A 135,655-nucleotide genomic window follows, 5' to 3' on the forward strand; every position below is an offset into this window, starting at 1 on the left:
AGGGGGATGCAGGTAGGGCAGTCCAATATACTACTATAAATGTACTTTCAGAACAGTTCACAGCACACGCAAATTGTTGGTGCAAATACCTCACGAATACATTGCTTTACTTCTTATCAAAGATCGAGTGGTCCACCCGATGTGCTGCTTTTAGAACTGTACTTTAATTGTAACTTGTAAGTGCGATTGCCTTGTTGAAATAATTATAGCAGTCCCAGTCTTTTGGTCAGATTTTCCATTCAATTTAGCAAAGCTTTCTATATAAATACATATGATATCTTCGTAAAAGTTCGTTTTTTTAATTTTTATTTTTTATCATATATCGTTTTAATCACACAATGATTATATCTACAAGGGACTTAATATCTACAAGGCTTATATCTACAAGGGACGCAATTGATATTCTAGTTATTCCCCTTAGGCAAGGGGCTGTACCGCTGAACACGCTATGACTTCGCCAAGAAACAATAGTCTTTACTCTGTTACTGCTATTTACTCATGTCTTTTCTTTGTTATTAAATACAAAATATTTCTAATAAAGTCATATTCTTTTCAATAGGAGACTTAAATGTACAAATAACTATTTTTTTTTAAATACAGTTTTTTTTTCTTAATCATTGTGTGAGAATCATCACGAACTTTGGCTACAAGCTTATCTGCTGCGAGCACGTCTTGGTGCTGGCTGTCGATTGTATGAACTGTATGTAGAATATTGATATATTCAACGCAATGAACGACGATTCAGAAGATGAAATACCGGACCTCATCCCTGCAGATACCAAGAAAGTACCCATCACTATCATAACAGGATTTCTAGGTGAGGTTTAGTTAGTGATTAGTACAAAATAATAGTCTACATTAATACTGAACATATATAACCGCTTCAAATAATTTGTAGGTTATATGGGCTTGAAAATTATTTCATTGATTTTATAACAGATCCTGTGATTAGAAAATAATTTTTAATTTAAATCTTTAATTTCTTTTACTAATTTTACCTCACTCCATTCACGCACTAAAATGATTTCTCAAGATGCAAAAGTAGCTTATTGTCGAATCTGAATTTGTGATTCTATGAAAAAAGAAATATTTTCAAATTATTGGTGTTGTAATAAACACATGGAATTTAAGAAATTTGAGTTTTTGTTCTGACAGGTGCCGGAAAAACAACCCTTCTCAATTACATTCTGAGAGAGCAGCATGGTAAAAAGATTGCTGTGATTTTGAATGAGTTTGGAGAAGGTATCTGTTGTTCATTTCCGTTTGTTTTAATTTTACTATATGCATGTGTATGTCTTTGTTCATGTAGAAAAGTGTGTGTGTGTGAGACCTGTTAAAGAGCAATTTGGACCACATCTTTGATTGATTACATCTGTAGAAGCCCCTCCAGAATAGTCTAGCTTTATTTTTTATATCTTATTTACATTCTAACAGTGCAGTTTTTAATAGTCTCCTGACATATGACTATCTTAGCTATAACGGAGTTTTTATTAGCTTGTCTTTTAATTCACTGAAATGTTGTAAGTGGATGTAAATGTACAAAGGAGTGGGTCCAAATGACAACCTGTTTGCATTAAATTATGTTCAAAAGTACTTAATTTTGTTTCTACTAGATTTGTACTAGATATTAATGAATTTTCTGCAGGTGACTCCATTGAGAAGTCCATGTCTGTTGGTCAGGAAGGATCTCTCTTTGAGGAATGGTTAGAACTTCGTAATGGTTGTCTCTGCTGCTCAGTCAAGTAAGAAGAAACAGGAAAACAGTCAGCCTATTACACCTAGAACAGCACAAGCTAGGAAATTGTAGTTTGATACAGGGAATATTTTGACATTTAGTGCATATTTATATAATTTGCTGCTGCTTCTCCGCTGATGGTGAAACATTAATATATGTCCTGCAACTACTACACTGCGAAACAAGTTTTTTGCAGTATAGAAGATGATTGATCTTAATCTTGTCATCCTCTGATAATCTTATTGATATATATTTAAGTAACTCTTAAAGATATACACATAACTCTGAGTAAATGTTGAATTTATGATACAGAGACAGTGGTGTGAAGGCTTTAGAGAATCTGATGAGTAAACGTGGAAAATTTGACTACATATTGCTGGAGACGACAGGACTAGCCGATCCAGGTAAATATAAAGCAATAGTTGAAATTATGATAAAAACAGTTTTGAAGCATCTTTAATTATTACACAGATTACTTTTGGGGCATCTTTAGTTATTACTGTCCACTTGCAGAAAAATATCAAATGACACAATGAAAAACTTTCTTTGGGATTTGTTTATTTTTGTCTAATAAAATGTAATATCTTATTTAATTGCTTATGTGGAATTGTTTGAATTTACCTCTAAACTACACATTTTTGTAACCGTTTGTAATTCAGTTTTGACTATGCTTCCTTAATCAGTGATTGTGAATTGCAGGACCAATAGCCTCTATGTTCTGGCTGGATGAAGAATTATGTAGCGACATTTTCCTGGATGGTAATTAGAGAATGAGTAATTTTAGTGGCAGAAAAAAGAGCAATAATTTTAGGTTGATAACACAATCCTTAGAGGAGCACATTCTCTTCCTTGAAGCTTTTTTTTCTGTTTTTGTTACTCGTATCTAACAATTATATCATATCATTTGGTCAATTAAATTAAAAAGGAATAGGTTATTTCTATTTTTTGACTCTTTGTGTAATTTTGCTAATATACAATTTAAATAGAAGACATGAAATTCTGCAAAATGTTAAAATACTACAGCCATAGTATTGCCTTGTATATAATTATATACACTGTATAATGTTGGTGTGATGTTTATTGCATTTAGAATCAGATATCCTCATTACTTAGAATTATCCCTTCCTTTATTCATTCATCATGAATAAATGCTTAATCACATGAACTAAATATCTAAAACCTGTTCCTTTGTTGGTTTTTATCCCCTCTTTATGGAACTTATAGTACTTTGATAGCAAACCGTGCCAAAAGTAAACACAAAATTTTAGATAGCAAATTGTAGCTGAAATGAGATTGCCAGTCTGCTGGAAGTTCTTATTTGATTGTGTGCCTCTTATGCATATTAGCAACTTTTCTTGTCATCATTAAAAGCTCATTGTGATTTTTTATTATGAGATGTATCACAGGAAAAAACAGGTTTTGTCAATTAATGGTCAGCAAAAGTGGACCTTAGTTATTACTTCAAATTTTGGAATATTCATGAAGAGTGCAGGACATCACAATGCTTTTTCAGACCCCATAGATGTGTCTTTTTTATTTTTCAGGTATAGTTGCCATGGTTGATGCAAAGTACTGTGAAAAGGTAAAACTATTCTCTGACAGTTTCATTTTCTCTTAATAATTATTGATGAATATAAATCTGTAAATATTTATGAATAACCCTGTATCTTAAACAGAGTTTTTTGCTATAATATTTGGTTCTGATACACAATGCTTTTATTGTGCTAAAATATTTTCTTTGCCACTTATCTCCACATTTACTGTTTGTTCCATAATTGCTCTTTGTGTCTTCCATGTTTGTCTGTTATTACTTGTTTGTTCAATTGTTTCTCTTTGTCTTTCAAATGCTATCCATGTCTTCTACTGGTCTCAGGTGCTGAGTGCGTGCTCCTTCATGAACATGATTATGTGGAATATAAATCACATATTTTTTTATTATTATTACTTTTCATTAACCAGTTACATTAATCAGTAACCAATTAAGGCCACTCATGTTGTCATTTAAAACAGTAAATTTAAAAAAAAAATTTGTTCCCTAGAAATGGTTCCAAGAGAGTTCCCTCTTCTAGGAAGGCTGAAATAAATACAAGAATGAAAGAATTTTAAGACTTTTTATATACTATTTAGTTATGATTCATTGTATGCTATAGCTTATAGTGAAATATTGTCTTCTCTTCTTGACTAAGCAACTAAAAGAAATGAAGTCTGATGGATCAGTCAATGAAACACAAAGGTAGGTGTTGATATCTATCATTCCATAACATCACCTTTTCCAACCAAAATCAAGAGCTAATTTCATTTATTTTGAGACATTTCCACTCGCACTTGGATGACATCGAAAACACATATAAACCAGATTTAGTGGTATGGAGTGTCCAATGTTATTATGATTATTATTAACAATAATAATGCAACTATAAATATTTTATCATATTTTAATGGTCATAGTTATTTCTGAGCAGGAATTTTATTTAAGGCAGGTGGCTTTGGCTGATGTCATAATTGTCAACAAGACAGATCTTGTGACAGCACAAGAGATGGACAGGCTGTGCCAAGAAATAAGGTTGGTGACAAAGAGACAAACAAGAGCAAATGAAGTGTTTCTGAAGCTAGTGCAGAGCAAAATGTTTAATCCTTAACTTGCAGATTCATGGAAAATCAATTTACTGTTCATCATTATCGTATGGGCCTCAAGAAATTTTTTAGTTCAGTTAATTAAAGCTGTAATTGCTGTAGTGCTATATGCTATAATCATAATTTTAAGCATAACCCATTATTAAAAAATAATATATATGGTTGCTTTATCTGTTGCTCACTTTTTTATGATGAGAGTCTGTTGAGTTACATTAAAAAAGAAAAGGATAATTGCCAAATTTTTGTTTCGCTCTGTAGAAATGGCTTCCAGACTGACATCAAATACGTGAAAGAGAGGTTAAGAGAAAAAGCTGAATTCAGTTTTAGTATGTCTAATTTTTTTTCAGATCTATTAACAGTTTTGCCAGACTTCATAGAACAAGTTATGCTATGTAAGTGGTGATATTTTTAAAAAGAAAACGTATCACTGTACTTTAAAACTTTTAATTTGTTTTATTTGCTTTCTCACCTCCTCCCATGTTCAAAATGGAAGAAACTAAAAATGTTTTCATGCAGAAAGACAAGCATATATAACAGCCTCTTTCATATCTCTCGCTCTCTTACACACAAAGCAAGAGAGGAAAAGAAAATTGTAAACAAATACAAGAAAACACCATAGTTCAAGCAGAATAACCCATGATTAGGGTATCTATTTTGCATCATTTTAATAAAAATTATCATGACATTTAATTTTAGGGTTGATCTGAACATAATTCTGGACATCAATGCCTACAGCGGAAAGGAAGAATCTAGGTATGTTTATGTTTAGAAGTCCTTTTTTTTATTATAATTTACAAATGTTTAATCTTGATACTTGCTGGAGGTGCTGTTCAGCTTGCATTAAAAAAGACATTGCCTCACTTAGTACACAAAGTAGTATTAACTTTAGCACCTCTCTGTGCAGCAAGCAAAAGAAAAAACATTTTTCTATGTGAAAGATAAAAAGGGGTTTACTCTTTTTTTAAAATACTTTTCTGCTGACCCTTTATCAAACTGTTTTTGGGTCTTTTGAATTAGAACAGAACTTCAGATCTAGCCCTCTTGATAGAATATAATTGCCATTTAAAATTAATAAAATTGGCCATGTTGTGTCTATGGTCTTTTACTTGGTTATCATCAGTATTATATTTTCTTATCTCTGCATTCTCATTTTGTTCCTTTGCTATCGTTTACAAATGTTGTAATTTCTCACAGCATGGAAGACATTTTCACTCAGAGAGGTTTTTCTGAAACAGATGTGCATGTTATTGAAAAGGTGAGATAGAAATGGAACCTATGGCTATATATATATATTCAATGTGTCATGGCGAAATGATTCGGGAAAATAACTTATAAATCATTAAGTTTGTTTTTACAAAGTCACTGTACAGTCAGTAGATCAGCATCATTCTAGACTTAAAGTAATTAAGTTTTATAACGACTGTCAGAATAGTCGATGACAGTATTCGTAATAGTTTGCCAAGAAAATGGTGAGAAGTTTGTAGCAAAGATATTTCGATCTGTTTTAAAAACTGCTAAAAAATTACTACGTGGACATTTTCTGTCTTAGAGTGTCACGACAGTCACGGTGGAAGTGACTGGGAATCTAAGCAGAGACAAGCTGGATAATTTTCTACAAAGACTGCTTTGGGAAAAGTCTGTTTGCAATCCTGATGGAGTGCCAGTGGACATTCTGCGTCTCAAGGTAATCTTGTAGCTGAGTTTTGCTTTGTTTTTAAGATCATAAATCAGTTGTTGATGTATGATTTGTAATGACTGCAACATTTAGTGGCAGACATAGATTTATTCATTTATTCACTTTGTTTATTCATGATTTCTTTGGTGTTTTTTGTGGTAGAAGTGGAAAACGATTAGAGATTAAAAAGAATAGAAATTAAGGCTGCATTTGTATCGATTTATATATTTTACCTTTTTACCTTACCCATGAACTCCAGAAAGTACAGAAATCTGCTGCACTTCTGGTGCTTAGAGCTAGGAAACGGGACCATGTCACTCCTTTCCATCATTTCTGCACCGGCTACCCATCCGCTCACACATTCAGTACAAACTATCCGTGCTGTGTTTTAATTTCTTTGCAGGCTCCTGCCCTAACTATTTTTTTGAACTTCTCTTCCCCTGCATCCCAACCAGACAATTCCGCTCTTCTTCTGGTGGCCGTATCCTAACTATTCCTGTCACCAGAACATACGGTCACCGGAGTTTTAGTTACTGTGTAGCAAAAGATTGGAACCCTCTCCCCTTCCATATCCGCCACTTACCAACCATTGAATTCTTTAAATATGCAGTACTAGTCCATCTGCAAACTTCCCTGCTCGTCTTTCTCTGAAGAACCACGATATCCTCTGCTCATGTTACCTGATTCCTCATTGCTTTTTCTATATTTTTCTTTTATTAGTCTTCTTTTGTCAGTCATCAGTACTGTTGTTTCTCCTCCCGTATGTATGTTGGTATGTTTTCAATGTCTCATTCTTGTCTCAAGTGCTAAGAGCACGCTCTGCACTGTACCGCTTTCATATTGGATGTAACTTTGAGTTGATGGTGTAAAGGGGTATAGAAAAGTAAGGAAAAGAAGGGTACTGACCCCAAGTGTCCATCACTGTCCCAGGGAGTAATTTCGGTGCCTGGTGAGACGCAGCGCCTGATCGTGCAGGCTGTGTATGAGCTGTATGACCTGCATCCTACTACGGCCTGGCAAGATGAGCCCAGGGTCAACAGATTTGTCTTCATAGGTGAGTTGTCAGTATGGTGAAGTTTGAGTTATAGGAAAGAGAGCATATACAAGTGTGCAGTCTGCGTCACTTTATTAGATCAAGATCTCTATCACTTCAGCTACTTCCTTAATGTTACTCCCATGCACATGCCTGAACATTGGCTTTCTTGAGACAGTATACAAAACATTGTTCTTACCTAAGCAGCAGCATTTTTAATGAACTTTTTAATAGGACTAATATGTATAAGTGTGAGAGAGAGATGCTTCTTAACAGCTGAAGAAGAGTCATAATTATGACTTTAATATTTCAGGAAGGAACTTGAACCACATTGTCCTTCAGCAGTCTCTAGAGTCATGTATGACTACGTGACATATTGACAAGAAGACCACACTATTCATACAGGACTTATTGGAAATGAATTATGATAAAAAAAATTAATACATTTTGGAGGGAAGGTTGCATAAACAAGCCTGCTTGCTCATGGTTTGACTTTCTGTGGTGTAGTCTGTAAGAGTATTAATGTTGTTAGAATAAGCAGTGTTCTACTTGACAGATGCACTCACACATGAGGGGTGGGATATTGATTATGAAATTGAAACATTTTAAACAAAGAGTGTGCGTGTTCCTTGTGGTTGCATACCAGTATGAGACTTTCCATGAATTTATATTTTTTTTCTGAAAGGTTATCAACAATTAAAGAAACTTATGCCCAGATGCAATCTGTAGTTTGCAATGTTTTCGCTGTGAGATTGAGGCTTGCCAATAAATATTTTAAATAAAACTCTCTTTCGCCTTTCTGTCTCTCATGCATAAGACCTTGAGCACGAAGTAGGAATATATATCTGACCATATACTTGTATGTGCACTGATGTGTAGTACACTAAACACTTTCAGAGACATATATTTGTGCTGCACCAAAAGATGTATGTTTATAAGAGTTTAATTGAATCAGGGGATCAGCTAGATTACAATATGGATGCATTATATGCATTTGGAACTGGAATGCCAGCCGTGCTAGTTAACACATCTATGTAAATGTTTTTTGTGCTTTTATGCTCACCTACTTCAGTCGTGGGCCATGGCATACGCTGAATAAAGTCAAAGTCTCTTTTATGCTGCCTGTATAGAAATTTCATCCAATTTGAGACCTCATGTGACGTTTAATGGAACTAAGCAGGTTGGCAGGGAACAGGAAATAAACGGTCACGTGACACATTCCAAAAATAAAACCAATATGGCGGTTATAAGCAAAATGGGAGCACTTCTTTGCATAATACTTCTGCTGGGACTACATTATCCAGGACTGTCGAACTGCACGTTGGCCCAAAAGGTTAGTAGGGCAACTCTTTGCAGCTCCTCAACAGCGACGTGCAACAAGACGATGCACGTCGACACCAAAAGCCGTCGCGCCCGCAACGTTTTCTCGAACCTGTGGAAAAAGCTGACCAGGAAAGGGGAGGAGTCGGACGAGTGGAACGTGTCCCCAGAGGAAGGCGCCGAGATTTTTAGGCAGTACTACGAATGTCTGAAAAAACGCGTGGCGGAAGGGAAGGCCTTGCAGAGCGGCAAACTGATGCCAGTCCACGCCTTCCTTGTACTCGGTGGCGAGACTGTTACAATGACTTGTCTTGTATGGTGAGATCACCTTCTTTATCGTTTCTTTACAAACTCCCCCCACACACACACACAGAGGGAAATATAGTACTGGCTAAACGAAAGTTCAGGTAAACAGAACGACCAGTCCAGAAATAAAGCGGTCAAGCTCGATCACGTCATTTTGTCCCCTTTCTCAAATGACGTAAGAATATCACGTGCTTCCTGTGCAGCATGAGGCCAGACCAGCACAAGCGATCCCAGCTTGCTGTCTGGCAGCACGTGCGCCGCTCTGACTCCTCGTTTGGTCCCGTGATACCTGACGGCGAGAGGGTCACCATAACCAGTATGAGCTCCCTGATCATCAAGGAAACCAGGGTGGAGGATGCCGGCCAGTACACGTGTCTGGATCGGAGCGAGTTTGCGGCTGTCTACCAGGTTGACATTCTTATGAAGGAACGGCGAAAGATGGTAACGTTTAAAAAACTTATCGGCTAGTCCTCATAGTCACAACCACTGGTTATTGTGGGTGATGTGGATTTAGATAACTATAATAATAATGATGATGATGCAAATATAACGCATTTCCCCGCTTTGTAGTGAACTCAATGTGCTTGAACAGAATAAGTTACACGACCAAAAAAAAAAAAAAAACAACAACAAACAAAAAACAAACAAAAAAAAAACCAAAAAACAACAACAACAAAATGAACCACAGCATAGCAAAACTGAACTAAGGTAAGTTTCGATTTAACAAGAGTTTTCGGGTTACTGTCACACTTGACTGATAAAGCCTTTGCACAGACAGGAATCGGAACAGCTTTTGCAACAAGGTGCACTTTGAAATGTATACTTTTATTTACTTTGAAATGTATACAATACCTACGCTGTCCTGCGAAAGGTTCGCCTTGGAAGTCGTCGGCAGGGCGACATCTACCTGCCCTCTCATAACCTCGTTGTGCTGACCACGTGGGCGGCCTGGGGAGAGTGTGACACGTGCGACGATGTGGGGTACAGACGGCGGCGTGGAACATGCGTGGTCAAGGTAGTCTTAGCTGGAAAACAACTAAAGAGGCAGTCTTTCTTTAATTCCGTTTTTGTGTTGGTATCATTGACTCATATTGAAAAAAGATGCACCTTTAGTTTCTTTGAAAAAAAAAAATGATAGAGGCATGAGTTGTAAACTGCAAATTGCCTGCAAGAAAGAATGGCCAGGAAAAGGGACGGAAGAGGGAGAGAAGAAAAAGATTATAATCATAATGAAATTTTTTCGGTATTTTAGTATTATCGGTTACGCGCATGCTGACAACATTACTGGCCAGATTAAAGTTAAGTTTTTCTCCTCCTCCCCTCCGCTGCATTCACAAACAGAAGCTGTATGCACATCAACCAGTGAAGCCGAATGACTTTCCCCTGATGACTCTGTTCCCGGAGGGAGTACCTTGCCGCTCCACCGCTGTCCCTGTCCAGTTGCGCTTCATGCGAGTCATACGCCATCGCTTAGAGGAAACCTTGGTGGACAAGTGTAACGTGACCTGTCCCACCCAGCCACCCCCGGTGATCATCAAGGACAGCGAGGGAAATCCCATCGAGCTCCTAGAGGGAGAGTACCAGTCATTCGGCGAGAAGGTTTCGATTCCCAAAACCACCAAGCGGAAGGTGCTCTATGAACCAGAGGGGACGCATCTTGTGCTGACGTGTACCAGGTAGGAGTCGCTTTGACCGGCACACAACAGGTTAGCTGGTGCACATGAAACATACATCGGACTAACACTGCTCAGACCTGTGAACTAGTTAACTAGCTCAACAGTAAACCACCTCGTTTTTTGACTCTTGTGACGACAGTGACATTGAGAGCGACCGCGAATTCGCCAAAGAGAAGGGCGTGCGGTGGATGCGGGGCAAGACGCGAGTGGATCCCCTCACCACCCGACGTAGGACGAGAGGACGAGTGTGGGTGGACAGCGCTAACAGACTGCACATCAAGCAACTCATGCTGTCCGACACCGCCGTCTACAAGTGAGCTCCCTGACCCCCATACCGTTGTCTGCTAGGTCAAGTCATCACGGGACCTTTTGTAGGTGACATTCTATGATAAGTACAGGCTCAAATCGTCGAATCGGTAGTAGGAGGGTCGTACTTCAGTGGTAATAAATAGAGTGGGTTATATTTATATCCTTAATAAATAAACCGTTTGGTACTTTAGTGACAAGAAATAAGACGGTCGCATGTTCCATTTTGTTGTCTTGCTTCTCGACAACGTCAGTTTCTGGCTTCCAGCTGCTGGGAACGAATGCAGCACCTGGTGGCCATCAAGGTGCTGGTAGTAGACAGCATGAACCGGTACCTGAGGGACTACATCACGTACGGGGGTCTGGGATTCACCGTCGTCGGCTGCCTTGTGTCGTGCTGCTGCGTGCTGCAGTCCAAGTCCAAAAAAACTGCCAAGTGATGTAGGCACAGCATGCAGGTCATGAGTCGCATTGTTCCTCCCAGTAAAGATATTGCGTCAGGGGCAAAGGTCGCTTTGTTGTTGCCCCGATGAAGGTCGCCTGTGAGAAAAGGAGCGAACATGCGTGCAAGAGAGCAAGTGAGAGATACACGTAGTTGTCGACTTACGAGTGAGTTGCGTTGTGACTGACTGCTCGTAAATCGATTTGGATGTAAGTCGGTCTTCGTCATACTTTTTCAGTACATTAATGCGTTAAAATGTTGTGAGTTTTGATCTTAACTCAGTACATAATTATACATTAATTATTATATAATACATTAATATACATTGATGACTATAATTTAGCGACAACGCAAATAATCAGTAATCAGTATTGCATAACAAACATTACTTAGCATTAGTGTAACAAGCATTTCACGAAATCAGTCCACAACTTCTATCATCTATCGATCAACTTTGACAATCTTTTTATAAATAATAGTAATAAATACTACATTTGTACAGCTCCTTTTTCATGCATTCATTTCTTCCCATGGTGCAACATTTTTGATGCCCTAGAGAATATTGCAGTTTCTTCTTTCCAAAAGTAACAGTGATGACCCCTTACCAGTGTCAGAGGCTTCAGCAAGTGTAGATAAATAATAAGTAACAACAAGTTAATGACAAACCAGAGAGAAATGGCTCATCCACTAAGTACAACGCCACTTGTAAGAAGGTGACCTGCGAGCAGCGGGTACAGAAAGCTGTATCAGAGGCTGATAACTCCTGAAACACGCGTGCTACGATGGCGTTGAAATGATGATAGTGGAGTTCAAAGAGCACACTCGTGACCATCTACCGTATCTACTATCCTAACAGTGCATGATTTCCTCCTTCCTCTCACGGGCACGGTTAATGAACTTGTATTTCAACACGATGTAAGCTGGGAGATGTCCGGGACGGCTACAACATCATTGTAAGTACTACGGCACAAGTGCGCGGCAGGTTATAGCCAAACAGGTTGTGCAGCAACTAGTCGCTTCCTTTCGACTGTGTAAGGGAGATGTTTAAGGTTCAGGGTTTGGCATGATTCGTGTCATCTTTATGGCGTCCCTGGACATGCGCCATTTTCTTCTCTGAGCAGTTCGCAAAAGTATGTACGTACGAATCTGTGGTGGAAACCTGAACGTTTAGCCTGTCGTAAGTGACCCGCTGCATATTTTATTTGTTTCTATTTCTTATCTGCCTCATAAAAACATTTTCAGTGGGAGACAGAGATGCAGATAAATCGAAATGCGAAAATTTAGTGTGAAAATACAATACTAGAGATAATGGAAAGAGTATCACTTCGTGGAGCAATGACAAGAGGAGGATTAGTTTCGGTAAGTTGAAGTGTTCTTTAAAATTTGTTTAATAATATGATATTAAAAGTGACGGAAGTATTGTTTCACTGATGTATCCCTCATGGTGTGCCCTCGCTTCTCTACCTGTCACTGAATGCCTAAAATATAAAAAAAAATAGCCACTGCAAAAATGCCTTTCCAGGAATGTGCCACTAGAGATGAATTTAAAAACTGCAGTGAACGTACAAAGATGCAAGTCTGAACAAACAAACGGTGTCATTTTGGCCGAGAGACTGTTTTTGGGCTTGACCTTTGCCTTTCCTGTCCAGTCTTATCTTACCTCGTGTCCTATAGGAAGAGCCACGGACATCCACAGCGTTGATTGAAGCGCTTATCGCTCAGAAGTAATAAAGTTGTAGTGGATTGTCTAGAATTGATATAACATAGTTTTAATTGATGAAACGTAAATGTGAAACGCCTAGACAGGCCCTAGAGAAATCATCTAACCAATTATGTTCTACAGAGTGAAATTCGAACTGAGATTCTTCTTAAGTAAACATCTAGAGTACGTTTTTGGGATTTGAAACAAAATTCCGACAGTTTGTGCCATGTATATCAGGTTTGGCGGGGTCGTCGATGTAGCATTGCGTATCTTACTGACGTTTCTTTCATGGGGCATTAAAACTCCGAAAAGCAGTAGACATCGATCTTGAGCTTCTATTCTTTTTTTTTTTTTTTTTTAAAATAGGAATAAGCTGACCAAACGCCGTCACCATGGAGAACGTGAGCGCATATCATTCCAACGCGACACTCAAGGCAGTGGATGCTGTCTTCATCATTCTGACTAACATCACCTCCTTCACATCCATAGTCTGCTGCTTAGCGGTTATCGCCTTTTACTGGAAGTGGCCACATCTGCGCACCACACCTCGGAAGCTGCTGCTTCATCTTTGCCTCGCGAACTTCGTGCAATGTTTTGGAAGCATGCTTCAGGTAAGACATGAGAGACAACGGATTAGGTGGCAAAAGACACTGAGGAGGCAAGAATGTGAATATCGTTCACAGTCAACATGAAGTTTGCCCCTCCACCAAAGCCGAGCATTTTCCTCCGCCAGTGTAAGCGGTGAACTTCCAGTTTATCACACGCGCGAGCACACGTATTTTATACTCGGTATGACAATAGCATGCAAGAAATAGCACGCATGTTCACCTCATTACATGGGCCCCTGCGCCCAATAGATAAACGTAAGAACACCTGGTTATCTAGTGCAACACATCACCTAGAAGATGTAGCGATAGTTTACAATAAAACTTTGTGAACCATGATGACACTCTAGACGGCAATATGGTACACATGATAAGCTACTCCATAAATTAGGAAACATTTAGGTAACTCCAGCAGCATATATTTTATGTGTACTTAATTTTAAGAAAGTGTTGGTACGTCTATGCGGCGAGAGAGAGAGACGGAGGGAAGGAAAGTCCTCTCGCTGCATGCGTGCGCACCATTTGTTTTTTGAAACGACAAAGCTCGTCATTGTCATGTTTTGTGATTCTTGTCGCAGGCGTTAACATACTTCCAAAGTCTTAAGTTCCCTGATGAACGAGATTTGATCTGTGAGAGTGCTGCCTCCATTTCTGTGATGGGTCAAGTGGCTAGCGCAATGTGGACCTGCGCAATCACTGTTCACCTTTTTATTGCGATCACTCTGAGGGCAGTCGATCTCGCCGACAAGCTTGTCATCATCTTCTACATTTTTGGCTGGGGTGTGCCATGTGAGTTGTCTTCTCAGATTTTGTATTCCATTAGTGCTCCCCCCTTTTGACAGAAGGGTTAGGTAAATATGCATTTAACATGCCTGCTGGCCCGACTGTCAGTGAAAAGTCGAGACATTCAGCCACTACAGTTTATGTGCCGACCAGCAACTTTCACGGTTTTAAACCAACGCACTTTGAAAATAAGTTTTTAAAATTAGAAGAGTTGTAAACAAAACCACGATACTAAGCTTGTAATCCTGTCAATCCCTTGGTAACGTCAAATTAAAAAAAAAAAAAAAAGCCAAGAAAAAATTAAACTTGAATAGCAGATGAATGGGTTGTCGTAGCTTTAGTTCATTATATTTATTGGTGGTTAGGAACTTCTATTGATCTTGAACGACCGTGGGTTAGGACCTGAGCGAATTGTTATTGCAGATGATTAGCTCAACCTTCACGAACACCATTCCTACAAATAAGTCTGCACACACAAAAGCACAACTAGTGTGTTAATAGATTAATATGACCTTTATGTTTTATAGTGATGGTGGCCATAAGCGCAGGCATTGCAGACGTGTATGGTTACGATATCACGGACATTTTGTACTTCGACCACCCGACGGTGTGCTGGATCAGCGACAAGGTGACCAACAAGCTCGACTGGTACCTCATCACCATAGAGGGCTGGGTCATCGCTACATACTTCATCACCACTCTCCTTTTCAATGTCATCAACTTCTCTGTAATTTGCAAGGTAAGCTGCATTAGATACCGGCTGTTGCTAACTGGAGGCACGAGTTAGAAATTCGTTCCCTAACCTTTCCAGGTCGTGTGGGAGCGAGATGTATGTTATAGACCTAACTTTTCTTGGGGCCAGCTTTATGTAAGGGCAGTGCCCCCTCCCTCTCTGCCTTACTTTCCCCAACCCTCTATGGAGTCAGGTACTGAGGGAAATTCGCTGCGTCACATGGGTATCGAACAAGCGTGCCTCTGGTCCAACTACTGGGCTACAGTTGCTTGCGGGTAAAAATGCCCCTCGGCACTCCTGGAGTTCTGGCAAGCTATTTTCATTGGTAGATAGAACTGCTTAATAATTGTTTGTCTGTTTCTTGGATTCTCGTTTCAATTTTAACCGTTTTTACCCGCAGACTACTCGTGTGAATCCAAGTCCTGAGGCCAGAGGGAACTACAATGGAAGACATGGCCGCGCAGTCGGCCACCCGTAAAATGCGATACATTCCACTCATATACTGTTTTCTGCGGATGTGGGGGACAGGACATCTACTTTTCACGGAGTATCCAGCCGTCAGACATATGCGTGCCTTTGACTGGCTCCTTGTGATCAGAGTAGGTGAACAGCCCTATGATAATAGCAGAACAGCAGTGTTGTTGTTAGGGTAGATGTTTAGCACGGTTTTACATTTCGTCACATGGCTTTAAATTATGTTGCATCACTCCTTTCAAAGTAAAAACGGAAAAAATGGTTCACTGCCTTTATTATTTTGTTGTTCTTTTAGGCATTTGGTGATAACGCTCAAGGACTGGCCAACTTCCTGCTCTTCTGTTTCACGACAATCCAGATTCGTCTCCGGATGTACCGAGCGGCCAGGATGTGCTTCTCTTGCTTCGGACTGTGGTGCAGGAAACAGAGGAGGAGACTGGCAGACGACAAATGGCTGCCACGTCCCATTGTGCGCATGCGCGTCATGAAGACGGCGAAACGCCGATCTGTCGATGGCAGCGACTTGGATATTTCGGGAATTTCTCTGGACTTGCCCACGCAGGAAGAGCTGGATGAGATTATTAAGCACACCGAAGACGAGGTACTTTTTCAACGATAAAGTGAATGACAACTTCACCGTCCAAAGTCCGGGAATACCTCTCTCCCTTGTGACAGTTTTACTCATAACTCGTACTGGGCAGGACTTCGTTGGTCCCAGTTTTTGCGGGCCTTCACGCGAACACTGACGTGAATGACTGCCGGAGTTGTTTTTGGAAGAAAGAACGAATAACCACTGGACGATTTTCGCTTCCTTTCTGCTAATAAGAACTAAGTGAGGAAAGTAATTTGTCTTGTCAGGCAAATACGACAGAAATACAAAAACATTTAAACAATTTAAAATTTTTAATGGATAGTTTTAATATTTAAAAAAATTAGAAATGTTTATAAAATACTTTCAATGACAGTTTTATTGCACAATAATCCTGAGGCACCAAGTGAAGCAATTTACTTGTGAGGTAAAATAAAAGCAATACTGTTATGATATCAAGGAACATTTTGAAAAGTCTCCTCAAACGCTCCTTGATAATAAGTTGCATTTGCAGTAGAACATGACTTGAAAATGTGCATTCTGTTCAAGTAGTATTAGAATATAAAAATATGAATCACAACACATTTCAGGAACCAAAAATATCACAAATATCCTCTATAACCTGAGGCATGCTGGAATCACCAGAATTTCACTGTGTTTTCATGTTTTGCTTTTACTTCCCGAGGCTCCACCGAATTCTGTATCAGTTGTAACTTGGTGTAAAAGCGTAAAACATCTGTGTTAGCACGCACACAGTCGCCTGTAAAACCAACAACTCGGAGTCCCTCTAGACTTTTGGCTCTTGACAATGCCACATAGGCCTGACCACACTCAAAAACTTTGGACAGGGAGATTTCCACGCAGTCAAGAGTCATGCCCTGTCAAAACCATAGTAGGAAAACAATGACAAGCTAGCAGTAGACTTAAAACTCTGGTTTCAAATAATTAAGAAAAGTTCTCAAATAAATAAATGCTGCAACATTAAAACCAAAACAAGATTTTAAAAATCTTGGGGAAAAAACCTGTGACAAAGACCACTCAAACCAGAATACATTTAACTATTTACACAGCTAAAATCACTGACCTGGCTTTTGTGTATGGAGATAGCCCAAGCTAATTTAAGTGGTATTTGTTTCCGAGTCACCATTAATCCTCCACCCATTCTGAATGTCCATCTTGCAAGTTTGATTGTTTCATGCAAACCGCAGGCAAATTTGACAATGGGTAAACCTTCAAAAATAAATGACAAAATCAAAACTGAAAAAAAAAAAAAAGGACCCAACAAAAAAACCCCTTTTGATCAAGATAACTTATTTGTCACAAAGAAACTAAATATATCGATAGAAAGAACGAACCTCATAAGTAACATGCTGAATATTGTTTTACTAATAGCAGTCACAATAGGGAGTGACTAAAGGTCACTTGTTAAACATAAACATGCGATAATAAAGATGCAAGTACAAATACATATGAATTATTATTTGAACTACATTAGGAAACAGTTTTACCTTCCACACCAGGCTCAAAACCAGTGACTATGCCACGTGCTCCATTTACAAGACCTCGCTGAACATCAAGGTTTTTACAAAGTAAAACCTTTAATAAAAAAAGAAAAAATAATTCAGCATCATAACAGTCCACATTTTATTTAAGTAGAGCATATAAAGACCCTGATGCAACAACAGACTGGTCTGAGTGAAAATACAGCGACATTGAAAATCTACATGCCAAACAAGAAATACCTTTCTCACACATGATGTCCCTAGGCTGATGTGTCCTTACCTGAGCTCCACATTTAAGCTCTATGGTGCTGCTCGCGGGACACAGTTTATCTAGGGACTGCTTATATACCATTTCAGAGTCAGTTGCAGCAAATGTTCGCGAGGCACCTGCATGAAAACCATTTCTATTCAGTTTGGAAACTTCAAAACTGAGGCACTCTGTTCATAAATAATTAACAAGTCAATAAATAGGACTTGTATACTTTGACTGTTTAAAAGAATTGAGAACAGCTTTCAAGGTACTCAATTTGCTTCATGATGTTTATTCAAATTTTGGTAGATTATACTTGATCACATTTGTGTAAAATATCAAGTGCAGTTAATTACAGTCATCTTATTATCTCGCAATCGTAATGATACCCTTGCCAAACCTGTCATTCCCTTTAATGTTCCACCCAATCTGTTGGTAGTACTTAAGTTTAAACTGTTATGGGTATGATATGTTTGATACCCAGAGTTTAGGCCTGAAGAGACCAAACTGGTCTTGACACTAATTTTTGGTTTTGCTTGAGTGTTGAAAAAAAAAAAAAAAAAAAAAAAAACCCCAAAAAACAAACAAGAGATCCGCATTGAACACAATGACTAAAGACAAATAATACACATTTGGTTACCATTCTTGTGAATAAACAAAAAAGGTTAGAATGAGCAAACGACTTGAGAAAAGCTCTAATAATTATAATGAAACGCTTATACAGTACTTTTCCAAAATAATTTGCTTGGAGTGCTTCACAACAAGAAAGCTACAAACAGAGCAGTTTTAAATAACTTGCACACTAACATCCACACACACATGTACTCATTTAACAGATACACCCACAGAGTAAAAACACATTATACCAGTCTGGACATGGAAGGGTGAAGTCATTGATTTTGAAAAGAGCATGTCTTAAGTCTGGACTTGAAGGTGTCAAAGAATCAGTGTGCCGAAGGAGATGGCGGAGAATTAGTGTTTTACGCCAAGCCAGCAACTAAGGCTATATCTCGGCAAGACAGCCAGCCATGTAAACAGATGCCACATGCACAGAAAGGACAGTGTGCCCAATATGAGAGCTGAATCCAGGAGCATGCAGAAGGGTAATTTGTTCCAAGTTAATGGGGCTTGATAAGAATAAGATCTCTATTTGGGTGGACAAAGGTCTAGTAAACAATAAGTGGAAGCATACTTTCCTTGTGAATACTAGATTACAAGATGCTTTTGTTACTTATGATGGGTTGTATGCTAAGGCCAAATTCTGGAGCAGAAGTAAGGACTACAAACTATTCTAATGGCTGGCTATGCTAGTTTACAAGATGATCATGCATTGCAAGTCAGCAGCGAAATAGCTTTTATTGCAAACTCAGTAAATTCATCACACACATAATGCTGCATGATGGGACTCATCTATATATAAATACCCTCTTCATGTCACCACACTCCCATTTCACTGAAATTGTTGGATAGGTGGCAACAAAATAACAAGTGTATACTAAATTTATGTGAAGGGGGTAGGGCTGGGAATGAGCGTTTTACACTGAGCCAGCAACTAAGGCTATATATTATGGCAAAGCAGCCAACACTGTAAACAGATGCCATATAAATTTTTGTGAAAATAAAGCCCTTAGCTACTCTACTAAAAATGGTGAACTCATAAAATTATTTTAATAATGTATATTATTATCTACATATACCAGGATTGATACAAGTATAAAAGATTAATTACAAATAATTGTGTAGGACAGAAAAAGAAACTCAAATGTATTTTAGTATTAAAATGCCCAAAACAGGCCAAAGGTTAAGCTATACAGTCAGATGACATACCTTCCAGGCCTTTAAGCTTATGTTGATTAATACTTTCAACATCTTCTTTGTGTGTACAAAGCTGTGTTGCCAGAAGGCCATTGCACTCCACTTTATTTCTTGAGGTCTTCATGAGTGTTTCAGTGACATATGATGGACATCTAAGACAAAAATTATTATTCTTTGTGATTAAACTTGCACACTTTTTAGAAATCCTTGCATATATCTTTCAGTAATAAAAGGCATCACATGGTTAAAAAATTCAGATGACAAGTTCACAAATACCACTAAGTCAAACATAATTTACAACACCATACTTTTTGGACAATAGGGAAAAATCGCTTTTGTTTAGGAGTGAAAAAAAAAAATCTCAAAATTATGAATGCTTTTTAAAAATGTAAACAAAATATTTGTCAGCCATGCAACTTACAAGCCAAGACGGACACTTTGAAGAACTTTTATAAAATGAGAATCTGACTGCCGATGAACTTCTTTCAACTCAAGTGTTGTCTGAATACATTTATGCCACGCAGAAGTCTGCAACAACCACAGTCATGACCAAAGTACTCAACTGATTAATCTTTTATATATCAATCCTGGCATCTGTTATGTTGTTGCAAAGATGATCTCTAAAATGCTCAAGGCTGGTGAAAGGTTATTTGCAGTCAGATGATACACCTTCCACATCTCTTTCATGGGGTCTCTAAAAGAATTAGTGTTCAGAACAATCTTTGCAAACAGCTTGGGATTGGTCTTTCTATAGTCTCACCTATGATAAAAGAATGAACAAGAAAATTTCTGTTACAATTTTATTAGTAGGGTTTCTAAGCAAAATTATTTATAATCATTTATAAGCAAAATAATATAAAAAACCCTTTTCAAATAGGAGTGGGTGGGTGGGGTTTAACACGATTGAAAAAAAACAAAACAAACTACTTAATAACATTATCTCTAAAAATGTTGGCTGAATATTCCTCACCTGAAAACAGAAGCGGGCTTTGTTGCTACCTTTGGCAACAGGAGGAAGCTGAAGAAAGTCGCCGGATACAATCAGCTGAATGCCCCCAAATGGCTGATCTGACTTGCGAACATTTCTGAATAAAGATGTAAACAGTGACAAATCAGACTGAAACCAATAAAGTTTATCAAGTGGATGATACATGCATGCCACAAGTTTGCTTGCATATACCCACACAATCTTACCTGGCAACAGCTTCCAGTTTTTCAAAGTAGTCACCATCTACCATAGATATTTCATCAATAATGAGATGATGACAGCGCCTCCAATGCTGTGCCACTTGCTGCCGTGATGCTAACTCTACACACTGGGTCAAGTCCCCTTTGCCTGAGCCGATCCCTATATAGTTAGAGAAGAAAAATGATTATCCGGTAAATAATGCTTCATTGGTATTTCATCAAAAGAGCCACTCCCATTATCTTTTTATTCTTTTCATATTTCATAAATGTATTGCTGTATCACGCCTGAGGTAAGGAAAAGATGTGTTTACAATATGGCATTTTAAAATGCCGCTGAAGACCCAAAGGTGCTGCTTTGACATTCTTTTTGAACCATTGCTGGGTTTAAAGGTATTTGAATAAGCTGAGTTTGATGCACAATATTATTTCACACAGTCCGAGTGCGCACTCTTGTTCTGGAGATACAAGCCTGCAAACATTAAAATTTACAAAAAAATCCTGCTCCCAAATGTGGGTAAATGATAACTCACCTTGGTTCTCAAGATACACATCCACAAATAATATTCACCATGCACAGAAGGCCAAGCTTGTGACATCATGACTATTCTGGGATGAGCCTAATTAACAAATGATTCCAGCTTTACCTCTTGTGATGGTATCCTTGACAGTGTAAACATATCTGACGACCTGTGCATGGTGATCTTTGAGGATTGTAGCTTAAGAAATGAGGGTGGTATTCAGTTTGAAAAATAATATTTTGTATTAAGAAAATTGTTTTGATGTCAAGGGAAACAAGGTCCTGACTTCTTTCCAAAACTCGTGTGAGAACAAAGGTTTGCATTTCATGAATGGAACAATTTTCATTTTGATTGTGGGAACTAGCATCTTATAACCAACAGAGCCCACAAATCTGAAAATTATGTTTCACTCAGGTTAGCATTAACATTAAAATATCCAACACATAGTATTTACCTGCAAAGGCATGAAGTGTGGTGCCACCAATGTGACAGGCTGCAACACCTGTGCTAGCTGTAATATAGGTGTGGTGTGGAGGCAAGGCTCCTGAAAAATTGTTTAAATGTGATTAAAAAGTTGTTAATTTATTCCTTCTTTACCTATGTGAAATAAACACATTCTAACATCTTTTACATGGAGACTGGTGTTTTATGCTGAGCCAGCAATTAAGGCTTTATCATGGTAAAGCAAGGTTTGCAAACAGGTGCCAACATTCAATTTACTATTGACAGGTGTTTGCAGTTGCACTACCAGACCATATCTCCAGCTGTGAAGTATATGTTTAAAATAACAGAAGTGAAGGCATGTACCCAGACACATGTACAACAAAAATACATTAGCACACACCAATGTTTCAATTGCAGTTCATTCTGGTGATGACGCAAACTATTTGCTACACCAGTCCTACAGTCCAAACGCTAAATGACTAGTAGCATCAAAAACAGATGCTGACCTGACCCACCACATAAGCACCTTTTATTGTAAGAGATGGCTTCGTTTCAGAGTAATGTCACCTTTGACCTGCCATTGCACGATAAACAGACTTTTTGCTTACATACCAATGATGCGTTTAAGCAGGAATGACTTCCCAGTCCCAGCACTTCCAGTGAAGAATATGTTACGGCCTCGTAACACTGCTTCTAGCACCGACATCTGCTCCTTATTCAATTTCACTGGCTGGACTATAATTTTGGAAGGACTGATGTTATTACAGACTTTCTGTTTCTTGCTGATAGTAGTTTTGTTTGCTGCAGATTCTGCTGGCAAGTTCTCTTGGCCTTCAGAAGGCACAAACTTTCTCTTTACTCCACCTGAGCTCAAAGTAGTGGAAAGTGTATTTGCCTCATTTCTACCTCTGTTGGCAGTTTGTGCAAGTTGCAGATCCTTGATTGTGAGTGGTGATATTTCAGTGAATGCCCGGGGTTCCTCTGATAACATACGTTGTCTCTGGGATACAAATCCTTTCTCACGAAGCACTTCTAGCTTTGTCTGGAAATTAAAATTTTGTAATGATTAAAAAGTGAGCAGACTGGTGAATATTGGTATACAAATAAAAAACATGCATAATTTATAACATTGTATTTTTAAGAATGAATAGTGGTTTAAACATAAGGAAACTGCAGTTAATTTTGCAATTACTATCATAAACCAAGTTTAATATACTGTCTCTTAATAATGGCATCTCTAAATATTTTGTATTGTCACAAAGGAAGAATAAGCAATTTCATGGATGGCCAAAGTGATGCAAGTAAGAAATTTGCTGTATTCAGACACTCCTTTGCTTTTGTCAATCTCTAGTATTATGACTATTACTTGAAACTCTAAACTCTTTAAATGTAGAGTCGACAATACTTAAAGACCTCCAAGTCACTTTCCAAAAGAATAGTTGATCAATTACCATATGCTAGATGCAGCAAACATATACTAACACTAACATGTTCCATTTAAATGTATCTGAAGGAAATGCAGGCAGTAAGAGATTTAAAAAAAGGTACTTGCAACCTTCTTCTGAAATTAAAGCAACTGATAAATAAGGCTAAAGCAAGTCAGAAAATCCTTATATACAAAAGGAAAAATAAAATGATCTCTGATGCATTAGCATGCACTTAAGGTAGAATTGGATAAAGTTCTTGACACCTGCAGGGTCTTCAGGAAGACTGCTAGCTTATCTGGGGGGCAATTAGAGATCAAAAGCTGTAGTCGTTGATCTGGCAGTCTGATTGTGGCTTTTCCATCTTTCATAAATTTTTTGTGCACAACCACTTCACGAATACACATGTGCATCACCTGTCATGAAAAGTAGTAACATTTTACACAATATTCTCCTGTTTTAGAAAGGGAAAATCTACAAATATAGCATTTTTATAAAATTTTAAAAAGTCATTGCACAATTGACATACATCTGCCCAAATTTATCAGGGAGTTGAGCAGCAGCAACATTTAATGAACTAATTTCCAAAATGATATGCACACATTTTATAGACATTATAGAATTGTTAAAAAACACAGTTTTCAGACATACTAATACTTTTCATCTGTTAATGTTATAAAAAGAAAACAAAATTAGTTCACCACTTCTTAACTAGTAATCCCAAGAAGCTGAAAAAGAAAATGATTACTGACCTTTTTAGGTAGATCTAAAAAGAGCTGCAGCTCTTTAAACTCATCACGCCCTAGTGTGAGAGTCACATTCTTGTGCTGTGTTTTCTTTATGATACTACCTGTTCCAGAGACCTCTTCCAATGACACAGAGCACACAATGCTGCCATTCTGCATGATGCTTGAAACCTTAAGAGAAACAGTGAGAGTGCAATAAGCAAACATGGATGAAGATATATTTGTATACATGTGTCAGGGCTTCTGCTTATGAAAAAATTGCATACAGTACGCATTAAAAGTTCTGAGGACTCCTTTAATTTTCGTCAATGGGGTCCCGTTCAAATTTGGGCAAAGAACAGGGACCCTTAAAAATCTGAAGAAGGGGTATCCCAGTGCAGTATCCCAGCCAAAGCCAGGCTCTCTGCGTATTACAAAAACACAACACAGATAAAATTCCTATGGCTCTCTTTGAAGTTAATGGGAATACAAAATCAGATCGGTATGAAGATACGCAAATTAACTCATTCTCTCGCTCTTGTTGTTAGTCTCAACACAATAATTTTCACATGCTATTGAAGTCTTAAATTTGAATGTCTGACACCAACACAGTCTTTTTAATGTTGTTGACTTTCAAAGAATCAATTATTTTAGTTCTTGAAAAGCAGAATGTCTCTAGCTTGATATAAAAAATATCGGCTTGTACTAGTGAAAATATATAAATACTTAATCACTTTCTGAATCGAAAGCTACAGCATCGATCTTTTTTCTTCTTCTTGCTCCTAATCACCCCCAGTGGAGAATAGGGCCGCAAAGCTACAGCATCAATAAAATTGTATTGTTTTAACTAACGTAGTACCATGAGCTTATTTTCACTTAAGTCTAAAACTGTTTCGGTTCCTCTGTCCATTAACACTGAGTATGGAAGGTCGGGAACAAGGGTAAGTACCATGCAAGTAACTTCTAAAAATGACGTTACTTTAGTTTATGCCTCTTAGTTTTCAGAATACGGCTACATGAACTTTAACATTAAATGTAACATTGTACAACTCACCTCTTTACCTGGTCTTGTTAACCGCCTAGAACAATTTTGTTATCTCACAGCGATGTCGTGGCAGTATCTGTTTTTAATCACCTATGATATTCATAGGACGGTATCTTGCAGTACACTCTTTTCACTGTTCCTTGTCTGTACACTCTTTTCACTGTTCCTTGTCTTATCGTTATCTTCAGAGGCAGAGTAAACAAAGATTTAAGATTTCACAAGCTATTCTGTTTTTCTCAATGTCTCTCTGAAACAATAAATATTTCTATTGCCTCTCGTCTACGAAGTGTCTAAAAGGAGAAGAGCAGAAACACTCGACAACCGTATCCGAAATCAATAGTAAATACGAAAAACATGAAATGTTTTAAAATGAAATCTAGACAAATACAATTATAGCAGTAAACTGACGTTCCGCAAAGTACATAATTCAGATGGACATCAAAGTCTCACAGCGTCCTAGACAATATCCATTTGAACTCATGTGTTCCCGTACAAGATAACCAATACAATTCTTTCTTTCTACAAGCCGAACGAATCAACCAATGGACAGTCAGGTTAATGGACACAGGAAGTAGAAGCATCAGCTGGTAAGGGAAGAGTACCCACGGGCTGTGAGTGTACCATTGAGATCTGACTAAATTTTTTTTAATTCCCCTACTTCTGACTTTATAAGTGCTGTCAGTGTAACAAACAGTGCCCAGAAATCCGGTTCCCTTAAAGATGCTTTTGAGCATTCAGCTTTAAATACCGTTAAATTTTGCGTTGGCAAAATTGTACTGTTAATAATAACAATAAAAACATATATGATGCTTTCAGTGTTAAACGACAAAGCTACACTCAACAAGGAAAAAAAAAAACCAAACTCACAGAACAATGACTCACCCGGTGATAACAATCACAAAAATTATGTAATATTCAGAATAGGATAAACCTCATAATCATATATTAATCACATTCGAGGTTTGCAAGTCAGTCTGCTAACAAACACACCCCCATTCAATTAATGCTTTTGTTTTAGTCGTGTTTCTTTTTTCTTTAGATCAAGGCTATATTATAAAAAGCATAACTTTTGTTTATTGTGTTATCCTCGTAAATAAAAATTTGTCTTTTGTCTCTGTCTCTAACGTCCCTGTCATTGTAATTTTGTGAAGAATCGCATCTTAAGCATTGGTGTGTGTGTTGGGGTATATTCATGCCCCCTCAGTATTTTTTAAGGGGGCGAGTGCCCACTCTCCCCCCTTCCTACGCTACTGCAATCCAGCAAAAAGTACACACAGAAAAATTTCGTGAATTTCATATGCTGGACTTAAATGATTGAACTTGCTGCCATTCTCATTTTGAACCATTCACCTGTTCCAAATTTCAAGAGTGTTAATGACCTTTCTTGTTCTAGAAATAACTCTTGCAGTAACTTCTTTTTCATTTAAGATGTGTTTACTGTGTGTGTGGTGTGTATTTTTCATGCACCTGTGTTTTTTTATTGAGAGAGAAAGAGAGTACCCTTCCCCTATCAGTTGTATTACTTATGCATGACCTGATAATGTGAAGCATGGAAAGCCTGGCCACTTTGCAGGGATTACATGCTAAACATTCTTCTTCTTATTATTTGTCTCTTGCTAGACAAGTGCGTGTGAGATCTGATTTTTGTAACTAATGATTATAATGTAATGAACATATTTAAAATTAATTTCTGTTTGTCACATAAGCTTTATTTAAATATTTATGCCTTCGGTGGAGGACAAAAAGGAAGTTATTGAATTATCCTTAGATAAACATTTGTTTAGAAATAATATTTTGTAAATAGTATTAAGACATTCTGATGACTTCTTTTGTTATAAAATATTGTCTATGCTGTTGTAAAATTCAGCAGGAGATATTTTGTATAACATTTGTGCAGCCATGACATCATTTGGCTGGAAGCGGAAGGCTGGGTCATCCATTGTAAAGGCTGCTTCAGTCACTTTTGAAAAAGAATCAAAAGATGAAGGGCTGGACAATGAAGTAACTCGAGGAGAAGTAGACTGGTTAACTTTAATGCCTAAACGTCGTTTAATATGTCTTGAAGATGCTAAAGCCAAAAGCCAACGACTTATGGAAGAAGGGGCTATACTTGCTCAAGCAGAAAGGTTTCATATTCCACTGTGTTTTTATTAGTCTTTATTTGTGTATTTGAAGATGAGGTGATTTTTCACATGCTTCTTAATTTCTTCTAAGTAAATAGCTGTTACACATACTTTATAATTATCCACCAAATGAAGTAAAAAAAAAAACCAGCTTATATTGCTTGATGCTGAACTGTTTTCAAACACATAGCTGAGAAGAAGAGCAGAAATAAAAGGAAAGAATTATTTGAAGATAGTGTGTTTAAATATAAGGAATAAGAAATAAAAAGCAGGAAGCACCAACTTTAAAGAGGTTGCTTGATTAAATGCCGCTCTTGTGGTCAGTAAATACCTTTTAAACAGTTTTAAGTTAGAGAAGGCTCAAAAGAAATATTTTGTATGATGTTAGAAATTGTATTAACTGTTATAAGTTGTAACATACTGCATCAAGGAGTTTGCCCAATTTTGCAGATACTGGGAGGCTATCAAGAAATGGGATGAAGGACTATTGCTGTCACCAGAAAACAGCAGAATGTTAGACATGAAAGCCCAGGTACTGAAAATGTGCTGCTTTGGGTTGTTTCCATTCTTTTTACACAGTGATAAGAAAATGCTAATTCAACACACAGAACATGATTGGCACTTATTTGCATTATGTGGGTTTCAGATATGGCTCATTATTAGAACCCCTTGTCTTGCATGGTTATTCCTTTTCAAAACTATGTGTTATTATTTTCATAACTCTGTATTCTTATTATTTTAACTGTATATTGTTCTTATTTTCAGGCTCTGATGGCTGTAGGGGAAGTATTTCCAGCAGTACAAGCCGCTGAATATGCTGTTAAATTAGATCCAACTTGGTGGGAGGCAAGACAAACATTAGGAAGAGCTCTGCTTAATATGGGAGAAGTAAACCTTGTGAGTACTTCGGAATGAGTAAAACTATAGGTTAAATAACATCTTAATAAGTACAGGCCAGTATTAAATCTTTCTTGTCAAAGCTTGTTGCAAAATTGTCACGGAAGAGCTGCAGAATCATCAGAAAAAAATTTAAATGATCTAAATATCAAAATGGGATAATGAGAAAAGTTATTGTGTATGATTGATTGTCATAAGCTTATTGTGTCCTAATCACACTTTTTCACTTTGCTGTTGTTGCTGACAGGCAGTGCGCACTTTTTGCAAGGCCGTCATGCTGAATCCATCTGATAGCGAACTTTGGCAGGCTGACTTGCTTTGGGCATGCTCCATCAGAGATCGCATGCAATTTTGTCAACATTCTTCAGCTACCAAGGCTACAGAAAAGGGTGTGCCAGGGAAAGAAGAATTTTCTTGCACAGTTAAACTTGTGCCATTAGATGAAGACTCTTCTGATGGTTCTGAAGTGCTGCCTGTGGTGCCTATGAGTGTTAGGACCGGTAGGAATATGAACAATGAGGAGATCACAGAGAATGGGCAGCTTACCTTGTTGAATGTACCCCCTAACTATGTGCACCTAAGAGGATAGTCTGCATTCATGAAAAGCTGGTGGATTGTGGTTCGTAAGTCATTTATTTGTTTGAAGTGTTTCTGTACTGAATTCTTATTAAATGGAATGAAGGTTGCATGCTGATTGTGGATTGTTGTGAAATAGGTACTTTATATGACTGTTTTCTTGCAGGCTGTGACGAGGATGAAAACAGGTTGGACATGATAGCTTTATTCTTTTGCGAAGATGTTGAAAGTAATTTGAGTGAGGTTACACTTCTTGTAAAATGCATTTTGAAAACTTTGTACAGGTATGGTAATAAATGATGACTAGATGAAACTTGATCATAGTTATATATAGGAGGAAGAATTATGAGTGGATTTTGACAAGAGATGTTGTCTGGAACTGCAGTATATTTGAAGAAGCGGATGGAAACGAGATTTCTGAGATTTGTAGGTTATGAAGATGGATTGTGCCTTCTCTATCAGAACCACATGGAATAAAGATGTGTGGTAGAAACTTATCCAGGTACTTTAGCTGTGGACCAGAGGTACCAGGCTGATCCCAAGTTAAAGGGTAAAGGTAAAAATGAGCCTGTAACCGTTTGCTTGATGGGGAGTTAGGCGTTAGGGATTGGATTTATCTCAGGCAAGGTTTTTGTAATACTATTTATTTATATTTCAATATAATTTATAATTTAAAAAGTCCGTCTTGTGTTTCAACGGACCGTCTGGCTGACGATCTTAACTACGGCTTATATTTAAGTCAGGGTTTATATCAAGAACATTCTGAAAAATCATTCCAAAGCATTTTTCGGGCTAGGTCTTTTTATCGAGGAAACACGGTATTATCTTTGCACAAAAAAAGAAGAAAGAAAAACAGCCCAAACCTCTACAAAATGTCACCTGAAGCCCGCACTCAGTGTTGACAGGTATTCATTGATGGCGGCAGACAAAGTCGCCTTGTGTCAACATCCTGAAGACAAAGCAGGTGTGACCAGAAACACGGTCGCCAGTTAGGGATTGGGGAAGGGAGATTGGTGGGAGGGTCTAATCGCAGCCACAGAAGAGAGCATTTGGATGGTTTTATGTCGTTACTTGCATCCTGGGTACAACAAAGTCCTAAAAAGAGATATTCTGCAGACAAGTGGCCTTGAGGCACTTTGAGAGATCGCATTTTGTCTGTTTGCAGCGACTAAAGTGTTGTGTACATAAACGTAACATGTAGACAGATCGACGTTAAGGGATGATGAACTTAAGGTATTCCATAATGTTATAAAGTCTCTGGATGTTGTGTATTTGATGAAACAAAAGGGGTTGGTATGGGAACTGGAGGAGCAAGCGAGGGGAACGCAGAAAACAGAAACATGATGTCGATTGATTTCCATTATTTAGTGGCTTCTTAGTCCTGGGTCAATGACCGCTCAGCGATGAATAACTGTCGGCACTATTCCCAGCGAGCCATGACGTGGGTAGGCTGTCCCCACTTCACTACACACTGCCTTCCCAGTATGATGTCAAATTATGAGGAAATGAATGTTAAAAAAAAATCTATGCCCTCGTCAATACATTTTATAATTCTCAGTTACAGCAGAAATAATACTGCATTACAAACAACAATAACGTAGAATATTGGGAATCATTTCCCTTTCTTTCAGAACTTTTCCCCTAATTTTTGTGCTGGGTCAGAGATGCCCCAGGCTCCATTTCTCTTGCGGCCTTTCTCTTCCTGAGCACTTCGCTACTCATGTTCACTGCTCATGCGCAGCAGACACCGGAAGTGAGGATCAATACGTCTTTAAGAACTAAGAGTTAACGGAATAAACCATCTCACACAGAAGCCCTGATATAAGTCACATACACAGTCTTTAAAAGTTTCTCAGTCCCCGCTAGATGAACGAGCCGGAGAAGTTTATTAATGCATTGTTTACTGGAAAATAATTATAGGGCTCTTCAGTCATGTTCATAAACTGTGCCAGAACTTGGACAGTACAACAAGCGCGCGCGCGCACACACGGAAGTTTCGCATTTCGAAATGAACCTTGAAAGCTCTTAAGATTTTATCCATTCTGAGATTGAACACGTTTAAAAACCAGACAAGAACGTTCAGCAGGAGCACCTTTATGTTTTTTATTGATTGCTGTAGTGCAGTGTTACCCAAGAAACAATTCCTTGCCAGTAGAAGGACACGTCATCGATAGCTGGACGTCACGAAGACCGATGTCGGGAAGGATGTGGGTAGGTGGGTAGATGGTTAACTCACTAAATAAATTTCGTGTTACCAAGAGTGAAATATTCACGGTGATTTGTGAAACAATATCCGAGGATTTTGCATAAAAAAAGCAAACACACAGTTATCTCCCATTAATGATGAGCGCGTGTTTTTCCTCTGCACGTGAAGCCCACGTTCTGAAGCTATCGATGGGCTCCCTGATACACAAAGACTAAGTTCAAATACCTGCAGAATAATATTACAGATGAACACATATGGACAAATGCATGGGCACACAAAGACGTCGAGTGCTCGCGCATTCGCCGGGCGGGGAGGGGGAAATCAAAGATTAGGAAAAAAAACCCAAACAAAAAAACAACGGTGGTGTTAGCGGACGTGAAATACTCCAGGAAATGAAATAATTATTTTCGATGAAAGGATTTTGTTGTTGTTGTTGTAAAAAGTAGTTTCTACTTAGACTGTAAATCGAAGCTCCATACAGACCACCCACGTAGAGCACACTGGTGTGAATTGCTTTATCAGCTCCAGCAGATTACCTAAGTGATTCTTTTCTTCGCTATCTACTCATCCTCCCTCTTCAAACGCTTAAAAGTTAACTCGAGCGTTCAGCGAAAATTGCTGGAGATGGAGCATAAAGTATCACAAAACATATTCCGGTGGTATTTTATAACCAAAAAGCATGAGAAATGTTATATTACTGGTGGGGTTTTTTTTTTTCTTACTCACACCTGGATTTGTCAAGAAAACAGAAAGTGACGACTGCTACAAATAGTACTTACACACAGCGAAACTCTCCAGTGTAGGAGAGTCATTTTCTCCTGCTTTCCTAAGGCCAGGTGAGAATGGCGATGTTTGAAGATTTAAATCTTTAAAATTGACCGTAACTACGTACGATGACGACGACGACGACGATGACGACGATGATGATGATGATGATGACAGCGATCAACAAAATGAGAACTTTAGGGGGGAGTGCAAAATGCACCAAAAAAGCGCGTTCGCAAAGTGACAAAACGAGTTCGAATTTTAAATGACTAACAACCTCTTTATTCCAGATGTTGTAGATGCTTTGTAAAAGGTGTAAAAGTGGGCTAACCCTCCTTCTCTCTCTCACACACACCATAGCTGTTTCTGACGCAGGCAGGAGCGTTCCATGCTATTCATCTGGATTTTGTCCTTGATTGACTAAGCGCCCTACTGTGCTGAAGAATCCATATTCGCCATGGAATTAAAATGGACAAAGTGTGGTGCTCTCACAATTTTCAAACTATAATTTGCTTCATTCAACCAACCTGCGGACTGAAACCGGGTGGAGGCTCAAATTTAGTCACATGACTTCACAAGGCCTGGTCCTAATTTTAACTGTTGCATCCGAGAAGATACTTATCAGCAGGTATGGCTCACTAACAAAACACGACTCCACGTTCCACTTCTGTCTGTTCGATGGGATCGTACACAATACCTCAGCTCAAGTACCTAGTTTCGATAATTTGTCTCCAATGCCATCTCAATGCCATACAAATCACGCGTGCGACTGCTAATGAGCAGTCAGGAACTAAACAAATACACAGGATAGAAAAACCCCTGAGAACCCGAAAGAAACCATCGACGGTCAGCCTTGTAGACACGTGTCACATTCTGAGATATGTTTGTCAGGGTCGAGATCCGAACCCGATCCCACACAAATCTCCATGTCAACAGTCGGTTAAAGCTCGTACAAGGTACTCTACTTTGGACCCGTTTTAAAGTACCATTATAGGATGCATCGCTGGTGATAATATAAGAAATTTATTTGGAGCCTGACTTCCGCTTTGAGTATGAGCAAATAATAACTTTAAAAATTAGTAAAAGTACAATATCGAGTGCGGTACTTTACCCGTGCTAATGAGCTTCTACCAGTGTGGGTTAAGAAGATGCTGCCTGATCCGACATTCTCGTATTGTAACCTCGATGACTGGCCTAACCGGAAGGCACGCTTTCGATTGAGAGGTAAGTGGTGTTCTGTGTACCCTGGACGTCAGCGCCAGGGTGAGTGTACTCGAGTTCGTGCACTTTATTTTGGTTCAACGCATGTAACCTGGCTTCGGATTACAACAGCTTGTGCTGTGCATGCCCCTTTGCTATGAAAAGACTTCGGGTGCTTAATCGCTTCTTCATTCGAAGTTCCTTGGTGCAAGCTGAGTCCAAAGAGGTTTCAATGTGCCCCTGCATGTCTTCAAGAAAACCATCTGGAAGGGTATCAGACGATCAAGTGGAATTTTTCGGAGAGATGAAATATGCTTGGCATAGTAAATAGTGCGAGGACCTTTTTGGTTTTAGCTCCTGCATTAAAATAATTCGTCTCAACTGTTGTAGGCTAAAAACTAACCCGTAATGTACTTGTTGTCACGTGACTAGTGTGTGGTCAGATATGACAAACGGAAATCTTGGTAGTTTTGGGTTTGGTGATTCTCTATACTTCTCTACTACCAAGAGGCATAAAATTCCATGTTCTGCCTGACTGCACAGAGAGGGAGGGAAGGAGGGGAAGGAAAGCATTTTTAACGGCATTCTGTGAAGAGGTTGTGGCGGTCACAGACTCCACTATAACAGAGCAAATGAGAGCACCTCAGTCTACGGTCGAAGAGCTGGAATTGTTCACAGTTGATCGTGGCTACACCTATGGAAACCAGCCTCCCCTGTCAGCCTTATTTCGCTCTGCTCCACTCACTCTTCTCCATACACCTTTGCTGAGCAACGGGGATCAAGGCTGACTGAACGAATGTGAGAAAAAGTCAATTTTCCCAATGAGGTCAGCCATCAGACAATGGCGGGGTCTTTGTCCAGGTATGTGCGCAATCAGGTGTATCCAATAAGGGAGAGCCACTCGTGTAGCTTACAGCAAAACACCATCAGCACAGATTCGACATCGGGCATTTTATTTCCACACTAAATCCTCAAGGCATGATTGCATAATCTGAAACGATAGAATAATACAGATAAAACCTTTTTAGAGTAAATCAGTTTCTCATTTAGTATATTAATAAACCCTCGCAGAAAACACAGACAATCAAGAACAGACATATCATCAATGGAAGGCTCCTCGACCTGTGATTTGTATGCTCGACTTCGCACAGTTCCAGGTTCAATGTTCGCTCGAGCCACTCATCTGTGATATGTGTAACTCACGATTTTTCATAAAAAGAAAGGTCGATCATTCTGTTAATTTTTTCTTATAAGTAGAAAGATAAGTTTAGAGAACATAGAATAATGTATGAATAATTAATAAGCGATTTTTAAAATGGGAAGAAATAAAACAAATGGTTCTTCCTTTGCAAAATATTATGAAGGAAAGGAAAGATGTAAACGATAAAAAGTACGACTAGGACACACGTGGAGAAATAAAAAGGAAATATCTGGCAGGTAAGAAGAGGTAGAATGAAAAAGAATACAGTTAGCTCCATCTGCTCCACTCACTAGGAGGTCGCTGGCGTCCGAACCTGGAGGCGAGCGCTGATTCGATCCTCGGGAGTGGCACAGCAAGTTTCCCTCAGTCGACTCAAGAGTGGATATCTGGCACCATAAAGCTCTGGGGAGAGAAGAGTGTGGTTTTAACACGAAACTGGGTTCGGCAGCAGCACACCTTGTCAGTTATATCTGAAAGTCTATGATGCGTCCAGTTAAATGTATTTCAGATGCAGACCTTTCTTCAGCAAATATGTATATTTTTCACTTTATTTGTCTCTTTTCCGGTCGGCTACTCTTTGTTTCTTCTATTCATTTATTTCTTTAGTCGTAATGTCATAATTTTGTTAGTACTCGAATCTTCATTAGTGAGGAAAAAGGTGTTTTTTAAACAATTTATCCGGATCAGGTTCTAACAGGTAAGAGAGGCGAACAAGCAAATGGCAGAGAAAGTAAGAAAGAGATAGAGGGAGAGAGCAAGAAAGAAAGAGTTGCGTGGCTGTTGGCACCACAGCAATATTTATCTCTTCACTCCAAGAAACAGCGATGAAAATTAAACACATTCAAAATCAGTCGTTACAATGAGTGCTCAAATAGCGGAAAAGGATTCTCAGGTCACCACGCATTCACACCTGAAAGGTGTATGACGACAAGCGAGGGCAGGCTATAAATTGTTTCATCTCAGTTGCATAACATGCAGACAGCAGCAAGTTCGTGACTGCGCGCGACAACTAACATAAGTGTTACGTGCAGAAACGCACCCCTTCTCCCACCCGTTATCCAGCAGGGTAGGTCTCGTGCGTTTGTAACAGCTGTTTTGGTTGGCGGATCTGGTTGCCCGAGACGCTGGTGACCGACAGAGAGAGCGCGAACTGGTCGTGCAAACCTCCCGCTCCCTCCTCCTTTGCCGCATCATTTCGGGTTGCCAAGAAAACAACAGCCCCTCACAAAAAACAAACCCAAACAAGCAAAACAGCAGAGAATGAACGGCCGTGAAATGCCGGACGTGGTGTGGACAGTTCCTAATGGAGCCTCGGCCACCTTCTGCTCACCGTTTCCAGCGCCAGCTCCAGGCACTCCGCGAGCACAGCTCGTGCAGTGAGGCAAACAGTTGCCTTTTGAACATCTCTTGAAAATTATGCCTGTCAGCACAGCTTCGCGAAGCATGCTAACCCCACGAGTACAATTGTGATTAAATGTGTATTATCCACTGTCTGAATATGCACTGCAGCAACCCGTGGTATTAAACACATTGCACGATCGCCATTTACACCGACATCTAGTTTCGCTTTCCGTGTTGAGAGGAGGCCGAGGTTTTGAAAGAATTTGAAGCATCTGCCTCCCATGTTTGAATGCTGTGGAGTTTCGTAACTGAAAAAGGGAAATCCGATAGTCTTCTGAAGAGCAGTGGCACACAGGATCTCTGCAACCGTAGATACAGGAAACTAACCATTCCGAAACTCAGGTGCGATGTTCTTCAAAGGTCTTATTACAAGCATGGCTGTTCTTCTCACCATAGGAAGATCATACACAGGTGAGTGGGAAGGAAGAGTTTTATTTCTGATATCGCTTTCCTTACGTCTGATCTTTAGTAGCTTAATCCTTTATAAAATAACGATCATCATCATCCTCATCGTCATCATCATCTCTTTCTTAATACTCTGCTGTCATTTTGTCATTCTCTTCTCCCTCCTTTGTCTCACCTCTTTCGCTGTTTGCTTGCTCTTCTATTATTATTATTATTTTTGTATACGTTTCAGCCTTTTCACTTAATTTTTTTGTCTCCGTCTCTCGTTAGACACTCCTCGTCTCCAAAACTGAATGTCAGAGAAGTTCAATGGGAACACCATTGCTCTCCTTCCTTCTTGTGGCCATGCTATTGGATACGTAAATATTTATCACTTGGCAATATTAATGTGCTTTCACAGAATACCGTGGTCCCAGATATGGCCACGATAAACATTGTAAAAAGGCTCGAAATTCTCGAGAAAGAAATATTGGCAACGCTTTGAGAACTCTTTGTAAGGCCAAGCACACATCATACACTCCATTTGATATGTTGTCAGCGGACTTTGAGCTCCCAATAAAACCACTAAATCTTACTCGCAGGTTCCCCTTTGTTAATAAGGTTTTTACCTCATTCATTACCTCTTGAGGCAATAAATCACATGTGGTATTTTAAACCTTTCAGACCATTTTTTGTGCTGCTTTTTTTTTCAAAAACTAATAAGGTAGTTTTGCTGTGTAGACAATGATCTTGCAGCTCTAAAATCACCTGACAGTTTCATCATTTATAGATTATTGACAACAATCAATCAGTTTTAGTTGAGTAAGATGATGCAAATAGAACTGCAAAAAAGAACTTTTATCTCTCTTACACAAAAGTTAAATAAACTGACCTACAAACACATTATTATGATTTTCTATGAAAACATTAAGTCGCTATTGCTGTCAGTAACCACATTGGTGGTTTGCAAAACGATTACTAACATGCAAACATGCCTCGAGCTTCATAATAAGAGATTTATCGACGTGAAGTAATCGTGACAAATGATAGTTCTACAACTTTTGAAAGATGTAAAAAAAAAAAAACCCAACAAAAAGAAAAACAAATCGCTAATCGTTCTATGATGTGCTTACCATGTGTCTTGTAACAACTGGTTTGCTCCAAATTAATGTGATTTATTTTCTGTTTGCTCTGTGTTTTTATTATTCTATTAAAATTTTATTAATTACTCTGTTAAAATGCAATTATAATATTATTTACAGTAAAGGTTCAATAATTTACTTCACGGGTAAAGCCGAGACAGATATTTCAACAATCTTGTTTTCCTTGTATTATGTTTGTGCACGCCTGATTCCCATTCACCGAATAACTTTTAGACATAATAGGCAAATATTTGCCTGAGTTATCTAGCCCGGAGATAAAAATCTTATTGAACAGCAATTCTCTCCGTGTGAGAGCTGGTGGGGAAAACAACAGCCTTGATGTCCTTGTTTGCGACAGTCGTCCGGAAGTAGCGACAGCCGACAACAGGTCGCGCCCCTGGTGAATGGCCGCGCTCTCGTCTGCTATGATTCTTTTTTTCACCCGGCATGAAAACGGACGTGGCCCAATCTCACATCCTGTAGTCTCAGGAGTGGGTTGGTATCCATACATCTCTCCCACAGTCACACATCGGCTGGATATGTTAGTGCCACTTTCATTTTATCACAAAGGAAGAAAAGAAGAAGCGGTTGAAATTTCAAACAATTAAAAAAAAAAAAACTGTAAGTTTAAAAAGAAATTCCAATTCTCGTCTTGAAAATGTTTTGGGGGCATTTCAATGAAATGAATGTCTGATCTCTGCGCAAATGTCCTTTGAATTATTTATTCCCGGATTAGGTGTAATAGCTAGGGAATTAGAAAATGTGATTATGATGTTTTTTCCATTCATTTCCTCACAAAATAAAAAAAAATAATTTAAGCGACATTGAATGGCGTGAAATCGATGCGAATGGTTTCCCTTTCTTACATTGACTGATGCCATTGGACAACTAACCACAATCGGTGCTGAATGCTGTTGCTGTGGATGTCACACTAGACAACAGGAGCCTCCCCTGCCCCCAACTCGCGCCTACCTCCTCTCCCCTCACCTTCGTCCTTCATCTTTGTCTGATTCAAACAACCATCCACCTTCTGACTTAACAGTGCACAGGGATCCAATATCCTAATGGATGCTCGAAAGCATTGCCGTATTAAACAGTCTTTATTCAGCATTTCCTCTCTCTTTCTCCTTTCTTTTTTTTTTTTTTTTTTTTTTGCTTTGTTAGAGTTACTTCCGCAAAATCTGTTTTGACAGACCATGTAATTTACATACCTTTAGCGACTTGATAAGACGGCGGTTTGCATCGTGCTGTGGCAAAACAAAAAAAACAAAACAAAACAAAACCCTGCTTTTGCGTGAGTTGTTGTCATAGCTGTTGATAAGGTTGGCATTGCTTTGGTAGCAGGCGGATTTCGACTGACAGTTTTCTGATAGGTCAAGGCAAGCAATTACTGAATTGCAGCTGGCCGATTCCTACGCCTACAGGTATTCATGGCTGAGCTTGAGATACTGCGAATGAATTAGCAGCCATGCAACAAGGAGAAAGAATGTAAAAATGACTGGCTGTACATGGAAGGTGGTGGCAGTGGGAAGAATGGTGGTGTAGGGCATCCTGATGGAAACATGAATGCTTTGTTTAGAAGTCAGTATTGCTCAAGAATGACTCTCATAAGGGGTTTGTACTTTTTTGTGCTGTAGAAACTATATGGATTCTGTTATTTTTTACAGATATATTTAAAAAAATTTAATTATTTTTTTTAAAATTAGTTATTTTTTTTATTTAATTCAAACTTTATTTTCACGAACTAGCATCCGACTCGTGTCCCGCGTCAAGCGACGTGTCCTATGGGAGCAGCTGTTATTATTACCACTCGGAGTCCAAGACCTGGGACATGGCCCAGAAGGCCTGTGAAGCTGAAGGAGGCGTGCTTACTTCCCTTAACTCCGAAACGGAAGTTGAAAAAGTGCTGGACGGCATCCGTGATATGGGCAAGAGGTAGTGTGAACTGGTGACCTTTAATGCAATAACTGTTAACCAATATATTTCATTTTGAATGCTTACGTCAGGGTTACCATCAATGAATTCCTTAGACCCATCCTTCATTTATTGTTAGGGTAGCTTTCGTTGTGTGTGTGTGTGAGGGAGAGAGAGAGAGATTTATACTACAGCCTAGCGGGCATTCAACACAGAAAAATACACACATGCGCACACGCGCACACGCACACAATGATTATAACAGCAGGGATAAGGCATTTTTCAAATACTTCATTCATAATTTATTTTCTTTCCTTGTATCCCTCCATCATCATTTTATATTTTACTTTGGTTCTTAGAGAATCAGTTGCAGACTACTGGATTGGGTTGACTAATCAAGGATGGTGGAGAGTACAGGTGGTGTGATGACACCCTGCTAAACAATGAGAAAATAGAAGGAAGATAAATCGTCGTCACTGGCGGACGGGGATGTGTGTCTGCGGACTCCAGCGACTCCAACTGGAACAGCGGCAACGTTTTGTACCTGAGGAACTGCAGTCTGAGCTATGCCTATGTGTGCGAGGTGAACTCAAGTAAGTTTACAGAACGCATGCGTGTGCGAGATGTCAAAGGTCATCACAAGCGTGTGTGTTTGTGTATGGTGGTGGTGGGAGGAATAATGTTGCAACTAAAGATGACAGGTAAGTGTCACAGGAGATCACACCTGCGAGGTGACAAATAGGTATGTGATGTGAATGAGTAAACGAGTCATTTTAACGATTTTATGCTGCTGTACTTTGTTATGCTTCCAGTGTATTTATTTGTTATTTATCTCCCTGATGATGTACACAATTTTTTCTTTAGGAAGGGGGAGGGTAAACGCGTATCATAAACCTATATTGTTAGTGGAATCCCTGTATTATATACATTAAGTTGGGTATTGCAAAACAAAACAAAGCAAAACATAAAAGAGGCGGAGGAAGCTATATTAGATTTCACAAATAAGCATGTATCTAAGCGAGTTGAAAATAGTGAACAAATGAATGAATGAGGCAATAATTCAATGAATCACTATTTATCGCAGAGGCAATATTGTTTATGTCGATAAAAGTAGAAACAAAGATTAATGAAATAATCCTGCGACACGAAGAAGGAAAAGAAAAATCAGAAGAAGGAAGAAAGAAAGAAAAAGAAGAAGAAAGACAGAACACGAAAAAATGAAGAAGGAAAAACGGCCTTTGACATCGCTGCTTCCCAAATACTCCAACAATCATTGTCTTTATCGTGCCCACCTACAAGCACAGTACTGCCACTTCTAGAACACCAGCACGTGATCAAACGTGAAAGCTTCAGACCACGGCCTTGTGTCACGTGCTTCATACCACGTGTTGCTCTTTGCCTTGTGATCTTCTATCTAACACGTGTGCTAGAAGCTGTTGCAACTTGTCTGTGCCTGCAGCTGCTGCAGTCTGGAGTCCCTGGGGCTCGTGGAGCAAGTGCAGCGCCACCTGTGGTTTCGGCATCAGAACGAGGTCTCGCAATTGCACCGCAGGGTCGCGGTGGTCTACAGCCAAGTGTTCTGGGACATCGAGCGAACAGGAGCAATGCCAAGCGCCAGACTGCCCAGCGTCCGGTAGGGTTCATCATGGTCTGTTCTTGTCATCACCTCATTTCATGTCACCAGCCTCCTTCATCTGTTAAAATATCTGACGCATCATGGGAACGAAACTCGCGCCATGGAGAACATGCAGCCCAAGATTTCTTACATTATTCACATACAAACGACCCTAACCCTAATAGCCTCTAACCCAATGTTCAACTTCCATGGACTATGCAGTGTAGTTGAGGCTGACTGCTGCTCACATTCACCTCGGAACAGCCTCCAGACGCAATCCGATAGGCAAACGGTTTTCATTGAAGGAAATATCTTGGAAGACAACGAAAGATGAAGAGAAAGATAAGAAGAAACTTCAGTAGAGCTCGTTTGTGACGGATTCTGTGATTGCATCCACGAATTCAGATCCCGTCGATCACCGATGCACACCTGATAAGATTTCTAGCGGTGTCACGTGGACGTTGTTAAGAGCCAGCCATTATCACCCAACGGCCTACTTACTGGCAAAGTGGTTTGTGTAACAAGGGTTTCATGACATGTAAATGATATCAACAACTGGGTAAAAGACAACACCCGTTTTCTATTTTCTGTTTGAATGAACTAGCACGTGCGGCAGCCATCAGGACCAGTCGATCAGCAATCTCACCGATACTCCATTAAGGCGCAGAGTCTCGTTACTGCTTGAGTTCACACGAGCCAAGGAGGGAATGGAATAGAGGGGCAGGAAATCTTTCCGTCTGGTAGAGAATTCTTCGATGGGTATAACCAGCTGTTTTAGAAGTCCAGAGAAAAGTAGTTATGTGGTTGATAGGAAGGTGTCAAAAAATAAAAGGAATTCGGCGAAGTCCCGCTATCGTGAGTGCCAGGTGAAGACAGAAATGTTGATGTATCCATTCGTTCACCTCCATTCATTCATTTTGGTGCATTTTCCTCCTTCTTTTACTTTCCGCTGTCAACAATAGGAGTACAACAATTGAAACGTATAATGGATAACACTTCTTTCTTTCATTCCCATCACCATCAGTGACCTTCTGGGATATAAATCTCTATAACAAAGAATATATGACCAGCAGATACTACGAACAGCCATGTGAGATGCTCTTTTCTTGCCTCTTTAAGGCTACACTGGTCTGTATTACATGCCCGTTCAAAACTACACCCATCTTCTCTACTGATTCTTTATGACTTATTTTTGTTACATCTTTAAGGCTACATTCTTCACCATTGTCGCCCTGTTGAACACAAGCACTCGTGGTTACACACGCATCTGATAGTCTGTCTGCATGTCAGCGTGTTTAATTTTTCTCGCACGTGGATAATCACATGATGAGTAGTTGAGTAGACATTAAAAAAAAAACAACCGAAGAAAGCGATAGCATACAAACATAATTTCAGACAACTGAAATTAATCGCAAGATTAATACGACCCGCTTAGTGTCAACATGAGTTCACTGTAATCACCTTCAGGGGTCATTACCGGATCGCTCGCGGCAAGATTTTATGGGTGTGGGCATCCGTGGGCAGGGCTAGAAAAAACACACTTAAAGGGGTGTGCCGACAAAGGCCTTATACAGTCAGCTACCCACTCTCCGATATAAATGCTTTTACCTGTTAATATTTTTATGTCGCTGTTGAACGAGTCTCCCACTGACCAACTAATTGTTTTTATCGGTCGTTATTTGCTAGGGGCTTGGAACTACAAGAGGCTGCACTCTCTCTCTTTCTCTCCCCTATGCACATAAACTAAAAATATTATGTTTACAGAAAGCAATGTTTTTGGATCATCCCACATCCGTAAAACAATGGACAAATCATTATTTTGTAATTTGAACATGATTGTCTGTCACTGAGTGCAGAGTAATTGTGGGTCCACTACACCTCAATGTTAATAACAGATTTGACTTTGTATGTCTCGTGGTCTTGAAAGAACAGAGTACTAAAACGTGTTTTAACATTACGACTTCATTATCTGGATCCTTAGAACAGAACATTCCTTTTGAAAAAGAAATATTTTGTCAAATAAAATTGCTTTCTTTGACGTGGGGCCTAAGAGGGGTTAAAAGTTACTCGTTCATGCCTGCATAAAAAGTTGATGTTTATTGACTATTTTTTCCGTGTTCTTTAAGTGCACAAATGAAAAGCGTTTAACTCTGATGAGATTCTCTCGTCAAGTTGTGTTCTCAATGCCGAGGAATCAATGGACGCAGTTGGCTGTGAGAAAACATCGGCTACGGTTACAATACAATGTTAGTGCAGTCTGGGCTACACAGTCTCACGGCTATCGACACCTCCCATAGAGCCTGCAAATGTCTTCCCTGCAGTTCCTCCTCCTCTCTCTTCCCATTCCTTTCATCCTCTGGGTGAAGGCATCCTCCTCCTCCTCCATCGTCCATCGCCGTTGCCTTTAACAGCAACACAACCACCACCTTATTTTCCCTCCTTCATTTTATCTTCTTCGACCCACTACATTAACCTGTTCGCTGACCTCACGTGTTCAGAAACCGTGAAGAAGGATGGTTCTATTCAATTGTTCCTCTACTGACCGAGAGCAGAAAACGAGTGTTACAGAAGGCAAATTTCAGCAGATGTGATGGAATAAAGGATAAATGCATACAATATCCAGAGAAACAATGGTTTTAAGCAGATGTGGAGACGGCTTCAGATTTCACTCTACTTTCTTAGTCTTTTGTCTCCCTTTTCTTAGCTTTTTCGCTTTTCTCTTCTCTTTTTGCTATTCTCCCCTGGAGTTACCGACGATTTTGTTAAAAATTCGGAAATTTACAAATTTAGATGCAATGTAATGTAAACTTTGACTTGTATTGTTTATTTCTGGTTTCAGATTCAACATGGAGCACATGGACGGCATGGAGCGCGTGCTCCGTTACGTGTGGGCAAGGTCAAAAGTCGAGATCTCGCTCCTGCGGAAATTCTACCCTGGAAAACCAATCATGCCCCGGAAATAATAATGAGACAACAAACTGTCAGATTCAGAGCTGTCCAGGTGAGACGGATTCCTTGTTGTTTAAGGATCTCTGGTATCTTGAAGAAGACGAAGAATTATTTATGATTGAAGGGTAAAGATTGGTGATTGAAGATTGGCGATCCATAATAAAGAAGGCAATTGGACAAGTGTGCCACTATTTTTCTTTTCATAAACAGACGATGCCTGGGAATGAAATATGAGCTGCGTGGGGAGTATTTTTCTTGTTTGGGTACGATTCAGCGTAAGATACTTATTTTATTTATGGGCAAATACCTTCCTTGTGTTCTCTAGATACACCACACAAACATCACCATGCAGAGTAGAGGTCAACAAAGTCAACACCACTGATGTCAGGATTAGACGTGTTTATGTTTTACTGTGAAGGCCACAGATGTCAGGATTTATATTTACATGCATATATTTATACTGTGAAGACCTCAACTATTAGGAGAGCATGGACTATACGCTTATTAGACGTATCTGTGTACAGACTTCTACCAATGCATCGTTATGTTTGTAGCATGTACTAAAGAGCAGTATTCACCAAGATTTGGAGAACAGTATCTTACCTTGAGCTTAACCAAGTTATTAGCAAAAACTGTGCACTCTACAGACCTTTAAAACTTGCGTAAATATTCACAATTTCTCAGGCATTTGGTGAACATGAAATACATTGAAAACGCTTAAAGACTTTTTCCAAAATCAATCTGTACAGAGTGGTCGGACTGGGGCTCGTGGGGAAGCTGCAGCGAAACCTGCGGGGAAGGGGAGAGAACCCGGCCTCGATCGTGTACCACGGGCGATAACAAAGACTGCAGCGGCACCCAAGAAGACAAGGAAGCCTGTAATTTAGGCCAGTGTTCCGGTAAGCCGAGTTATCCCACCTGCATTTGCTTTTTACGTGCGCTTCTGTGTGTGTGGACACGCGTATGGGCAGGCGATACGAATGCTGAGACAAACAACTGATCTCTACTTGCCTGTTTCAGTAAGTATTAACTATTTATTCCGGGTGTTTTCAGGTCACGTGACAGCGGGGAGGTGGGCAGAGTGGAGTCCATGGACATCGTGTAGCAGCACGTGCGGCAAGGGTAACCGCACGCGAACGAGGTCTTGTGTCCAGGAAGACGGCACGCCATCTAGCGGCTGCAATGGTCCGCAGTCCTCGGTGGTAACCTGTGTCCCACAATGCCCAGGTCAGACAATACACATTCTTGCTATTCCAGTACAACCACGCTGCCAACACATAGATAACTATCACAGTTATATCGTATTTTGCTTGTGTAAGTAATGTGTACAATACTTTCTTCCTTTAGACTTGTATACATGAGTCTGTGTGTCTGCAGAGGACGGAAGAGGTTTCCGTTAGTACAAATTTAAGTAGGTTTTGTAAAGCAGTGTATGTTTTGGTTGAGGACTGTGATATACAAGCCATCATCAGCAGCAGCATCATCAGCAGCAGCACGGTTGTATTAATCGCACATAGCTTTTCTCATGATCCTGCTTTTTCTTTACTGTTTCCTTACTTTGTGCATAATCGTGACCTTTGACTCCCTTCTTCGTGTGTTCAGGTCTCAGTAAAGCTGAGTTTGTGCAAGCCATACAGTCTGATCTAGACGATGAGACGACCCGCAAAGCCATGGCCTGGGCCAAAGAGACTTCCAAGAGGAGAGAAAACGTCTTCAACACCAAGGGCGTCAGGGATTACAGAATTACTGGTCACGTGATTCAGACCTTCTCGGTGTCGTCGAAGGTTCGCTGTGCTATGAAATGCCTGAGCTTCGACTCTTGCGGCTCGTTCAACTACGAATACAACTCCGATGGGAATGGACTGCACACATGTCAGATAAACTCAGCGTCGAGTGAAGTGGCCAAAGCCAACTTGCAAAAGCAACCAGGATACATCTTCTACGACTACTCCATGTTCACTCCATTTCAAGTGAACGGCAACTGAATGTGTGATACCCGGGTACAGCAGGTTTCGTTTGTGTGTGTGCATCAAGTGAACTTACTCTCTACAGTTGGCTCGAACACATATCCCACGTATTCTGTTGGATCATCTAGAAACTCTCATCTGTATATCCATTGCGAGATCGAGTTGCCCTTAAACTATCGGCCTCCCTAAGTTTGCTAGAAGTTTCTCGATGTCAAGAATAAGGTACCGGAGACAAGACATGTTAAAGTCTTGCCAGTTGCAAGGAGAAGCGTGGATATCGATTGATTGATTAATTAATGGATGGATGGAAGATAGGCCAAGAACGTGCGGCTGAAAGTTTCCTTTTTCAAGGACGTTGTGAAAAGAAAGGCGGGATAGGGGTGATGTACCCCTTTTCCCGCCTTCTTTACTTTGCTCCAACGTCCAACCCAGGAGGAGGACTGTCCACATCCGGACAAGTAATTCCGGAGCGGTGTAACAGGAAGTCAGAGACTGTGGTTAAGAGCCGGATGTTGAGGGAGTGGCGGCGCTTAAAGGCGCTAATCGAACGTCGCTCGATCTCACGTCAGTGTGAATAACGGCCCCTGAAAGACGCAGACTCTCGTGAAACAACAGACACCACGAGACTTTCCTCACGTGCCTCATGCTCACCACTCCGCCTGTCCACCCGCATTCTAGACGTCTACCTTTCTGTACATAACAAGAAAGCTACCCAGTTTCCACAAACACTTATGCAGCTAGCATCAAAAGAAACAATTTCCGTGCAAGCAACACACTTTCAACATCCGCCATTATCTTCGGTGAATTAACGATAACAGTCTCCTGTCCTTGAAGCAGCAAATCCCTCAGGCTGTGGTCTGTGCAGTTTCATCTAAGCACGGGTGTGAAGCCTGTAACTAACGCTAGATCGTCAGTCGTGTGTTTTACCATAGAAGAACACGTGACTAGTGTGATGACGTCATGATTGTGCGCGGCTCACGGCAGGGCTGTGGTTGGCTGTCTTACTCGCGATGAACTCATAATAAACGAGTAAGCACTAGTCACGCTCAGTGGTTTCCGTTCTGACGACTTCGTGTCTATTTTGTTGTGTTTATCGCTTTTGAGAAAGTCCCGGGGTCAGCGGATTCAACTTCGCACTTAATAAATCACACCGTCGACTGAACACTTCTGTGACAAACCTCCATTGACTAAAGTGAATGCCGTAGGACTTGTTTGGCGATGGATACTATCTAAGGAAAACACTCTCGTCCCCAATTCAAGAATGTTTGTTCCAAATGACAGACAAAATTACGATGACCCCGGTGAGAGGGCAAAAGAGTGAAGGGAGAAAGCTGTTGAGGGCAAATAGGGGCACTGTGCCCTAGTTCGACTCGTATCAACGAGACAATCGACACTGTGATTTGTGACAAACACACTAGTCTGGACATGTGACAGTTGTTGGAGAACTGAATGCCTTAATAGTAACATTATTCGGAAAGGCTCCATAAATTGTTTAGATGCTCAAGACATTTTCTAGGAAGAAAAAATGCCCAACCAAACAACGGAATTTAGAAGACAACAACACTTAGAAGTATGTGTTCTTAGTCGATATACGAGCAGAGCAGAAAAAACTAGCTTACAATCTGCGGTGATATGGTTTCCATCACACGAGGCAAATAGGACATTCCTCGTGCGGTCGCAGACTAGCTGCCCAGCTGGTGTTGCAGATTAGGTGACCTAGAAAATAGGCAGCCATGTGTAAAGGCTAACACCAGTGTAAAAATATTTTCTGATCAAACAGCTGAATTCATTAGGAGACAATGATTCCAGAAATCGGAACAAAACAAACAAACAAACCAAAAAATAAATTAAAAAAAAAAATAATCGTTTACGAGACCTCAACCGTAAGCATCGCCATTCTCAGCGAGGTTTTGGAAAGAGGTCAAGAGGTCATTTTCTACGACATTAGCTGCAGCCTTCATTGTCTCCAGCAGCCAGAATTTAGGTCAATAGCCACTTGCTTTTCGAAAAGAAACATTCGCTATACATTTTTATCAAATGAAAAGCATTTCACATATAGGCCTTACATTTATGTGATCTAAGCTCTCTACCGTTGGTTGCACCCTTGACTGTGTAAACAGATTTAACTTCATCTTTGATTGCACGTGCTTGACCTCTTTCTGTGGCTTCCTTCCGAGGGGCGTATCGAAGGCTGTTATTTATTACAAGTTTGGGAAATATTATTTTGTTTTGATTTTGATCTTGATATTTTAAATAAGTGCACCACACTAGGCCCATAATTTCTGAAGTTCATCTTTAATTTCGACGACACCGGTTATCAACCGCTACATGTTATGTGTGTCGGGAACCCGTTGTAGTCACAGTGTCACCCAGTTAGAACACATTGCACGTGTGCCCCGCACTGCACGCTCTTTTTACCTCGTAGCCAGAGTGGAAAGAGAGGCTCCAGTCGAGTCTTTTTGGAAATAACAGTACAAAAAGGAAGAGAGACTTGTGGAAGAAAGAAAGAAAAGACAGGGAAAGAAGGCAGGGCAAAAAGAGTTTTCATAATCATGACTGGGGGCATTCAACACCAAATGTACAGCAAACAAATACGCAAATTAAAAAAATTACATAATTAAAATGGTATATACTACACATATACACATAAAGCAAGAGTAAAAATAACATCAAACAGATATCGTTTATGTAGTATGAACTAAAAATAGGCGTGTATAATTTCTAAAAATGTCTGCTCTTCTGTTAATAAAAAAATATTATGTCTACGACTTGTTTGTTACGTCATCTAATGAATGAATGAAAAAATGACAGAAAGGAATAAATTTATTTTAAAAAATGAAAAAAGAGAGTGAACAGGAAAACTAAATGACACACGAAAGAAAGTTATTGCTCGTTTAAAGTGTCAGAGATGGTTAAAGGAGATATAGGAGAGAGGGTCACGCTTCAGGCTGGTCTTTGTAATGGTGAACCACTTACCATTACTAATACTAAGGACTAGGAATTTTATCATGTTATCTTAAGAAAGAATACTTTTCTGAGGTGAGTGCTTGCATCAACACAGAAGTTTAACAGCATCACAGAAGCAAAGAGCACCACACCATACAGGACGATCTTCCCTCCTGCGAAGAGCGAGGTCGAGGCGGAACTGTAACACCGACATTCCTCAACAACAAGTGTGACAGACATAAACCATCATTAGCTTTCATCTTGAGCTTATCTTGAGCCTGAAATAACTTTAGTAGGGGTGACAGATGTTAGAATGAAGCGATCCTTTTTTGAGGTAGAGGGGAAATGGAAGGTGGGAGGTCTTTTTTAATCGCCTAGTTTATCTTTTGCCTGTTGATTTCAAAACGTCTCAATTATTTCTAATCTCCAATGTATACACTACTTAACTCTATTTATATATCTGTGTAACTACTGATAGAGTTATATCTCACCTGCTATAAATTTAAACCTGGAAATGACGAAATACCTTTATATAAAGTCTGTCTCTGTCTGCAAGAGCGTGGAAAAAAACCCACACATGAAGAGAGGAGGGGTTAAAAAAGAGTGATGAACGGAGGTAGGGGAGAACGAAGAAGGAATAGATGAGTTACAATGTATATCGGTGCGAACACTTTGAGTTGGGTTACATGTGTAGTAAAGGTGGCCTCTCTCTGCTTGTTTGTCCACGTCGATGGCTCAGACAAGAACCGAACAGCTCAGAGGAGGAAGGAAAGAAGGATTTAAATATGACAGATGACTGATCCTTCTTTTTCTTTATATCTTCGACAGAAAATCTATTCCGACCTAAAAGCTGTGTACCACATGTTATGAATGTGAGTTTCGTTCCCAGTGAAGGTAAATCGTTTTCTCAGTCTAATCTAATCTGCGCCGACAACGAGGCTGTAACAGACGCAGGCTGTAAACACTGCTAGAGTAAACAACACTAATCTCGCCACATGCAGACGCCGCTCGTCTGCTAGAGGAGAATTTCAAGAGCTCACGTGACCCTCCTACACGGCGAGAAAGTGCGGCGCATTCCCCCGACCGTACACGCATGCGCAGACACTCAACGTGCACTTGCTGCACGCTCACCATACTCATACAGCGCATGGCGTTTCAGATAACATTTATTTAATCATTGCTGGCAGATTGTGCTCTGAAGTCAGCAACAATCTCAGATATTGTTTCGGAAAATTGCTGTCTGGAGACAACAATGTCAGTCACAGTCTCTTAGACATTGTCACGCCATGAGCAGGGTGTTACAGGTCAAAGTACATGCAAGCATTGGAATAGGAAGTGACAGACTTTAATTTGTGGGCTTAACATAAAAAGCTATGCCTGACAGTAATTGTTTTAAATTTTCATCCTCATGTTTACGTACTCAGTTTCTGCGATCCATGGGCACAACACTGATTTACAAGCTTGAGACTGAGTTGGCGATTGGATATCTGTTAGTTCGAGCTTTGTATCCAAAGTGGTTATTTTCTCTTTAGAATAATCTGATTCCTATTTTCTGTCCTAGGTTCATGCAAATGCTTCTTACTGTCTGTCTGTTGAATGCTGTATTAGAACATGTGTTGTACAGGAACCTGCTGGCTTCCTGGGTTTTAATACAACCACATGTTTCTCCGGAAAAGATAACAATGCAAGCCACACACAGGTTTGTAAACATACAGTAGGTAAGATTCCACACGACGCGTGGACATGCTGGAGCCCGGATGGATCTCAGAAGCAGAATGTTGGTTGGTTGATTAGACAGGAAAGTTCGTCCACCTATATAGCAGGAAATTTGTGATCGTGCATTATTGAAGGAATGATGAAAGATGACCACCCTGTGAACAGGACCCCATCAAGGGAGACAAAAATGTGACGAGATCTTGACCTACGACTTCACGGTTGGGGTCATGACCTTTTGTCTGTCTGTCCCGATAACATTGCACCGCATGACACAACAGGATAAGAATCAAGCACAGAGGTGATGAAGACAGCACACCCACCACTCAATTCTTACAACTGACGAACCACGAAGCAGCCTGTGCTGCTGGTAAGACAATGAGACCACGACACCGAATCCTAGTCTCATGATGACGACAACGACGACATTCAGCAATGATAGGCACACCACATCCTTGTCTACGACATGCCGTAAACATCTTTTTTTTTTTCGTGCAACTGGAGCCCGTATGGCCTGTACCAAACCAGAGAAGATGGAGACAGCAGGAGTTATCAGCCCCAGTGATAGCATCTTGGGGGCGTCTATGGTTAATTAGTCTATGGTCGTCCACGGCTACAGCTGAGACAGCGAAGCAACAGCAGCAGCAGCAGCGGCCCCTATGTCCGTGCGTGTGTGTACAGCCAGGCGGCAAGGCACTGGAACACACCACACGCAGGGCGCGATGCACAACTCACCAAAGAGGTCCGTGAACCCAGTTAACCCTTTTTACCAGTAAAAGCTGTCTCGGATTTCACCCTTGCCGAGTTTTGGAGATGATTACGGTCATGTGTTAGCCTGTGTTGTAGTCCTGACGAGACTTTCCACATTTACTGAGATTACTTTAAAAGATTATATAAGCCACAGGACAAAATTATTCCACGAATGCCACCCTAACATAGCTGCAGACGATCCGGCTATCATTGGAGTATTATGAGTGATAAATGTCTGATTTAACTCAATCAACTCAAACTAATCAGCTTTAAAGCACAAAACCTTTCATATAATTTTAACATAAAAAGAATGAAGAAATTGTGTTACTTCCCGAGTCAAGACAAACGTGCACTTGCGAGGGAAAGAAAAACAAGGTTTGGTAGAATGTTCCAGACAAGTGGTGTCAGGTGGATCATCTCCGGCTAATGTGTTGACTTGAGAATTCACTCATCTGCGGCGATAACCCCGAGTGAAAGGTGAGACGACTACGCGCCCAGAGCCAAGAACTTGTAGCAGACGACACTAGAAGGTGGAGGTAGACCGTGGCAACATCCTTGTGGCTGTGGAGTTATACAACTCTGTGTATATAATTTAAAAAAGTTTCAACAACGGACCTCCACTTGTCAGAATCTGAATTCTTGGAGCAGACGTTGCTGTCGTGTTTGTGATTTCCATGGATAGCAAAAAATATTGGCATTAAATTCAGTTCAGCTTTTGGAATCACGCAGGATACCATCCAGTATTTTGTATCCTGTACCAGCGAAATACAGATGGGAGTCGGATGAGTTTATTGTAATTTATGCCGTGTGATCGACTTTCAACGCTAACAAAGCTTTACAATGTTTAACTCTTCAGTGTCGTTATACTAATTCAGAAAACAAGTCCTGGATATTATTTGGAGTGTTCAGAGTCCCGGATGTAAGTGGAAAAAGGTGTTTGTGTATATCTGACTGGCTTTTCTAGACTAAAACTTTTTCTTCCTTTGGACGTGTCTGCTGAATTCCAGAAAACTATTTTACCACCCCACCAGTCTAACTATAGAAGTTTGTTAAGTGAAACTTGAGAGAAGACAAGAGAGACAACAGCGTCAACACCCAAACGACGATTTATTTGGAGACACCAGCTACACCTAGAGCATTCGCAGACATTTTTACGAGTAGCAAAAAGCACTTCTTCAGTTTGTGTGTTTGGAGCTGGGGATGTACCTGTTATCAGACTGACCGAGTTACCCTCCCGTGACCTGCAAACTGTGACGTGTGACCTGCGAAGATGTGGCCGTCGTCAAGTGTGTCGGTCAAGGGTCACGTGATATCAGTATCCAGCCTCTCGTTCGCGATCTTCGTACTGCTAACGGTTCCCTCCAGTGGATTTGTACTGACAGACGACTTGTTCAACTCGCTGTTCCAGCCTGTGGTGGAGCCCACCTTCAAGGCCAAGGTTGAGACGTTAGGCGCAGTGCTCAAGCGGCACGTGCAACAATTACGATCGACGGAAAACAGACAAGTATGCCTAGTTTTTATTCTTGCAGCCGTAAATAAAATTCCATAATAAATTGATTCAATGGTCAGTCAGGTACCAATTTCTGGTGAACATCTGTTGGTTGGGCAGGGGAGAGGGCAAAGTCCATTACAAGTCCGAACAGGTGTCGAACCTACAATCTTCCACTCCTCAGCTGAGCACACACCCAAACCCACTGAGCATAATTAACCTTGTTTTGCGGCAGGTAGACCTGGTGTTCCTGGTAGACAGCTCTGCTAGCGTGGGTGGCGCCTACTTCAAGGATGAGATCAAGTTTGTCAAGAAGCTTCTGGCCGACTTCACGGTGGACCTCAACACAACGCGCGTGTCCATCATTACGTTCTCGTCACGTGAGAAGGTTGTGCGCCACGTCGACCACCTGACCAACCCTAACGACCAGAACCACAAGTGCTCGCTGTTGATGGAGGAGATCCCCAGGATCAAGTATATCGGTGGGGGCACCTACACCCTCGGGGCGTTTTTGGAAGCAAAGGTGAAGAGGTGTTTACGGACTGTCCGCAGTTTATAATATTCTAGAAACCTCTCCCACAACCTCTACTCAAGACCGATCTATGGAATGATGAGTGCGGTATGTGTGGTGCTTGAAAGAAAGTGTTAATATGGGGAGGGATTGACCGAAGAATATTATTAGAGCAAATTTACTGTTTTCCCATTCACACGCGCTGGTATGTAAAGTTCTGTCCTCTGAGAGGGGTGACTGAGTTCAGTTGACCTGTACTGATCGTTAGGTTTGCAACAGTCGACAGAATAATTCGAATTATTCTTTGCTGTGTGGTAGCAAGCTGGTATGGCGTGGGGAACTAAGTCTACTCATCCTCTGATGGGTAGGGAGGGATACAAGTAAGGGATGCAAGTCTATATTTATGTATGAAGACTGTTTGCCTAAATTTATGCAGGAATACATACATGTGTACTTTGTAAGTGTATTTCCTAAGTATGCCTGCTCTTGCTGTGACCAGAGAGTGCTACTGTCCGCGAGGTCGGACTCAGTCAAGGCCATCTTTTTGATCACCGACGGCTTTTCCAACGGTGGCGACCCACGGCCCGAGGCCCGGCGGCTCAAATCCGAGGGGGTCAAAGTCTTTACCTTCGGCATTCGCAACGGCAACGTGCGGGAACTCTGGGAAATGGCTTCTGAGCCTCGCAATGAAACCTGCTATATCCTCAACTCTTTTGAGGAGTTTGAGGCCTTGGCGCGACGTGCACTTCATTCAGGTAAGTTTGCATCTCACCTGGTGACCGCACGTGCACATCCCATCCCAACCCAGCATGTAGTTATGCTCTGTGAGAAATAAAAGGTCAGTTTGGCTGGGATAGTTTCTTTTTTAAACGACAGTAACCTCAAACTTATCCGTAGATTACTTGGAGGGTGACTTCATTATTCATTGGTTTCGATTTGCCATCCTTGCTGCTAAATTATGAAAATTTTTGTTTGTCACCCTGTCACATATAAGTCATCATTCTCTGTTCTAGAATAGTCTCTAGTAACAATTCATGAATGGATTCCTCCTTACTACTGCCAAATAAGCATCAGAAGAAAACTTCTGTAGCTACAACATGCGAGTGTCCGGAAGCTCTCTCCACCTAAAAGTCGTTTTGTATTTTAGTTTATTTTTATTTTCTTCTACAGATCTTCACTCAGGTACATTCATTCCGCAACCTGCCAAGAAGTGCAGCTACTTGTGCACCAGTGATGGGTACTGTTGCCATGCCAACGCATCGTGCTCCTGCGGTACACATACAGGAAAATACGAATGTCTGTGCAAGCCAGGTTACTATGGTAACGGAGTCGGCAAAGATGGATGCAAACGTACGTGTGTGCTTTCCAATCTGTACAAAGTCTTCTGTTTACGTATAGCTACTCCACATTTTTGAGATCCTTCTCTATTTTTTTCTTCGAAAAGATCTTAGACTTTATCTAGAGGCGTCGATGTCACTTTGTGAAGTACTTTTGATGAATTTTCTTTTCCGAATAATGAGCAGTATTTTCCAAAGCTTTCTCTAAGATCCTTATGTATTTTGCAAATTCTTTTTATCTCAGCTTGCCCACCAGGGACTTATAAGGACTTCCGAGGGTCGGGCGATGTTTCCATCTGTAAACCATGTCCTGATGAGAACCAGGTGACAATAGCTGGAGCAACTCTCGTGCAAGAGTGCAAGTGCAAACGAGGTTTCCGAGATTTCAACTCGTCAGAGTGCACAGGTACATCAGGGCAAGTTCTGTGTTCACGTTCATAACCGTTCTTTACCAACCTGCGGTACAGCAGTGCTGGTGCTGGTGGAGATAGACTGGATGGAGAGAAGTGATTTATTAGTAATAACATTCTTTCCTGTGGTCAGTGTTTAGGTGCCCAGAACTACAGGAGCCCAAGAGCGGCTACTTCGTCAATAAACAGTGCGACAACGTGTTCAACGCTGCCTGCGGCCTTCGCTGCCAGCCGGGATACGAACTGCGTGGTTCCAGCCTCAGGATCTGCCAAGAGGACGGCACGTGGTCGGGTCAAGAGACGGAGTGTGTGTGTAAGTAGTCATGATTGGTGATGGAGGTTGAGCTTGTGGTAGTGAAGGCGGTAAAAGGTCTAGAGATATAAAAAAGTAGTTTCACTGATGAGTGCTAGCGAAAACCCCGACAGATGTTAACAAACTGTATGCTACCCGGCAGTGAAGACCTGTCCTGCGCTGCCGTCGCCCAAGAACGGCCACATGGTCTGCACCACGGACGACTTTAGCTACCCGACCGTGTGCCGTTCACCTGCCAAGCTGGGTATCAGCTCCTGGGCTCACGCAAGCGGTCATGCTTGGCCATCGCTCTGTGGACCGGCATCGCCACACGCTGTAGGGGTAAGCGACGGTCTGATGCTGTTTTGTTAATTTTTGCGGATGACAATGATGATGACGACGACGGTGAAGGCAACAGTGACGACGTCAACAATTGCCACAACTAGAAGAGTTAGCGTCTGAAATTATTTACCAATTTCTTGATTTTTTTAAAGTTAAATTAGCGACAAGTGGGATTTGCGTGTGCTTTACAGAAATCACCTGCGCACCCATTCCCGAAATAAGGGACGGAACCATCCACCCGGCTGCCTGCACCAAAGGGGAGGTAACGTTCGGCACCACATGTCAGTTGTCGTGTTTACGCGGCTACCAACTGCGGGGCCCCAGCACCAAGCAGTGCACCACGGACGGCACGTGGTCCGCCCCCTCCAACGAGCCCAACCAGTGTCTGGGTACGCAGCACGTCTCCCACCCGACCTACCCGGCTCTAGCGTCACCCTCGTGGCATCTTCTTTGGTGTCACAGAAGAACGCGATGTGTGTGTCTGTGTGTCTGTGTGTCTGTGTGTCAATGTGCATGTAGAGGCAGAAGATAATTAGCGGAGGGTAAGGGAAGTGACGATTGTCAGTGGTGATGGTGACTGTGTCAGTAGTAGTAGTAGTAGTAGCTCCAGTAGAAGTAGAACTAGTACTATTGTCCACTAACAGCAATGCTATTGCTACTGTCATCATCTAGACAAGTCACCACCTTTCATTCAGTGTCCGGAAAACATCGAAATGGCAGCAGACGATGACAACGATACAGCGGAAGTGACATGGACCGTTCCGGTGCCGGTGGACAACTCAGGATTTATTCCTGTTCTGACGTCTGATCCTGCAGTGGTCCCCCCAGCGCCGTTTCCCATTGGCATCACCATCGTCACCTACAGCGCCGAGGACCTGTCACAAAACGTCGCCAAGTGCAAGTTCTACGTCCTCGTCCTCGGTAAGCACGTACTGCTTCGATGATGATGATGATGATGATGGTGATGATTATTATTATTATCAGTGCACTATAGTCTCCTGGTATTAGTTTTTATTAAAAGAAAAATGTTAATGAATTTGTTTTGATGTCTGCAGACAACACGCCTCCAAGGGTAGATAAATGCTTCTCCCCCAAGCCAGTTATATCCCATGACAGTCACGGCAACGTCACGTGGGAGGAGCCTATTTTTAGCGACAATTCAGGGAAGGTGACGGAGGTTGAAGCGTCTCACTCGCCGGGCCTCTTCCCCCGTGGACGCACACTCGTGACGTACACAGCCTACGACAGCAGCCGCAACAACAACACGTGCACCCTGGAGATTAATGTTATTGGTGAGCACAGCGCGTGTACATTATTGTTACGTCACTAGTAGGCACAGCGCCTGTACATTACGGCTACGTCACTAGTAGGCACGGAATTTTTTAATGATTTTTATTTTAATAAAATGATTTATTTATCGACATTTGAACTTTTCTCAGCTAACCCTTGCCAGTATCCAGATCCGCCAGCGAACGGAGAGCGGACATGTCGAGAAAGTAAAGAAGGCGTTCACTGCACATTGTCGTGTCTGGATGGCTACGCCTTCGTCGTGGAGCCTGCTCCAGAGTATTTCTGCGCCGACGACAACGGGTGGGGACCGACCGACAAACTGCCATTCCCCGACTGCGCCGGTGAGAAAGCCGTGGTTGCATGGAACGGATTGAGGGAAAGGGTTACTGACGGTTCATGAGTGAGACAAACACCTGACAGTTTGTCCGACATGTCTGACATGACAACCTGGGAAACAAGCTAACTTACAGCTTCATGCAAGCCGACACAACATGTTCCATCGCCGACAACTGACGCAATGACAGACATCAAGAATGAAAGAATAAAATAAAAAGGGATCGGACTTCGTACCTCTCAAGGAAACATCAGTAATGGATGGTGTTGTCAGACTTCACCATCAGTTTGACTCTATTCTTGACCTTCTGCCCTCTAACCTCTGTAACATCAATGTAAACTCTGTAACATGCATCGAGCCTGCTTACAACAATGTATGCAAAAACTTATATTTTCTCAAAGATCGATAACGATGCGCTCTGTCTCTCTCTGGCACAGTTCAGAAGATTTCTAATGAAGTCATACTGCCTGCCTCTGTGACCTTGCGAGGTGACCTGTCATGCGCAGAACACGGTTTCCTTAATCGGGTGGAGCAAAACATCAAAGCACGGGTGAACGACAAGGTATGTCACAATGTGTGAAAAGCCCTTCTAATTTACTTTCCCACAAAATTCCTTTCAGCACTGGAAATGACAATGACAATAATCTATTCATCCTTGCGGAAGTGAGTCTGTCCTTTTGAAACTAGCTTTTCAGTAACAAGTGAAGGAACTCTTTCACTCGAGAAAACTTAAGTCTTACTTGAAAGTGGCTAGAAATTGAGATAGAACTGATTTATTTCAAAGTTTCAAGTATTGTTGACCGATATACAGCTGTCAGCCTTGTGGAGGCAGCTTCAGTTATCGTCATGGTAACAGTGACAATTGTCCGTGGTCGAGGAGACTATGCTGATATATGACAGATTTTATGTCCAGGTCTCTACTTTGTGTGAAGAAAATGTGATCTGTCAGACTGCCGACATTACGACCACATGTGAAGAACATCAAGGTTGTGACTTCATATCATCAGAATAAGATCTGAGTGTGTGTGTGTGAATCTCTGTGTGTGTGTGCGTATGTACGTACGTACATCAGTAAGTGTATACTTTCCCATGTGAGAGTGTGTCCCAGTGTGCGAGGCGTGTTCGTGTCTGTGTGTGTACGCACATGTATATATTTGGAACTTTTTTTCAGACTTCAACAAAATCAACCTTGTCGTCAATGGGCGGCGTCGACGAGCGGTGTCATGGGCAGACAACAAGCACGTGAGGCAGCGAATAGCTTCCCTTAAATTCGACTTCACTTTACAAGGTTTGTGTGTGTGTGGCATTTGATTAAACATTGCTACACTTTTATTTGTTTTCTAATTTCCTTTATCTTGATATAAGTAACTAAAGTATTGTGCGGAGCATTTGCTTAAAAGTTTTCACTAGTGAGAGTAATGTCTAATTTACTGCTGACTGTGGACAGTAGAGTAATGTCTAATTGTTGTACAGCAGATTAGTGAAAGTATACCCTGTTTACTGCTGACTAGGGACAGCAAATTCTACCAATGATACACGGGATGCAATTGAACAACAGAGGTCGCTGTCCGAGTCCATGAAGAGGTTACTTCAGGAACTACAGGGCCAGGCAAAGGTCGGAGAGTTCGACATGTACATCGCCGGCCGCTGGCTTCGATTCTCCGACATGGACTTCGACTTCTTACGTCACAGTTTCCGTTGCCAGGATGGCAGCGTCCTCGTCAACAATACTTGTGGTAAGAAAACAAAAATTTGCAACATTATTTCTGTATTGGCCATACTACTACAACTCCTCAAAAACTATGAAACTGTAGCCACAATCTCTGGAGGTGAGAAGACAGTAAGTAATGTTTTAGTTGAAGGTAATGCTGTAAATTATATCATTTGCAGTGTCCTGCCCACTGGGTATGTTTTACAATGTGGTGACACTGCAGTGTCAAAGCTGTCCTATAAGCACGTACCAGCCGCAGCAAGGACAGTTGTCGTGTCTGGTGTGTCCGGAGAAGACCAGCACATCCACAGCACACGCCAGGAGCCTGCAGGAATGTCGTTGTAAGTGACAGATCCTTGTACTTCTTTAGCTTTTATTACACACGGGACCTACATCCTTCTGTTCTTTTTCGGATTTTAGTTATTCCGTCTGGCTACTTGTCTCTTTCTCTTGTTGCAAATTTCCAGGACCTCGACGGTTTCTGCTATGGGGCATGACACAAGTTCCACGAGTGCCGATGACACTTTTATATTTTAAATTATATATAAAAAAAGAAAATCCATAGACGTAAGAAAAAAGTATTTTACGCCTTTTAGTGCATTTCAAATAAATGTGTTTCACCGTATTTTTAAAAAATTAATTTTTAGTCTTTTTGAATTTCGTTATCGAAATTTTCGTTTTACTTTGTGACTTTATTTTCTTCTTAGAGGAAGAACTACGGGAGATAACTTACAATTATACTTATCCTTGAGCAGCAGTTACCTATCTCCCCTGATTCAGCCTAAAAGGCGTCATACAAAATTAAATAAAAAATATGCTAGTACTTGTGGACTGCTGGAAATGATTTAATATTGAATTGTCACCAGATATGAACAATTGGGGAAATTATAATCATCTAGGACGATGGGAACAGGTGAAAAGTCGATTACAAAATTCCACCAAACACCTACATACATAGTTAACTAAATAAATAAATAATTATTGACTTTTTGAAATAGCTCAGTGCCTGCCGGGTAGCGTGTCCCCGACTGGGTTGGAGCGATGTGAGACGTGTGAGAAGGGTTTCTACCAGCCGCACTACGCACAAACCACGTGCATCCCGTGTCCGGAAGGGTTCACTACGACCAGGAGGGGCGCCAGGGTGCTGGAGCAGTGCAGAGGTACCTAAACGTTGTCTCCCTTGTGGCTGCTCGTTTGTGGCATGTCGTCATCGTTGTAACCTGGGTGCAAACTGTCTTGTATGATGATGATGTCGGTTTGTAATGCGCAGGTATCCATTCAGAAGAATGCTCATTGCGCAGAAAAAAACAAAAGAAAAAAAATATATAAATGAAATATATATGTGGCCAGCATTGTTCATTCATCTTGTATTTTTTTAAATCCTCTGTCATCACCAGAGCTACGGCCGCGGAAGCAGAACTACATGTGGTTGTGTTTAATAAATGAAGGGACAGAAACTTTGCGATTTCTGTCTTTTTGATTGAAACATTATTACTTGATGTGCAATTATAATGATTCATTAATTTTATTTTCGTATTTTTAATGAATTATCACTACGAGTATGACGGTAGTGTTGTGACAGATGACTACACTACGTCTGATTTATTCCATCCTTACATGACATTCGGATATTTACTATTCTTGATCCCTACATTACTTTGATGATTTATTATTATTTCGTGTTGAGGCTGTTTCTTGTGGTTTGATCTACATAAATACTGCGATTTTGTGCAGTTGACGACAAAAATGTCTGTAATTTTTTTATTTACAAACATACGTTGCCGGCCTCGACACCAAAGACTTACTGACACACGCCTCTTCTTTGTTTTCCAGAGCAATGTCCACCAGGTCACGTGTCTAGGTCCGGTCTGTCACCTTGCTACCAGTGTCCACCATCTTCCTTTCAGCCCGACTACGGACAGAGCGTGTGCATCCGCTGTCCTCACGGCTCGACGACCGACCACAGCGCAGCCACGTCCGTCACCGAGTGTCAGGGTAAGTCAGCTGACAGACGATCCTGTCCTTTGACCTTCGGCAATCCTGGAACTAGAAATCTGTTTGAAAGGTCCGATAAAATCTGGAAATGGGTGGCTATAATTATCGGCCCTTTTAATGTTTTTTTCAGTATTATCTGCCCTTTATTATTAATTTACCCACAAAGCATGGAAAATCCATTCTGTTATTTTTTTATCCATTAACATTTTATTTTTTTCAAATTTCGACTCTAGGTTTTGTCTCTTCTTGAGCTACCATTGTTTTATGTTAAACAAATCTTCATACAGCGCCATTAGGCGCCCTCCCTGTCTTTGACCTCCTCCATGTCAGTCTGAACACATTCACTCTCGTCTGTCCTCCTTCCTTCTTCAGGAGATCTGGAACTGCAGAGTGACGACGCCAGTGTCTACCAGAATCAGCAGCAGTTTCTGGAGGCCAGCGAGTGTTTTAACCGCCCCTGCATGAACGGTGGCACGTGCGTTCCCGAAGATGGCGGTCTCTATGTTTGTCAGTGCGCTCTTGGCTTCGAAGGTAAGTCTTCAAAGACAGTGAGATTTTCAGGTCTGTAAATGCATCTTGGAAAATAGACACAGCTGAGAACAAACAGTGTCCGTTTATTATATTTTTCATCGCTTGTTCTTTCTATTGGTTTAAATTAATAGCATTATACGATTGGACGGTATAGAAATCTTTTTTTAAATGGTTGTGTGAGTTGTCTTAAGTGTAAAGATTATTGCATGCTGAGTTTTATTGTTTGTTGACTAATAAACTCTTTTAATGTGCATATCTACTCTCTTGTTCGTCGACTCGTTTGAAATCTTAATGTGTTAAAAAAAAAAAACCAGCCATTGCATGTCAACACTTGTCAGTGTTTGTTGACCGGCGGTTGTGGCTGGGTGTAGTCTTCTACATGTACATCTCTGACCTGAAGAGAAAACCAGACCAGTTGGCAGCCTTGACTCTGCTGATCAACTTTTCAGGTATCTTCTGCCAGACCCAGGTGGACCAGTGCGAGGCCAGGCCCTGTCTGAATGGCGGGGAATGTGCCCCAGGCCGGGGGGATATTTCTGCCAATGCCCTGCAGGGTTTTTAGGTAAACATACAGGTTAATGTAGACAAAAGTTATTTGTAGGCTTACTTCGGGATTTAAAACTTCATAACAGATTTTATTTTCGAGGACTGCATGTTGTGTACTACTCTCCTCACTTTCTACCATTTCTTAAATTTCTTTCTCGACTTCTCCATATTTGGCTTGATTCTGTGTTGTCCGTGCATATTATAATTGTCTATTATATATATATGTATATATGTGTGTTTGTGCGTCTAGGTCAGAAATGCGAGCGTGACATCGATGAGTGTCAGTCAGCGCCGTGTGAAAACGGAGGGACGTGCGTGGATGGTGCGAACTCCTTCACCTGTAACTGTCCCAACGGCTACACAGGTGATCACATGGCCGCCTCTCCTTCCTACACACACACCTACACTGTCTTTCAGAGTTCAACTAGTTTCGTTAAAATAACTTACAGTCTTACACGTTGATCTACGTTGACCCCTGATTACGTGACACGTTCACGTTCCGTCTCTCACACTTTTCTCTTCTCTCCTCGGGTCAGGACAGGTGTGACCTGCGAGACCAACGTCAACGACTGTGCGGGTCAGCCGTGTGTCAATGGAGGCACGTGCCAGGATGACGTCAGCGGCTATCGCTGCACATGCGCGGTGGGGTTCTCGGGCGCCACGTGCGAGATCGAGACGGACGAGTGCCTGTCGTTGCCTTGCGTCAACGGTGGAACCTGTGTGGACAATCCCAGCAACTACACGTGAGCCACACACGTGCATTAGCATGCGAGACCCTCCCTTTCCCCTCTCACTTTTTCCTCTCACTATTTTTTGTTTCTCTCGCACCAGTCAGTACTCTCCCTACTGTCCCAGTCACACACTAAACTAAGCACATTGAAAGACTTTCTACCTTTTATGAAGGCGGAAGAAGCGTGAAGAAGCAACGTATACTGTGCAGAAACAAATAATATGTATTCTAAAGGTTGAAGACAGTAAATTGTACCGAAAAAATAGAGACTTTAAAATAAGAGATAGACAGAGGGACGAGGGAAGGAACAAAGGCAAGGACGAAGGAACAAAGACATAATGGAAACGCCATCATTCGTCCATGACGAGACCTGAAATGAAGCTTGTGACAAAAAGTCACGTGATGTTGCTCATTGTGAGACTGTGGTAGAATGCACGTGGTGGCTTGTATAGTTGTGTAGTTGCTGATGGCGTCTGATGTTGCAGGTGTCTGTGTGTTGCCGGCTACACCGGTACCAGTGTGAACAGGAGATTTTTGAGTGCGCGTCCAACCCTTGTCAGAACGGCGCCAAGTGTGAAGACCTCATCAACAAGTACATCTGCCACTGCAAGGACAGCTATGCTGGTCCTCACTGTGAAATCGGTTCGTATGCTCCTCCTGAATCACCTAGTAATAACACAGAGAACGCGACTGTTACACTCGAACAACAACAATAATAATGAAGGTATGCACACGAATTTAGATAGCTTGAAAAAAAAAACCTTGAAGAAATACTAAAAATGAGAGGAAGACAGATCGATTCGATATTGACACATCCTTTTTTGTAAATCCTCAAGGAATTATATATCTAATAAGCTTCCAATGATGTTTTGTGTAGGACTTCACAATTATCCTTGGAACCGTCCGTCTAGGGTCATCGAAGTTAGGATTAAAGGCCACAAAAGTCACTCAACTAACGCTCACCCAAACTACGAACTCTAACCTCTGATCCTAAAGTAATGTTGTATAAACTCACTGCTCCTCCTATAGTAAATTCCACAGTGTGATTATTAAAATATCTACTCTTCCTGGTAGTAACAGATTTTTGCAAAACATTGTTTGCACAGTTGGGGACAGCAGATGAAGTTGTCATATGTGTATCTCGGTAAAAAAACGGATAGCGTTTTCACTCACTAGGCCTTTAAGTTGTTTCTTTGTATGTTCCACTGTCGGATGGTCTGTTGTCCTGCGAGCACAACACAATGAACTCACCTCCACTCCACGCGGAGACATACGCCAATAATTCTTATTCTTCTTTAAGTGAGAACACATTCGCAGGCAAAGTCTTTACCAAAAAATAAACACTCCAACGAACAACATCATGGCTATTGTAGTGTGGACAGTGACACGTGATTAGAACGAAGCATGGCGCATATTTTGCTTCATCAGTAGCGAACATGGAGTGAATCGTCATCGATGCTTTGTTGGTGATCTCCGCAGAGCTGGATGCGCATTACCAGATGGACTTCCCAGCAACCTTCACGGCGTTCACTGTCAACTACGCCTCCCTGCCCATCAACCGACCCCTCGACGCTCTGACGGTTTCCTTCTGGATGAAATCTGATGACAATGTCAACTATGGCACACCCTTCTCCTACGCCGTCGCCAACATGGACAACGCACTCACACTCACAGATTACAACGGGTTTGCAGTCCTTTCTTAATTTTTTCCTTTTTTGTTATCTACCATCATAAAACCAGTCCTGATGTCTTAACAAACACTATGATGGGAGTTGAAGGGGGAGGAGGTTACAGTAGGAAAGAACTGACATTATGAAGAGTGAAAGAATAGTATCATCATCATCAGCAGTCACGATGACAAGAGAAAGGTGGACTGATTTTGACCACGGAAAGAATGTTATCATGTCCAGGTGTGTAATCATTGTCTGTCTTCTCATTCCAGATTCGTTCTGTATGTCAATGGAGAGAAGAAGGTAACTGATGGAAAAATGAATGATGGCAAGTGGCATCACATTGTGGTCACGTGGGCTTCTGCGCGGGGAATGGAAGCTGTACAAGGACGGCGTTATCTTGGACAGTGGCTCTGATCTGTCGACATCTCGGCCCGTACCCGGTATTAAATGCATTAAGCCTCGTATTAGCATCTATTGTCTTGACCTTTCAGAAAAATGCAAAGGACTCAGGAGAGGGAGTTTTTTTTAACAATCAACACATCAAAAAATTAATACTTCATTGTAAAATCGTCCCATCTACTCCTATTTCAGGCAAAGGTATCTTGGTCATCGGACAAGAGCAGGACTCGCTGGGTGGGGACTTCAGCTCTACTGAGGCTTTCATTGGAACCCTGACCCTATTCAACATGTGGGACCGGGAGCTGCCTCTGTCGGATGTGGAGAATATGATGGTTTCTTGTCAGGATTTTCATGGCAACGTCATTTCCTGGCCAGAGGTACAGAAAGCGATGCATGGAGGGGTCTCAGCGCAGCCCTCTACGTTTTGTCAAGGTAAAGTTTACTGACGTCACTTCCCTCACTGTCCACATGATCCGGAAGGAAAATGCTCCGTACAGCAGATGGCAGTTTGATAAGCGCACACACTTTCACAAAACGAAAACAATATCGTAGGCAAGTGGTATGATCACGGTGATATTTAGAATGATAAAGTGAGCATCACATTGGAGTAAGAATGTTGACAGTTAAGTGATATAAAGATGTTGATATTTGAATGATATATATATATATATTGGCATTTCAGTGGGGCGTATTGACATTTGAGTGGAATGAGAACGTTGACATTATCCAGGTATGAGAACAACGATAAGAAAATATTATCAGAAGACTAATCAGATGTCAATGTTTCCGGTTTTAGACTGTCCTCCGCCGACTGCCCCGGAGTTTGGGTCTGCCGACTTTACTTCCTTGGCTCCGGGCTCGCAGGTGGATTTCTCTTGCAACAGGGGCTTCGAGGTGACTGGCCCTTCATCCAGTCTATGCCTTGTCACGAGTGAATGGAATTCCTGCACCAACTTGTCAACGTGAGCTTCTTTTTCATTTTTCTATGCTAAACAGATCGTCCTACTCAGTGTGGCATGTGAATGGAAGGTGAGTCTTAAAAGACACTTTGTCCAGTTCTGAGCAGACCTTCTAAGATAAAAACCAACAGCAGAACTTAAGCCAAAACCTAACGACTATATGTAGAAACCATGATGTATCCTGTGATGCACAGTTTTCTAGTCTCTGTAGAAAACCTGAATGTAAATTGTAAAATGTGCACTGACTCTCTAGTCCAGCCACCTCACTCTGTATTCAAATTCCAGGTGTGGAGTGCGGTCGTCCGGGTAACATCGCCAACGGGTACGTGGAAGGCACGCGCTACAGTTTTGACAACAGAGTTCGCTACTACTGCAACAAGGGGTTCAAGATTCAAGGCTCTGAAACGCTTTACTGCAATGAAAATGGTATATGGGAAGGAGAAAAACCTACTTGTGCAGGTGTGTATATATGGATTGTACATTATTATATTCCGTTAATCCTTAAATCATTAAATTACCGCAATCAGAAATCACATTCTTTACATCTTAAACAACGCACGGTATGTGTGTGTGTGCACGCACGAGCAGGGGATAGGTGGGGATGGGGATGGGGTTGAGAGTTGTCGTGGTTGAGACCTATGCAAATCCACACCGTACGTCTGGTTATCATCAAATTTGACACATTTTCCCAGGTTCTGTGCCTGCGGTCGCAATTATCAATCGGATATCAGAGGTTTATCTGCTCTTGGAGCTAGTAAGAACCGAGCTTTCTAGTCACAAACAGGCAGAGACTTAGTGGGCAGACAACCACTCGTCCCTTGTCCCTATCACCTCTACCCCTTACATATTGATGAACTCCTCGCAGTAACGATGATCAGACAGAACTAAGCAAAGTCGCCTTGACAGGCCGAAGAGGTTCTGAATGATGTACTTGAGGTCCTGATCATGGTTTGGGTCTGCTCTCATTGGGTCTGCTCTCATGGGGTCTGCTCTCGTTGCCTACAGAAATCACCTGCTCCCTACCCCTGTTGTCCACGAACACGGTACTGAGGATCCCGCAAACCATTTCAAGCCCAGTGAGACGGCCAGTTTCGAGTGCACACCCGGCAACAAGCTTCTGACGAACCACGACACGGTAACGTGCCAGAAGGACGGCACGTGGGACCGTAGCGTGCCCACGTGCGATCCGCAGAAGTGCGGGGCGCCACCGTTGGTCGACCAGGGCCAGCCCGACAGCAGCAATGAGGAGTACAACGTGGGCGAGATCCTCCGCTACAGTTGCGACATCGGGTACACGCTCGACCAAACCGGGCCCAACCCAACAGGCGCCATTTCCTGCTTACCCTCCGGCCAGTGGGAGGAGAACCTCCCCATCTGCCAGCTGGTCCGTTGCGGCGACCCACCGGTGGTCGCTCACGCCACCTACACAGGAAATGAGAGGACCTTCCTGTCTCGCGTGACTTATTCGTGCAAGCCGGGATACAGACTGCAGGGAGACGACACGGTGGAGTGTGTAGAAGATGCAAGCTGGAGTCCTGAGCCGCCGAGTTGCACACCTTGTGAGCTGTGGAGCGCCTCCAGAGATTGTTAACGGCCAGGTAAGACGTGTCACCTACTTGTGGAATTGTGTAGCAATGACATAGACCTCAAACACGGGCTGTGCTCGACACCTACTTTTATTTCTCTTACTCTCAACCGCTAGGAACTCTTTTCTGTGACTGACCAAATCATTCTCCTAACACTGTCCATGTAATCCTAGCTAACCCCCCATACACCTGTCAGCATTCTCGCACTGTCCTCCCATATCAAGACACCCTCGTCTGGACTGCCTGTCGGTCTACACCAAGTCTCCCTAAATTTTCTTTTTCCACCTGGAAAGAACTGTTCTCTCAGTCTCCATTCTCCAGAGACATTGCCATACACATGTGAAATCTCTGTTCAGTCGTTTTTCCCATCCCACACATACATTTATTTAAATTAAAAATGTCTTTTATTATGTTTGTAAGACCTACACATAAAAACTTTACAGAAAATCTGTTTCATGGATGTATACACTCAGACATTCAATGTTTGAGGAGTCACTTAACAGGGTAGATCGTTTTTATCTGAAGGATGTACGGTCTCAAAGATGTCATTGCTATGTCCTCATGGTGACAAGAGTTTCGCTAAGTGTCGGCCTCCTTTGATATGAGCAGGTGGCTGGGGTGGACTACATCTTTAATGCTGTAGTTACCTACAGCTGTAAGTCGGGCTACAAGCTGGTGGGCAACATCCGCCGCCGGTGTAACGAGAGCGGTGAGTGGGAGGGACCCGACCCTGTGTGCAAGCCGGTCAGCTGTGGCCGTCTGACCAACCCGGCCAATGGCAGGGTCCGGGCAACCGTCATCACATTCCAGGCTGAGGCCACGTACGAGTGTGACGAGGGCTACCAATTACAGGTATGTCATTATTCAAATTTTTAGCTAGCGAAAAATATCTTTTTTATACTCCATGGGATCGCAGAAATGGTAAATAATATTAATTCTTGAAAGATGAGCAAATTATTTACGAAAAAACAAAAATTATACAAATAATCAAAGAACCTCAGAGGTTTACTATTTTGTTGGACATTCGCGTCTGTGTCTGGAGGATGTGTGCGTGTGAGAGAGAAACTCAAAGCAATATACCTTCATCTCACATTATCTTTTCATGAATATGGAGAAACAAGTTATTTATGCTTTCTATACAGGGAGATTCAACTCGGACGTGTGGTGAGGATGCCCAGTGGGCAGGGACAGAGCCTGTGTGTGATCCTGTCAGTTGTGGACCTGTGATTGATGTGGACTTCGGCAGCTACAAGGTCCCGCCCAGTACACCTTCGGCGCCAGGGTTGTGTATTCCTGCCAGAGCGGGTACCGTATGGAAGGAGAGAGCACCCTTGTTTGCCAAAGTAACGGCATCTGGTCCGACGAAGCTCCGCAGTGCTTTCCCGTGGAATGTCCGACACCTCCAAAACTCGTGAATGGGTCAACTAAAGTTCAGGGGTTAACCTTTACCAGCAAGGTGTGCTTCTTGTGATTTATTGCAGTTAGTTTTAGACTTTCAAACTGCGTATGTCCTAGCAAAAAGCAAACAAGAGAAGCCAAAACAAAAACAAAAAAAGCAACAACAAATGGGAATAATTGGATATTGTATTTTCAGTCTAGATTCATGTTCTGAGTTCAGGTGCATCCATATTTTAAAAAATGTAAATATGCCCATATATTATAATAACAAACAAAATAGAAACGCAACTAGAACCGTCTCTCTGAAAGCAAATGCATGCAGACATTCTGTTCATTGACCCATCAGTCAATCACCTGTGCAGGTGGAGTATACATGTGACGATGGCTTTGAACTCGACGGACCCTCGGAGCGCACGTGCGGCGCGGACGCGGCTTGGACTGAATCTGACCCCGAGTGCCGACCCGTCATGTGCGAGCCACCGCCGCCTCTAGACAACGGCATCTACGAGTACAAGGATCTGAAGGTATGAGGTTAGAAGAGTGTGGTGGGGTGGGCAGAAGTCGAGGGAAGTGTAACTGCCAGAGGCTTGTGCATGTCGCCTTTACTTCACTCCTTACAGTTGGCGGCGTGAATCAGGTAAAGACAATGTGAGCATTCTGAAATACACCATCCGAAGACAGCTTTAAATAATTAAAGGTGTGCTTTCTAAGCTGAACGGAACTCGTCAGCAGAGACATTGATGTTGAAATATTCTCTTAGTGGTCTCGAAAGTTGTTCTTAATTAAACACCTGTGGGTCCTTTACCTTACATAGTTTCGGAATCTTATCGTGTTATCTACACCGATCCTTTAAAGATGAGCAAAATTTATAGGAACAGAAATAAAATATGGGGACATGATGATATGATGATGACGATGATAGTGAGTATGATCATACGATTTATGGGCGCATCTTTTATGCAAAGTTAGTTGCGAATGGTCATGCAGCCAAGCCCTAGGTTCCTGGCATATGTGTCTGCAGGTTGGGTCCATACTCCGCTACATCTGTAACAGCGGCTACGCCCTCAAAGGCGACGAGGTCAGGCGTTGTCTAGAGGATCTTTCTCTCAGTGGTAGGGAGCCTTTCTGCGAGCGCATCACGTGCCCAAAGCCGGAACCTCTAGAAAACGGACTTCTAATCCTCTCTGATACCACACTGGTCATGGGCACCACCGCCAGGTACAGATGTAACGAAGGCTACCTGCTTCAGGGAGAAGAATCCCGAACGTGTGGCAACAACAGCCAGTTCAGCGGCTCGACGCCATCTTGTAATATCGTCGAGTGCCCCAGCCAACCAGACGTGATCGCCAACGGGCAGGTGACGGGAAGCAGTTTCACTTTCGGCTCCATCATTAGCTACACGCGTGCAACGAGGGCTACCGGCTGGAAGGCGTGGATAGGAGAGCGTGTCGCGCAGACGGGAGTTGGGATCAACCAGTCCCGTCTGTCTCATCGTTGAATGTCCACCCGTGCGAATATCATTCGGCTCTGCGTCCACATCTCAGCGAACTTTTGGCACTAACGTCACCTTCAGTTGCCAGGATGGCTACAAAGTACGGGGCCTTCGGGAACTTACTTGCATGGCCAGCGGCAGGTGGAGCGGAAGCTTTCCTACCTGCACCAAGATCACCTGTCCGTTACCCCGTCTCCTTGAAAACGGACGATTTCGGCTAGTGAACGACACTTACTTGCGTTACCAATGCAACAATGGCTATCGTCTTGAGGGAAGCGAGGATGCCTTTTGTTCCCTCGAAGAGCAGTGGGAACCTGCTCTTCCAGTCTGTAGAATAGTCACGTGCGAGGATCTGTCGTCAGCAGTTTTGCCGTACGGCCGCGTAATTTTCACGTTAGCAAACTTTGGCACCACCGTTCGCTACACCTGTGAGCCAGGGTACCAGCTGATTGGTGTCAGCTCGCGCAGATGCAGCGCTAGTGGAGAGTGGGAAGGGAAACAGCCATATGCCAGCCCGTTTCCTGCCTTTCCCCGGGCAGCCTTCTAAACGGCGCCATTAGCGGCACAAATTTCTCATACAAAGCGGAAGTGACATACGAGTGCAAAGAGGGCTACAACATCGTCGGACCGGCCACGAGAACATGCCAGGAGAATAGGCTATGGACAGGAACGACACCCAGATGTGAAATCGTGGTCTGCCCAAACTTGGAGAAGATCGATGATGGGGTGGTAGCGGTTGTCTCCAACACTTTCGGTGGAACAGTAAGGTATTCATGCTTGTCGGGCTTCTTTCTACGAGGAAATATAGAGCGAACCTGCCTGGCCACCGGTCAATGGTCAGGGACGACCCCAGAGTGTGTGCGCTCTGTCTGTCCAGCGCCGGCAGCCATCGAAAATGGGTTCATCCTGGGCGCTGACTACGGCATCGGGCGCACGATCCAGTTCTTCTGCAATGAAGGCTACAGAACCCTTGGGGTCACCGTGTCTACGTGCCTGCCCAACCTCATGTGGAGCTCCGGCACGCCCTCCTGCGAACGTGTGCTCTGCCCCGAGCTTGGGCCCGTGCTGTACGGGAGGATCGTGGGCGACGGGAGGCGCTTCGAGGATAAAGTACTTTACGAGTGCGAGGAAGGCTACGAAGTAATGGGGGACGACATGCGCCAGTGCCAGGCTGACGGTACATGGTCTGGAGACAACCCCGAGTGCTCTGCCGTCTCTTGTGGGCTCCCACCAATTCTCGCCAACGCCATCCCTGATCTGTCTAACGGAACTATGTTTCCGGCGCTCATCCGCTACGCATGCGACCTTGGCTACGTTGCTAGGGGAAACCCGCAGTCTGCGTGCCTGAGTAATGCCACATGGTCATTCTTAAACTTCATGTGCGAACTTGCATCCTGCTCAGATGTGCCAGACGAAGCTCTTCCTAACGGGATTATTGAGCGGAGCATCAGCTCGCATAGCGTGAAGAAAGTCTTCACCTTCAACGACGTAATCCGCTTCTCCTGCCACGAAGGTTTCCGTCTTGAAGGCAGCGAACAGCGCCACCTGCCAGGCCGATGGCACCTGGAGCTCATCGACACCTAGGTGTGTGGCTATCACTTGTTCCGAGCCCTCAGCCATAGCTAACGGGTCTCTTCTCGTGAAAGGATACGACTATGGCAGCACGGCTGTCTACGAGTGTCACACAGGGTACCGAGTAACTGGTGATGGAGTTCTTGTTTGCTCGGGTGACGGCCAGTGGAGTGGCAACAGTGCGTGTGAGCTAGTCACCTGCAACGCACCCGCACTGACTATTCCTAACGGGCGGCTTTTGTTGCCACGGGTGTCTTACGACTACAAAGACCAGGCCGTTTACGAATGCGATGTTGGCTACGAGACTGTAGGAGCTTCAGTTCTCACCTGCGGAGCGGACGGCTCCTTCGTTTCTCTGCCACCCACCTGTGCTAAGATAAAGTGCCCCCCTCCCGATCCTCCCACTAACGGTAATCTGCAGGTGGAGGAGGACGTTTTGGTCTATTCTTGCCTCCCCGGCTACCAGCTCCAGGGACAGGCACGTCGCAGCTGTCTCCCTACCGGCGTTTGGGATGGTCAGGCTGCGGTGTGCATTGCCAAGACCTGCCCGACCCCTGGCCCAATCTCCGACGGTTACATGGATGGAAAAGAGACCACCTACGGAAGTGACATTAATTACTTTTGCAACGACGGTTTCCGCTTGGTCGGAACGGCGCGGCTCAGCTGCCTTGCAACGGCCATGTGGAGCGCAGAGTTTCCCACGTGTGAAAAGGTCAGCTGCGGTCCCGTGCGCCCCGTGGAATACGGAACGGTCGTGGGAACTTCATTCCTGTATCAAGACGTCGTTACATACCAGTGCGAGCAGGGCTTTTCCTTCACTGGCCACCGCGTGCGCACATGTCTGGCAAACAGCTCGTGGTCCGGAGAAGACCCCGTCTGTAAAGAGATTCTTTGCCCGGACCCTCCTGACATTGAATACAGCGAAAATGATGCCAGTGACGACGAAAACGCAAACTTCGGCCTCGACGTTGTCGTGGAATACACGTGTGACGAAGGGTACCAGCTGACGGGATCTACCAGTCCATCACATGTCAGGAGAATGGCACGTGGTCACAGCCATTTCCAGTCTGCGTGCCGGTCTCCTGCCCAGCCTTGACGGCTCCAGACAACGGGCACGTGACCGGAGATGACATCATATTTGGGTCAAAGCTTATATTCTCTTGCAACCGCGGTTACCGGCTGGATGGGAGCGAGACTCTGACGTGCGCTGCTGATGCATCATGGGATCAACAGCCCCCGACGTGTCGACAGATAGTCTGCGCATCCCCGGAAATACCGAACGGCTCCGCGCGGATTTCAGAATCCTCTGAAAACACGCTTGCACCCCTCACTTTCCTGCCGGGACAGACGGTAGTTTTCACCTGTCTTCTCGGCTTTCGTTTAAAGGGAAGCACCGAGTCCACCTGCACCGAGGACGGTGTTTGGAGCAACTTACCACCAGCATGCGAACGAGTGGCGTGCGCGGCACCTCCTCGGGTGGACAACTCCTTACCCATGAGCGACATCGTGTCCTTCGCTGGCAGCTCAATAACGTATGCCTGCCAAGCAGGATACGATCTTCAAGGGGAGGCAACCATCGCCTGCGGCAACGATGGGGAGTGGGAAGGGGTTGCTCCGACATGCGTGGACATGACGTGTGGGTGGCCCCCTAACGTCCTGAACGCAGTGGTGGATAGATCGGAGCCCGAAACTGCCGCCGGTCAATTCGTCACCTACACGTGCGAGCAAGGTTTCTCCATGGCGGACGAACACAACGGGGTGGTTCCGTGTCTGAGGGGTGGAGAGTGGGGACAGGATCTGCCGCGCTGCGAGCACGTTGACTGCGGCCCACCGCCGGTGCCGTTCTTTGCGTCCGTCACAGTCAAAGGAACCACGGCGGGCAGCACCGCTCATGTCGCGTGCAACCCCGGTTACCTCCACCCGGATGGGCAGAAAGTTCTCGACGTGGTTTGTGACATCAGCGGCAGGTGGGCAGGATCAGAAGGTGCCGTGTGCATCCCCAGGGACTGCGGGCCTGTACCCACCTTGGAGAACAGCGCACCCGTTGGTAACGTGAACACGACGTTTGGACAGCAGGTGACGTACCAGTGTCGTTCTGGCTACGTGCTGAGTGGAAACCCCACGCTGAGGTGCGGGTCGAACGGTCAGTGGGAGGGAGCCCTACCAGCCTGCAACGTCATTTCCTGTGGATCCCCTCCGACTAGCCTACGGTTCACAGGAACAAACTTCACCCTGGGCGGTGTAGTGATCCTGACGTGTCCCAGCGGGTCGCAAATAAATGGACCCTCAAAACTCACTTGCGGCCAAGATGGTAGCTGGAGTCCAGAACCTGGAACATGTCAAGGTGAGAAAACAGCAAACTCTAACTGATCAGTATTAAAATCGTGCGTTCACTGTTCACAAAATGCAAAAAAAAAATTAAAAAAAAAACACAAAAAAACAACAAACAAACACAAAAAACAACAACAAAAGTTTCGGTAAAAACGTTATAACTTGAAATGACTTGATATCGGAGCAATGTCGTAAAAATATGATTGGTAATGACAAAACTAATATGATTAACGCCTATTAGTTAGAAAAGAGATAAATAACAACGAGGATAAAAATGCATAAAATATGGAGAAGTAACAAAAATATTTGATACAATTATTTACAGAAATAACATGTGGTGCCTTGCCTCTGTCGGAAAACGTCCGTGTTTTGAGCGGAAGTGGCCGAGCTGGCACCGCAGTTGGCAACATCGTTCAACTCTCCTGTGCTCAAGGCTTCAGGCTACAGGGTGACTCCATTGTGACGTGTTTGACAGGAGGAATATGGAGTTCAACACCCCTACCTGTCTGCTTGATAGAGGTATTTCTGTTGTTATAAAACACAGATAAAACAACGGTCGCTAGACTACAGTTCTTCCGTGCAAAGTGCATGCATAATTTTGGGTAGTAGACATACATCGAAAGTAGATAAACCTGACACTAGATGAATCATAATAATCTTGATTTATATAGCTTTACCCCATCATCAAAGGCAAGCTCAAAGCGCCGCACAAAATAGAAAACTCTCACCTGGCTTTAAAACCAGAATTCATTGTGAGCCCTGTGATAATTTTCATCAGCAACAAAAATATCTTCAGGAAAGATGAGTCACAGCTGTTCAGGAATATGTTTGTGACTGAAAGACAACACACTGTAAACAATATTTTTAGAGGATGCATGAAGTGTTTTGTTGATCCTCAGACCCTGACTCAATGTGCTCTGGCACAGTCAACCTGCCAAATGCCATGTCACCGCCACAAGGTCACGTGCCTGGAGAGACAGTAGCAGTAACGTGTCGTCCCGGCTACATACCGGAGGGCGACATGACGTCACTGTGCCAGAATAATAGGACCTGGGCGACACCTAGTGGAGCTTGTGTTCGTAAGTTTGTTAAGACTAGACGGCTGAAATGTCAGATAACAATATCTAAACTGAGAAAACTGTGTGACAAGTGTGCAAACTGCGTGTCACTGTCAATTTTATTTGTGAAAAGTGAGGAATGGCATGCAAACAGTTTTGCACCTAAGTACACTGTGTTGACGGTTGGAGGTTGATGTCAGGGTTGTCCTGTGGACCGCCACCTGTTGAAGACGCCACCAGCGTGAAAGTTCTGGGCCGATCTCAACTGTACGGAGAGAGAGTCATGTTCATGTGTAGACCTGGTCTGTCGCCCACACGAAATCCCACCTGCCCTCACCTGTACAGAGAGTGGAGAATGGGACGGTGTAGCTGCTTGTGCAGGTAAGACGTGTGTGTGTGTGTGTGCTCGTTTATAAGTGCATGCGTGTGTCCATCGCCTTATTCTGTGTGCGTGTATGTAATGTCAGCCACTTTGAAAAAATAACTACCTCAGTGACGTCATGATCTTGGATACAAACTATAATATGATTGGTACATGGTTATTTGCAATTAATCCTGAAAGTAACTGTGTAATACGGCTATAAAGACTAGCTCCTGATTTCGTAAATAAAGAATTGTCGTTGTCATTGTCCAAAAAAAAAAAAAATAAATAAATAAATAAAGAATCAAAATCACGGCCATCTTGCTTCATCGTGTTTGAGGAAGCATCATAGGCAAGGGGAGACAACGTCAGTATGCTGTGGAAACCGCACACCGGAAGTCTCGTTTTCATGCTCGTTTTCTTTCTTGTTCAGCGATGTGCAAGTTCCAGTGTCAGAATGGCGCCAGGTGCGTGTCCCTGAACAAATGCAAGTGCATGCCGGGATACGCGGGGATTCAGTGCCATCTCCGTATGTACCAGCGTTTGTGTTTGTCTGAATGATTACACAACCGTCACGATTTTTCATTTAAAAAATTTAATTCATTGACTTAGGTTGATAAATAACTCTTAATTATGCAATGGTGAGTAGCAAGTGTGCTGTACGAGTCACATGAAGAAGTTAAGGAGGTCAGCGGATTTGTGCCATAAATTTCAGAAGTTGTTTATCCATGACAACAGATTGCAAGGTTTCACTCAGTGCTGCTGTTTGTTCTCTTGCAGCCATTTGTGTCTTGCCATGCTTGAATGGCGGCAGGTGTGACGGGCCGTACAGCTGTCAGTGTCCGCAGGGCTATCGGGGAGTCCGCTGCCAGGAAGGTAAGTGCTGGTCTCCGTGTGTACCTTGACATGTAGGTGTGAACTTAAAAAGGTGAGTGCTGGTAGACACAAGGCGTGCACCATGCTTTTTGAACATATGGAAAAATACAGCAATCATTCAAACTGTTGTGAACATAACGAACAAGTACAAGTAATCATTTAGGCACTAATGTGCATGTCTTTGTGTGAGTGAGAGAGAGAAAAGAAATGCTGACATGTCTCTGTACAGATGATGATTAATTAACAACTTTTATCTATTAATAATTAACAATTAATTAGTACCTGGTAACTTTATTAATATGACATTAACAGTCACTAATTAGTTTATTGTTTACGTCCAGCTATATGCTCCAAACCGTGTCAACATGGAGGTCGCTGCATATCGCCCAATCGCTGTCAATGTATCCACGGTTATCAGCCTCCATTTTGCGAGACGTAAGTGGCCGTTAGGGATGTCAAGGCCCCCAAGTCATGGCAGCCTGCCTGTGATATTTACCGTGTTTAAAAATTCTGAACTTTTACTTTTTTCAAACTGTTTTAGTCATTTCTGTTTTCTTTGTAAGTTATTTTTTCACTGTTTTCTGAAGTTGACTGTTTGACACTTTAGTTTGTAAGTTGTTTTGTGAACAAATAGTTTTACTTTAGTTTTTGGTCCTTCTTCCTAACTTCGACATTTGCACTGTAGAGGAGTGGGCAGTACTGGGGAATATTGGGTAGCAGTGGATGAAAGGGATGAGATGGGGGAAGAGCCTGTGGCTGGTGTGTGAGAAGGGTCACTGATCCGTAATGCCTCAGGTGTTGCTGTTGTTGGTGTCCTCTCCCAGTTATCCTCTCGGATTCAGGTTTGCAATGGATACATATTATACTGGTGGCCGGCTCCATCTCTTGTACTGTTTATATATTCTAAACTGTTTTTTAATCAAGCGTTTTCACTTCAACAACGTTTGCTTGTTTATTCTTATTATTTATTCTTTTATTGCAGATTTCGGTTTCCTGAAGTCCAAGCCAGCTGAAGACATCCAACCTTTATCTAGCAATCAAGCTAAACGCACTTTTTCTGTAAAGTTGTAAATAGTTGGACTTTCTCAGTATGCTAATGTGCCCTTTATACATCACACAAGCGTAGACAAAGTTTCCCTTTTCACAATTAGTGTATATTGGCTTGTTAAGACATACCTTTAAACAATAGAAAGTTCTAAAGACTTTAACAACATGCTTGCATCAAAACAGAGCTCAGTTTTTAAGAACCTTCATTCACCCCAATCGTACAATGGAAAGTCACGTGAGCAGGTTGTAGGTTCAATCATTGTGTGTATTCCACAGAATGTTTATAAAATCCCCAATAAATTGTCAATATTGTTCAATTTTTTTTAATTTGTTTGGTTGTGGCGAGTAGCATTCCACGTTTTGTGTACAAAGTCTCTTAAGTTTCTGACTTTTTCCTTTGTCCTGTTCAGCTTTGCAGCTAGAAGACCCTCAACTAATTAATGTGGGCATGTCGAAGGTTTGACAGACATTACAAAATATAAAATACGAACAAATAAACACGTTGTCTATTTAGTAACTTGCTTTCACGCAACGAGACTTCACGAGAACATACCCCACCCCACATCTCAAGTAATAAAAAAATAGTCTGCTCTTATCATGATTTATATAGTAACCGATTGATGAGACTGGAAGACCGATATACTGGAAATCAGAGTAGCGTGGTTTTTTTTTAAATTCTGCCTTTCTTACTTATTAAAGTGATTGATCAAACGAAGCAGAGTTATATGTAATATAAAAATAGACATAAGTAGATAATTTTCGATAAAAATAAAGCATGAAAACTGAATGAACTCAGTAAACCGAGAGGATGATTCCCAGTTTTCTTTTCTTGCCGTCTTCTTTTGGTTCTGTATGGTCGCTGCAAGTGCGTGTAGTTTCATCTTCGCCATGCCAGACTGCTCAAAGTGCTGACCGTCTTCACACCTGTCATGGCTGCCAGAAGAACCTCCCATCAGGATGACTATCTATGGCCTATAGACATCGGCTAAATTTTTTGCTCTCAATATTTTCATCGCAGCCATAAGCAAATGAAGTTTAAAGATGTTCTGGCATGTGGAAGGTGACCTCGGCTGACTTTTACCTTCTCATTAAACTTAATTTCATACCTGACTGACGGTAGATCTTGAGCTTTTTAATCTTTTTGAAATACCAAGCACTGTTCCCCATCAGCCATGACAGTATGATGAAAACCGCTAAGGAGACGATGAACGGTCAGTTCGCGGAGGGAAGCTTCAGGAGGACATTATTCTCATTCTCTCCTTGTCTTATCCCAGCATCTGGTCCTGCTTGACTTGTGTAAGGACGTCAAGCCGCCATGTTTGCGAGAACATCCTTTGCTTCAAGCCCAAGGAGAAAAACTGAGAAAGTTTACTGCTGGCAGACTGTAGGGCAATCAATGTCCTGCCCTTGCAAGGGCTGGCTTGTCGGGAGATTTAGACTGATGACTATACCAGGATCGCACGTATACTTCATCAATACGAGTGGTTGGAGAGAGAACGAGAGAGAGGGAGGGATGGAGTGCAGGAGTGAGGACATCTCAGAAAGAACGAGAGAACACACGAAATTTTCCAATAAGGCATTCAGTCCATTTCAAGGAAACTAATACAAGGCTAACGATGTACATTATATACATTTATTTACATTATAAAATACTTATACAATGCACACAATACAAAATAACAACTTGGTGACGCCTTATGACTCGGGTCAAGGACGTCAAGAGGTAACGTCATAGATGGATGGTCACTTCCGGTCACGGATGTGGAGTCCAGTCTCTGCTAGACTTTGGTTAGTGCCGTACTTTACATCCTTAGCTTCTATTTCTATCTTCTGCATTATTCATAAAGCTTTTCTTGCTTTTCTTTACCAATGGATATATGTTTGTCTTAATCACGACGAGCCGCGTGCTGGTAGTCGTTAGGGGTACATTGAAAGGGGTGTTTGTTGTGTCAATACGGGTACTTTACAGTTTGAGGATGATATATAACGGTATATATTACTTCATAGTTTAGTACATGGAAATCTTACAGTTTCCATCATTAAAGAGTACATTCATTGCAAACTACAACTGTCGCAAACCCAGCGTGCTTGGTGTTCAGATCCATAGTAAGGTGAAGTTAAATACTGCGGAAAAAGGAAACAAAGGATGGCGGCTATAATTAATTCACGATTCGATACACGTTTCAAGCCATTTTCAAGCTATGTAGCCATTTAAGGGTAGGTAGGCTATGTGGACGTGCAGACTACCCGGATTATACGCGGGCTAAGCGACACAGATGACGGTGTACACGACGCCATAGGCGATGTGTCAGAGGTCACGCTGAGGGGTCGCGTGCGTAAGAGGCAATGTAACTACTGCCTAAGTGTAATGTCAACAACAACACACTAACAACTATACATGCATAGTCATGAGTCCACGCGTGTGATGTACTTTCTCAGGTGTCGTTGAGTTAAAGTGAAGTCTGAAACAGAGAGAAAAGAACAAAATGTCAAGACTCTACAGGTATGTGTAAACATCTCCTATTGTTTTTACAATATTAAATCATTTTTAAAAACTTACATTCTGTGAAACATTGTGAAAATGATAGTCAAAGTGAGGACTTTAAAAAGACCCTTTTCCAACCAAATTAAGGTTAAAAAAAAGGTAAACCAATCAACCAGACAAGCAAGAAAAAGTTAAACTAAGTAAAGTTGTTTAACCATAGTAAATGCTCATTTGCACGTGCAGCCAGTCTGAAGTCCGTGTGTAGTTAACTGAGCCAAAATCGTTAGACAATTATTACCTTCTCCTCCAAAACTTCCACAGAAATCTCAGCCTGTTTTTTTGCTAAGCGTCCAGCAGTTTCAGGTTGAAGAAGAAGAAAAACACGAAGAAAAACGCCGACATCCCCATGAAAGGAAGAATACAGTAAGGCCCTATTGCCTCCTGCCATGAAACAAATATTGGAGATTTATTTATTTTCGGTATTTAAAAGTCATTTAAATTCTAAAACAGCCTACCGCAAACATATTTCAATATTGCAATCACACAATCTCTCTCTCGCTCTCGCACACACGCGCACACACGCGCACACACACTTTTATGCTTGAGCACAAATGCACATACAAACTGGTCTTCCACGTGCATCCACAGACTCGTCTTCACAGTGGAACACATTGCAAACTACACATAATCTATACGAATTATGTATGTGCTATGTAATTTATATTACGTTTATATTACACATTACTAATTTTACCTGCATGGGTGGAAAAGCGTAGCCAACAACGAAGAAGGACAAATAAAAGGTCGTGACACCAACAGAAGACGCTGCCCCGCGGGCCTCGGTATCGAACAGCTCTGGCAGGAGGATCCAGGGGAGGGGAGCTGTCAAACACAGTTTGTTAGCATTAAATGCTTTTACGTCATTACCATTGTTATGGGTAGAGTGATGGAGAGAGAAAAATAGTGTGTGTAGAATGACGTATGGTAGCATTACATGCTTTAGATGACGTGTGCTAGCATTACATGTTGTAGAATGACGTGTGCTAGCATTACATGTTGTAGAATGACGTATGGTAGCATTACATGTTGTAGAATGACGTATGGTAGCATTACATGTTGTAGAATGACGTGTGTTAGCATTACATGTTGTAGAATGACGTATGTTGGCATTACATGTTGTAGAATGACGTATGGTAGCATTACATGTTGTAGAATGACGTGTGTTGGCATGACATGTTCTAGTTATTACGTGTTTAAGAATTACCGTGCTTGTACAATTTTTTTTGAACTTTACCTTTCTAAGAATAAGTGAAGTGTGTGAAGAAAAAGGTTTACAATTCCCCTTAATCATCTGTTACGAATGCAGGTTACATTAATCAGATTAATGGATGACTGAAAAGGGTAGAAAACGAGTCTGAATGAAAATTTGCCAGCCAAACCAGTTGACAGTGTGACAGACATGACGTCACAGGACACACCTGGGCCCAGGGCGTGGAACATGCCGATGAGAGGGACGCACACGATGCCGACATACTTGAGCCAGTCTGCTTGGTTCTGACGACGCACAGAAAGAGATTTTTTTTACAAATAACGTACAAATATGTATAGTGTACAAAACGTCATTTAATGTAATAAACGAGAAATCACAGTTCTCACTGTTTGCTAAGACATCGTGGCTAAGCTGTATTCCGATAATAATGAACGTTCTTAAGAGAGTCATCAGGTGGGACCAGGGCAAGACTAATGTGTTAGCTTGACTGTTTACACAAGTCAAACGTTACTGCTACCCGAGGTACAACTCTACCAGCCACAGATAATGGTGAAGGTCTAGTGCTTTGCTGTAATTGTACCTCTAGCCTCATCCATCTGGCGACAACGAGCTCCACAAGTAGGTGTAAGTGTTATTCACTTACCCTGAAAACAAGGGCCAAGGTTAGGACGAGCTCGGACAGAAACATGCCCGCCAGGCCACCTAGCATCATGTGACGTCTCTTCAGTCGCGGGATAAAGAAGATGAGGACGACAACCACAGCGATTCCCAGGACGATTGTTGCCGATGACATGTATCTTGATACGCGTAAACTCAGCCCCGCAGATTGCAGCAGAATCACTGAGTAGAACACGACCTACAGGACACAGTCACAAAAGTGATAAGATACCCACGTCCACTCACAGCCAAAGCAAAAAAACCAAAAAAAACAAAAAACAAAAAAAATAAATAAAATAAAAACAAAAAAAAAAAAAAAACAAAAAACAAAAACAAAGCAACAACAACAACAAAGAAAAAAAATACAAGAAAAAGGAGTGAATGGAAAGACGAAATCGAAGGTTGGTTAGAGAATGAGCCATTAAAAGAAAGCAAATCGCTCCCTTAAACACGGCTGACACTAAGCGTGACAGGAGATGCACTGTCACGTGGTTATGTAATATACCGATCATTCGATGATGTCCTGTGGACTGGATCATACAGGAAAACACACTTACTGTGACGACGCCCGTGAAGAACCAGCAGATGAAAGATCCGATGCTGACAACGCAGGCTCGTGCTTGTGATCGGTCTCTTAGAAGCTGTATGACTGTCAACTGCTCGCACGCACCGGGTGAATGGAAGTGAAACACACCCATCGAAACACGCACACGCATGCACACACACAGACATGACGAATTCCTTTTGTAATATAGTCAACAGAGTAAATATTAATGTATTATTATTTAAGAAAATGTTTATCACGTGCTCGTATTACATTTTTGCAGAAAAAATATTGGAATTGTTTCAGTTTAATTGCAGTTCAGGAGAAAAATGATGAAGAAAATATTTAAAAACAGGTTTACCTTTGACTTTTTACTTTTGGATAAGGCAAGCTCCTTCAGTTCCGAGATTTCTTCGTGAACATAACTTGTTCCCCGTAGTTTTTGCAGAGCTGCACATTTTGAATGAGAAAAGGTTATTACAGCTTGAGCAGTGTCTCAACATTTTTCTAGGAGTGTCATAATTAATTATACTACTACTTATAGCAGCACAAAACATGTAAAGTACTCACAGCTGTACATCAAAGCACCTGCTCACCTGTCAAAGCAGCCTTCTCGTTATTCTTAGCGAGGAGTAGAAAGGACGGACTTTGCACCACCCAAGGTAAGAGGACGAGCATTAGAAAGCACACCACACCGTGGACACCTGTCATCAGAAAAAAAAATTGTCTGCATCAATATCAGGAATCATCCCCCTTTCTTAATCCATAATTATTGCTCCGAACATAGCTTGCAAACTTTAGAAACAAGACTCATTTCCTTGAGTTCCTGATTTTGTCCTGGGGGAACGACTTACTCTCGCTTCACAACTACGTCCCAGACACGCAGAGAAGGTGGATATGATCTCTGTCTAAACTCACCAACTATGGTGGGCCAGAGTTCAGGCGTCGCAAAGATCTCATCGAAGCTGAGGATAGCGATGGCCAATGAACCCATCATGCTGCACATCTGGCTGGCCATCAGCACCGGACCAACCAGGTGGCGTGGCAGTACCTCCGCCATGAAAAATGGCGGCAAGCTTGTTGAAAAACCTGATGTTTAAATACAAACAAATGACCAGAAAAACCAAAATACCTCAAAACCATTTCTAGGTTTCCGTTATCAACAGTTGATGAACCGCAGTATCAAAGTTACCAGCTGTATGTATGAGCAAAACAACATTTACAATTTTCTTAACTTTAATCACTGTCGCGTGTCGGCGATTGTTCGGCTGTCCGTGTTGTTCTTCTCGTACTGTGTTGGCCCGTCGCTGGGTGTGTAACGGATGGGGAGAATTAAGGGACGGTCTACCTTCCTTGTGTAAGTCTCGCGAGCCCAAGAGCCCTTTCGTCGTCGCGCGTCAGCTGCTCGCAGCTCTTCACAGGTACATGTATCCTTTTTTCCCGGATGCAGCAAACCCCCCCTCCCGTTGAAAAATTAGGGGACGGTGGATGAGTCTCTCATCATCAAGTTGATCTACATATTAAAATAATACGCCTTATCGCCTCGTCATGATTGCGCGAATGCCATAACAATGATTATTATGGGCCGCCGCCAGCGAGCACCTTGAGCGGACATTCGAAAAAGATAATGATGATGCTGTCATCTTTCATCTGTTCTGACCACGCTATGGGACACACACTTTCGTGTTTAACAATTTTAAACATTAAATAAGACCGATTACTCACTCATATAATGGTCATTAAAAATGAGTGAGCTTATAAAACTCTGTGCCCCAATCAAAACCGCACTATACACATTTCATCTCAGTAAAGAGCCTCACCAATAGTTATTCCACTTATCGCTCTCCCCACAAACAACATCTCCGGGCTCCTGGCCTCCACTGACAACCCCATCAGTAGAGCGGACACCACTCCCAAGACACCAATAACCAGCAGCACCAACTTTCTTGATGATGAGACAATGAAATAAACCGTAAGATAGAGAAGTACATTGGGCGCAGCTCCACCCACATTGTTCTGATAGTATTCCCGGCTCACGCTACAATATATTATCTATCACTGTCAAACTTATTTCTCAATATTAAGCTAAACAATTCTTATGCAAAGATATTTGTAAATAATAATCTTAACAATTAAGCTAAACAGTTCGTTGCTGTTAAGCTAAACTACTCGTAGTTATTAAGCTAAACTATTCCTCGTGTCTTTCATTGTTTTCGTGCCTGTTCGGGATGGTTTTCTTCCTTTGTGTTTTGGATTGGCAGACTTTGACAATAGTATCTTCTCTGTGTCTGAGAAGAAGTCATTGAACAATTGTAGATTTTACACTCCTCAGTCCAAACTAAAAAAAACTAATTCATGGAAAATACGCATCCATGCATACATGTGTGCTTGTAAACCTGTTCACTGATGTCTTGTTTGCTTCCTTTATTTATTGACTGGTGGATTAATAGAGGATTCGGTTGATAATGAGATTTCACTTTTAACAATATTTTCTTGTGTACCGCCTGTTGTGAAAGACAAACTACCTTCCAATGGAATCCGCAACCTTTTGTGTCAGCAGTGACCCCACGCATGACCCTAGCGCCAGAATGGCGGACAGCAAGGCGTAGAGTGAGGTGACCTGCTCGTGTGTCAGGGGGTCGTGACCCCGTGAGATGGCTGTCTCGTTCATGAAGCTTTTTATAAACTGCAGCAGAGATTTGCAACATGGATGGAGATCAGGTAAATGTGGTCAAGGTTTTCAATGAAGCAAAGCAAACTTCATCTCGCCACGTGGGGCACACCTCAACACAGCAAATAAAAACCAGCATAAAAAGATATTTCCAGAAGCTAAAAAAAAAAATAAAAAAGCAGAAATGTATAGATTTTAGACCACCAGCACAATAAATAAATGAGTATTAAAATCAGTTCTTGTTTCAGCATGCTGGCGTTTTCGTGTGTCTTTTGGGAGATACCTAGATAAATGAAAGAGTTTATTATATAATGCGAAATTGGGATAATTTTGTTCACTTTCTATGATCAGGACAACAAACTCTACATTTCTATCAAACTCAACCCCGACTTTCTTATCATCAGCACAAACTATCGGCTACTGAAGTCCCCAACAAACCAAATTTTTATTTTCTCATCTGACTCACTCACGATGTACATCGTTTTCAGCATCACAACAGACTGACATCGCTAAATATAGCATAACCTAGCTAGTCTACTTACATTCTGAGGAGAGTTGAGAGCTGATTTGCATATTCCAGTGGCCGACATTCCAAACAGTGTGCACGTGACTGTGGCTATCAGTGGCCAGGTCGTTCTGCCGGACTTTTTGTTTCCCTCCTGGCTGACCTGCTTTTCATCCCCCTGTTGTAGGAAAAGTTCGTGGTGAGTCACGTGGCTGTAATTAGGTAATTATCATTTTGATTAGTCAAAGCCATCTGACTCTGGTGATACATCTTTAGTCATGTATTTTTAGTTAGGAAATATAACTAGGGTTCAAAGGTGATGTTTCGAGGATGACATGAAAGTATTCTGTTTTATTCTTCGAGTTTGAATTTACAGATGAACATAATTTTATCACGTGTTAGTATTTATCAGTAAAAGTAGTTCTGCTACTTTTACCTTTCTATTGATGTAATTAAAGGTTTAAGCTTTTATGAAGCTGTCATGCAGAAATTTATTAACAATCTCTTATTACGTCCATTGTTCGTACACGAATAAACACTAATACTATTTATGTAAAGATCGTTTGTCAAAAGAGGAGACAGATTATTATTTCTACAGGTCAATGTCCTACTGGTGGACTTCTCTGGAATAGCACAAATAGCTGCTGGACATGTCCAAGCTCTCTAGGAATCAGTCACACCGAGAGAAGTAGTAGAAGTCGTCGAGGGGAGGGAGAAGCAGCAAGGGGTCGGACTGGGGTAAAAGCGAGGGAAGGGAGGAAGTTCGATCCCCAGGTATAGGTTACCAAAAAGCAGCATGCACTCTCCTTGCTGTTCTTGTTCTAGTAAGATGGGTGTCTAAAGAGAGACATGAGTGTTTGTTGAGATGGAATCTCCAGAAATAAGACAATCATAGGTACGTCACCTTCTGATATTCACTAAATATTCTAATATTCACTAAAAAATTCCATATCGGGACAGGACAGACATGTCAAATAATTTATCGTTTCTTCACCACGCTTACAGATTTAATGTAGATGAATGCGGGCTTTTCTGAGTAGACAAAAAAAATTTTCTCTTTTGAAAGAAGTTACCTGAAAAAAACAGAGTAAAGAAAAGAGATTGAGCAAACTACCGTCAACTGCTCGACAATCAGTTGCCAAAAAAAAACAAAAAACAACAACAAAAAAAAAAACCAGAAGAAAATGTAGCAGGAATGTTTTTCACGTGAGCCTCGCAGGTTTTCGTGTGTAAGACGAGTGGTTATTCATGTGCATAGATACAACTGGAGACCTAGTTGCTAGGAGTGGAAGGTAAGAGGAAATAGAAAGCAAGCAAGCAAATTTCATATTACAATATCAGGGAGGAGGTGTAGGAAGAGGCTGCGTGGGTACGGAGAAAGATGGAGAAAAAACATCGCTCCGGTCTGGATTGGTGAATTGGTAGTCTTATAAAATAAATTATATCCTTTCTTTTATTTTTCACGCTCTCTTTCTGTCTGTCTTATTCCCCAAAGTGATTTTCTTTAAGGTGGACCACAAAACTGTCCTATTTGCTCACCTTTGGTGTTATCTTCTATTTATCTACTTTCTGTCAGGAATGGGAACGAATGTCCCGCTCAGGGAGGTGTTAAATTGCTGTAATTTTATCTGAGAGTAAATTTGTTAAAGTAAGCTGTGGAGAAAGTGTGTGCGAGTGTTTGAATTTCTCTGTCGTGTGAGTAGTGTGTCTAAGTGGTTCACACAGGTCTTTAAAGTGGTTCAGCTCGAACTATAATGAACAGGTTTAGAAAAGGGGAAAACCTGTAACTGTAAATACAACTAGAAAAATCACGTGACCAGCTCCAAGATTCGCAAAGTGCTACATTTGGAGAAAAAAAAAGTGTAGTTAGAGATGTGATCTGAAACCATGCATTTTGCGATCCTTACTGGGTGACAGTACTTTTCCATTAGGAGAGAGAAAGAAAGTCCTCAAGCCGCAGGGGACTGAATGAGGTCAGCTCTCATCCACGCTTGCTTCCCTTTAAGCTGCTGCAGTAACCTTTGTGATGCAAGCATCAGCTGCCAGAGGGAGAGGGCAGAAGGGCACAGAAATCAAACCTCAGGTTTTTATCCCTCCACCGTCAACCCTTTCATTCACCTGGGAGAAAGCAAAGGTGACTCGGCAGGTATGTCACCAGTACAAGCTTTACACTAGCAGCTGGCAATTACTCTCACCTTGGAGACCAGAGGATGAGTGCTCTCGGCAGGCCAAGTCTTGTCGTCATGGTGACTGTCAAAGGTCTTGCCGAGCAAATGTTTTTCGACAGGTTCAAGCTATATACGAACGCAGAAGAAATGTCTCATTTCTAATGGTCGCTTAATTTATTTTTGTTTGATATCTAGAACGAAAGAGCTCAGGTGTAAAGTTAGCAAGGTAGATAAAATGTATACCTATTACCTATATAATTTTTGTCAATTTTTTTACTTCGCTGCCTATATTTACTTTGACAGTCTACGTAAAACTGTTCGTACATAAAATAATGTCATTGATGGATGCTTCTGTAACCGCGAAGAGTATAACACCTGCACTAAGAGTATGCCAAGCCATTCACAGAGTCGACATATGTATCCCTCACCATCGCAGCACAGAATGTCAAAAACACATGGGTTCCCTGATGAAAGATTAGGTCCAATATTACACACTAACACGTGGGACCCATGTGTTTTCACTTTCTGTGCTGCCAGGGTATTATTCTGAAAACTATTTATGCAGTAAGTACTACAAATGAAGATACACACACTTTTTCCCACAATAACAATTACTTGACCAATTCCTTTTTCATATACATTCATTAGTTGTCTTAAAAAATTAATTAAAATTAATAATATTAGGGAGCATACGATGTACAGTTATACCAACCACAATATAAAACTAGCCACTCTTTACAAACTGGGTGTGAAATAACCTTGGCTAAATAAACAATTTAATTAAAACGAATCCCAGCTTTGAGAGTCCATGTTACTCGCGGTCTAGTCGTTAATCGCTACTTGAGATTATTAATTGTTATCATTAGGTGGCCTTCCGCTCGTAACCTTCACTGCGAGGGTTTATTGTCAGTCAGTTGATAGCGTTTACTTCAATGGTAGCTTATGCTGTAACATCTCACACTGAGCTTTTCATCAGGACAACTTAAATATCTGATTGAACTCTGCTCTGAACATCATCAAAATAATCGCCAGCGAAGTCGTGAACTGGCAACGAGGCTAAATACAGACACTAGCGACACCTAGCAAAGATGGCAGCGGTCAGACACGAAGTCGAATTACTTAACCACTAGCAAATATCGCAGTGGGCGAAATAGGAGAAGTGGGGAAAGGGAGGTTCTGTAAACATTCAGAGACCTGTCACAATACAATTACAATGTCTGCAAACATACACGCATGCGCTCAACCACATCCCAGTTTAATTTGCATACGTGTACACATGAAGACGTTAAGACTGTGTTTGTTTCAAGGGAATCACCCTTCAAGAAAGATGAACAAAACTGCTGTCCATGACTAAATGTCCGTAAAGAAACAAATAAACAAAGAGAAATAACATCCTCAAGTAACAAATAATTGTTAAATACCACTCGATGTACAAAAAGATTAGGCGACCGTATCTTTACCTCGCTTTTTTCTGTAGTGCCATTCATGATGGAGTTACAGATCACGTGACAGTTGGGCTCAAAACACTCGCAAATCGAGGAAATACTTGAAGTTTCCAGTGCTCCTCCGTTGAAGGACAGGTGTAGTGCAGTGCTGGACTTATATAGAGGCGAGCAGCGACATCTACCGCTGTCCTTTCAGTGTGTGCAAAATCTCCATGCTCATGACAGTTCGTTCTATATAGATAAACTTGGCGCGAGGGTACAGATGTTTGATGTAATCACTGCCTACCACCGTGGTATAGGAGTGTAGAAAAGTAAACAGCCGTGGTCATCACCTTACAACCGGTCCTGCCGCCGCAGCTGTTTCTAGTGTCATCGCTGACAGATCATTGCTAACTCCGTCAGAAACGAGGAGATAGATGTCTACAGCATTACCACCGGGTTAATACAAAGTTTGAGGTAGCAGTTTGCTCTAACTGCTACAGGATACATTATTCTTATTACCCTAGTGTCACAATATGCATCTTCTCATGAACGACAATAACCTATGAATAGACGATAAGAGAATGATGGATGAGTACTTAAAGATATGAATAAAAAATGAAGCTTAGCTATTGAGAGCCTTACATTGTAACTAATACTTTAAAAACTGTTTTATGTAAGGACGCTGTGAGTGGAAAATGCAGGTGAAGTGCTTTGTCTCCAGAACAGCAGCATAAAACATGGACACATTTCTACCTGTATGGCGCACCTGTGTACGTGGATGCACTCACTAACCTAAGACACCAGCAACCACCGTTATAAATGATTAGTAAATTAAGATTTAAAAAAAAAGTTTGTTTTTTATTTAGGAATGAACCAGAGTTTTACTATCTGCTTTAAAAAAAAAAAAGAAGTAACATGTCACACATAAATAATCAGATTGACCCTGCATAAATAAAGTAGGCGGTCACATCTTTTTTACAGTCGTCAGTGACTGTCTGGGCGTTCAATTATCAACACACATGGAAATCGCATGTAAAATTATAATTATTGCGGGGTCAGGTCCGGTCAGGTCAGGTTAGCGGGTCAGCTGCAAGATGAACGCTGTGTATCAAACGGACTAGAGTGTGCGCCATCATCCTCTCCCCAACCGCAAGTGAGAGCAATGTATCTTTTTATAAAAGGTAATCATTAAGACATGACCTGTCTAGCATGAAGTGCTTCCTGTCAAAATATTGTTCTTGTTTGAAATGGTCAATAAATGCAGATGTAACCACTCACCGATGATATCCTTGCTTTTATGGCGTACAGAACCATGTCTTAAATCTTGTGGAAGAGCAACATTGGACTTAATGGACAAATTTAAGCAGCCATTGTCCTTTCATTGTATGTGTTGTATCCATTTGATGTCTTTTTGTGTGTGGAACTCTTTTGTGATGCGCATTGAACTCCCTCGTCAGAGAGGGAATGCGCGAAATGAGTGTTACTAATAATAATCGCATTTTCTCCACCATCGGCATTCAGCCGTTTTACAGTAACAACTGTGCTTGCCTGTCAGAAAGGTCAGCTTAGTGCACAGGAAGAAAATAATTATTGCAGAGAAGAAACAAATGACAAAACTGAAGCGTTGGTGTGACACAACAGCACACGATGTGGTGATAGCCGGCTTCTCCTCGGAAGAAGGCAGAAGAAGATCGTCAGGTGATCAGCGTGAACAATATGATGTACACAATTTAAAACACGAGTTAGCAATTGGTCAAAAGCTTTGTTTACCGATTTACCTTTTGCTATCTTTTAAAGTATAAAGTAAAATTCTTATGGAGGGGATAAAGGGAAGTAAACTTTATTTGCCTTACTTTACTTTATATATTATTTGCTAAATCTGTAGCTTTTCAAACCTTTTAAACCTTCGTGAATCTTGACTCCGCAGATTATCTCTGTAAACATGCTAAAAGGGTTGAAGTGGATTATTTATAAATACGGGTGCATATCAGCGAGTAGAAAAACGCGGTACTTACTATAGATGCCTCGACAGTGACAGCCATGATCGAGCAAAAGCTTGAGAGGAAGTGGGAATCTACTATTCACCTGTCGTAGGAAAGGGTTAACTATCCTCCCGTCAGCAATGTTTGCACTGGAAATGCCGTGCGCCAGCTTGTTCTAGATGGGTGGGAGGTCATGGGGCACCATTGCGACTAGACCCTCCCTCCCTTCTGACTTACTTCTTTTTTTTCATCTGACCTCCCTCCTCTCATTTCTCTCTCTTTCTGCCCAACAACCACCCCCCCCCCACCTGTCACTTTTTTCCAGGTGAGTCTTTGAAAACACAGCGCTCCTCGCGACAGTCCCCTGCTCCCCTGACCCCTAAAAAATGGTGACAATTACTGACCTTTTACCCCCTCAATTCCCCTCTTCTTCATTTATGTAGTTTTATTTAAAGAACATCACTCACGGCCTGTTCCAGTAAACTTAAAAAAAAATAGTGTGACAGTTACCGACCTTTGTTCACACTCGTGCTTTCTTTCTCTTTTTATCCTGTCCACATTTCCTCAATCTCAGCTACTAGACTTGCAATATCGCTTGTGGTGTCACCTCCTGACATCTAAATAATAAAATAAAGTTTGAAGACCTTAAGTACACACCCGCCTCAGAACGGCCGGTCTTTCCACGGCTCTTTTGTGCAGAACAGGTAGTTGTCATGTTTGCTTAAGATTGCAGGTGAATATCAATCTTAATCAGGGTATCCTACACAGATAGACCCCAACATACACACACACACACGTATACACATATTCATCCAGAACAAACAGTAGAAGGCTCCGTGAGTAAGCTACGTCTTCCATGTTGTCTGTTTATTCGATGGAGCTCATGTTGGTAATCTGTTTGAAGGAGACACTTACAGGAGACTGTTATGTTTTAAATCATAAAGTAAATAAATCAGCTTGACAGTCATTACGACAGCGCAATAGGTTAAGGGTTTTGTTGTTTACAACTTTAAAGGGTGTGTCAACGCTTAACTGCGATAGTTTCATTTTAATATTTAAAAAAAATTCTGATTAGGAGATTGGCAGTTACGGTTAGTTTAAGTTATAGAGTATGATTACAATTTTTGATGGTCTGGTCACGCTTTAACGACAGAGCAAACAGGAGGAGACATGTCTGACCTCGTCCTAAACTCAGAAGATACAAAGAATTTTCTGATGTTATTCTTATCTCACCTTCTCACCTTTAACAGTGATCTGCTTCAAAAATAAAAATGTATAAAGCCCCTAAGATACTTTACTCTCCAGGGCTGAGCAGCACAACATGCTTTTAAATCTTAAAACTGTTTTTAGAAGCAAGTTTAGAAGCGTTTTACTAAAATGCTTTGAAGTCGCTTAAAGGTGTTGCACGAACACTTCAGATTCATTTAAAGAACGATTTTCTCTTTTTAAATTTCAAACAGCTCGGAGCTTATTCTAAAATCGCCCAAAACTGTTTTTAAATCGCTTTTTAGCGATAATCAAATTGGCGAATCAGGTCTCTCACAAACAGCTCTGAAGGTGGAATGGACGGGTGCACATGAAGAGGGTATCAGAACGGGACCCAATGTTGGATTACAACGACAGCGAGTTGATTCAACTGTTCCGACTCAACTGAAGGGTGGAATCAAAATTGTGATAGAGATCAAAGACGACTTGAACTTGGACTCTTGACGAAAGTGAAGATGTCTCTAGCACGTGCTAATTGCGACTGGAAGTACACAGACCTCGATGGAGGACACGGCCAGCGTCCACAAGTCTCGTTTCGCCAGTGATTAATGGCGTATCAGATGCTCGTGCACGTCCACTCGTACCATCAGGAGGCCACTCGCCACTCACCGTTATTTCACGCTAAGGCAGGATTGTCCAATGGTGTTGCTTGTAGCAACGGGACATGTCAACATAAAGGCACGTACAAGCACGAGTATGTCCTCTCTCGCGGCATGCATGACATTATGTTACATGGATCTGCAGAAGGACATCCAACGCTTGTACATGGCTTTATCCTAGACGACATTAGCAGAGAGTGGCTTAAGAGTAAACAAAGGATGATAATGAAAAAAGAGAGTGAGGAACTGAGTATAAGAACTAAAGAGATAATGACAATGGACATTGGGATGATTAGTAAAACAGTTATTCAAAATGAATGAAAATGAAGAATGTGTGCGGAAGAACGATAATTTATTACCGTGATGTAAGATATGACATTAATCTGAAGATAACTAATGATAATGGTAGATGATGAGCGCAATTGTTAGCAAGCTATGAGACAAAAAGGTTAGTTTTATATCGCCTATATCTACTGATGTTAAAAAAAACAAACAACGGAAACCAGTCAAGTTGATCTTTGAGAACTCCTCCAATAGCACCACTTCTGAGACTTCTGAAAAAAAATTTTCTTTGTTTCTTAACTTTGTCCACCATTTGCTTTGTTGATAGAACGTGCGGTGATGGGACGTGGCGTCACGAATATTTTGTTCAAAACCAGTTTTACTAAAATACTTCTAAAAATGTCACCAACCCGTTTTATAGAGTGTTCTGATTTAGAGATTTATCGTATGTAACTCAGCCCAGAGGGATTCTTTTCCTGCAAAATTCAGGTTACAGGGTAGCTACCCGACTCGACAACCCCAACCCGACTCTAGGACATGTAGACTGTTTCAAATATGCATCTTGCTACTGAAGGAGAGATTATGGTGTTTATATAGACCAGGTTACTCCTCTGTGCTGGTGACGTGTGCTGCACTTTATCTGCACGACACTAGATGTCGCTAGTCGGTGGCCGTGAAAGGAGCAGAGGTGACGTGATAGCAGTAATGATTACGTGATGGAGATAGGTATAGACAAATCTTTGAATCCACATCATGTGACATGCGTGCACGGGTGTACGATATATATATACACACAATCAGGCTCACAGATATACGAGAGCACGCACACACATATGCACGAACGTACACTACACATAGACACGGACACGCACGCACGTACAGGAGAGTGTGTTCTTCGAGTTCTTATTCGTGACCCCAGAGCGTGGCATAGCAAACAGTCGACCTTTTGGCTGTGGGGTGTACCCAGTGTCTCAGTTACATAAGGGACGACAACCCAACAAACAGACGACCATTGCGAGAAGAAGTTGTTGTAACTGTAGCATCCTGAATACTGCAACATGACTTTGACTTCGGAAAAGTCTGAGGTAAGTTTTCAGCCCCAGACATATTTTACAACAATAATTCAAGTCGCTTTCACGAGTTCACTTTCATGCACGGATTTATAAACATGACTTTCTATCATGTAAACAGATTGAAACTACTTGGAATAAAAATCTTTCAGATTGAATGAACTGAATAAGATAAAGCTCAGTTATCATAACATATTCAAAAATGGATGTCAAACTCATTGCATTACACACCGAGAAATTAATGATGTTGGAAATCAAAGGAAATTAAAGGAGATGTTACCGAGGGTTGCCTGATTAATTAACTCAAACTTGAGTCTCGTGTTGCAGAAACTCAGTGTGCAAAATGAGAAAGAGGTGTTCCAGAACTCCTTGGCCGCTCGTGGTGACAGTCATCTGCACCCTGTCTGGGCAAGTGGCTACTGGACTTAGTGGGTCGGCCCTCAACTCACCACGGGACGTAAGAAGGCTATGTAAAGATCGCATCATACAGTACGACTTAAGTCCAATTGACAATTTGCTCCACAGTTAGTCTAACCGTCAACGATGTAGGTTTTGTCAAGTTTTGGTCGATCTATAAAAAGCTAGAAGGACGGTGTGAAATTTAAAACATCTTCACCTGATTAGTTTGAAGAGATTTTGACTAGTTTGTTTGAGTCTGGCAGTGACAGCACGGGTGGTTGGTGGGAGGCAAAAGATGTAGTTGGCTTAGAGAAAAATAACTTTTTTCTTTGTTCAAAATTGGCTTTGCAGTTTATAAAGCACTTTATGAACGAGACAGCTATATCACGTGGTCAAGGCCCACTATCTGATGATCGTCTGACGTCTTACTACGCTCTCTTGTCGGCCCTCGTGCCCCTTGGTTCCGTTATTGGCTCACCACTGACTCAGTACACAGCGGATGCCATAGGAAGGTACATTGAATACTGCTAATCTGCTCATGATTACACTTTGTAACTACTGTGTGTGTGTGTAAGCGTTCAAATCAATAAGTAAACAAATATTCTAGAACGCATTTTCCACTAAATAAACATATATATTTCTCATTTCATGAAATGAAGGAAGATGCTGCTGCTGGTCTCTGCTGTTCTGGGCGTGGTGGCTGCACTGCTTGATGGGGCTGACAGTGGAGGCCAGGGCCCCGGAAATGCTGTTTGTGGGGCGAGCGTTGGCAGGCGTGATGTGCGGTGCGAGTGCTTTTTCTCGTCACATGATTTCGCATACTAAGTGGCATCTTTTACAAACAAAAAAAAAAAAAATAAAAAATAAAAATAATAATAATAAAAAGGGTGGGTGGTAAGGGTCGGTAACCGCCTCGTGCTCTGAACGAAGGGAGATAGCTACATAGGCACCGAATGGCAGCCATCTAGAGCAGACCTTGGCAAAGGCCGGCCCGCGAGCCGGATGCGGCCCGCCTCCTGTCTCTGACCGGCCCGCCCGCTGGCCCTCCCGCCAGTATATATACTATATATACAGTATTGGGTAAAACTGAGTTAACTATATTAGTCCCGCCCTCTAAAACCATCCCAATTTCTCATGCGGCCCCTTGGGAAAATTAATTGTCCACCCCTTATCTAGAGGATAACTTTTTATATTTTATTTTCAGTTTTCTTGGCTCATTCACAACCATGCAACTGACATTACGAGGACTCGACCTGACTGTTTACTACAACATTTGATTTGTGAAAATCATTTCGTGCTGAAACGAATCTGAACTTACAATTTCTTTTTTAACAGAATTATTCAAGGATTAAAAAAAATTGATCAAAGCACTATATTCCTTGTGTGTTAGTTTATATGATTAATCTCTCGCTTTAGCTTGTCTGATCTTTTGCTTCGCACCGCTTCCCACTTTATAATTCTTAATTTTCTTTTTTGAAACGCATCAGGTATTGCAGCAAGCTTGCCACCATTCTACATGGCCGAAGTAATGCCTCGGCATCTGGTTGGCCATGTTATGGTTGGCAACATGTTGTGTGTCATGTCCGGGGTTCTTATCATGGGGATCATCAGCATTAACGAGATTCTTGCAACATCCGAGCTGTGGCCCGGTATAACTGGTGAGCTCTTTCACAAAGAAGTTTGTATTCTTTTCAAGACTGTAAGTGGAGCTTTGTGGGGTTAGAGGAGGAGGCTGGCAGTCTGGAACCAAGTGTAGGACATGTCACTACATGGTTATTGACTAGCAGTCCTCGTAAATGTGTATATATTTTGGAAAACATGATAAAATAATCACAAGATATACGAATTTTGTCTATCTATATCTCTGCCTGCACAGAAATCCACAGAGGAACGTAGTAAATATCGTAACAGATGGACTGATGAACATCAGACACAAAACTTGACGCAGATCAACGGACAAATATGAAAGCAAGGGAGAGCAGTCACCCTCTATCCAGTTGAATGTCTTAATGTGTTCAACACCTTCTTGTCATCAGCTGCCTCCGGTGTCGTGTGTGTAGTCCAGTTGATTCTCCTCCCCTGGGTGGTGGAAAGTCCATCCTTTCTTCTCTTCGTCAAGAACAAAGAAGACTCCGCTCTTAAAGGTGATGCGATATGTCAGCACCAGGTATCGTCAGAACTCAAAAAGAAGTGGTTTCAGTTTCAAACTCTATACATTGTATCTAAAGCTAACAATATTAATTGTAAAATTTGCTTTAGCAGTATTTTCTTTCTTTTAAAGAAACATTTAACGAGAGGGTTGTAGTCTATTCCGTCATGATGTCGATGTGTGGTCTGATTGGTTATTTGATCCCTCTATGTTTGCTCGCAGCTTTACAGAAATTACGAGGAACAATGAACGTGCAGGTGGAGCTGTCTGACATGAAAGCTTTTTCAGCACATAAAAAGACACAGGTAAGTTGTTTACAAAAGTCATGGATACAAACACGCTCCCGGCCACTTCCAGCAAGAACTAACCCACACCTGAACTTCACCATAGTGTGTCTGTAATAAGTGTGAAGGGATGACAGACACTGGCGACTCTGACGATGAAGACGATGACTCCTGTTTGCCTTAACATATTTCTGGCAGTGTTCAAGTGCCAACTCCTGTTCTTGGTTCCATTCTGCGGAAAACCCTGGACAGGAAAAAAATCAGCGTATCCCTTTTAGTCTTGATGTTATATAATCACTTTTTAAAAGCTATGGACATCATGCAATGTCGATGAAGATTTTTGGTGTACAAGTAAGAAAAATTGGTTATAGAGAATTTTTTTTATAGATGTCACTATTGAAATATTTTAAGAAAACTGCTTTGCATGCAGATGGCAGTATGACACATATTGTTACAATGCTATCCTGTGTGCAGACGAGAATATTACACATAATGTTAATACTCAGAGTAAAGTATCCTATGTGCAGGGGACACTATTACATATATTGTTACAGTTTTCATTGTAAACTATCCTGTGTGCAGGTGACAGTGTTACATATATTGTTACAGTTTTCATTGTAAACTATCCTGTGTGCAGGTGACACTATTACATATATTGTTACAGTTTTCATTGTAAAGTATCCTATGTACAGGGGACATAATTACATATATTGTTACAGTTTTCATTGTAGAGTATCCTGTGTGCAGGTGACACTATTACATATATTGTTACAGTTTTCATTGTAAACTATCCTGTGTGCAGGTGACACTATTACATATATTGTTACAGTTTTCATTGTAAAGTATCCTATGTACAGGGGACATAATTACATATATTGTTACAGTTTTCATTGTAGAGTATGTTCATTGTAGGTGACACTATTACATATATTGTTACAGTTTTCATTGTAAACTATCCTGTGTGCAGGTGACACTATTACATATATTGTTACAGTTTTCATTGTAAAGTATCCTATGTACAGGGGACATAATTACATATATTGTTACAGTTTTCATTGTAGAGTATCCTGTGTGCAGGTGACACTATTACATATATTGTTACAGTTTTCATTGTAAAGTATCCTATGTACAGGGGACATAATTACATATATTGTTACAGTTTTCATTGTAGAGTATCCTGTGTGCAGGTGACAGTGTTACGACTGCTGACGACGAGGTCACACCTACGTTCTGTCATTCTCATGGTCGGCTCTTTCGTTTGCTCATTTTTCACCGGCATCGTGATTGTGAGTTTTTCCTGTTAAATAACAAGTTCTGTCGTCATTGGCATTCTTCTAGTGTATTTTGTATAAAGGTGTGCTACAGGTATCGTTCTACTCACACACCGTGTTCTGTGCCATAGGTGGCGTTCTATTCTGTGAGTGTGCTGAAGTCAGCGGGGCTGTCGGAGCGCGTGGCCAGGTACATGACCCCAGCATTTGTTGTCGTCGGCGTCAGCGTGTCGATCATCCTTCTCTTTTTCGTCGCTCGACTGAGGCGACGGGTCATGATGCTGGGCGGCCTGGCGGGGATGCTCGTGGCTGAGGTCGTCCTCACTATAGCCCTCTGGTACCAGGTATCGCTATAAAGACTTATTTTCAATGCGCGGGTGTGTTAGTCTGTATGTCTTTCTTGGCCAAGCTTGTCTTCATTTAAATATTGCTAACTACGTGGCAAGAGCTTGCAATGCAAATCCTGTCCTATAATCAAGATCAAGTAATTAAGTTTATAATGAATAAAAAATGTTCTGAGATCAATATTACCCCCTCCAAAAATAAATATCGCGCTTCTTTCTGTCCTTCCCTAGGATCAAGTAACGTGGCTCTCGACCGTTGCTGTCGTCTGCGTTTTCATGATAGCCTTGTTTCACGCCGCCGGACCAGGTTTGTGTGATGCGAACTTTGTGCTTCATAGGGATGCAAACTCATTCCTACATTTGTTTTGTACATAACATCCAAATATACAGTTGTATGCTTCAACAACCAGCTAGGCGAGTTCTTCGCGATGACGATCGGGGTCCGTCAAGGGTGCCTACTCTCTCCCATCCTTTTTAACATCTTCCTTGAAAAAATCATGCAAGAAACCCTCCACAACCACCTTACCTCAATCTCCATTGGTGGCAGACCCCTGTGCAACCTACGCTTTGCAGATGACATTGACCTCATGGCAGGCAGTAACAACGAACTTCAGGATTTGACGGACAGACTCTCCAGGCGAGCGGGGGCCTATGGCATGGAAATAAGCTCAGAAAAAGCAAAGTAATGATTATTTCCACCACCGACAACAGCAGCAACATCGTCATGAACGGCCAGAAACTGGAGGAGGTCAACAGCTTTCAAGTACTTGGGTGCCACCCTGACTAGAGATGGTTGCTGTACAGCAGAGATCCGTATCAGGATTGGTATGGCAACATCCGCAATGTCCAGGCTGGACAGGATCTTGCGAAGCAACTCAATCAGCTTCAGTACCAAGCACAGGCTGTACAAGTCTCTCGTAGTGTCAATCCTTCTCTACGGCTGCGAGACTTGGACGCTGCTTGCCGCAACGGAGAAGAAACTCCAGACCTTTGAGAACAAGTGCCTGAGAAAGCTGCTCCGCATCTCGTACCGCGAACACAAGACCAACGCATACGTACGGAGCACCGTAACCTCTCTCGTGGGCCCACATGAGCCCCTTCTGGCAACAGTGAAGCGGCGCAAGCTCGCCTGGTTCGGTCACGTCACCCGCCACAACACCCTGTCCAAGACGATCCTACAAGGAACCTCGAAGGAGCCGTCGTCGTGGTCGTCCGAGGAAAAGCTGGTCACCAACATCAAAGAATGGACCGAACGCGAGATGCCAGACCTGCTCTCATCTGCTCAAGACAGGACCGGGTGGAAAATTCTGTCTGTTGCTGCTGCCAGACGGTCCCCCCTACGCCCGGACCGTGCATGGGATTGACCTGACCTGACCTGATGCTTCAGATTCTATCACCTATGTTTTATTTTGAAGTCTTATCGGACAGGAGGCTGTTTGTTGTGTTTATTGTGACGATCGTCTAACTGGATGAAACTCTGTGTTTCTGCAGCTCAGGTGCCCTGGATCTTGCTCCCGGAGATCTTTGATGCGGAGGCTCGAGGGGCTGCGTCCTCCATTGGTGTCACAGTGATGAACGCTTCCTCCTTCGTCATGACCTACGTCTTCCCCATGCTGCAGGTAATGAAATGAGTTCAGTAAGTACTAATATAACTGGTAAGAAAGATCTCAGCAGAAGGACATGGATGCTATAAATGCAGGAACGACTCAAGACATCTGGGGATCTTCTGCCATCGGATATGAAGCAGCTTGTGTGTCACTGGTTGAGCTGGTGTAGATGACTCACTGATATGCCCGGGGTGGGGAGGACTACTGCAGTGTAGGATGTGGACTTTCAGTTAGCGGTAAGCTTCACAACCTACCGTCCCACACGTTTCTGCAAAGTCTGCTATAGACAACACCTGCTTTCACGGCTCCGTTGTTGATCTTCACACCAATGTTTGTTGTGTCAAAGAGAATTCTGCACAGGTATGTGTGATCAAACCGAAACACTATCATTTATTTATTTTGATTTTTTCTGATGCCGTCCTATTTCCTGTTACAGGAGTATTCTGGGGCTTACTCTATTCTTCTATTCGTGGGGACGTCGACGTTTTTCTTCGTCTTTATCTTCTTTCTTCAACCGGAGACGGTGGGGCGTTTTGCAAAAGAAAAAGAAGAAACAGAGTATACCGTAGAAGGACAACAGGAGAGGGTAATTGTTTAGTGGTGAAGGGCAGTAATCACTTACATATACATTTATGCACAACACATCTGTAGTAGAGATTATGTTTAATGGTGTCTAGAGCGCGGTTTACTATGGATTCATTGCATGTATGTTAAGCTACCGAGTGAAACTTTGTGCTTGGATTGATATCTTTATAAACCTTTACTTCCTTGTATACAGTATTATATAGATACAGTATTACCTCTACATACGAGTGTAATCGGTTCCACAATCGAGCGTGCACGTGAAAAACTCATGTATTAAAATTACTTTCCCCATATAAACTAAAGGAAATAATATTAATGCGTTCCAACCCTTCCACAACAACACAATTTATATGTAAATATAGATGTAAATACAGTATAATATAGTGGCACAATACTATATATAAGACAATAAAAAAGAATATGTTAAGCTTATTAATCTTACCTTGAAGGAGACGAAGACTTGTCGATAATGGAGGTAAGCAGGTGGGAGAAGAGGAGGATGGCAGATGGAGAGCAGACGGGTGCTGAATGAATCAGTTGATGAGACAACACTTTTACGTGCTCGTATATCGAATTTCCTCTCGTAAGTCAGAACAAATGTTCCATGAATTTTTGGCTCGTGTCTCGATTCACTCGTATGTAGAGGTCTTGCTGTGTGTGTTGACTTCAGTATTGTGTAATTCTGGACTCCAGACGTTTTACTGCCTGAGTAGACATGGAAGGCAGCGGTTATTCCATGACTAAGTAAACGTTTATAACATTTGCAGACACGACTGTAACACAGACGAGCTGTGTACAGTTACCAAGTGACACCGTAAAATTCCTCAACTTCCGTTCATGGATCGAAGGACTTTTGTTAGTCATCTTCTGCTCACAGATTACGAAGTTCACGCTAAGTTATCGAGCGTAGTGTCAGTAAGAGAGGTTATTCATCCTTTCCCACATTGCAGAAGACATGTTCTTCCTTGAAATTAATTATTATAAGCAGAATTTTCCAGAATAATAAACCATCAAAATTAAAACAAACAAATCTGATTTATCCTGACAATGGCGCCACCTGTGGACGCTCTTCGACCCATATGGTCGAATAAATATCTGACTACGATTTGTGAATTTGTCTGCAGATCAGATAAAAAAAGCAACATTATATACTCAGCAAGTTTTTTCCTACTTGTTTTTGAAAGGTTTCTTGTATAAGTAATTGGATTATTCTTCAATTGTGATATTCACTCACCTGATTTAGGACAAGTAAGTGAGCAGAGGTATTAATTCACGATATTAGATGAAAGATATTATGCAAAGAGATATTAAAAATTGCAAAGGCCATTTCCTGGTGATATTAATCAATATTACAGTTATACTAATGTAGCGTCGTTTGTGTAAAGATATGATATTTAAGGATTGTACCCGATATTTGCAAAGACAAACACAATAAACAATAAGATCGATGCAGCCTATGTCTATCTTTATTTCGACGAATACGTTAGTGAATGTGGTGAAGAGAATTAGATAAAATTTGTGTTTGTGTGTGTCTGTGTCACGGACCATCTTTTTAGGTTAGTTTAACCCCATCGCTGTTTGGGAACTGCAGGGGTAAATAACACGTAATGGAGAGTGAGTGAGAATGTCAGCGGGCAAAGGGAGATCACTCTCGCGAAAAATATAGACGAGGCAGACGGCATTGACGGACATAACAGCATGGACCTGTGTTGCAGGACGTTGTGTGTTCGTTAAGAGGAGAAGCGTAGATGCCAGCGTTTAGAAGTAGTTCCTTGCCTAGTCAAGGTTTTTTTGTGTACGGAAAAATTGTGTTGGAGCCCATCTAAAGGAGGAGGCCTCTCCTCGCTAGATCTTTCCACGATCGCCTTCGGTGAAACACCATGCAATGTGTGGCTTCGTGTTGTCACCTTGGAGTACCGCTACTGTGACTGAGCCCCCTCCGCGACACGACCATTGTGTACAGCCCTGGAGTGTCGTCTGTAGTGGAGCTACACGGAGTTTTCTTTCCTCTCGGGAAGGGAAATTCCGCCTGTAGCAGATTACCAGTGTGATTTGTGTTATTCGTATTCTGACTGCAGATGCAAGGGAGACAACTCTACACACTGTGAGTATGGTTACAGGCGACTGATATATTGAATGGGTACTGAGATCTGATACACTGCGGACAGGAACATTGGAAACTGTTTTAAGTTATGAACTGAGAGATTGATATACCTATATAATTAACAGTAGAGACTATTTCATTACTAGATGTCTACTTATCATAGATGGTTTTGACCGTCTTCTCTATAGAACCGTGCGTTGTGCCATTGTCGTAAAAATAGATCTGTCTGTATTCTATGTCGTAAAATCCTGAGCAACTTAATAACATCATGTGCACAGCCTCAGGCAATCGTTGTATTTTGTGTTGAAAGAACACGTATGGACCTCGTGTGTGTTACTCGTTTGAGACCCGGCGTCCGTGACTATGTGTGTGTGTGTGGATCATAACTACATACTATGGATAACGGAGTTTTTTCTATTCTTCTCTCCTTCTGTCTGTCTTAATACTTGTCTTTGTCACTCTGAATGTTGATATGTCTAGCCATGCAGATCAGGATCGTATTCAAATTTTTACTCAAAAAGATGTTTCATCTGTAACACCAATGATTCCGCATTTGTTCTTTCAGTGTTGGCAACTTTGCATTAGAGCATAACCGTCCTGTCTATTACACACCACCACCACACCACCACCACCAACACAACAACAACAACAACAACAACAACGTCTTGCTTCACACGTCAATCGCTGAAAAATAAAAACAAACTGTTGACAGAAGGATATACAACTTTAAAGAAAGAGGGAAAAGCAAGATAATTCTTATCCCCTCATTTTTGAAAAATACTATAAAGCAGCACACTTTACAGTTTGTGGTCACTAAGTAAATTATATATTTTAATTGCCTTATTAGTCACATTAAATTACTATTAGTTTTGAGCACGTGTGTATGTTCAAAATTCGAATAACACGGCAGATCCAACAATTTCCTAATATCTGACTGTATGGACTGTCGGGTAGAAGATTGTCCACGAGTCAGTGCAGCCCTTGACAGAAGCTTCTGATTGACAGTTAATGACTAGAGGGAGAAATAAAGAGAAATAAGGTCATAAAAAATACGAAGAACGTACTAAGAATGCACCTAGTCCAAAGCAAGTAGCTGTTAAGACCACCCGAAGTGCAGAAGATTAGGCGACCGTATCTTTACCTCGCTTTTTTCTGCATCGCCATGATGGAGTTACAGATCACGTGACAGTATGCCTCAAAACACTCGCGCACCGAGGAAGTACTTGATGTTTCCAGTACTCCTTTTTGAAGGACAGGTGTAGTGCAGTGCTTTGACTTTTATAGTGTCGTGCAGCAACATCTATCATTGTCCTATCTGAGTGCAAACACCATCACCCTGCTCGTAATAGTTCGCTCTACAAAGATAAACATGAAATTAGTGTAGATATGTCCCTGTGATTACTGCTGAGCTCCTTTGTATTGGACGGTAGGGAAGTAAACAGCTTCATTTGATTTGTGTATATATATACACCTTCTTCCAGAGCAAAGAGCAGAAGACGCCATGTGTGGACGATGTCTGTTTTTTTTTTTTGATGGAGCTCGTCTTCTCACTCAGATTAGTACAGATGCAGTAGCGGGGATTATTACAGGACGAAGAGACGATTTGCTAAATTTATGTTAATGTGTAATACAGGTTTTTGGGTGTACAAGCTATATATATACAAGCAGAGACCGCACGTACGCACGCACACACGCACGCAAAAGACAGCGTATTCATCGAGTTCTTATTTTGAGCTCAGAGCCCGGCATCGCAAGCAATCGACTTTTGGGCTGAAGTGTTCATCAAGTATGTCTCGCGTAATATAAGGGTGTCAGCCTCACATACCAGACGACGATCGCAAAAAGAAGTTGTATAAGTAGCATCACCGCATACTGCAGTCACTGCAACATGACTTTGCCTTCGGATACATCTGAGGTAAGTTTTCTTCATATCTTTGAACTCACTTTGACAAGTTTTATTTTCTTGTACAGATTTATAAACATTGCTCTCTGTTATGTAAACAGATCGACTGTTTAAAATAAAACTCGGTTATTCGGAATAGAAAGATGGAATGAAGTACAGCTCAAGGATATTGAAATATACAAAAGTCGATGTTAGACTAAATACAATACATTCTTTAAAATGCCTGACTTCTAAAATTTTAAAAAATTAAGCATTTAAGACATTAGAAAAGTTAGAAATAATATAAAGGTACCGAGGTTTACCTAATTAACTCCAACTTGAGTCTCGTGCTACAGAACAACAGGGTGCAGAATGAGAAAGAGAAGGTGTCCAGAACTCCTTGGCCGCTCGTGGTCACAGTCATCTGCACCATGTGTGGACAAGTGGCTACTGGGATTTGTGGAGGGGCACTCAACTCGCCAGAGGACGTGAGAAGGCTGCGTAAAGCTCGCATCACATGGTGCGACTTAAGTTCAATTGACAGTTTGCTCCATAGCCTGACCGCACGACAGAGATTTTGTCGAGGTTTGGTCGACAGAAAAAAAAGTCTCCTTCGGTACCTAAAAAGACGTTGTGAGATTTAAAACATCTTCGCTTTATTTAGTTTAAGCCCAAATTAAATTCTTTCTCGCATTCAGACTAACCGAATTCGAATTTGACTTATCGAACTGTGTGATGTCTGCTTTATGCCTCTTTCCGAGATTTGACTCTTTTTTGTGCTAACTGTGTGCGGTGGAATTTATGGGTTATAGATGGCTCAGAGAATTTTCCTTTGATAATGAAGTGGAGAGGTCAATCAATGTATTATTTTCTGCTTGAAACTGGCTTTGCAGTTTATAAAGCACTTTATGAACGAGACAGCTATATCACGTGGTCAAGACCCACTATCTGATGATCGTCTGACGTCTTACTACGCTCTCTTGTCGGCCCTCGTGCCCCTTGGTTCCGTTATTGGCTCACCGCTGACTCAGTACACAGCGGATACCATAGGAAGGTACATGGAATACTGCTCATCTGCTCATGATTACCATTATTACTTTGCAACTACTGTGTGTGTGTGTGCTCGCGTGTGGGTCAGAGAATAAGTTAAAAAGTCTTTTAGAATGCGTCTTCCGTTAAATGTCTATATCTATTTCTCTTTCCATGAAATGAAGGAAGTTGCTGCTGCTGGTCTCTGCTGTTCTTGGCGTGGTGGCCGCACTGCTGATGGGGCTCTCAGTAGAGTTCAGAAGCCCTGAAATGCTGTTTGCGGGGCGAGTGATGGCCGGCGTGATGTGTGGTACGGACTTGTTACGTGATTTAGTGTACTAAGTGGCGCCTCTCGAACAGCATCTTGGCAAATAAAGTGAAAAGTCAAAGGGGAGGAAATCATCTTATATTCTGAAGGAAGGGAGCTAATCATAGTAGCACAGCAGAATGTTTGCACGTAGCAGTCAGCTACAGGTGGACTGTTTCTTTTTTATTATTAGTTTGCTACAGTTAACTCTAAGCGTAAGTCATCCAGCTAATGTTTGGCTGACATTCTCAGGACACGTAAACAGCATTCATTTTTAAGATTCATTTGGGGTTAACCTTGATTTAACGGCCGCTATTCATAATTTGCCTAATTTGCTGTTTTAGATACTTAGATGCTGTTCTAATACTGACAACATGTTTTGTTAACGACATCAGGCATTGCAGGAAGTTTGCCCCATTCTACATGGCCGAAATACTGCCACACCATCTGATGGGTCCTGTTATGGTTGGTAACATGTTGTTCTTCATGTCTGGGATTCTTATCAACGGGATCCTTAGCTTTGACGATATTCTTGCGACCCCTGAACTGTGGCCCGCTATAACAGGTGAGTAATTTGAAAAAGAAGTTCGTCTGTATTCTTCTTAAGGCGTACATGGAGTTTGGGAGGAAGAAAGGGACGCTAGTAGTGTGGAACCAAGTGTACAACATGTCTTTGAACAGCTTAGCTTGGGTGGTTGGAATGAGAGGCGAGACATCTTGGATTGTGGACGTTGCTTTGCTATCTACCTATCATTTTGTCTGCCTGTCTGTTTGCACGCTAATTGTCTGCCGGTCTATGAGTTCAACATCTTTTGTTATCAGCTGCCTTCGGTGCCGTGTGTGTGGTGCAGTTGCTTCTCCTACCCTGGGTGGTGCAAAGTCCATCCTTTCTTCTCTTCGTCAAAAATAATGAAGAAGCCGCTCTTAAAGGTGATGAAATATGTATACAACAGATATCGTCAGTACTAAAAAAGAAGATTGGTCGGTTTTTGTTGATGTTATCTTTTGACGGGAATGTTAATGGAAAAGTAGAAATCTCTAAACATTAAATGCAAAATGAACCATTGCCTTCTATTATTTATAAAGTTTCTTAAGCAGTTCATTCTTTCTCACATAGGAGCAGTTCTGGTTATTAAGGACTATTTGGTCATATTGAGTTTATAATGTCATGCTGTGATTTGATTGATAATGTGATCTGATTGGTTGCTTGATTCCGCCATGCTTGTTCGCAGCTTTACAGAAATTACGAGGAACAATGAACGTGCAGCTAGAGTTGTCTGACATGAAAGCCATTGCAGCACATAAAAAGACACAGGTAAATTTGTTTTGAATGTCGTGGATTCAAAGTCGCTCTTGATAATTAAGAAGAAAAATTAATTGTTAAAGAACAACTCTGTCGTATTTATCACTGCTTTAACATCTAAAAAGTGCCACATTCGTCCATTATTGGTAATTGGCAAAATATCAGAGTCCTGCCGGAACTTAAAGCAACTTCTGTAACATCCTTTTGTTTGCATGGCCACCAGACAAAAATCATTCTCTTTGATGCTTTCTCTTTTCTGTGTGCAGGTGACAGTGTTACAGTTGCTCACCACAAGGTCACAGGTCCGTCCTGTCATTCTCCTGATCGGATCATTCGTCTGTTTCTTCTTCACCGGCATCGTCGTTGTGAGTTTATACTCTTATTTGATGTTTTGTCTATTTATGAGACAAGTTGTTAGTCCGTTATTCATTGTAAGCGTGGATCTGGTTTTTCAGTCATTCTTCATGTGGCAGATCTATTCTATGAGAATTTTAATGTGTTGACAATAGCACTTTACTCGTTGGATTAATGCTGTTATGTAGTTGGAATGGTATTCTACTCTGTGAAATATTCTACACTACAGGCGGTGATCTACTGAGCGGGTCTGTCCCGTTCATATAGTCCTTGTGATTCAGGTGACATTCTATGTAGAATAATAATGTGTTCTGTTGTCTGGCGTTCTTCTCCGATAGTGTATTGTATATTACACTAACTACAGTAGTCGTTCCACTTAGTTTTGTAGATGGCGCTGTAATCAGGTAGTATATGTGCTACAGATGGTGCTTGACTTAGTATATTTTGTGTTTCAGGCAGAGTTCTGGTCAGATAATAATATGCACTGAGCTTCAGGTTGCAGTCTACTTAATGTTCTGTATATATATATATCCTGTTCTGTGCCACAGCTGGCGTTCTACTCCGTGAGCGTGCTGACGTCAGCGGGGTTGTCGCCGCGCGTGGCCAGGTACTTAACCCCAGCATTTACCTTGGTCGGCATCATCGAGTCTCTCATCCTTGTCTTTATCGTTGGGCGCCTGAAGCGACGGTTCTGATGCTGGGAGGCCTGGCGGGGATGCTCTTGGCTCAGGTTGTCCTCACTATAGCCCTCCTCTACCAGGTATCATTATAAAGACTTATTTACACTGCATGCGTATTTCAGGCTGTTTGTGTATTTTAGTCACCGAAAATAAGTAGAACATCAACTAAATATTGATGTATACATTGGTTTAGAGATTATAGTGATAATACTTCCATACTATCATGACCAAATTTTAAAAAATGAAAAGAAAACTTACTGAGGTCAACGTAAACAAACAAAAACAAAACAAAAAACACAAAGAAACCAAAAACCAACCAAAACAAAAACACAAATACAACCTTCCAACAAAACAAGACAAAACTGAAGTAACCTAGTAACGTATTGTATTTCTGCCTGTCCTTGCTTAGGGTCAAGCAGTGTGGCTCTCGACCGTTGCTGTCGTCTCTAGTTTTGCTTTAGGCATGTTTCACGCCGCTGGACCAGGTTTGTGTGATATCACGTTCGTATTTTAGTGATGCAAGGTGAGTCCTCCTTCTCTCATTTTATCCCCGGTCTGGTCTGGGACCCGCATTTAATCATTCATCTCGCATGACCCAAGCCAAAACATTTATCGCATCTTTATTTTTTTCTAGTGCGATTTAAACAGTAAATCGTTCTTAATTAGTAAATTATCTTTTCTATCTATGAAGGTGATATAATTGATATACATGCCATGTATGTGTGTTTTGTTTAACTACACGTTGGTATGAGTTCTGTAAAAATTCCTTCTCTGTTGTACCCGCGTGTCCCGGTGTGCTTATACATGTGTGTTGTATGTGACGTCTGCTGTGTTTTATTATGAAGATTTGTCTAACTGGATGAAAATCTGTGTTTCTGCAGCTCAGGTGCCCTGGATCTTGCTCCCGGAGATCTTTGATGCGGAGGCTCGAGGGGCTGCGTCCTCCATTGGTGTCACAGTGATGAACGCTTCCTCCTTCGTCATGACCTACGCGTTCCCCCCGTTGCAGGTAATGAAATGAGCTCAGTAAGTACTGATATAACTTGTTGGAAAGATCCCCCTTAAGAGATGGGAGGAAAAATTTAATTCTTCTTAAAACTAATTCCACAGCAACAATATAATTTTGTAAAAAATAAACGTAATAATTTCTTATATGTCCTACTTATTGATTGATTTTTATAGTAAAACATTTAATAAAGCTAACACCAAAACCAAAGCAGTATTTGATTTATTTGGATTCTGTTCAAGCCAGTTGTGTTTCTTGTGACAGAAGTATTGTGGGGCTTACTCCATTCTTCTGTTTGTGGGCACGTCGGCATTGTTCTTTATGTTTTTCTTCTTCCTTCAACCTGAGACGATGAGGAGCTTTGCAAAAGAAAAAGAAGAAACACAGAATACCGTAGAAGGACCAGAGGAAAGGGTAATTGTTTGTAATGAGGAAAGGCAGTAGTCATTGATATATTGATAGTTAACTACTGATGTGGAGAGTACAGTTTGTTATGGATTTACTGTGTGTATGTTAAGTCACCGACTGCAACTTTGTGCTTTTAATGTCAACCTTATCAACCTTTATTTCCTTGTGGCATATACAGGTGTGTTTTTAATTCAACACTGTAATTCTGGATTTAAAACTCACTTTCCTGCCGGACTAAACATTGAAGGCAGCTGTTTTACGGCTAAGCAAACGTTTCTACCCTTTTCAGACACAACTGTAACGCAGGCGGACTGTCATCACATATTCCGCTCACAGATAATGAAGATTACACTACGTCTTCGCGGGCAACCTGAATAAATGGAGGTTATTCACCCTATTCCCTGATACAGAAGACGATTTCTTTCTTAAAAGCAAGATTTTCCAGAACAATAAACCGAAAAAAAACAAACAAAACAACACCAAAAAAGAAACAAACAAACAAACAAACACACTATTTAACAAGACAATCAGGATGCCTTACATACTCTCTTCCACTTAAATTGTCGAATAGATATGTGACCATGTTTGTCGACTTTCATGGAGATCAATTAAAGGGCAAATCATGTATTGAGAAATGTGTTTCTCAAAGCCCCCCCTTAATTTTTTTCTGTGGAGTGACTTTGCACGTTTTCTTTATCCAGAGAGTGTAGGGATTTTAATGTTGGTACACTTTTTTTTTACCCTAGCTACTTATTCTTTCATTATATGAAATTTGAACATTTCAACTTTGGTTATGTGAATAAAGCTTTGGGGTTTGGGCCATTTATCTGTCCACACTAACTTTTTATATTTATTAAACATAATTATGTATTATGGCCGATAGAAATTTTTACCCAGGAAGTTAACTTTTACACAAAGTTAGAAATGCCCTTGAACGATTATTCAATATGAAGTATTTGTTAATATACCTCTTAAAACTCTGTATAGGCATGATATAAATAAATGATTGGATGTTTTATCACCTTGTTATCTCATTTAAGAGAAGTCGATAGCAGAGATAGCAATTTACGATATTCGATGCAAGATATTATGTGAGGAGATATTAAATTACAAATATCATGTTCTTATGTCTGTTAAACAATAAAAATGACATTAAGTGATATTAAAGTTATAGCAATCTAACTTCTTTATCATATTTAATGAAAGCTACTGTACCTGATGTTTGTAAAGATGAACACATAACAAGATCGATTCCGACAATGTCTTTAGCTCGACAAATGCGTAGGTGTATGCGGGCACGCAAGCGAGCAAGAAAAAAAACTGTGTGTGTGTGTGTGTCATAACTATGTTGTGGATAATGGATTTATCTTGTCCTTGCCTTCTCCCCTCCTCCTTGTCTTTGTCTGTAAATCTGTCGGAGTGCTGATCTGTCTATTCAGCATTCTGTCTATCATAATCCTAGTCATTCTTTTACTCAAAATGATGTTTCACTTGTCACGCCAGTGATTCTGTATTTTGCTCAACTAGCGTCTACCACATTGTAAGGGACACTAGCCGTCCTGCCTATGCAAACAACTAGATGTAACTCGCCTCCCCTGAATGGAGACATCTTCTCAATTCAAAAAGAAGTCTGTACTAGAACATTATTCACAAATTCTAGAATTTAAAAAAAGAAATAATACATGCCCTAATGCAACACGCTTTAGAATCTGAGGTTAGTTAGTAATTATACCGTCCTCTGCTTTTCTGTTCCTATTATAGCATCATACCAGCCATCTGTCCATATTAGCACAGAGAATCAGGCCACTGTCCCTATTAGCTACAGTATCAAGCCAGCCATGGAAGGATGTCTCCTGCGTTTGTTCTTCGAGTTCGCTGACACAGGTTTGTGAGGGTGGCATCTTCATCTTCTTCAACATGTAAACATAAGGGAATAACAGTGAATGCTAAGTATACAACACTTGACAGCCTGAGAGCTGTCCGATTTGATAGTTTCATAGCTGTGTATATGTTATATGACAGTCCGTAAGCTTCACAGCTGTATGCATGTTGCCATTACTCAAAAAGCTTCAGGAATTTGCAGCTGTAGGGACACTTCTTATCAGACATCAGATGCAGACAATCAATTCAAATTTCAAGGCGAAAACCCAAATATAACTCATTACGTGTGTGTATGTGTGTTTGAAGTGGCAACTGTGATTGTGTGTGATTGTTGATTGTCGAGAAAGTAATTGCCATCATTAAGACGTGTATCTTGTTCATTATCACTGGGTAGATAAAGACCATCCCTCCTTGACATCAAAATTGAAACATCCATAATAGAAATAAATAGTGAAGGAAAGGTCGCGATGAGTGTGGTGGATATGGAGGGGGGACACATCACTAATGTCCAGACGTTGGCGGTCTGATGATACCATCTGTAGCAGGCTCCACGAGTGGCTCACTTCACATCGCCTGCAGAGCTGCTTCCAGTGAGTGGCCCACTCGACCTTGTGATAACCCACAAATTTAAGTTCCCTGAAGCAAAACAGAGGAATTCTGTCGGAACCCCCTGATTGGTCAGATTGTCTGACAAGAATCCTTCCTGCTTTTTTTTTTTTTTCAAAAATGACTCGGACAAACTAATCATTTACTGGATAACTATGTAACACTTAATATTTCTGCTCTTAAAAAAAAAACCAAGCAAGCAAAAGCCTGATAATGCATGCCAGTAATCTCAAAACAACGTGTGGAAAAAAAAAGCAGTGAGCAAACAAACACAGCTTCATAGAAGTAGGTGCACCATGGTACAAACCACTGTCGATTGCTTAATAAACATCTTCCTAAAAAGTTTGCATATCCCTGCGTTTAGCCTTCAATAGAACATTAAGTCCCTGCTGCGACACAAGAGATATGGCAAGATAATAAAAGGAAAGCGAAGTACTGTGACCTCTGTGCTCTGTGGACACATGATTGAGCTGGCCCTTGGCAGCCTCGCTGACACTGTCAATCACATCATCAGACATAAATCGAAGACACTGTCAAACAACTTTTGGAGACAATGTGTGCATGCAATACGTGTTTGTGTCAGTGTGTACGTGATTTATAACATTGAATACAAACTATTTACAGAACAATATAATTTGTAATACAATGTAACTTATGACTGTGCGGGAGAATCATCAGTTGAGGACACCTTTATACTTTTTTATCATTTTACTTATCCCCCCTATGACGCGCTAGCAGAGGCGATCCTCGTTTCAAGATGTCCTCCCAATTCTCTTCGGTCAGGTAAAAAAATGTTAATCAAGTCTCTCTTTCTCTCACAGTAAACAACAGGGACTAGAGAATCTAAAACCATGCGGATGTGCATGTAGAAAGGTGAGAGTAGCTAAAATTTAGTCCCTCACCCCCTTGACTGCTAGCTATCTCCTACGTGCAATCTACATTCCCGGTTTTCAAACATTTCCAGAAGAGTACCACTTTCGAAAATTCGAAATGACCAAGTACTGCCTCCCAACCTTACTCCCTACGAAAAGTATATATACTAGTCTAGGTTTTATATACTCATGGTCCTCGCGTACCACCCGTCATACCTTCGCGTACCACAGTTTGAAATCAGGGGATCGACACCATGCATTCAAAGACACCCACCCACCAATCCACCGACCGACCCATCAGCCTCACCCCACACACGTGCACAACCGAGTGTAGTGCTGTGTGTATATGTCAACAACCTTTCGGGGTCAGCAGTCTTTTTCAAGAAAGCACGTTAACAAAAGCATTGCCTACTTAAATCTCAAGAGGCCTTGGTAAAATCGCCTACAGAGATAGAGACCTCGGAGGCGAGAGATCCGGAGGTACGTTCCGCGTGAAATGTAGTTCGGTCTTATAAACGAGCCTTTGGCATAAGCCGTGTCTTCACATGGCCTCAAACGAACGGACTCGCAATGAGTAAGATGAGGTTCGTTTTCGCTTACCCCGTGGATGGCTTCATAGGACCTTTACAGTGTTTGATCGGCTTACCTGAAAGCCACGCCACCTTTCCACTAGCGGTGGAAAAATAAAAGCTGGCTACCTTGCTTCAAGCAGGTCCACGTACTTCACGAAATCCACCCCGGGTGCACAATAGCTCTGATTAAAGCGCTCCGCCTAGGTGTTTTGTCGGTCCGTCCTCTTCCCTTCTCATCATTAGCAGACTTCTTTACGTGATTACAGGTGGGCTGGACACACCGCCTGCACCCTCCCTGAGAGGGCGGGAGGGTAAAAAAGGGCACGTGATGTAGCACGAGCGGAGGGCCTATGCAATGTCTTTGAAGACACATCAGAGATCAGTCAAACCACACTTGACAGTCAACTGTGGGGCCGATCTTCCTGTCCACAATCGTTTCCGCCCAGAACCTTAATTGCAACCATCGCGACTGAAGAATAAGATTTAGTCGGTTGATCTTGTGCGTTTTGTGATCTGCTTCTCCAGGCACACGCCCTCCATGAAGGGTTTAACCAACAGGTGCATCGAGCGCCCCTCCCTCCAACTCTCCTCTTAAAAAAAAAAAACTGATGGTGGTGGGGGAGTGTTCATTTTGCATTCCTTCGTCCGCTGATGGCGTGCTTGCGTATACAGGAAATGCTTCGTATATCGTAAGCGAAGACGGAAATCTTTCACATCTTGGTGTTGGGCGGAAAAAAGGAGGAAATGAGACATCAGCATTTAGACCGTGAAGGGCATTCGGCATCTTTGCAACAATCTTGATGTCATGTTGGGATGACTGTTTAATTAGAAAACTGGCAAGTCACCGTGATCCGGTATTGTTTCATTTATTTGAGTCATGATCATCTAGGTGCTTACCCACACGATGCGATAAAATATAAGCAATCAATTTAAGATTTTAAATGCATTTTAAATCGTTGACTTAAAAATTGTTTTAAACCAACGGTTAAGGTCTCTCGATGTTGGCAGGAATGTACAGATTATATATCACAGACTCGGTTGTCGCGACCAGCGTTCCCAAGATGATCACATTGTAGGCACAGGGAGGCTGAGGGAGAAACACGGAAAAGCTCACAGTCGAAGAAGGCACAGGGAGGCTGTCGCAGTCCTAATTACATACAGGAGTAGGTCTGTACACCGCACAGTTAATAAACATGTCAACTAAAAGCACATATACATGCACGCACACACAATTACAATCTGACCCCTTTACCAACTAACACGCGCGTGACTTCAGAGGGTTTTTTTTTTAATTTGCTCCTTGTGTGTGTGTGAGAGAGTTAGTGTGTAAGAGAGTTTGTGTATGAGAGAGAGAGAGCCTGAGAAAGAAATTGGTTGAGTGAGAAAGAGAGTTTGTGTGTGAGAGAGAGAGAGAGTTTGTGTGTGTGTTACGAGAGTAATACACACCCCCTACGTTCGTCACATCCATTTTCCCACATTTCGTCCGCACAAGTTGGCTCAAGATGTGGACTGGTATGAGACCAGGGGATGGTGCTGGTGTTGTGGAAAGGGTTGGTGGTGGTGTTGTGGTGGTGGTAGTGGGGCGTGCTGATGACGCGTCACCACTGCCGACCCGTCTTCACGTACGAGCGCGGCTGTAATCAGCCAGCGCGCTGTCGGGGACCCACGCCGCCAGACGTAGTTCAGCCAACCCTCCGCCGCAGTAGATGCACGACGCTAACCCCACGCTGGTGCCAACTCTCTCCTCCTCACCCCCAACCCCCTTACACGTTACTAGGCTGAGGGGAGGGGCAGATCACTGGTACGTGTCTCGCTGTGCACATGGCGTGACTCACGCGCACCGGGCGCGAAGAAGACTCGCCAGCAGGACACTTTTTATGTAACGTCGGCTCGCGTGTGTAACGTTCCAGCTACGTGCACGCTTTGCCAAGCAGCCGAGCTGCAAGTTCGAGGGATCTTTTGATTGCAGACGACAGCTGGGGATTGAATAAGCACGATCGTGCACACGAACCTTCGCGCGAGTTCACCTTTGACCAGATTTGACAAGTGCTTTGACTTTTGAATCTCCGCATTCAACGGGTTGTATATATGTGTAAGTCAAGTTCCCGGACCAGGATCAGTCTTCGTGTGTGAGAAATCGTCGAGCGCTGGTGAACTTCATCGGGAGTGTCTGAGAGACAGCTGACGCATTCACCCGAACGAAGACTACACCTCATTGTTCTCTTGATTTGTAAAGTGCTCGCCAAGCTTCATCCCCCGTGTAAACCGGATGTCGCTTAACGAGTTTCAAAGAAGCGGGTTTGACCAAAGGTAAAGCATGTTAGATGAATCACCGTGCTGTAAACAACTGACACGGAAAATAAGGCCTTTTATTTATATACACTGCCAGCCCACAGGTGAGAAGGCAAGGAGCTGCACCTCTTGATAGTCAGAGCACTCAGCACTGTAACAACCTCCCTTCGCAACAAAGGATCGCCGTCCGTTGAGTCTCTTACTACGTCTTGCTACGTCTCTGTGTACGGTCACCGGAACAGGTGTGCGTCACGTGAAAAGTGCAACACACAGGTCTCGCTTGAATCAACTGCGCACCGAGTTTCCTACAAACCAGCTGATGAATGGCACAACTGTGCAGCTTGTTCCGGACAACATCTCATCTCAACAAAGGGGAAGCAGATCCTGTGGAGCTTGAGCTCGTTTAAGTTGTGATGATCGTAAAATTCAAGTGAAAGGATTTTTTTCACGTTTTGTTTTCACCCACCAGGACCTGCGGCCGCCTAAAGACTTGTCAACAACAGAGATTTAGACACCCGTGCTATGACAGATTGGGGTACGAGGTTGGCGGTGTGACTGACCCTCGCCAAGTGTTATTGGGGAACGTCGCAGGTGTCGGGGCTGGTGCTGCCCCTTCTGGCGTATTTGACTGACTGCCAGTGGTGTCTGTCCCTATGTCCTAACGTAGTGATGTCACTGTACACAACTGGTACACAGCCCGCCTGACAGAGAAAGGGGTCAGGTCGCGTACCTTAGTGGTAAAACGACCCCAACGACACGGCAGCACAGTGTTGGATAACAGGACGTAACAAAGAACCGCCGACCCTGGAGAGCTGCATTTACGACAGTCCCCTTCGGCGGTGTGCAGGTAGGCATGTTATCTTTCGTCTACGCCTCCTTGCTTCATTTATTAAAGCTGTCGGATATAAGCATACGACCTTTCTTAGCACTTTCCCTCTTATATATCCTATCCTCGCAAACTCTCGGCAACTGCGATACTTAGTGAGAGCTGACGTAAGTGACTGGTGGGTGGTGTGCTGACTGGGCCTGGGTAATCCTCCTGACACAGTCTTAGTGAGGACTGCCAATGCTTTATTTATTTCTTCTCAAGAGTGGGAGAGACGCATGAGAATTAATGTGTCAGGGACTGGTAGCTGTCGGTGATGACATCAGGCCATGTATTCATACCAGCGACTGAAATTAATGCAGCACTTAATTGTTATCTGTCTAATTAAAAGCAGACTGTTGAAAACTTGAAACAAGACTCGTTTCAGGTTGGAGATGAAGAGGGAATGTGTGAGGAGAAGTGAGGGGGGAGTTACCTTAACACGTCTGACAATTATTTCAGATGCTAAAAGAATATTTTTGAGGATTCATGAAATGGATGAGGATACACTGGGTTCTGAATAAAGTGTTGTCTGACAGTTATAGGATATATACATATATGCTGAAATTTAAGAAGATTATTAAAATAATGTTTTGAGTATACATTCTTAAATTGTTTGAGATTTATAATCATGCATTTATGAGACACATTGTTTTGAAATACAGTTTGTTTTGAGGCAGCTGAACACAATTTCTGTACAATCTGTATTCATTCTGCAAAACATGTGTATGTTAAACATAAAGCCAAACTAAGAGCGTTTCATGTCTGTTAAATGGTCCATGCACTTTGTGGGAACTGATGTTGCCATCCTGACTTCTGATTTCAGAGGTCATCACCACTCGAGATCACGATGACAAGAAGTTGGTTGGAGGTACTAGCAGGTATGCCAAGGTTAGCAAAGAAACACCATGTCATTCTCCTCATCTGTCACTGGCTCGTACTTTAGCAAATATTCTTTATTTTTTTAAACCTTACAGCTCAGTGGTTGCATCACAACAAAAAAGGTCCCGTGAAAACAAACTCAGTAAATGATGCCTAGTAATTGCTGCTGTTAGCTTGAGCACATAATATGGTGAGGAAGGGATGAAATACCTCGAGTGCCAATGGATTAAATGCTCGCTGGCTTTGTGACAAAGGGCGATAGTTTTACATAAACGGCGCTGGCGCTGTCACATACGACTTTCATTTGCATGCAAGCAGCGAGTGAGCGCGCGCCAGATAGAGAGGTGTCACGTGACTTTGTTCATCCTGTGAACACATTTCCACGAAGAGCTTGTGTTTTGTCCTCCCCGCAGACTGACCGCGACAACGCCGTAGCAATGGACGCGAGGGTGGCCGCCGTGCTGGCCAAGGATGTCGGGTGTTCAGACCTCCACCCGTTGAACACCGCGGACCCCATTGAGCTGTCCAACGCCTGTCGGGCCTTCTACCAGACCCGCCTGCAGACGGCGCGCTCCTTGAAGGAGAAGTGGGGCACGGGGACTTACATCAACACCAACAACAACCTCCGCCATGGCCAGGGCGACGGCAGCGACACCGCGAGCAGATCCAAGAAAAAAAGCTCCATTGACGTTGCCATAGAGACCTTGAAGAAAGAAATGGTAGGTTTTTTGTAGCTTAATCATATTTCTGCAGGTATATCACAGTCTGTGGTGTCTGTTTACAGGGCTGGCTGCTTTGCCGTGATGTAGTCTTAGCTGCTGACTCGGCTTGAAATACTTATCTCCCCCTTACTCACATGGTCTCTTTCTAAGGGAGGTGATTTACATCTGTTTTTCTCGTAATCTCTCAGTTTTATCTATCGCTCTCTCATTCTTTCTCTCTCTCTGTCCTTTTTTCCCATCTCAGTCTCTCACTCTTTCGCAGTCTTTGTCATCTCAGTCTCTCTTTCTGTCTCTCGCTTTTTGTGAATCTCAGTCTCTTGCTTACCTTCAATCCTTCTCTCTTAATTTTAGCCTTTCGCGTTTTTTTCCTCCGTCAGTTTTTCTCTTTGTCTCAGTTTCGCGTCCGTCCTATCATTACCTCCTCCCCTCATGCATAGATTTACATACATGTCATCTTGTGTGCTCGTGCACAACGCACGCGAAGATATGAACGCGCATGTATTTGGAATCCGTTTATTTTCCTCAACTTTTTCTCCTCTTTTTTGTCGTTACCTCACTCGTTCATCCTCATATTCTTTGTCTTTTCTCATTCTTTTATCCTGCTGCGATTTCTTTTCTTCGTTCAGCTCATCGACGTGTCATGAACATTTAAGGATAAAATAAACCAAGGTAATCACCATCTTTTAAGGCTGTAAGCAAACCTTAATGATCTCGTACAGAGGATGGAGTAGAACAGAGGGTTGGCCCATCTTAACATCCTGTCAGCAGGAGCTTTAAACACGACACCGCCGCTCCCTCCCTTCTCCAAGTTGAACACACTGGAATGTTGAATGAGACCTGGGCTGTAACCGCAGTTTTCACATAAAGAACACGAGGAGGACGATGAAAGTGCCTGGATGCTAGAACTTTGGCTAACAAACTTTTCTTTCTGGTCTTACTCGCCAGGCTGATGATGTAGACCCCAGCTTGTCTGGAAGGGAGGGAAGCGCGGGGTACAGGGTACAGCTTGAGACAGGGTGCTCGCTCTAGATGCGTGCGCCACCTACAGTCGGAATGTCTGTACTATACGCCCCTCCTGTTTCCGGTCTGTTGGTGAGAGAGCGCTCCCCACCCCCATTCTCCCCGAGATATCAGAGTGGCCGTTTCATTGAGAAACATGTGTAAGTAGCTACCGTTAGATAGAGTGCTTGGTCTTGACACGCGCACCACTCACACCCGGAATGTCTGTTAGTAGCTACCATGCTGAATACCATCTCGGAGTGGGAAGTGGGTCAATCTTCAAGGGGTTGGTCGGTCAAAATGGTTATTGCTGATTTCGCTTTTCACTGACCTACGTGGGACGTAGTAAATTCTAGGAATAATCCGCTTTCCTAACAACTTTGGTGAGTGGCGAACTCAGTCATTCGATTAGCATGGAAGGAGCACTGTGTACAGTTGACTAGCTGTTTATCTGTAAGTGGAACAATTGTCATGAGAACAGTAAACTTATTCTCATATTTTCTCTAAGTGTCATGCTGGCACGCGCGCGTACACACACACACTAATCCTTGCTCCTGTCTATTCTAGTCCTGGTCACCATCAAAGTGGTGAGGGTGCGAAACTCAGATTTCCTGAGACCGGAAAGCATCGGAAGGGGAAAGATTGGAGCCACGTGACCACTCATTGCAGGTAGCGGACATCACAGTTCACGCTGTGCTAGAGCGCATGCGCAGACGGAACACGTGGGTCCACTAAGTCCGAGGAGCCAGGCAAAGCGCACAGTCTGTGTACAATGAAGCGCCATCTGGTTGGGGAGGATATGTTTGGGGTTGAGGTGTGGGGCTTCCTTGTCTTGCCCAGAAATATGGAGGAAAACCTAAACAGACGGGAAGGGGTAGGAAGCAGAGACAGATGAGGAGGGAAGGCGATGGAGTAGGTTTGTGAGCTGTGTTCAGTGTCGGCACGTGAGTTAAATCAACAACAAGGGGCCATAATCTGATGTCTTGATATTGACTTTCCTTAACCTCCCCACCCCCTAAAAGGAGGTGCATTTAAAAAGCGACAAACAGCTAAAAACATGCATACTAAAAGCATCAACACCAATAAAAAGATGAATGTTAAAAACAACAAAATCACAACAAAGGTACATGCTGACAAAACAACAGGATGCATGCTAATACAACAAACACAAAGAAGAAAGAAACGAAAATTCACATGCATGCGTGTCTTTAGTTTTTTTTTTTCACCCGCGCATCTCGGCTACGACTATGCTAATCAGTGGGGAGCAGGAGACGGGGGGGGGGGGTGGTGAGCTGGGAGGGGGATAGCTGGCAGTAACATGATCCAGTGGTGTGAGTGGCTCGTGCTGTCCGCGCCACGTTTGAGAGGATTGTACGCCAGCACGTGCAGACTGGTCGACTCTCGACTAAGTGCATCTGCATTGGCTTCAGAGGCAAGACCGATCCAAATAACTGCAAACAGACATTTCCTACATTGAATTTCGTGGCACTAAATGAATTCCTAAGAGCCAATGCTTGTAACTGAAATGGCTGCATCTTAGATCTCTCCCCATCCCTCTCCGTCTGTATCTCCGTCCCCACCCACCCCTTTCTCTCTTCTAACTCTAACCTTCTCTCTCTCTGTAAATCTTTCTTTTTTGTTTGAAAGTGTAGGAGTGAGAGAACAAGAGAATCCAGCGGAAAGATATTAAAAAAGATTGAGAGAGATAAAGTTAACTGAATGTTATAAGAGAGTGACAACGAGAGGACGTGGAGAGACATCTGGTGGAAATGCGCTGAAGTGATTGTAATATTTCAAATACAATTGACAGCAATGGAAAAACTGAGCGTGCCTCCTGACTTTACCCTCGGGAACACAAACACGCTTCATCTTCTTCCCGTTAGTTGAACTTTAACCCAGAAACACGACTGCGCAGTTCTTTACCTCTCTCCTCCCCGGTACCCGCTCAAACTCCTCTGTCCGGCCAGACTGACCGAGCCTCGCACCCCTCTGGATCCACAAACTGGCATGGCAGACAGCATGGCTTTCTCAGAAGGCGGGGGAAAAAACAACGGAAATGAAAAGCATTCCTGGCTGGCCGAGCTGCATTTCCACCAGGTACTCCACGGCGCAGGTAAAATGCAAATGTCAGGTGCTGTCGACCCTTGTTGAGTCAGGTGTTGCTAGTGTCCGGCCGTCGAACCGACCTGTTTTTTGTCGTGACCCTTGACACTTGACCTTTGTAGCAGCCACTGGTACGTACAGCCACTGAACACAAACGTACAGTGTATAGATGTGAAGTGTCCACAATTGACTTTTTAACAGTATGTTTAGGAGAGGGAAGAACTGATGGATGACTGGGTAGCTGTATACTGAGCAAACTTACCGGTCGTTAGCTTATTTAACAAGTTTGTGCCGTGACTGAGCAGAGGTTTGTTTAGCTATTTTTTAGACGAAGAATTGTCAAAGCTGTCTTAATTAAATACTCAGAATAATAAGAAGTGAAACGCACTTGTGTATAAACATCGGACAACATGACGGAGACATGTTTAGAACAGTATGTACATGGTTGGCCAGGTAGAAATTCACAAGCTAGATACAAAATGTAGAGAACGACCAAGAATAGCTAAAAGATAAATTCCTAGAAAAAACTGGAATAATGCTGAAACTACATTAAAACTAAAAAAAAAACAACAACAAATGACGCAAAACAATAAAATAAAACTGCTAATAAACACAAATGTAAAATTAAACAAAAAACAAAAAAAACCCAATAAAATGAAACAACGAATAAAACGGAGAGATTACTGAGCACATTTGGTAAAAAAAATCAAACTAGGGAGGAAGAGGAAGGGGGCGTTGTGAGCGGCCCACGTGATGTAATTATAGATTAGCTCACTGTGTTGTCGGTTTTCTCAAGTCAGCGAGACCTGCCTTAATGACCACATGGTGGTGGTGGGGTGAGGATGGAGGAGGAGCAGCGATGTAGAAGCAGACGGCATTGTTCAGACGAGGGGAGGGGATGCTGCAGCACGACTCGCTGGCTGTCGCGTGTGAACGGAGATGAGATTTCACACAGTGGACGAAGGGGGTGATCGACTTTTTTCGGATGTCTTGCTTCCTGTCTACGTGCGTCCGTGAGCATGCTTGCATAACGTACGCACTCATCCCATCTGCTCACACACACACACGCACACACGCAGGAGCACGAGAAGACCGTGTGTGGGTGGGAGAGTGGAGGAGGAGGTAGGCACTGTCCAAGACGTGAGTCATTCCGCGAGACAAAGAAAGAAGTTCTGTTCCTTCATTGTCTTCATGCAGGACACGTTGATTACGTCACTGGGGCGTCACGTGACCTCACTTTTTTTTCACTCTTTGTCGATCCTTCTCTGACCTAATCCGTAATTGTAAAATAAACTTTTGTCTTGTGTCAACACGGAGACCGCTGCTGAACTTGACCTCTCAAAACTCATTTTTGTCGGTGTGTGTTGATGTTATAATGTTCGCAACATTTAAAAGTCTCAAGACAGCGAGCGGTGTGTGAAGGTGTGGGAGGGTGCTGGGTGATGAGAGACAAAGATTTTAAAGTCAGAAGGGAAGAATTAAGGGCTTATCGTCCAAGGTCGCACTAAAGGTCTTCGCAAACGCTTGTCAAGAAACCTTACACTGACCAAACATGTTCTTATCCTCCGATACTCTCATATAAATCCACCAGAGCCTTTTTATCCGAGTCTCACAGGAATGCATTCTGACAAACCGCAATGAACTCCTTCTGTGTATTTAACTGAGCTGTACTGAATGTTGCTGAGCATGCTTGTTTTAATTCACATCGCAATCGTTTATTCTCGTTTTACTTTTTTCTCTCGCCATTAAAACTTGACACCCCTTTACCTGACAAAATAAAATATCAAAGTTTAGAGCTACTAACAATATCAGAGACATGAACTGCTTAATGGAACTATCCTCATTATCAGTGTTCTGATGACCATTGGTCAGTTGACATCACTGGTTGGCATTGTATGTCAGATTTGTTCGTGTACATAACTTGGTTATCTGAACTGTTAATTAAGGATCTACACTTTTTTCTGAAACTTACTAATACACCGCTTTTACATCACACATTTTCCCAGATGCTGAAGCTGGGGCCTAAATCGCCTTAACATACATATACACACGTATGTGTAGATATCAAATGCACAGAAATTCACCACAGCTGAGATACGAACCAACGACACCCACTCTCACAGTCGTGATACCAAGTAGTTTAGTGGCTGTGACACAAACTTTGCTACAGTTTCTGCTGTTGTTGCAACTAAATAATAATAATGTCACGCTACATGACAGATAAACTACACAAAATAAATCGAAACAGGAAAATAAAAACTAATGTGAGGATAATTCCAAGATAAATATTAATAAACCTACCCGGCAAATACCCACCTCCCCACACAGCCCACCCACACCCAAAAACCGCGACGGGCGTGTTTTCTCTTTGCAGAAAAGATCGCCGAGACTAGACGCCCTAAACATATGTGTGATAAGGCTACCGAAATATGAGCTCGAGCAATATTTACTTACCTCTTGTGTTTCAAGGCGTGGTGACAAGGCTTGCCGTGTGAAATAGTTAAAACAACAAGGAAACCTGGGGGTTGCTAATACTGTGATTACCGGCGACTGGGAGGAGAAGTGTCGGGAGGGATGCGACTGCCCCCAGTGTGTGTGTCCGAGGGCACAAACTGTAGTTTAAGTTCGAGAGTCTAGCTCAGGTTGTATTAGGAACGTGAGTAATGAGCAAACAAGTTATCGCTCGTGGATTCACAGCCAATGTTTGTACAAAGGTATTATCTCCCTCTCTGAGTATGTCTTTTTCTCCATCTGTGTGTGTGTGAAAGAGAAAAAGTGGGAGAAGATAGATATGTTCTATTTAGACCTCTTTCTTTCATGATTTTGTGTATTTATCGTTTATTTTAATCTTTCACATTTAGTTCTCTTGTTTTTCTTGCTATCCATTAACTCCACATTACATTGTGTCTTGACGAATACAGTAATTGCCAAAGTCAGACCTTTACCTTTGACACCGTCCAATCATATTCCGAATCTTACAACAGGAAACAAAGTTCCATCTCTTGGCAAATCTACCCTCAGGTGAGATGTGTGTTGGGGGGTCAAATTCTCCAGATGTTGAACCTTCTGACCGGACGATCTCCACACTTTGATGCAACCACCGACACAACCGCAGAAGGAGATTATTGGCGTTGAGCGGACATCTTTCCTCCGGTATCATGCAGCCATCCTCCGGTATCATCCAGCCAGCGGGCAAATATTAATTAGTGCCGTAGATGAGGCTACAAGAATGCTGAGAGCTCCGGCAGTGACCTCAGACCTGTGTGGTCGCCATGCAGAGAACAAACAAGACAGAACAAGAGGACATGTTTATGGACGATCGACAGAGTTTGGGAAGAGGGCGCTCATTTGTTTTGTAGCAAAGACCGAATGGACTCAATATTTCTCAAGCAGGATGCAGCGCCGACTGAACTTTTACAAAAACATGGGGAACAAAGAAAGCATTGTCTGCTTACATTGTAATAAACTGTGTGTAGACAATGGGACAGCAAACTATTAATAAGAAAGAGATGAGGTGAATGTTCTTCCTTTGTGTGCAGAGCAGGCAAAACTAACCGGAAGCGGGGGTCAGGTGGGCTCCGTTTTCCCGTAAAAGCATCAGAGTGAGAGAATGTTTGTAAAACAAAAGTTGAGCTTTCTGCCGTTTTTACTGGCTGAACTCTGGCACCAGCCCCGCTTTTTATGGTCCCTCCGCAAATGTATCATGAGACTGACAGACATCGCAACGAACAGAGGGAGGTGTGGTTGTGTGGTGCAACTCGTTATGGTGTTACCTGCTGCACCTGCTGACTCTTTTGTCGACAGTGACGCACCTGCCACACACTGACATGCAACGACACGTGCACACAACGGTACACACTTTCGTTCACAACATTACACACACAGAGGAGCAAAAGGACACGAACAAGTATACAGGTAGTTATATATATAGAGAGAGAGAGCAGCGAAAACCACAACAATACACATATTATTCTCGACATAAATATGAACTAAAAGGTTTTACAACTTGTAAGAACCTCAGTCTTCATGTGCTCTTAGTGAACCATGGAAGATGGCATCAGCGTTTTCTTCTTTTTTTTTTTTTCAACTTCGCGAATTCTTTTGCAGAGAGGAAGCGTTCTTGTTACTGGTTCATTTGAATGCCGAGTCTTCCGAGTACACTGGAGGGTTGTTTTTTTGTGTTTTTCTTTTTTATTATTATTTCAAAGCATCTCTACAGTCTTAGCAGTCTAAATTTAGCTTCAACTACATTTTTCACTGCTTTTCCTCGCGCCGACTGTAGCGGTAGGAAGTTGGCGGCGATCGCTACATCAGCGCCACATGCCGGTCTGTAGTCGCCGCGTGCTGGGGGTTGTGGAGGGAGGTGACGAGGAGGAGGGTTGCCGGCAGGTTGGTGCTGATGGATGCTCGTGGCCTCGTCACAAGACGTGGCTTGTGTTCCACACACCATCGCGCGTGCAGAAGGAGAACGCTCTGTGGCGGCCAGCGCTCGCGGAACGCTCGTGTGACGTGTCAGTAATCGCAGTGCTTCCTGGCTCTCACTTTTTATTATTACTACTTAAAAAAAAAACAATTAAGCTGTTCGTAAGCTGAACTTCCGCTCTTCTCTCTTCTCCGCCTCCAAAACTTTCCTCCCATTTGTTAACACCCGTTATTGGAAAAAAAAAAAAAACCACTTACCTCAACGCTGTGTAGGCTTCCTTGGTGGTCTGACCTGTGTACCTCCATGCTTTATGTTTGCTGCAAACTGTGGTCGGCAGACAGGTGAAAGGCCGTCAGGCAAGCGAGCTCCTCTCTTTCTGTGTTAAAAGCGTTTCTTACTGTCCTGTAACCGGGTTTTAGGCTGGACATAAATAGTAGCCGACCATTCTTAGAACAAATGATGTGCAATTATTGTAAATGTTTCATTTTTTGTGCGGGATGGTTTCTTTCTTTTCAAACACCTATAAAAAAGAAGGTATGTTCTATATTTAGCAAGTTTTAAATTTTTTTTTTTAGATGGGGCGGAAACAATCTGGGTTTTTGTGTTCTTACATTGATTTACATTATTTGCAGACAGAGAAGGTAAGAGTAAGAGATTTAAGAACACAGTTGATCTTTCTCCACCTCCACAGAAGATAAGAGATAAATGTAGTTGACAGGTCAGACAGAAGTGCATTCTTATTACCTTCATCAGACGGGAACAGTTCTTTCTCATTTCGCCTGGTCGCGCAGCCTAACGTGCAAACGCTACAGCCACTGTTACATCGCTGCGTATCACTGGTGTGCGAAACACTGCGGCATTGTAGGAAACAAGAGAGCTGATTGTTCTGCCAACAGTTGCAGGTTTATGCCCTTCTTGATCTTTTTCATCGCATTCCTCGCTCTGGGTGATGCAATTTTTATCTCAAGCGCTAAAACGAGCGAACTTATGTTTTCACGAGACAGAGTATCGCACAGAAACCGCAATATTCAATTTCGTCGCCTTTTTTTTTCTTTCTCTCAACCTGGTTGGCGCCGTCCTCAACGGCGCCATCTTTCATAACTTCTCCATCTTATCACAGCTGGCCAATATATTGCAACAGCGGTTCATTTTGCTGCTTGGGATTTCCCAGAATATATTTATCACCGATGATAATTACAACGATAACGCAAGTTTATATGTGTGGTCTGTCGTTGAAAGAAATTTTTGAAATTTTTTAGGAGCTTGCATTTGCTTTCATGTGTTGGTGATGTCAGACATTTTGCAGACTTTGTAAGCCGTGTTTCTGAATCCTTGATAATTGTGGCAGGTGGTGTATGTCAGGATTTATTCATTTCTAAATATCTGCCGCTAGTCTCTACCGGGCTTGTACCGTTAACCACTTCGAGCGTAAAAAAATATTGTGGAGTTCATCGTCGTCACTATCATAAGTATACATTTATGGCATGTTGATTTCATTCATCATCATCATCCTGAAATAATCTCTTGCAGTACGATTTGTTCCCAAGTAGAACAGTTTGGATGTCGGATCCTGGCAAGTCTCGAGAGAGAGAAAGAAATTGTGAGAAAAACCGCTTAAAAAATACAAAAAGAAATATGTAATGCTGTCTTCGTGTGAAAGTTGATCTCCTTCTGTCGTCACAGATGTCCTCTAGCTGTTCGTCACTTACTGATAAGCTTTCCACATGACAGCTAAGAACACACAACCTCAACAACACAACACTGCGAAAGTCAAGCCTACTGCATGCGTAATATTTTCCACATGTCGACCGTTGAACCCATTTGAAAATTAAGATCGTATTTTTGTTGTCCTTGACATTGTTACGTGTCTTTTATTTATTTTGAAACAGTTTGCACGTTAGATGATTGACTCACAAGATGAATGTGCGCTCGCTTTATCAGTGGAGGCAAGTGCTTGACTTGTACGTGTGGAGAGAAGGAAAGGGCAGTTCATGGCCTTTGTATGGACATCCGCCTTCAATAGAAGACTACAGAAAGGAAAGGGGAGGTGGGGATTTCGACTGTCAACCATTTATTTTTCTTAGTTCCAAAAGTACCTCGCTACCTCAGAACCTGTAATTATGATACTGTAATATTTATTTTCACACCTGCCTTAGAGCTTGATGGTCATTTTGTGGTGTGCCTTGTAGACACAATGTATAAACAATTGTTTAGCCGTCCCGCACGAGATGACAGGAAAAGATAACACCCTCGACCACGAACACAGTCTTACGCAATGATTGTTTACTTTTGACATCGTAGGTCATTAGTGCGTGCACACGTCTCTCGCGGCGATATGATAGCCTTTGACCTCTTGGTCTTTAATTAGCCAGAAACATTTTGCGAAAATGTTATTGCATGCGTACGCACGGCCATAGTCCCTCGTGCGGCCTTGTGAGAGAGACTCTGTGTGTCTAATGCATTCTGTACCGATTCTCTCTGTTTATATATGGACAATAAAAATCGTACCTTCTCTCTCTTCCCCGCCCCCAACCCCTCGGTCGTTGTTTTGAGGCTTTTCGCTGTCAGCTAACCCATCACTCTTTCTTGTGACCTTTGACCTACTGCTCCACTAGTTTGTCGTCACGCCACGTCGGCGTGAGGAAGATTGAGCTGTGACTATGGTCCGTCCACATCACGCTTGTCCAAACTATTGTCGGTGCCCAGGTCACGTGCCTCATGGTGGCATTAATGGAGGAAGGGTGCGGGGGTGCAGCTGTGCAGGGTACCCGTCCTCTGTTCTTTCCTTGCATTGTTAGTTTTTAAAATATTGGAGCTCACCTCCCATGTCTGTCTCTCTCAAGCTGTTTGTCTTTCTCTTTCACATGCACACGCAGACACACATGCGCTTCACATTTTTTTTATTATGTAACGTTTTCTTTATCTGTCTATGGAAACCCAAGTTTTGAACACGCGCAAGCTGAAGTTTACTCTCGGCCCACTTGTCCAATTTGTTCGGAGAATACCGACAATTAGTCTTCAGTTTGGTTTATTGGCTCATAAACTTCAGGATGGTCTTGCTTTAGTATTTGCATGTCCTTCGTAAACATAGAAATACCCGAAGAGTCAATCCCGTTTCGGAAATCCGATTCCTCTTTTGCATACATACGCATACAAAACCCAGTTTTGACCTCTGAACTGGTAATTGTCTCCCCTCTCCCCCTAATCCCCAACGTCTTCTAATCGTTTTATGGCAAGAGCTGATTGCTGGTCAAAGCTAATAAATGATCTATTAATAGATTTTTCATCGCTCTCATCCCACGAGTTTCAGCCTAAAAATCAAGCCATCAAGCGATCCACCCTCAATGCCTTTTTGGGTTTTGTAAATCTTTGGTACTTGTTGTTGCAGACGTCGCTGATGGAGCAGGATTTGTCACTGATGAAGCAGCTGCTGACGTTGAACGAGGAGATTGAGGAGCTCAAGTGGCGGAGGAAGTACTGCTGGTCTCGAAGCTCTGTGCTCACGTCATCCGGTGACGTCGACCTCGGCAGCGCCACGGACTTCACCGAGTCGGAAACGTCACTCGGGTGGCGCGCGGAGAGCGGAGAGTTTCCCGGCAAGTACCCCGGGCCCTCCAGCCTCTCCCTGCAGCTGGAGGTGGGCAGGTTGTCTGTGTACGACGAGGAGGACCCCATGGGAACGTTCAACCGCAAATGTGTCCGCAAGGGCTCCGTGCGGAAGTCGGTGGCCTCCTCAGGTCAGAGTCGGCCACAACCGGTGCTAGAGGTGAAGAAAGGGGACTTTGGCGAGCGGGAATCGTTCGATTCCGGGATTCACGAAGGTTTTACCGAGGGCTTAACGAACATGGCAACGGAAGTGACGCATCTGTAGTACCAGTTTTTTTACACGTTGGATTGCAGCTGATTTGTGCGTCACGAGAATGCAACCCAGTCCCCTGGTGGAGGTGGGCAGGGTGGCGGCATGTCATTCGACTGACTGCAGTAGGGGTTACGAGTGTTCCAATTCCCTGCTGCTTGTCGAAAAACGTTTTAAAACTTATTAAAAAACCATTTGGAAATAATTGACTCGAGAGATTTCGACAAGGTTTGTGTCTTCTTATCATTGCAATGGTCGGTATGATATTTAAGAAAGTGTTTGAGAGGAAAATGACTCAGGAAACTTTCCATGTTTTTTTCTGAACTCGTTCAAACTAATTAAAATTATTTTAATCGCTAGAGATGAAACTGGTCACTGTATGCGAATTACCTGTGTCTCATAGTTACTGATTGTTTTCTTTACACAGGGGTCAAAAGTGACTGAGATTTCGAGAAATTCTACTGGCTTCTGATTCATTACCAGACGACAGCGACGGTGTGTGTAAACATGTTCTCACAAGGTTAGAGCTGTGTGCTTCCAACTCGGAATGAGAAAAAGATAAATATTGATATTTCTTTCTTTTTACATTCACGCCATGTGCGTTGTTGTGAAAATTCATTAAGCCGAGCTAGTCATTAACTGTTAATACTGTTTAATGTCTGGCAGACAAGAAAACTGCACTCTGTGCTTGTGCTTTATAGGAATTTATTTTTGTTCCCTTCCTATGTTGAGTCTGTGCTTGGGTACGTGCAAGTGCACGCTCGTGTCATGTTAGTAGCACACCTGATGTCCTCTGTCATCTCAGGCAAAGTTGTAAAGACTGAACAGTCTTGCAGATCCGGGTAGTAGGAGAGGGGTGGTAGTAGCTCCAGTATCATCAACTATCATGCAGAAGTCAAAGGTCAGGCATCCCTAAAGAATGGCCCAGACAACATTTTCTTTGCAAATGAAACCTGCATACCTGTACAGGTGTGAGCGGCAGGTGAGGGACAAATGCTGCAGTTTATATCCCAGAATACATGAGTTCTTTCTTTCGCAAATATGGTTTCTTCTCTTTGTTTCCTCTCAACAAGCGGTCTTGTCGCTAAGTGAGGATTAGCTCGCCTAGGTTCAGATCTTGTCTCTGACAAGCTGTTCTTTCTCAGCATGTGGTGTCTGTTTACAGGGCTGGCTGCCTTGCCATGATGTAGATAGTCTCGGCATAAAACATCAATTTCCGTTATCATCATAGTATATATGTCTAGTATGTCATCGTTATGTGATAATTCTGTGTCAACATCATGAACTGCATCCAGTTTATCTCAGGATTAGTCAGGATATTGCCATCAAATTAAGAGCCACACACAATATGTTGCTTGAAGTAATATTTATTATCATGTAATAATTATCATGATGTAATAGTTATTAAAACATTATTGTTAAATGGAATACAGTGAGTAAAGGAGACCAAAATATTTGTTCTTATCATCCGAACTTCTAGCCGAGATATAAATATTGACCTATTGCATGTTATCAATTATTATCATTTCATCGTTCGCATCTTTGTGCGAATTACATGCTGACAAACGTGGAATATTTCAGCAATACTTTGTCCTTTTTTCAATTTATTTGCAATAATTCTGGTGTGGATGAGGGATGAGTGTAGCAAAGTGTTGAAAATAATGAAGAAATATGAAGAAATGTTTTGTGAAAAGTACGATGGTTTGCTATGGCAACATATCTTCCGCTGGAAAGCAGATCTGAAACTGTATATATGATGAGTTTGTGTACATGTCTACTTTCAACGTTTCCTTGTAACCAGTCAACATCAAGATGAAACAATGATGATCATTGACCCAGTCAGGATGTTGGTGTCAAATTTTGTACCGACTTGTCTTCCTGATTATTTGTGAAATATTCTCTGTATTCTTTTTTGGTGTCCAGATTTAGTGTTCAGTACTGTCATTTGTTGTTTTTCATGTTTGTTTACAACTGCTTGGTGTTGACAGTAGTTTTGTCTGACTGGGGCAGAGATTGTGAACATGACTGGATGTGTGGCTGGTACAGGTTGTGGCGAAAGGACAAAGTTTTTACATGAGCAGATTCATGTCCCACGATGTTTAAAGAGTCTTGCCATGTTGCTCAAAGCCATGTCCAGGGTAGATGGCAAGTATAGGGATCCTCTCCCTTCACCGCCATTGCAGTGTAGTAATGTAAGGTTTGCATGAAGCCGGAGGTGAGGTTCAAATCTGTTGGAATGTGCATGTTTGTATTTTTTTGGGGGGTGGGGGGTAGTGTTGGCATGTTGCCATGTAATTTATGTGTATCTGACCAGCTTAGTGTGTGTGAAAGGAAAGGAGGAGCGGCCGCAACACTTGTTCAAAATAAACTTGTTACAATATTTGATGCTGTCGTATTGCTTATCCTCTGAACTGCTTGCACTGCATTCTGCAAGTATAAACATCCAGGGGATGACATCACATCGGCGCTTTTCCTCCTCAGCTATGCACACTGCACTTAGGCTCGAATGTTTTCGGTGCACACCCGACGTTTACCCACCTACCCACCCAGCCACGCTCTCTCTCTCTCTCACACACACACACAGACACCTCGCCAGGAAGGTGGAGACTGATTATTTATTTGTTGAAAGGGACTGGTGTTGGGCAAGTCCTGTAAACTTAGGCTCTTCTGGTGCTCGTCCTGCCGCTGTAACCTCGGCGTCTCACACCCGGGAATGTCCATGTGTGTGGGGAGGCGGGTGACATGGCCACTCGAGATGAAGACACCCGTTCCCTGATGAGGTTATCGTATGGGGCAAGTCCCACCACATCATGGAACTGCTTCGTCTCGTCTTCTACACGAAGTTTATGATGATGAGGTCATCAGAAGGACCAGGCAACCTTCGGGAAGATTAAGTTTTTCTTCGATGGACGAGCAGGAGTCGCGAAAGAGAGGAGGGTTAAGGAAGTGCGAGACAATCAAGATTGGAGGAGAAGATTGTTAGGGGTAGCTGCACAGCAATCTATGGCACGTTGGGGTCGTTAGTTTTCTTAACTACTGTTGTGTCCACAAATGTTTTCTCGATGCAAGGAATCATTATTCGTTTGCTCTGCTCTAAAATGTGTTGACCCTAGAAGTTCGTCTGAAATACATTATCAAATCAAGTGCTTCTCCGCCTCTCCTTGATTGTGAGATGTTGCTGCAGCAATAGTTGAATGCTTTGCTGTTGTGTCTATGATGATTTATCGATATGCTTTGCATTATCTATATACGTTGCGCTCATTTTGAGTGTATATTTGTGTACTTTTATTTGGTTTTGTGCCAAAGTGGGCAAATAAGCTGTAGAAATCTACTTATTAATTATTTGTTAATTCGACTTCTGCCTTTGTTTGATCAAGACCACGTGAAATTTACAACGGGTATCAAAGGCCTCATCTGCTCTCGACATTGCCGAGTTCTACCAGACACCGGAAACTATCCAAAATAACGTTCGTGAACATCTCTCTATATACAGTTTTGTTGTTTTGAATGCTGCTTAACATAGAAGTGGTATGAGAATTGTGTCAGAGCTGGACAAGAACGACTTTAATACTCAGAAATGTGTCACGACTGTGACACTCCACCCCAGCCTCCACCTTCTATCTCGATATTGTACTCAGGCCACACTCTTTACCCACAACACATGAAACGTAAATGTTATTTACTTTTGGCATGTAAAAAATATTCACTTATCAGTTTTGGCAAAGTAAAACGAACTTAAAAGAGATGGATGCATTGGCCGCGTATGGAGAAAAAAAAAAATCAGCTCAGGTGGTTTGACAGTTTGAGTGCACGCAAAACAAGGGTGGATGCAGCACATTAGTGTAAGAGCTGTGCAGGAGACAGATGTACAACGATTTCAGAAAATTTGTTTTCATTCTGCAGCTCACACCACCGACAGGAACAGCAACACCCACCGTCATCTTGCCCGAGGATGAACCCGCCCCTTAAGGGTCATGTACATGGAACTAATCGTCAGGGGCTCTTGGCAAGTGAACGTCAGCAACCACCTGCAACGTTAGACTGGTACAGGCGGCGGGAGTCTGACGAACGTCAGATGTTAGGTGACTGGAAACGAACTCGAAAAAATTCAAAAAACGCATTAAGTAACGTTCAAGCTAAACTCACATACACGTTCACGCGCAGGCGCACATAGAAAACAAAAGAAACATAAAGGATGTTATAACAGTTTTCACAGAGCATTCATGCAGCCTAAAGTCAGAGTTGTAAAAAGGGGAAATTAGTTTGCATGAGTTGTCTCTCCTTTCTGCTCACCTAGCACTCGTTTTCTACCCCACCATTCCTCATAATTAAAAGTCTATGATACTGATCAGCAGAAGGACAAATATAAAGGGATGATCGTGACACATACCTTGGCCCCCACCCCTTTAGTTCGTGACACTGTATGTTAAACATCCCGAGAAAGACATTCCTCCCTTTCCTCCTCAGGGAACAGCTTGTGACAACCAAGAATCATAGGTCACTATGCCTCCCCTAGCGTTGCAAAGAGGTGGGAATGAAGGCGTGGAAAACATGCACATGGTGCTGCTGACAGGTGGAAAAGAATGAAGAAGCGCTGAAGGACAAAGATCACACGAGCACTTTCCTGATAGCTTTTAATTTAGATTGAAAGCCTGCCAAGCCTAGCAAAAACAGTCACACCCACATCTATTTTTTTGTAGTCATAACAAGACGACAGACAATTTGTTTTGACAGCTAACACATGTATTCTGCACTTGTGTGTGTGTGCCTGCGTGTATTTTTGTATGTGAGCAGCTACTGGCGAATCAGGTTTGAAATGTGCTGTTCTTGGCCATAGACCAATGCAAGGTAAATAACTCTTTAACAGCTTTCTTCTAGACTCAGCAGTAGCCTCCCATTAAGCTTCGCGTCTTTACCTCATTTCGTTTTTCATTTATTCGAGTTGCAATCATCATCATCACAACATCATCATCATCATCATCATCATCATCATCATCATCATCATCATCAATTTCTGGGATATTTATCCTTGATTCCTCCGTCTCATTTTTTTTAAAGAAGCATTAAATTTCACAAAAAGAAACAGAACTACACCAATAATTTTAGTACCAATAAACCAGAATCATACCAATTGTCGTTCAGACGGCAGGATTAGATTTCCTTTAGAGAAAGAGTGAGAAAAAGACATGCTCAAGAAAGTCATAATCAGAATTAAAAACTCGTTCAGTATCTTTAATTAAAATAAGGCATAAAAAAGTTAACCCGCGATTATATTTTTAACCATAAATTCTGCCATTAATAAATAGAACGCATTTTAATTTATCCTTTCATGGTTAAATACAGTATCAGTTACTGACTTGACTGAAGCTGGATAGTGTATCAAGTGAATGGCTGTCAATGCGAGGGTCCTGGGTCTATTTCCATATATATATATGCGTGTTTCAAAGTGTGAAGTCGACACTTGTCGTAGGACAGTGTTCGTGTGTAGGTTTCTTTCTCTCTCTTTTATTCACAACTTACAGGAGAAGATGCTGGGCACGTGTCTGACCTGCTGAACTCAAACATTACCTCACCATTATAGACACGCTTCTCTATAAGGACTAAAACTTTAAGAAGAAAGCAAGAAAGAAAGTTTATCAGGCAGTCAGGTACATTCAATTCATGCATTTCATCAACAAAAACAAAAACAATCCTTGAGAAATATCGATAAGTGGGAACATTTCGTGTTGCATGTTTCATTATGTAATTGTTTGATTGAATAACAGGCAAGTATCAACGCCATGGGGAGGCAGCTGCTGACAATAACCTTTGTTCTCAGCGTCGAGTTAAAGGATACAAGAGATCTCTTGGTGTATGGGAGGTAACTGCAGACTTAAAGCACAGCTGAAGTTTATACTGATGCTCTCCCTTTCCCTAGGGTCCTAGTACATTGTACTGTTTCTATAGAAAACGTTTTATTCCATTTATAGTACTTCGAAAACAATGCCATTTGACTCTTGAT

The 135,655-nt window shown here is 42.1% G+C and overlaps 11 protein-coding genes and 1 long non-coding RNA gene across 20 annotated transcripts; 9 read left to right on the top strand and 3 right to left on the bottom strand.

The window, feature by feature from the left end:
• Positions 1 to 419: 419 nt before the first annotated feature.
• On the top strand, positions 420 to 7,796 carry LOC112573610 (COBW domain-containing protein 1-like). The gene is made up of 14 exons (XM_025254135.1): positions 420 to 817; positions 1,156 to 1,242; positions 1,646 to 1,742; positions 2,048 to 2,139; positions 2,435 to 2,494; positions 3,280 to 3,317; positions 3,922 to 3,968; positions 4,212 to 4,298; positions 4,717 to 4,761; positions 5,066 to 5,122; positions 5,564 to 5,624; positions 5,919 to 6,053; positions 6,975 to 7,098; positions 7,391 to 7,796. The coding sequence occupies exons 1-14, from the start codon at positions 730 to 732 to the stop codon at positions 7,447 to 7,449; spliced, it is 1,077 nt and encodes a 358-aa protein (XP_025109920.1). The 5' UTR covers positions 420 to 729; the 3' UTR covers positions 7,450 to 7,796.
• LOC112573612 lies at positions 5,133 to 8,279 on the bottom strand. Its single transcript, XR_003101267.1, has 3 exons — positions 8,141 to 8,279; positions 6,951 to 7,090; positions 5,133 to 5,595 (listed from the first exon to the last, which is right to left on the bottom strand). It is a non-coding gene; the product is annotated as an uncharacterized LOC112573612 (long non-coding RNA).
• On the top strand, positions 8,175 to 16,463 carry LOC112573609 (Ig-like V-type domain-containing protein FAM187A). The gene is made up of 11 exons (XM_025254134.1): positions 8,175 to 8,715; positions 8,907 to 9,144; positions 9,575 to 9,718; positions 10,045 to 10,379; positions 10,519 to 10,692; positions 10,954 to 12,080; positions 13,196 to 13,440; positions 14,013 to 14,223; positions 14,745 to 14,956; positions 15,351 to 15,549; positions 15,720 to 16,463. Exons 1-6 carry the CDS (start codon positions 8,315 to 8,317, stop codon positions 11,123 to 11,125), a joined length of 1,464 nt encoding a protein of 487 aa, XP_025109919.1. The 5' UTR covers positions 8,175 to 8,314; the 3' UTR covers positions 11,126 to 12,080; positions 13,196 to 13,440; positions 14,013 to 14,223; positions 14,745 to 14,956; positions 15,351 to 15,549; positions 15,720 to 16,463.
• Positions 16,464 to 16,622: 159 nt separating this feature from the next.
• Positions 16,623 to 25,413, bottom strand: LOC112573608 (ATP-dependent DNA helicase PIF1-like). Of its 3 annotated transcripts, none has more exons than XM_025254132.1 (14): positions 25,333 to 25,413; positions 24,934 to 25,106; positions 23,907 to 24,071; positions 23,421 to 23,570; positions 22,343 to 22,772; positions 21,741 to 21,830; positions 20,775 to 20,928; positions 20,551 to 20,665; positions 20,002 to 20,108; positions 19,593 to 19,732; positions 17,796 to 17,902; positions 17,522 to 17,609; positions 17,098 to 17,243; positions 16,623 to 16,891 (listed from the first exon to the last, which is right to left on the bottom strand). In XM_025254132.1, the coding sequence occupies exons 3-14, from the start codon at positions 24,057 to 24,059 to the stop codon at positions 16,652 to 16,654; spliced, it is 1,920 nt and encodes a 639-aa protein (XP_025109917.1). In that variant the 5' UTR covers positions 24,060 to 24,071; positions 24,934 to 25,106; positions 25,333 to 25,413; the 3' UTR covers positions 16,623 to 16,651. The 3 variants fall into 3 exon arrangements, with proteins under 3 accessions (XP_025109917.1, XP_025109918.1, XP_025109916.1); XM_025254133.1 differs by having other exon boundaries at positions 25,375 to 25,389; XM_025254131.1 differs by lacking the exons at positions 24,934 to 25,106; positions 25,333 to 25,413 and having other exon boundaries at positions 23,907 to 24,603.
• A 71-nt stretch (positions 25,414 to 25,484) lies between these two features.
• Positions 25,485 to 28,833, top strand: LOC112573611 (tetratricopeptide repeat protein 33-like). Of its 3 annotated transcripts, none has more exons than XM_025254138.1 (5): positions 25,485 to 25,535; positions 26,822 to 27,050; positions 27,498 to 27,579; positions 27,813 to 27,944; positions 28,192 to 28,833. In XM_025254138.1, the coding sequence occupies exons 2-5, from the start codon at positions 26,824 to 26,826 to the stop codon at positions 28,531 to 28,533; spliced, it is 783 nt and encodes a 260-aa protein (XP_025109923.1). In that variant the 5' UTR covers positions 25,485 to 25,535; positions 26,822 to 26,823; the 3' UTR covers positions 28,534 to 28,833. The 3 variants fall into 3 exon arrangements, with proteins under 3 accessions (XP_025109923.1, XP_025109924.1, XP_025109925.1); XM_025254139.1 differs by having other exon boundaries at positions 25,512 to 25,534; positions 26,811 to 27,050; XM_025254140.1 differs by lacking the exon at positions 25,485 to 25,535 and adding an exon at positions 25,561 to 25,884.
• A 5,910-nt stretch (positions 28,834 to 34,743) lies between these two features.
• Positions 34,744 to 39,217, top strand: LOC112574506 (perlucin-like protein). Of its 2 annotated transcripts, none has more exons than XM_025255630.1 (3): positions 34,744 to 35,704; positions 38,568 to 38,754; positions 39,093 to 39,217. In XM_025255630.1, exons 1-3 carry the CDS (start codon positions 35,641 to 35,643, stop codon positions 39,157 to 39,159), a joined length of 318 nt encoding a protein of 105 aa, XP_025111415.1. In that variant the 5' UTR covers positions 34,744 to 35,640; the 3' UTR covers positions 39,160 to 39,217. The 2 variants fall into 2 exon arrangements, with proteins under 2 accessions (XP_025111415.1, XP_025111417.1); XM_025255632.1 differs by lacking the exon at positions 34,744 to 35,704 and adding an exon at positions 38,370 to 38,433.
• Positions 39,203 to 48,011, top strand: LOC112573651 (A disintegrin and metalloproteinase with thrombospondin motifs adt-2-like; the record flags this gene model as incomplete). Its single annotated transcript, XM_025254211.1, has 6 exons — positions 39,203 to 39,326; positions 40,193 to 40,366; positions 43,188 to 43,349; positions 44,047 to 44,196; positions 44,351 to 44,524; positions 44,900 to 48,011. Coding segments are annotated over 6 exons (1,167 nt in total), but the record flags the coding sequence as incomplete, so codon positions are not given.
• A 2,810-nt stretch (positions 48,012 to 50,821) lies between these two features.
• On the top strand, positions 50,822 to 77,260 carry LOC112573652 (sushi, von Willebrand factor type A, EGF and pentraxin domain-containing protein 1-like). The gene is given in 51 exon segments (XM_025254212.1): positions 50,822 to 52,177; positions 52,398 to 52,685; positions 53,173 to 53,428; positions 53,844 to 54,023; positions 54,255 to 54,416; positions 54,554 to 54,733; positions 54,876 to 54,956; positions 54,959 to 55,054; positions 55,246 to 55,443; positions 55,727 to 55,975; positions 56,110 to 56,346; positions 56,494 to 56,685; positions 57,116 to 57,240; positions 57,592 to 57,664; positions 57,850 to 57,966; positions 58,190 to 58,414; positions 58,569 to 58,730; positions 59,388 to 59,549; positions 60,223 to 60,384; positions 60,757 to 60,915; positions 61,365 to 61,472; positions 61,712 to 61,825; positions 62,003 to 62,204; positions 62,677 to 62,702; positions 62,705 to 62,860; positions 63,671 to 63,875; positions 64,134 to 64,223; positions 64,225 to 64,304; positions 64,456 to 64,695; positions 65,060 to 65,225; positions 65,476 to 65,681; positions 66,228 to 66,266; positions 66,269 to 66,810; positions 67,418 to 67,660; positions 68,055 to 68,264; positions 68,569 to 68,730; positions 69,228 to 69,605; positions 69,608 to 69,914; positions 70,025 to 70,080; positions 70,179 to 71,233; positions 71,235 to 72,333; positions 72,336 to 73,614; positions 73,927 to 74,120; positions 74,273 to 74,291; positions 74,501 to 74,680; positions 74,860 to 74,981; positions 74,983 to 75,040; positions 75,454 to 75,549; positions 75,801 to 75,896; positions 76,238 to 76,331; positions 76,879 to 77,260. Coding segments are annotated over 51 exon segments (11,391 nt in total). The 5' UTR covers positions 50,822 to 51,943; the 3' UTR covers positions 76,910 to 77,260.
• A 2,509-nt stretch (positions 77,261 to 79,769) lies between these two features.
• Positions 79,770 to 90,812, bottom strand: LOC112574487 (solute carrier family 2, facilitated glucose transporter member 1-like). Of its 3 annotated transcripts, XM_025255601.1 has the most exons (13): positions 88,704 to 89,210; positions 87,271 to 87,369; positions 85,113 to 85,253; positions 84,425 to 84,585; positions 83,720 to 83,844; positions 82,818 to 82,988; positions 82,496 to 82,603; positions 82,261 to 82,349; positions 81,913 to 82,011; positions 81,342 to 81,554; positions 80,907 to 80,982; positions 80,183 to 80,310; positions 79,770 to 79,869 (listed from the first exon to the last, which is right to left on the bottom strand). In XM_025255601.1, the coding sequence occupies exons 1-13, from the start codon at positions 88,728 to 88,730 to the stop codon at positions 79,771 to 79,773; spliced, it is 1,536 nt and encodes a 511-aa protein (XP_025111386.1). In that variant the 5' UTR covers positions 88,731 to 89,210; the 3' UTR covers position 79,770. The 3 variants fall into 3 exon arrangements, with proteins under 3 accessions (XP_025111386.1, XP_025111388.1, XP_025111387.1); XM_025255603.1 differs by lacking the exons at positions 87,271 to 87,369; positions 88,704 to 89,210 and adding an exon at positions 90,686 to 90,812; XM_025255602.1 differs by lacking the exon at positions 87,271 to 87,369 and having other exon boundaries at positions 88,704 to 89,208.
• A 2,787-nt stretch (positions 90,813 to 93,599) lies between these two features.
• On the top strand, positions 93,600 to 101,960 carry LOC112574472 (solute carrier family 2, facilitated glucose transporter member 3-like). Its single transcript, XM_025255569.1, has 13 exons — positions 93,600 to 93,884; positions 94,197 to 94,326; positions 94,620 to 94,780; positions 94,928 to 95,053; positions 95,756 to 95,926; positions 96,305 to 96,412; positions 96,640 to 96,722; positions 97,889 to 97,987; positions 98,104 to 98,316; positions 98,548 to 98,623; positions 99,808 to 99,935; positions 100,360 to 100,509; positions 101,276 to 101,960. Exons 4-13 carry the CDS (start codon positions 94,981 to 94,983, stop codon positions 101,285 to 101,287), a joined length of 1,113 nt encoding a protein of 370 aa, XP_025111354.1. The 5' UTR covers positions 93,600 to 93,884; positions 94,197 to 94,326; positions 94,620 to 94,780; positions 94,928 to 94,980; the 3' UTR covers positions 101,288 to 101,960.
• Positions 101,961 to 104,500: 2,540 nt separating this feature from the next.
• LOC112573654 (solute carrier family 2, facilitated glucose transporter member 1-like) lies at positions 104,501 to 110,771 on the top strand. Its single transcript, XM_025254215.1, has 10 exons — positions 104,501 to 104,527; positions 104,851 to 104,982; positions 105,388 to 105,548; positions 105,709 to 105,833; positions 107,400 to 107,498; positions 108,036 to 108,247; positions 108,577 to 108,652; positions 109,049 to 109,176; positions 109,438 to 109,587; positions 109,871 to 110,771. The coding sequence occupies exons 1-10, from the start codon at positions 104,501 to 104,503 to the stop codon at positions 109,880 to 109,882; spliced, it is 1,122 nt and encodes a 373-aa protein (XP_025110000.1). The 3' UTR covers positions 109,883 to 110,771.
• Positions 110,772 to 115,032: 4,261 nt separating this feature from the next.
• On the top strand, positions 115,033 to 129,845 carry LOC112574004. Of its 2 annotated transcripts, none has more exons than XM_025254774.1 (4): positions 115,033 to 116,651; positions 117,496 to 117,550; positions 117,965 to 118,270; positions 129,187 to 129,845. In XM_025254774.1, exons 3-4 carry the CDS (start codon positions 117,989 to 117,991, stop codon positions 129,667 to 129,669), a joined length of 765 nt encoding a protein of 254 aa, XP_025110559.1. In that variant the 5' UTR covers positions 115,033 to 116,651; positions 117,496 to 117,550; positions 117,965 to 117,988; the 3' UTR covers positions 129,670 to 129,845. The 2 variants fall into 2 exon arrangements, with proteins under 2 accessions (XP_025110559.1, XP_025110558.1); XM_025254773.1 differs by having other exon boundaries at positions 115,034 to 116,651; positions 117,496 to 117,560.
• The last annotated feature ends 5,810 nt before the right edge of the window (positions 129,846 to 135,655 follow it).

This window comes from Pomacea canaliculata, linkage group LG10 (genome assembly GCF_003073045.1).
Source record: "Pomacea canaliculata isolate SZHN2017 linkage group LG10, ASM307304v1, whole genome shotgun sequence".
Classification (NCBI taxonomy): Eukaryota; Metazoa; Mollusca; class Gastropoda; order Architaenioglossa; family Ampullariidae; genus Pomacea; species Pomacea canaliculata.

Excerpts from the sequence above, each read along its gene's own strand:
- LOC112573608 (XM_025254131.1), bottom strand. The coding sequence starts at position 24,131 with ATGTATACAAATATATCTTCATCCATGTTTGCTTATTGCACTCTCACT. Across the intron at positions 17,903-19,592 it reads TAAGCTTAAAGGCCTGGAAG|GTGCCTCGCGAACATTTGCT; the intron begins GTATGTCATCTG and ends GTTTTCATGCAG. Across the intron at positions 17,610-17,795 it reads AGCTTAAATGTGGAGCTCAG|GTTTTACTTTGTAAAAACCT; the intron begins GTAAGGACACAT and ends TTTTTATTAAAG.
- LOC112573609 (XM_025254134.1), top strand. The coding sequence starts at position 8,315 with ATGGCGGTTATAAGCAAAATGGGAGCACTTCTTTGCATAATACTTCTG. Across the intron at positions 9,719-10,044 it reads GTGGAACATGCGTGGTCAAG|AAGCTGTATGCACATCAACC; the intron begins GTAGTCTTAGCT and ends ATTCACAAACAG. Across the intron at positions 10,693-10,953 it reads TCCGACACCGCCGTCTACAA|CTGCTGGGAACGAATGCAGC; the intron begins GTGAGCTCCCTG and ends TCTGGCTTCCAG.
- LOC112574506 (XM_025255630.1), top strand. The coding sequence starts at position 35,641 with ATGTTCTTCAAAGGTCTTATTACAAGCATGGCTGTTCTTCTCACCATA. Across the intron at positions 35,705-38,567 it reads CATAGGAAGATCATACACAG|CATCCGACTCGTGTCCCGCG; the intron begins GTGAGTGGGAAG and ends TTCACGAACTAG. Across the intron at positions 38,755-39,092 it reads ATCCGTGATATGGGCAAGAG|AGAATCAGTTGCAGACTACT; the intron begins GTAGTGTGAACT and ends TTTGGTTCTTAG.
- LOC112574004 (XM_025254774.1), top strand. The coding sequence starts at position 117,989 with ATGGACGCGAGGGTGGCCGCCGTGCTGGCCAAGGATGTCGGGTGTTCA. Across the intron at positions 118,271-129,186 it reads AGACCTTGAAGAAAGAAATG|ACGTCGCTGATGGAGCAGGA; the intron begins GTAGGTTTTTTG and ends TTGTTGTTGCAG.
- LOC112573654 (XM_025254215.1), top strand. The coding sequence starts at position 104,501 with ATGACTTTGCCTTCGGATACATCTGAG. Across the intron at positions 104,983-105,387 it reads CACTCAACTCGCCAGAGGAC|TTTATAAAGCACTTTATGAA; the intron begins GTGAGAAGGCTG and ends CTGGCTTTGCAG. Across the intron at positions 108,653-109,048 it reads GTTTCACGCCGCTGGACCAG|CTCAGGTGCCCTGGATCTTG; the intron begins GTTTGTGTGATA and ends GTGTTTCTGCAG.
- LOC112573611 (XM_025254138.1), top strand. The coding sequence starts at position 26,824 with ATGACATCATTTGGCTGGAAGCGGAAGGCTGGGTCATCCATTGTAAAG. Across the intron at positions 27,051-27,497 it reads ATACTTGCTCAAGCAGAAAG|ATACTGGGAGGCTATCAAGA; the intron begins GTTTCATATTCC and ends CCAATTTTGCAG. Across the intron at positions 27,580-27,812 it reads TGTTAGACATGAAAGCCCAG|GCTCTGATGGCTGTAGGGGA; the intron begins GTACTGAAAATG and ends TCTTATTTTCAG.
- LOC112574472 (XM_025255569.1), top strand. The coding sequence starts at position 94,981 with ATGGGGCTGACAGTGGAGGCCAGGGCCCCGGAAATGCTGTTTGTGGGG. Across the intron at positions 96,413-96,639 it reads AGAAGACTCCGCTCTTAAAG|CTTTACAGAAATTACGAGGA; the intron begins GTGATGCGATAT and ends GTTTGCTCGCAG. Across the intron at positions 98,624-99,807 it reads GTTTCACGCCGCCGGACCAG|CTCAGGTGCCCTGGATCTTG; the intron begins GTTTGTGTGATG and ends GTGTTTCTGCAG.
- LOC112573610 (XM_025254135.1), top strand. The coding sequence starts at position 730 with ATGAACGACGATTCAGAAGATGAAATACCGGACCTCATCCCTGCAGAT. Across the intron at positions 5,123-5,563 it reads AGCGGAAAGGAAGAATCTAG|CATGGAAGACATTTTCACTC; the intron begins GTATGTTTATGT and ends AATTTCTCACAG. Across the intron at positions 6,054-6,974 it reads TGGACATTCTGCGTCTCAAG|GGAGTAATTTCGGTGCCTGG; the intron begins GTAATCTTGTAG and ends TCACTGTCCCAG.
- LOC112574487 (XM_025255601.1), bottom strand. The coding sequence starts at position 88,730 with ATGAATGGCACTACAGAAAAAAGCGAG. Across the intron at positions 82,989-83,719 it reads GATAAGTGGAATAACTATTG|GTTTTTCAACAAGCTTGCCG; the intron begins GTGAGGCTCTTT and ends TTTAAACATCAG. Across the intron at positions 81,555-81,912 it reads TCTTCACGGGCGTCGTCACA|GTCGTGTTCTACTCAGTGAT; the intron begins GTAAGTGTGTTT and ends TGTGTCCTGTAG.